Below are 140,570 nucleotides of genomic sequence, written 5' to 3' on the forward strand. Positions count from 1 at the left end.
TGAGAATGATCAATGTGCTGAGGAAAAAGAATGTGTATTCTGTAGCCATTGGATAAAATGTTCTATAAATATCTATTAGGTCCATTTATCTACAGTGAAGATGAAATTCAATGTTTCTATGTTGATTTTCTGTCCAGAAGATCTATCCAATGCTGAAAGTAGGGTGTTAAAGTCTCCAGCTATTATTGTATTGGGTCTATGTCTCTCTTTAGCTCTAATAGACTTTGCTTTATATATCTGGGTTCTCTAGTGTTGGGTGCATATCTATTTAAAATTGTTATATCCTATTGCTGAATTGACCTCTCTCTCTCTCTTTTTTTTTTTTTTTTTTTTGATGGAGTCTCACTCTGTCCCCCAGGCTATAGTGCAGTGTTGTGATCTCAGCTCACTACAACCTCCACCTCCCAGATTCAAGTGATTCTCCTGCCTCAGCCTCCCGAGTAACTGGGACTACAGGCACACATCACCAGACCTAGCTAATTTTTTTGTATTTTAGTAGAGAACGAGGTTTCACCATGTTGGCCAGGATGGTCTCGATCTCCTGACCTCGTGATCTGCCCACCTTGGCCTCCCAAAGTGCTGGGTTTACAGGCATGAGCCACCGTGCCCAGCCCTGAATTGATCCCTTTATCATTATATAATGACCTTCTTTGTCTCTTCTTATAGTTTTTGTCTTGAAATTTATTTAGTCTAAGTATAGCCACTCCTGCTCTTTATTAGTTTCATTGGCATGGAATATCTTTTTCCATCCCTTTATTTTCAATCTATGTGTGTCTTTGTAGGTGTAGTGTGTTTCTTGTAGGCAATAAATCACTGGGTCTTTCTTTTTTAATCCATTCAGCTACTCTTTCATTGCACAGTTTAGTCCATTAACATTCAATATTATTATTGATTAGGCCTACAGGATGTAAGGACTTACTCTTGCCCTTTTCTTATTTGTTTTCTAGTTGTTATGGTCTTCTCTTTCTTCTTTCCTTTCTTCCTTCATTTCTTCCTTTTGGTGAAGGTGATTTTCTCTGGATGTAAAATTTAATTTCTTGTTTTTTTGTGTGTGTATTCATTGTATGTTTTTTTGATTTGAGATTACCAGGAGGCTTGCAAATACTATCTTATAACCCATTATTTTAAACTGATGACACCTTTATATTGCTTGCATAAAGAAGCAAACAAATAAGCAAAAAGAAAACACAAAAACTTTACACTTTCACTTTGTCCCTCAGCCTTTTAACTTTTTGTTGTTTCTATTTACATCTTATTGAGCTGTCTATGTCTTGAAAAATTGTTGTAGTTATTATTTTTGTTTGGTTTATCTTTTAGTCTTTCTACTTAAGAGTCATTTACACACAATAATTACAGTGTTATAATATTCTGTGTTTTTCTGTGTATTTACTATTACTAGTGAGTTTTGTACCTTCAGATGATGTCTTATTGCTCACTAATATCCTTTTGTTTCTGATTGAGGACCTTCCTTTAGCATTTCTTGTAGGATAGGTCTGGTGTTGATGAAATCCCACAACTTTTGTTTGTCTGGGAAAGTCTTTATTTCTCTTTCAGGTTTGAAGGATATTTTTGCTGGATATATTATTCTTGGGTAAAATATTTTTTTCTTCAGCACTTAAAATATGTCATGCCAGCCGGGCGCAGTGGCTCACATCTGTAATCCCAGCACTTTGAGAGGCTGAGGCGGGCAGATCACAAGGTCAGGAGTTCAAGACCAGCCTGGCCAACATAGTGAAACCCCATCTCTACTAAAATTACAAGCATTAGCCGAGTGTGGTGGCAGACGCCTGTAATCCCAGCTACTTAGGAGGCTGAGGCAGGAGAATTGCTTGAACCCAGGAGGTGGAGGTTGCAGTAAGCCGAGATCATACCACTGTACTCCAGCCTGGGTGACAGAGCAAGACTCGGTCTTGAAAAATATATATATATATATCATGCCACACTCTCCTGGCCTGTAAGGTTTCCACTGAAAGTCTGCTGCCAGATGTATTACAGCTCCATTGTATGTTATGTGTTTCTTTTCTCTTGCTGCTTTAGGATCCTTTCTTTATCCTTGACCTTTGGGAGTTTGCATATTAAATGCCTTGGGGTAGTTTTCTTTAGGTTAAATCTGCTTGGTGTTCTATAACCTTCTTGTACTTGAATATTAATATCTTTCTCTAGGTCTGGAAAGTTCTCTGTTATTATCCTTTTGAATAAACTTTCTACCTCTGTCTATTTTTCTACTTCCTCTTTAAGGCCAATAACTCTTAGCTTTGCCCTTTTGAGGCTATTTTCTAGATCTTGTAGGCATGCTTCGTTTTTTATTTTTTTGTCTCCTCTGTGTGTTTTCAAATAGCTTGTCTTCGAGCTCACTAACTTTTTCTTCTGCTTGATCAATTTTACTATTAAGAGACTCTGATGCATTCTTCATTATGTCATTTGCATTTTTCAACTACAGAATTTCTGCTTGATTCTTTTTAATTATTTAATCTTATTAAATTTATCTGATAGAATTTTGAATCCTTTCTCTGTGTTATCTTGAATTTAAGTTTCCTCAAAACCACTATTTTTTTTTTTTTTTTTTTGAGACGGAGTCTTGCTCTGTCTCCTAGGCTAGAGTGCAGTGGCGTGATCTCGGCTCACTGCCAGCTCTGCCTCCTGGGTTCACACCATTCTCCTGCCTCAGCCTCCTGAGTAGCTGGGACTACAGGTGCCTGCCACCACGCGTGGCTAACTTTTTGTATTTTTAGTAGAGACGGGGTTTCACCATGTTAGCCAGGATGGTCTCGATCTCCTGACCTCGTGATCCACCTGCCTTGGCCTCCCAAAGTGCTGGGATTACACTATTTTGAATTCTCTTTCTGGAAGGTTACATATCTCTGTTTCTCTAGGATTGGTCCCGGGTGCCTTAGTTTGTTTGATGAGGTCATGTTTTCCTGGATGGTCTTGATGCTTGTGGATGTTCATTAGTGCCTGGGCATTGAAGAGTTAGGTATTTACTGTAGTCTTCTCAGTCTGGGCTTGTTTGTACTCATCCTTGGGAAGGCTTTCCAGGTATTTGAAAGGATGTGGGTGTTATGATCTAAGCTGTATCTGTATTAGGGGACTCTCCAAGCCCAGTTATGCTATGATGCTTGCAGACTCATAGAGGTACTGCCTTGGTGGTCTTGGATAAGATCTGGAAGAATTCTCTGGACTACCAGGCAGAGACTCTTATTCTTTACCTGTAATTTCTCCCAAACAGTTTCAGTCTCTCTTTCTCTCTCTCTCTCTTGCTCTCGCTGTCTCACTCTCTGCTGAGCCACTTGGAGCTGGGAGTGGGCTGACACAACATCCCTATGGCCACCACCACTGAGACTGCACTGGGTCAGACCTAAAGCCAGCAAAGCACTGGGTCTCACTCAGGGCCCACTGTCAACACTACCTGGCTATTGCCTATGTTCACTCGAGGCCCTGGGGCTCTACAGTCAGCAAGTGGCAAAGCCAGCCAGGCTTGTGTCCTTGCCTTCAGGGCAACAAGTTCCCTCAGGCCCTGGTGGGTCCAGAGATGCTGTCTGGGAGCCAGAGACTAGAGTCAAAAACCTTAGAAATTTACCTGGTGCTTTATTCTATGATGGCTGAGCTGGCACTGAAACCATGAGACAAAGTCCTTGCCATTCTTCCTTCCCCATTCCACAGGTGGAGGAGCCTCACCCTGTGGCCACCTCCACAGGCCCACAGGGAGTACTGCCAGGCTACTGTCAATGTTCACTTAGGGCCCAAGGGCTCTTCAGTCAGCTTGTGGTGAATGCTTCTAGGCCTGGGACTCACCCTTCAGGGCAGTGGGCTCCCCTCTGGCCCAGGGCAGGTCCAATAGCTTGTCTGGTCCAGGGCTTGTCTAATAGCCAAGGCCTAGAGTCAGTAACCACAAGAGCCCATTTGGTGCTGTCTACCCCATTGTGTCCAGGGAGGTACCTAAGCTGCAAGACAAAGTCCCTCTTACCTTTCCCTCTGCTTTTCTCAAGCAGAAGTCTCTCACCACAGCCGCCATAGCTGGAAGTATGCTAGGTCTCACCTGAAGCCAGCATGTCTCAGAGCCTTACTCCAGGCCCAAAGCATACCACCTGGGTATCACTGTTGGCTCTGCAGGGCCCAAGGGCTCTTGAGTCAGCAGGTGATGAATCCTGCCAGGACTGGGTTCCTTCCTTCAAGGCAGCAGATTCCCTTTTGGCCCAGGGTGTGTCTAGAAATGTCACTTCAGGAGCTAGGTTCTGGAATAGGGGCCTCTCTACTCTGACTGGTGTTCTATCCTACTGTGGCTGAGCTGGTATCCAAGATGTAAGACAAAGTCCTCTTTACTCTTCCCCCTCCTCTCCTCAAGCAAAAGGAAGAAGTCAGTTTAGTTGTTGCAAGCTGCGCTGCCTGGGGTTGCGGGAGGGGTGGTGCAAGCACTCCCTTGGCTGCCCTGGCTGGTGTCTCTCTAGGTCGTGTGCCCCCTGAGTCCACTGGCTCTGAGCCCAGCATGGCGTCAGGACTTGACTAGGAGTTGAAGTCCTTATGGTCTAGACTGCCTTTCAAGTTTATTTAGGGCCCCAGGGCATAATAGCCTGCCATGCCAAGGCTTGTCAAAACACAAGCCTCAAGCCTCCTAACTACTGGGATGGGTTAACCCCTCTGGGTAGGGCTGGTCTAAATGCTCCCTCCATGGGCAGATGTCATGTGAGTTCCATCTGGTTTCACTTTCTGCTGTGACAGGGCAGCACTGAGTTCAAGGCAGAGTCCCACAGTTGCTGCATTCTCCCTCCCCCAGGTGCACAGATTCTCTCTCAGCACCACAGCGGCCGCTGCTGGGAGATGGGAGAGGAATGACCTCGGTCATTCAGTTTCAAGACTGTCTCTCCTACCCTCTTCAGTGCCTCTTTCAGTGTTATGACGTTAAACCCAGGTACTGTGAGTCCTTACCTGATTTTTGGTTCTTATGATGATGCTTTTTTGGTGTAGACAGTTGTTAAATTTGATTTTCCTGCAAGGAGAATCATTGATGGAGACTGCTATTCAGCCATCTTGCTCTGCCCCTCCTCCCTCACTTCACTTTACCTCCTAAGAGCCCTGTTTCCAAATACAATCACACAGGGGGTTAGGGCTCCAAGTATGAATTTTGGGGAAACACAATTCAGTCTATAGCATTTGGACTTGGGGAGAGGGAGGAAGAGAACATTCAGAGGAAGGTCACAGTGTAAGCAACAGTATGGAGGTGGGAAAGTTCAGCTCGTGGGTAGGAAAAATTGATCCAAGTTGGCAGGGCCCACAGGGAGATGTGGTGGGGTGGTGAGAGGTGGCCACATCAGAAAGAACCTTGAATGTCAGGCTGAGGTGGGAGGCATTTCCTGTTGTGTAGAAGGTGCCATGAGGTGGTGGGGAGGGTAACATGATGAAAGGATATTTGGGAGGATGGATCTGGCATCAGTGATGGGTAGGGGTAAGGACTGAACAAAGCTGAAGGCCAAGAAACTGGACACATGGCCCAGAGTTCAGGCTTAGGCTGTTCAAAGGCAGTTTCCACACTGAGTTCCCATGTGGAGCCAAGCATGCAGGGGGTAGATGATTTAAAAAAGCAAAACCATTCTCTTCCCATTACCACAGTTTTCCAGCTGAGCTCATCACCAGAGTCCTACAAATCAGACAGCCAACCTGCCCTAAACTCTGCCCCTAGAAGCTGTGACCCAGAAGGAGTCCTTGTCCAGCTGTAGCCCAGAGACACTGCAGCCTGAGCAGGACTGCACCTCTTCCCTCCCAGGAGCCTCATCTCTGTCTGGCCTGGCTCTGGCTTCCAATGCCCTCAGCTTTGGCTTCAAAATCTGTTGGGTCAGATTCGTGAGAGCTCTGGCCTTCTTCAGTTTAGGGATTTTTAAATAGTTTTTTTTCAAGCAGGCAGAAGATGAGCTCTGCTTGCTTACCTCTAAGAATTGGCTAGAACTCACAGAAGGCTGTTATACTCATAGTTATGGCTTGATTACATGGAAAGGATACAGATTAAAATCAGCCAGGGGAAGAAAGGCATAGGGCTGAGTCCAGGAGGGCACCAGGCATGGAGTGTCCATTATCCCTTCCCCGTGCAGTCAGAGTGCATTACCCTCCCGGCTTTGCTATGTGCCAATACACATGGAGTATTCTCAGCCAGTGAGGCTCCGTCAAGCCTCAGTGTTCAGGGTTTTTATTGGAACTTCATCACAGAGGCATGCTTGATTGTCCATGTGGCTGCTCTCAGTTTCCAGTCTCCAGTCCTTTTAGGGGTGACCTAAAGCCTGGACTCTAAATCACATAGTCACTTTTCCTGGCTTGGCTAGTCCCCACTATCATTTTTTTTTGAGATGGAGTCTCACTCTGTTGCCCAGGCTGGAGTGCAGTGGCATGATCTTGGCTCACTGCAAGCTCTGCCTCCTGGGTTCATGCCATTCTCCTGCCTCAGCCTCCCAAGTAGCTGGGACCACAGGTGCCCACCACCACACCCAGCTAATTTTTTGTATTTTTAGTAGAGACAGGATTTCACCATGTTAGCCAGGATGGTCTTGATCTGACCTCATGACTCACCTGCCTCGGCCTCCCAAAGTGCTGGGATTACAGGCGTGAGCCACCACACCTGGCCCCCACCATCTTATTATTAGACTATCCATCATGACCCAAGATCCCCAGGCAAAGATATTCCTATCAGGCATTATGTGTTGAAGATTACCTCCCAGGAGTCTAGGACAAAGTCCAGACCTTTTTTTGGTCAAGCTTAATTTTTTTTAACTATACAACATGTCATCATTCTGTTATCCTTCCTATCTGTTTTATCTTCAAAATAACCCTAATTGGTGGGTAAGAATGTTTATTATAGATGAGATCTCAAAAGGAAAGACACTTGAGCAAAGTTGCACAGTTGATCCTTGACTCATGGTACAAGACTTCTTTCCACTACTCTGAGAGCCCTGAGTCCTGAGAAGAAGATGGAAGGAAGGTGGGTATATGTGTGTGTGCACGTGTGTGTGTGTAAATGTATTTCTAATGAGTATGTGTGGATATATGTATGTCTCTGTGTGTGTGTATACATGTGGATGTCTGTGTGTCTATATGCATGTTTGTGTGTGTGTGTGTGTACACATGCTCAGGGGGAAGGTTAAAGAGAAAATCAGCAGGGTGCAGTGGTGCACACCTGTAATGCCAGCTACACAAGAGGTAGACAGGAGAGGATCACTTGAGCCTGGGAGTTTGAGAGAGAGAAAATTTCAATAATCTTCTTCTTGCAGTTAGAAGGAAAAACCTGGGGCTGAGCACAAAGAGACATAAAGCACAGCATAAAGAGGCAGAGAAATGTCTAAAGAAGAACAAGTGACCAAGAATTAATTAGTTCATTTATAAAGAAATAGAGCACTTTAACAGCAGAATAAAACTGGAAGATAATTTCCTCTAGAGCCCTGATAATCTTTGTGAGAAAACTGTTGGTCACATTAATTGCAAAAACTTGCAGGACTCTCTGCAACAGAACTGGCTAGTAAAACCATCTTTATAAAACTCACTATACTACAAGTGGCATGCAACTCTTTCTCAACCAAGATTTCACAAACCTATCTCCAGCTTCCAGATGGTGAGGGAAAGTGTGATGAGACTTTATGATAAATTGTGCCTGTCTCTGAGCCCATCTCCTCCTGTTGAAGAGGAGGAAAATGAGGATAGCACATTATAACCCTGCCTGACAAAAGTCATGAGATAAGCAAATAATTATTATTAAAACCAGAGAGTCCTATAATTTATTCATGAATGCCACACATTCTATATTAGATCTTCCATTTCAATTTCTTGTATTCTTTGAAGCAAATTTATAAGATTTGCATTATTCAGAAAAGCTCCCAAGCTAATATAAAAAAACACTTTAACCACATGAAGTATCATGTTACACAATATGGTATGGTGGGGAAGGGTGCACACTCTAAAACCAGAAAACACAGATTCAAGTCCTGGCCCTACCACCTTGGGAAAGTTACGTGGTCTCTCTGTGCCTCCATTTCCCCATCTAAAATGTGGGAATGACAATAATAGTGTCTATTTCACAGAGATGTTTTGAGGAAAATAATATATGTAAAGCCCTTTGAACAGCAGTCAGTGCTATGTGTTTGCTATAGTTATTTTAACATTTCAGATTATAAATATCTACCCTGTTATTCAGATGACAAGCATCCCTAAGCTGATAACATGATGAAGAGCTTTTTTGTTCCTTGATTTTCCCTCAGCTTTGTGAGGAAAAGAATACCACATGAAGAAGAACAACTCAAGCAGGGGTGAGAAGGAAACTTGGCTTAAGTTTGGGGGGCTTGGGTTTATTAGGCTTTTGTCTTCTAAAAATTTCCTAAGCTTCATTGATAAGATGTTTAATATCAATCTAGCTAAAAAGGACCAATATACCCCGCAAAACACTGAGTTAGACATAAAAACAGAAGGGTAATAAATGAAATATGGAAAACTACACAACCAGAAAAATAAACAACTACCAGTACCCAAAACATGGCTAAATCTCACAGGATTATGTTGAGTGAAAGAAGCCAGCCACAAAGGTGCACATACTGAATGATCCCATTTATATGAAGTTCAAGAACAGGCGAAACTAATCCATGGTGACAGAGGTCAGGATCCTGGTTAACTTTGAGGGGACAGCAACTGAGAAGGGGCAAGAGGGAGCCCTCTGTGCTGATGGGAACATTCTGTATCTTGAGCTGAGTGGTTGTTACATGAGTGTGCACATATGTAAATAGTACGGAGTTGTACCTTAAGGTATATGCACCTCGCTGTATGCAAGACACTGTCTTAGTCCATGTGTGCTGCTGTAACAAAATATCTGAGACTGGGTAATGTGTAAAGAACAAAAATGTATTTCTCACAGTTCTGGTGGGCGGGGAGTCTAAGATCAAAGTGCCAGCAGGTTTGTAGTCTAGTGAGGGCTGCTCTCTGCTTCCAAGATGGCACCTTGAACACTGAGTCCTCCAGAGGTGAGAAACACTGTGTCCCAACACGGTGGAAAGGACAGAAAAGCAAAAGAAGAAAACTGAACTAGGTCGCTCCCTCAAGCCCTTTCATAAGGTCACTAATCCCATTCATGAGGGGGCTCCTCCCTCACGATTTAGTCGTCTCCTAAAGACACCACCTCTTAATACTATCACATGGGGGTTTAAGTTGCAACATGAATTTTGGAGGAGACACAAACATTCCAACCATAGCAAATATACTTTACTAAAAGGAAAAAAAAAAAAAAGGAAAATCTTGTCTCTAAACATGATATTTTAAGAGTTTATATATTTACAGCTCAATTTTCTGCTTGCTTACATAGATATTTGTGACCATGAGTGTCATTCTTAGCTGAGAAAAGGTTCAGTAAATTTTAAAAAGTCTCACATTATCTATTAATATCTTATTCAGATAAGATCAAATTTCTAACCTAGATTTTAGGTTAAGACAGAAACCCATGGTCATTTGCTGCAATGTGAGAATGACAGAGAGAGATTAACTAGCAGAATCCAACTATAAATTTAAGGGCACAATTCTCTACTAATCACTCCTCCCGACAAATCAATTACTTGGATAGCAATGAATCAACTAAAAATGGAAGTGAGAACAGTTCAAGTCCTTTTTGCAATGGATGGATGTTTACGAGACTATTAAGTGAAGACGGTTCAGAAACGAGATAAATGGCATGCTAATTTGGGGTTGAATGGAGTAATGGGGTGATCTTGGAAATATAAGAATCCTGCTTAATGGGGCTTGTCTACTTGTAATTTGATAAACTAATATATGTAAATTCAAAGAGATAAAGGACATGAGCACTCAGAACAAAATTACAGGAATAAATTTAGCAAAGAGGCACCAAAGTTGAGATAAGGGTCACTGTTCCACGTCTGACATCTTTAGTTCTTGAGTCATGGGGATGGTAAGCCAGAGAACAGAGTCTTCCGACTGGAAGTTAAACCAGCCTTTGGGGTGGGTTCAGAGAGACTGTTCAGACTCAAGATGCGAAAGCAGATGTTGCCCCTTTGAAATATCCTGATTGCAAGGGCATTTTCAAAGACAGTGGTGCTTGGGGGAAAGAGAATGCTGTGTGTTTAAAAAGAAAATAAATTAAAAGAAAGAATAGAAACAAGGAAGAAAAAGTGACCAGAGGGTAGGGTGACCATATGTTCTGGTTTGCAAGGTACAGCTAAGGTTATGTCTGTTGTCCCAGTGCAATTATAATAGTGTCCCTTTCACTCTCTGAAGGATTTGGATGATAAAGCATATGATCACCCTACCAAAGAGAGGAAATTAGCCAGACGACCCATGTGTCTATTTTAAACGGTGTGGACTGATCCGCAGCCCCGTGTCACTGCCCAGCTGAGCTGTGTGCACAACCTCTGCCTCGCCCTACCCCACCCTGCCCGGGTCTCCAGGAAGGCTGGAGCGGAACCCTAGGCTCCCGCGCTGCTCTGGTGCCACCTGCAGGTTATATGGGGGAACTGCTTCTCTCCACCCCACTACCCTCCACCCAGCCTCCCGACCCGACCCTGGACAGCCTTGGACTTGGCCAAAAGACATTCAGAGCACGCGAAGCCCTGGCTGGGGAGTGGGCTGGACCCTGCAGTGAAGCCCGCATTACAGAATCAGACGAGCCCAGCTTAAACCAACAAGGCCAAGCTCCTCCTCTTCCTACCCACTCCTGTCCTGTCTCATTTTGTAGACGGGAAACTGAAGCCTAATTCAGATTTTTCGTTGGTGGGTTGTGAAGCATACAGCTGGAGCCTCCTAGGTGCCATTCCCCACATCTCTGTCTTTCCACTAACACTTTAGGGTAGTGGGGAAGCAAGACAGCTTAAGTTTAATAAGCTCCTACTGTGTACTGGCCAGAGTGGGCACTTTTATCTCCAGCCTCGCAATTGATGGGAAATAGGTGATTATACGACTAGGACACAGGATCAGAGTGGGCTAGCGACGTGCTCACAGTCTCTCAGCTGAAACTGGAACCCAGGGGTCTTTGACTCTAAAGCTAGTGCTCGTTTTGGGTCTCCAGCTTGAGCAATAGTTGCAAAATGCAAAGAGCACCTGAAAATCTAATATCGATCCGTATAAGACTGTATTGCAAACAGAAACATGGAGTGTCTTTGTGGGGGTGATGGCGAGGTGGGGAGATTATCTCAATTCTATGTAACCTGGGAACTCTCCAGGGAAAATGAGTGAAGCATGACTGAGTGCAATTTGTCTGATAAACAAAATCTGTCAGGACGTGGGACCTTATTGGTCCTGGGTAGTGAAGGTAAGAAATCATGGTGCTGGACCTTTCTTAAAGTGCTTATAAAATTACTCAGGGCCTCAGTGCCTCCACCTTCCTCATGATCCCAGGCAGTTTCCCCAACTGTCTTCATCCTACTGCCTAACATCCTATCCATCAAACTGCTTTTGGGGTTATGTCTCGATAAAACAAAAATCATGATGAAAGTCATTTACACCCTAGTGAGAGTCATCTAAGATTTCCTTTTCTTCTCAGACCTTCTAGCTAAAGTTGGTTATGAGAGAGGATGGGGAGGGGGAAAAGGGTTGGGGCGAGCACTCTTGGAGCTTGCACTGTTTCTTGCTGGTGCCCAGGCACAATGCGAATATGTCAATCTAAATGGAAAGCCCCATGCATGTTCCTCTCTATTCCCTTTGTCACCAATACCAGTTCCCAAGGCAGAGCCCCAGGAGGGCTGGACTGAAGGACCTGGAGGTAAAACAACTTGGCTTTGGGTTTCAGGTCAAGCTGTGCCATGACTTGCTGTGTAAGATGAGACAAGTCAGTTCACCTCTCTGCACTTCAGTGACCTCATCTGTAAAAGGCTGGTCTGGACTAGATTAATGATTTTCTTTAGTTTTTGCAATTGTTTTGTTGTTGTTGTTTTGTTTTGTCTTGTTTTGAAATGGAGTCTCACTCTGTTGCTCAGGCTGAAGTACAGTGGCACGATCTCGGCTCACTGCAACCTCTGCCTCCTGGGTTCAAGTGATTCTCCTGCCTCAGCCTCCTAAGTAGCTGGGATTACAGGTGTGTACCACCACACCCTGCTAATTTTTGTATTTTTAGTAGAGATGGGGTTTCACTACATTGGCCAGGCTCATCTCCAACTCCCAACCTCAGGTGATCCACCTGGCTCGGCCTCCCAAAGTGTTGGGATTACAGGCGTGAGCCACCGTACCTGGCCTGCAATTGTTTTTTGTTTTAACATTATATTCAATTCTTCCTCCATCTTTATTAAAGTATAATTGATAAATAAAAATTGTGTATGTTTACAGTGTTCAATGTGATGTTTTGATATGTGCATACATTATGAAATGATTAAATCAAGTTAACATTTTCATCACCTCACATACTTTTATTATTATTATTTTTGTGGTAAGAATATTTAAGATCTATTTGCTTAGAGTAGTGTTTACTAGTGGTGAGGAAGGGTAAGGGAGAGGGGGTAGCCAAAGGTTGGCTAACAGGTTAAGAGATACAAGAGTACACGGCTGGTGGCTCACGCCCATAATCCTACCACTTTAGGAGGCTGAGTTGGGAGGATCACTTGAAACCAGGAGTTTGAGACCAGCCTGGGCAACATAGGTGGATCCCATCACTATAAAAAATTTAGTAATTAGCCAGGCATGTTGGTGCACGCCTGCAGTCCCAGCTACTCTGGAGGCTGAGGTGGGAGGATCACTTGGGCCCAAGAGGTCAAGGCTGCAGTGAGTTGTGATTGCACCACTTCACTCCAGCCTAGGGGGCAGAGTGAGACCCTGTCTGAAAAAACAAACAGACAAACAAACAAACAAAAAACCCCAGCTAGATAGGAGGAATAGTTCTAGTGTTTTTTTGCACTATAGAGTGATGATAATTGATGACAATTTATTATATATTTTTGAATAGCTAGAAGAATGCATTTTGAATACTCCCAGAACAAAGAAAGGATACATGTTTGAGGTGGTGGAGATGCTAATTGCCCTGATTTAATTATTACATATTGTATACATGTATAAAAATATTATACTGTACCCCACAAGTATGTACAATTATTGTCAATTAATAATAATAAAAGCAAAAAATCTCTTTTAGCAATTTTCAAGTATATATTATTATTAACTATAGTCATCATTCTGTACAACAGATCTCCAGAACTTATAACATTATATTTAATTTCAATCAAAGTGCTAGATATACAGAGTTAAGAACAAAATGGGGCTAGGTACAGTGGCTCACCCGGTGGATTACACCTGTAATCCCAGCACTTTGGGTGGATCACGAGGTCAGGAGATCGAAACCATCCTGGCTAACATGGTGAAACCCCACCTCTACTAAAAGTACAAAAAAAATTTAGCTAGGCCTGGTGGTGTTCGCCTGTAGTCCCAGCTACTCGGGAGGCTGAGGCAGGAGAATTGCTTGAACCTGGGAGGCGGAGGTTGCAGTGAGCCAAGATCTTGCCACTGCACTCCAGCCTGAGTGCCAGAATGAAACTTTGTCTCAAAATAAATAAATAAAAATAAAATTTTAAAAAGGAACAAAATGGTATCTAGAGCAAGAAATCCTCAGTACAACAACAAAAAAAAAAAAAAGAAAAGAAAAGAACAAAATGGTAATAATAGGCTTATATCAAAAAGCATTTCCTCTGCCCTTTCTTTTGTTGCCTTTGTGTTGGGAGAAAGCCTGAGTGCTGGGAGAGAAGCCAAGGCAGGCTTGGAACATGTCCGGGGTCCAGGGTCTAAAACCTCTCATGGCCTTTGGAATGTGTCTAGCACATTCCTTGCTGGTTCCTTGCTTCTAGCACTCCCATTATCTCAAGTAGCCATATGTTTCAAAGAAAATGCTACACCATCACAGCTGTAGCTTATTTGCCTGATATGTCACTTCCTTTCAACCCCCACATCCTCACCACCTGCTTCTTTTTTTGATCACCAATAAATAGCGTGGGCTCCCAGAGCTCGGGGCCTTCACAGCCTCCATACTAACATTGGCCCCCTGGTCCCACTTTCTCTCTCAACTTGTCTTTTCTCATTCCTTTGACTCCACCAGACTTCATAGCCCCCACAGTCTGGTGTTGAGTCTGATCACCCCAACACCTTTGCATCCTAATTCCCAGAGGCCATCACTTTAAACTCATTTTGCTACTTCCTCTGGTATTTGCATCATATTTCTAAAGAATGTTTATGTTGCTATTTCTTGATTTGTTTTCTTCAGTATCTGTCTACTTCCTGGAATAGCATAGTATAGGGCTCACCTCCCTTATGAGGTCTTAACAATTTCCTTGCCTCCATTCTACCAGTTTCACTGGATCACAATCTTATGAAATCAAAAGCATTTACATTCTTGTAGATATCTAAATTTTGTTTCCTAAGCCAAGTCCTGCACTGAAATTGTTTCATTTCTTTCCTTTTTTTCTCCTGGAGTCAATAATTGCTTCAATTTTTTTCCCTTCATTTGCTTATATGTTTTTGTACCTATTAACTATCTTTTTTTCAGTTGCTCCAACTGATCTTTGAAATGCCTGGTAATAATTATCTAAAACTAAGATACATGAGCTACTCTATCAGCCCTGTTATTTTCCTGGAGGCTTCCCTCTCTCCCTTGCCCTCCATCCTTATGCTCCAAACTGGACTCGGCTCTCTCAGCCTGTGGCACGGCTGGCATCCTGGCACGTCTCTGCACCGTGGTGTGAATTTCCTCCTGCCTCTTCTGTGTGCATCTCCTGTTCCCTTACCCCAGATCTTCTTTTTCCCTGGTTTACTGTCTCATTATGTTGCAGTACATCTTCCAGTGGCTTCCTGAAAAGCAGTGAATGGAAGCCAAGCTTTTGACCCTCACATATTTTAGAATGTCATTGTTCTACCCCAACTCCTGATTAATAGTTTGGCTGGATATAATGCTCTAATTTGAATGTAACTTCTCCTCACATTGGGAAATATTGCTCTATTATTTTCTAGTTCCCAGTGTTGTTGGTAAGAAGTCAGTGTCATGTGAAATCTTGGCTCTTTACATGTGTCCTGTCTTTTCTCTCTGGAAGATATTAGGATTTTCTCTCTATCTTTGGTTTTTTGGAATTTCTCAATGATGTGCCTTGGTGTAGGTCTTTCTTCATTCACTGTGCTAGTCATTTAGTAGACTCTTTTGAATTAGAAAATTATGTGCCTCTATTGCGGGAAGCCATGAGCAGGTTTGAGTGAGCTGGGTAATCACATTCTTTTCTTCCAAGGACAGAGGTATCAAGGCCCTGGGAACCTTATAAGTGGATGGGGAGAAAGGGGACCTGAGGTGAATCCAACAAAGCTGCAGCACCCTCTGAGCTCATATCCCAGGGCTAGGCTCTGCCTGAGGACAGGAGACATGGGTGAGACCCACTTCCTGCCCAGTCTCATAGTAGGGCTCAGGACACACATGGTCCAGGAGGTCCCCAGCCCCAGCTACATTTACATGCACATACCTGTATGCAGCAATCAGTGAGCCACAGGACAACTTAGGGGAAGAGGCAGCTCCAGAAAGCAGGATAGGAGGGAGGTAAATGATTATGGGTGGGGAGTGGCCTTGTGGGGAAGGGACAAAGTCAGGGCTCTGTGAGTGTGTGTGTGTGTGTGTTGTGTTGTGTATTGGGGGAAATGGGGAGAATATTTTGTCTGCCCCCTTTTCTGGCCACTGCACCCCTTTTTTCTTGAATAGTTTTTCTTCCCATCATGGACTGAATGTCTCTGTCTCCTCCAAATTCATATGTTGAAGCCCTAACCCTCTGCATGACTGTATTTGCCAATGAGGCCTCTCAGGAAGTCATTAAGTTTGAATGAGGTCCTAAGGGTGGGGCCCTGATTCAGTAGGATTAGTGTCCTTATAAGACAAGACACCAGAGAGCGTACTCTCTCTCCGCACAAATACAAAAAAGAGGTCACATGAGTGCACAATATGGCAGCCACCTACAGGCCAAGAGAAGAGGCCTCAGAATGAAACCTACCTTGCTGGCACTTTGGTCTTGGATTTCCCAGCCTCCAGAACCATGACAAATAAATGTTTGCAGTTTAAGCCACCCATCTATGGTATTTTGGCATGGCACACTGAACAGACTAATACATCTCCTGGCCCTACTTCAACCACATGACACTAGAGGGCTTGGCAGTTTTAGTGTCCCAGCTACCCAGCCAACCCAGACCAGACCAAGCAGAAACTTTCTTCTGGAATTTTTTTGTTTTTGTTTTTTTTTGAGACGGAGTCTCGCACTGTCACCCAGGCTGGAGTGCAATGGCACAATCTCAGCTCACTGCAACCTCTGCCTCCTGGGTTCAACTGATTCTCCTGCCCCAGCCTCCCAAGTACCTGGGATTACAGGCATCTGCCACCACGCCCAGCTATTTTTTGTATTTTTAGTAAAGACAAGGTTTCAGCATGTTGAATAGGCTAGTCTGGAACTAGCGATCTCAGGTGATCCACCTGCCTTTGCCTCCCAAAGTGCTGGGATTACAGTCATGAGTCACCACACCCAACCTATTTAAGCTGATTCTTTAAGGGTGAGTAGAAATTTTTTCCAGGTGAATAAAAACTTGAGATATTATTCCAAGCAGAGACCAGCAGGTGCAAAGACACAGGGATATAAAGATGTTGAAGTTTACCAACCACTGCTAGATTAGAAAAAACAAAAAGGAAACAATCAAAATCAAAAATTAAAATTAAAAATCACCTAAAAAAAAAACTAGGAATGGGCTTGGCCAGAGGTCACATCATAATTGAGTTAACTATGACCATAGACACTCAGTAATAGATGGAAGTTTTAGGGAAAAACATAGCATTCTCAGGTTGTTGGCAGAGTATCTAGAACAATTTAGAAATACAGGCATTGAATTCTGGGAATAATTACACTGTAGTGAAATCATGTCCTTCTCTGCGTATGAAGCATTTATGTGTCACACACTGTTCAAAGTGCTGAAAATCAGACTCTTCTCAAGGAGCTCATGAGCAATCAAGGGAGATGGATGGTTGAGCAACTGATTATCATGTGACAAGTGAGGTAATAGAGATATGACTAAGATGCTATCTAAACAAGAAAAAAGGAATTATTTGTAATATATGGAGTGCTGGGGAAAGATTTCTCAAATGAAGCCAGCTTGGGGTGATGGCTCATACTTGTAATACTGGCACTTTGGGGGGTGGAAGCGGGAGGATCCAGGAGGATCTAGGAGTTCAAGACCAGCCTGGTCGACAGAGCAAGGCCCTGCCTGACTCTATATTTGAAAAAAAAAAATAAATTTTTTTTTAATAAAGTGATATTTGAGCACTCTGGAGCACCATACAAATATAGGACAGACAAGGAATGTATCCAGCTTAATTTGGGTTAACATTTTTTTGAAATTTTATATTGCAAAAATAGTACATATTCACTGTTGTGAAATTAGGAAGAATTGATAGGCAAGGAGGGAGGTCTACAAAGCACTCCATAGATCCACCATACTGAGACAATGCTTAATGCTTTGATGGATTTATTGTATACTTTCTATGCCTATGTGTGTAATGTATACATACATGTGCATGGTTAAATAGACATGGTTCTCCTTGGTGTTCTGTTTATCCATGTATTGTTATGAAGTAAATCCCCAAAGAGTACATTTGCTTTGCCCAAGGGAGTCTTTTGCTACATACTGCTGTACATAATGAAAACTAAAAAACTGGCTAACTTTTCAGCCTTGTGACCTTGTGGTGATTCAAATAGAGGCTTCATCAAAGGCACATTCAGAAATGAACTTGGTGTGTGTGGTTGGTTATGCTTGGCATTATTGTTTGTAGTTGTATGATAGGGATGAATTCAGTGTCTGCCAACAGGGAACTGTTTAAGTAAACTGTGGTACATCCAAGTGATGAATACTGTGCAGTTGTAAAGAAGAATGAGAAAGACCTCTGTACTCATGTGGAAGAACTCGGATATATTGTGTTTTTTAAAAGGAACAAGGAATGCTATAGTATGTGTGGTATGCTACTTTTTGTGTCGAGAGAGAAGAGTAGAATAAGAACATACATTTGTATTTGCAAAGATAAATTCTGCAATGATATATAAGAAACCAATTAAAAGTGTTTGCTGTGGAAGGAGAATAAGACTGTGAATGGAATTTTGCCACATACTTTTATAGATAGTTATATTTAAAATTTTTCTGAACTATGTATTTGTCCACATGACCCTTTTAAAAATAAGCAAATGAAGGAATGAAGTAGGATTATGAGAAAGAAATAAGAAAAAAGGATCTAAGGGGCTGCCCATCTTTTTAGTACCCAGTGAATATTAATACATAACAATAGCAGCAAAAATTGGAAGAGTAGCCCCAGGAGGGTAGGGAATCAGCCTTTCCTTTGTCTTTTCCTCAATTTCATATATTTTTAAAAAGTTCTCTGAGAACAATAAAATAATTTGAAATAAAAATGTCTCCAGGTCTCTTAAAATAAAAGGAGGATGGGGCAGCTTTATGTAGTGTACTTCCCCAAAATTGACTGATTTACCTCAAGAGGCAGGGATTCTAGCCTACATGGGATACATACAGGAGAAAAAAATAAGAAAGAGAAAAGAGATTTAAATATAAATAAATGAAAATAGCACTTCTCCCTGATTATAAAGGAAATCACATTCTTTTTGTAATAATTTGGATGACAAATATTAAGAAAAATCTTTAATTTCCCACTCAAAACATTCTGGTTTGTTGCTTTTTATACTTTTTTATGCATATAAACCTTTTAAAAACTAGAATTGTAATATATAGTCTTTTGTCACTTACTATATTTTGGGCATATTTCTGTGGCAGTAAATCTATCCTGGCATCATCATTTTTAATAGCTGGATGTATGTTAAGTTAATCATTGCTACTCCAGAGGTGAATTTTCTTATATATACATTTTAATGGTCTCAAGCAAGCATTTTTGGACTAAATTCATAGAAGTAGAATTTCTGGAGGAAAATAATTTTTAGGATTTTTAAAAGAAATTTTCAAATTATCCTCCAAGAAAGGTGACTGAGGTTATACTCCTGCCAACAAGGACAGAGCTCCAGGTTCCCCTTTCCATTTGTCATCTTTGCTGCCTTTATACAGAAAATCTCATTGTTTTCATCACATTTCTTTGATTTCTAGTGCTTTTGAATTTTTTTATATGCCTATTGGTCATTTTTATTCTTGTGAGAAGTGCCTGCTTCTCCATTGCCCATTTTCTGTTGAAAATCATTTGTTTTTTTTCTCAGTAATTTTAAAGATTTCTTTAAAGACTAAGGATACAAACCTTTTATCTGTCACTGAGGTTACAAAAACTTTCTCCCAGTAAGTAGTTTGTCATTTCACTTGATTTCCTTTCTTCCTTTCTTTTTTCTTTCTTTTCTTTTCTTCCTTTCCTTTTCTTTCCTTTCCTTTCCTTTCCTTTCGCTAGCCAAGCTGCAAATTCACATTTCACTTAATTTTCATCCTGCCAAATTTGAAAACATTTTAACTTAGTGATTTTAGTGTAAACAGGAGCAGGAGAGAGTGTATTTAAGTCTCGTTCTGTCACCCAGGCTGGAGTGCAGTGCCATAATCATAGCTACTACAGGCTTAAACTCCTGGGCTCAAGCAATTTTCCCACATCAGCATGCCAAGTAGCTAGGACTACAAGTGTGTGCCACCACGCCCAGCTAATTTTTAATTTTTTTTTTGTGGAGATGTGAATTCGCTATGCTGCCCAGCCTGGTCTTGAACTCTTGACTTCAAATAATCCTCCCACCTTGGCTTGCCAAAGTTTTGGGATTACAGGCGTGAACTACTGCTCCCGGCCGAGAGTTTAGTTTTGTTTTCTAGTGGCGATCTTGGTATCTTCTCATACTTGAGGCTTTGGTGCTAGTGCTGAAGTATTACACTCACCATCCGAGGTTTGCAGGACTTTTGTTTTAATATTGAATAGATGGAACTGTTTACTTCTGCATCTTTGCAGGTATACAAAATGTGCCTAGCAGGACTCTGCTTTATATCCATTGAAAGCAAGAAGTAATACAGTAAAACTTTTCCTGGCTAGAGGCTTTGGAAGAATGGAGTATTCTGATTTAATGCTATTAACTTGGAAGTGTGAAGGTGGAAAGAATTCAAAACTTATATTTCCTGTTGAATGCAATTTGAAAATACAGCCAGTGATTCCACTTTTCTTCTCTAGTAAGTTTGGACATTCCGATCTACTTGGTGTTTTATTATAGAACTGCTAGTGTGCCTGAGACTTACATTGTGAAGACACTTTTTAAAAAACTTGAGAGGTAAGAGGGTGTAAATGGTATTGTATGAGATCAGGCTGGATGAGAACTGACACTTGTAAATATACCTTTTAGGCTGAATCTCTGATTGCCATTTGTTTTCTTATTTAACTCATGAAAATAAAACACATTGGATGGAGGGTGGCAGCAGGAAGGAGATTTATGTCTTTTAATTGCATGTCATTTTTTCATATCAAGACAGAACATATGGTATCCCTGGCTTTGACCTACAGAAGGAAACACATTTTTCTACCTGCTGTATGCCAGAGGTTCTTAAACACCTGGAGGGATGACTGCAGCACAGATTGCTGAGCCCTACTCCAGAGTTTCTGATTCACCATGTCCAGGGTGGGGCCTGAGAATTTGCACTTATAAAAAGTTCTTAGGTTCTGCTGGTACTGCTAGTCCAGAGACTACATTTTTGAGAACCACTCTTGTCTACTAACTGTAAATTGTAGACCTCTAGAACAAAGCTTAGTTTGGTGTAGGAAAAGAAGCTCACAGGTTATGGAGCAAATCATGAAAGATTCAACCCTTGATCCCAGCCTAGTGTGGAATTCGGGTAACAAGCAATACACAGTGACATAACACAATTCTTGGTTTTCACGATTGCAAGTCATAGCCAAGTATCAAATGAGAAATTCAGTTTCATTTGCAAGGCCTAAAGAGGCCAGGTGATTCTAGAAAAATAGGCCTTGTATATGCTTTGAACCAGTAAAGAGCTCTGAGTGCTTATTAAATGGAAAGCTTTGTGTTTTTATTTATTTTTGACTATTTTTTTTTTGAGATGGAGTCTCAGTCTGTCACCCAGGCTGGAGTGCAGTGGCGTGACCTTGCCTCACTGCAACTTCCGCCTCGTGGGTGCAAGTGATTCTCCTGCCTCAGCCTCCCGAGTAGCTGGGATTGCAGGTACCCGCCACCACATCTGGCCAGTTTTTGTATTTCGAGTAGAGATGGGGTTTCACCATGTTGGCCAGGCTGGTCTTGAACTCCTGACCTAAAGTGATCCACCCACCTAGGCCTCCCAAAGTGCTGGGATTACAGGTGTGAGCCACCACACCCAGCCCAAAAGCTTTGTGTTTTTAAAGATATTAGACATGTTTCTTGTTTTTTAAAAAATCTTAATAATGTAGGAGAATAAGAGAAATGTTTTTTCCAAAACAGAGAAATCATTGTGATTATTTTACCTTATTGGAATGTTGAATAACATAGTCCACTTCATTCATTAATCATCAAACATGCTATGGATTTTCCATTTTTATAGGATTTGTGTCTTAACTGGGATAATACTGGTACTTCTTATACTCCATCTGAAGATGAAAAATATAGGCCAAAGTCACAGACCATGCATAGCAGCTGGATAATGAAGACAGCTCTGGAGGAACATGTAGACACACACACACTGACACACATATATATAAAGTATAAACACATGTATTTTTTAAAGTTTATTTTTAACATTTTAAAGCAAAAACCGGCCCTCCCCTCTCCCAGAGTAGGCAGGCCCCGCCCCTCTCCCCAAGTGGGCGGGGACAGCAGTGGCATGCGCAGCTTTCCTTGTGATGTCACAGGTTCCCCTGGACACACTGCTGTCTGGCCACGCCTCCTCTCCCTTGCATCTTTCTCATTGACCAATGGGATTGGAGCATTAAGGCCACACCCCTATTCTGCATTCCAGTGTGGTCCTGGTTACGACTCCTCTGGCTCAGTCACACAGCAGCCTGGTAGGTGCCTGGAGGTGTTCGCTGATGTGGCCCCAACCCTACGTCCCTCCCCACCCCATGATGTTAGAAGAAACTCGACAGAACAAATTGGCAGCAGCCAAGAAAAAGGTAAAAAGCCAAGAAAAAGGTCATGGCCCCCCAACCTAGCCAGAGATCCCCTCCGATGACAAGACCACTCCCAGAGTCCATACCACTCCTGAGGCACACCGGGCTGGGCCCCCCTACCCCGGCGCCTCTGGGCTCCCCCCACCAAAGTCTTGTCAGTCAGCCCCGCCCCTTCAGCCAGCAGCCCAGCCTCTGCCCTCGCCAATCACCCTGGGGTGACTTTGGGCGGGTGACTGCTGGGGCTCCCTGCTCCATATTCAGCCCTCACGTCCTGCCGCCCCAAGCCCAACCTCCCTGGGTTCTTTGGGCTCACCTCTCCAAGGACCTGGGTCCCCCAGCCCCAACCCCCCAGCATCACCAGTCATCCCTGGGTGACTTTGGACTGGTGACTCCTGGGGTTCCCTGAGCAGACTCTGCTCTCCCCTCCTGTTGACCCAAGCCCGACCTCCCTGGGCTCTCTGGAATGGATGAATCTCCAAGGACCCGGGTGCCAGCCCTACACCTCCCTCCCCCATCGTGGAGCGGCAACTCAGCCATTGCACTGATGTGGTTCCCCCACCCCCAGGAGGAGTGGAATGTAGTGATGTCACAGTCCCCCTAGGAACCGTCATTACTGCTGCAAGACCGGACTTTGATCTAACAACCCAGTCCCCTAAGCATTCTCACCCCACTTCTGGTACCTCTGGTCACAGCACAAATTTGCAGCTAGATGGGAAATGGGGACTATGGGACCTAGGAGCAAGAGGCTTCAGGCTGCCTTACTCCCTTCACATAGACATCGACAGTGTGAAAAGCCTACACTTCCCCTGTGAGCTCAAAACGTTGACAGTATCTCTGGGTGGTAATGGGAGAATGGGTTTGGTTTGGTTTTCTCCCAGGCTTCTACTCTCCAGAGAGACTTGAACATTTTTTTCTGAGTTCTCCACCTCATATTCTAATTCTCCATGGTTCTGGGACCAGACTGCCCTTCAGTCAGTGGTCTCTGAAGTGAGATTTGCTCGCCTTCTATGGAATAGATCTTCGGAAACTGAACTTGACAGCTTGACTCTTCCTCATATCATCTCAACTTGGAGTACATTGAGTGCCACAGGATGAATGTGGGAGATCTTTCTGAAGCATCAGTTTCCCTTGATTCTCTTGAGAGAGAAAAAACATTAATGTACTTAGGGATGACCCTCACTTAGGTTTCTAAGAGCATACCAGACTTCTCTCTGAAATGAGACTTGGGTTGTCCTCTTTCTGATAAATTCCCAGATTTAACAAAAAAGCTGCCTTCTGCCATGAGCACACATTGATATAAAAGTGTGAGAGATATTGGTGCACTTCCTCACACTAACAGACATGTGAGGATGTATGACTCTAAACCACACAGCGTGTAGTTCCTGCCTATGTAATGTTGACTTTTCTACATCTGCCTCTGGATTTGGTCCCTGGCAGCTGCTGATTCATGGCAAAACCCCAGAGCTTGGAGTGTGAAGACTGAGTTTAAGTTCCATTATTGCCCCCCCACTTTTTTTTTTTTAGCCATAATATCCATCCCTGTCAATCACTAAGTGATTGTGACAACACCTTGTATAGTTGTTGGTGGCATTAAATCAGATGGTGTATAAGTATTTTGCAAAAACTGCAAGGAGGGTGTGGCTGTAGGGGCTGGTAGTTCTCATGTGTATTACTACTCTTCTTTCCCACAGCTAAAAGAATATCAGCAGAGGAGCAGCCCTGGTGTTGCAAGAGGAGCGAAGATAAAGAAAAAAACTGGCAGTAGCCCTGAGACAACCGCTTCTGGTGGTTGCCATTCACCTGGGGATGTGAGTCTTGCCTGGCCAGGCTCCTGGGGACAAGGGGCACAAGGGGCAGTAGAGGGTAATTGTTGAGATTGCTGGGTACTGGTTAAGAATTCTGGGTTTGAATCCTGCTTCTCCATCTGCTAGGGATCTGATTTATGGCAGGTTGCTTGAGCTCTTTGGGCCTCTCTTTTCACATCTGTAAAATAGGGGTAGTATTTGACTTCCATTTGTGAAGTTTAAATGAGATTCCTTATTATTGTTGTTTTCATGTTAACCCCTAGTACGTGGCCTGCTGTAAACACCCAGGATACCCAGGAAATGGTCATTGCTGTTTGATTTTCCTGATTCCCACTCTCAAGGGGAAGCTGGGCTAATGAGTACAGCCACTTGCCATCAGGCTGTCCCTTTAGGAGTCACTGAAGGGGGCCCAGGGTGTGGTGAGGAGAGCCCCAGGCCCTAGGAGGAAGAGAAGCTCTAACTTGCCACCAGCTTGCTGGGTGACCACAGAAAAATCACTTCTTCTGCTGGGCCTCAGTTTTCTCCTCTGTAAGATGATACTGGATAAGATCAGTGTCTTTCAAACTTGTTTTTTAGCTGGAGTCCCCTTAGTTCAGGTGAACTCTTACTCAGGAGTCTGTTTTTTTTTAATGGAGGTGGAGGTCTGGAGCTCCACCAGATTCATCACCCATGTCCTGGGCCTGAGGAGAGGGGTCCAGTGAGCATATTAAGAGCTGTGTTGGTCAGCTGACTCCACTCTGTGACTGCATCACTCAGGGGACTTTTCCATCTATTGTTCCTGCCCCTGGCAAGGCAGCAGGTGGCCATTTGGAAGAATGGCACAGGCCATGGTTTTAATCTCCTCTGCTCTTCTTCAGCGTTTCCTTTTCCTGAACCCACATCTTCCTCCTACCCTGACTTTCTTACTTCTCTCTAAGCCACTTCTGTCTTTCTCCCCCTGCCCTTGTTTTTCCCTTGTCACCTCCTGTAGATTCAGGACATTCTGAAGGTGCCGGTGTCCAACCTTAACCACTCCAATGGGGTAGCACTCTCCCATTGGACAAGTGGAAGGTGAGGCAGTGCCAAGACCCCCCTCTGGCTTGCTGTCTCCAGCTGTGCATGGCCCTGAGGCTTCTCTGGCTTGGGGGATACTTGGCCTCTGCCTTGTTTTATGTTGCTGCCATTAACCTTCAGCCTGTTTCTGTCTGCTTCTTCACCTGCTTGATTGATGGGGTTTTTCCTTCTCCACATCTTTTATCATCTTGGAAATGGTGACACCTAAAAGTTTAAAAGTAATTTGGGAATAACGTACAGAGCAGGCATGTGGGATTTGGGCCTTTTTTTTTTTTTTTTTTTTTTTTTTTGAGAGAGAGTCTCGCTCTGTCACCCAGACTGGAGTGGAGTGGTGTGATCTCAGCTCACTACAACCTCTGCCTCCCAGGTTCAAGCGATTCTCTTGCCTTAGCCTCCTGAGTATCTGGGATTACAGGCACCTGCCACCATGCCTGGCTAATCTTTGTATTTTTAGTAGAGATGCGGCTTCACCATGTCGGCCAGGCTGGTCTTGAACTCCTGACCTCAAGTGATCCACTCGCCTCAGCCTCCCGAACTGCTGGGATTACATGTGTGAGCCACTGTGCCTGGCTTCTTGCTGTTTTTATACTTTCTCTATATACATAACTATTTCCCATGTAAGTTCTTTTTTTTAAATTTCTCATTTTTATTACTCCTGCATCATCTGTTACCCTGAAGGATCTGGAAGTAAGAGGCCCTGGGCCGAGGTGCAGTGACTTTGCAGGCCAGCCCTCCAACCTCCTCTCACAGTGGGGTCTGGGTGACCCTCTGCCAGCTGAGACAGCCCACATACACCCCAGCCCTAATGATTGTTCTCTCTACCTCTCCCCACAATCCTCTTCCAACTCCTCCTCTCTGCATGTGCCTCAGAGCCAGTACCAAGGACTAACAGTGGCCCTGGAGTCAAGCTCCATGACTATCCATCAACTCAATGAAAACATAGAATCATTGGTAAGAGTCCAGTGGGGTCCCCTGATTCCATGCTGCCAATGCTGGGCTTTAGTTTCCCCTTGGGGCCCTGAAGAAAGGGGCTGGGGGACCCTGTTGCCAATGGCAAATGGGGAGCTGGAGCACACAGGCCTCACCGGGAGGGACCCCAGAGCAAGGAGCATGCAGCATGGCTCTTTTGTCGCTGCCCTCTTTGCCGACTCTCTCTTCTCCAGACACCCCTGCTCCAGTCCTTGCCACACATGCCCTGGGGTTGTCACCTCTCAGGGAAGCGCTAGCCTGACTGGTTGTCAGGGGCCCTGTATTTCTGCCCTGACTCAGTCCCTAATTTGCTTTGAGTCTGGACAAGCCACCTGTCCTCCTTGGGCTCGTGTTTCCGGAGGAGGTAGAGCATCAAAGGTCCCTGTTAGCTCTGAGAGTCTGAGATTTAAAGGCCCTTAGAATGGAAACCTGAGGGCCAAGGGCTCCTGTCTGTCCTTTTCCATCCTATATCTGCTGTGAAGAACTATAGCTGGCCCATATGTGCTCAGTAAGTTTGTTGAATGAAGGCACCTTTCTAATTCACAAGCTGGCAGAAGGGTGGGCCTTCCTGAGACTCCCTCTCTAGAGGTTTATGTTACTGTCCTTTCAAGAGAATCCAGATTCAGACTTTGAGTTCTGTGGCTGTGAGCAAAAACCAACAAAGACCCAAATCCTCTGTCCTTGGGAGCCTGAGGAGCGTTGGCCAGTTTGTATTGCCACTGGGTCTGAGAATGTTGCCTTTAAAATCCATTCCTGGTCCCTGCCTACCGCTTCCTGGTCTGGGGAATAGAGTTGAGGGGGCCACTCTCAGTCACCTGAATTTGACTCTCCCCACAGAAAGAGCAGAAGAAAGAAGTGGAACATCAGCTGGAAGAAGTAACGTGATTTCTTTGCTCACATGACTGCTGGGTTTGGGGGGCACTCAGATGTAGAGGCGCCAATCTCGACTTGCCCACTCCCAGCCTGGGGAAGAAGGCTCACCCCTCAGATTCCACCCCATCCCCACAGGGTCCCTGATAACCTGGTCCCATGGGTGGGCCTGTCCTGGGACATTGGTGGCCCTGTCCTGGGGCATTGGTGGCATTCTGGGGCCATGTCTCTTGCTGTGCCATCTCTGCCTCCCCGTTGTAAGAGCTCTGTCTTCCTCTTCCTATAGGCAAAGAAAGCAAACAATGAAATACACAAAGCACAAACGGAGCAGTTGGAGGTGAGTGGGGGGTGGGGAGCTTTCTCCCATCCTCTGGAGAATGTGTCTTTCCTTCTCTTTCAGCATTTGCTTGGCTTTTCTCCCAAATGTTCAATTCCAGACAATCAACATCCTCACATTGGAAAAGGCAGACTTGAAGACCACCCTATACCATACTAAACGTGCTGCCCAACACTTCGAAGGTGGGAAACTGGGCACACCGTCATCCTTCAACCTGGCACTTTGACAGGTCTTTAGGGGGAGTCCTTTGGGCCCCATCTCAACCTCTCTCATTACAGAAGAGTCCAAGGATCTGGCTGGCCGCCTGCAATACTCCTTACAGCGTATTCAAGAATTGGAGCGGGCTCTCTGTGCTGTGTCTACACAGCAGCAGGAAGAGGACAGGGTGAGTCCAACCAGCTGCCCCATCACCTGGCAGCCTGGCTTCCCAGATGGAGGAGTGAGCCTAAAGGTCCCTTCTGCAGGATGGAGTGTCCTGCCCATAAGGCAGCATGCTCATTTCTCACTGCTTTTGTGTGTGGTTGTTAGAGGCAGCCTGGGGCTGAGTCAGCTGCTGTGGGTGAGTTGGGGGGCACTGTTGGGAGTGAGCACTGGATGCAGAGCTCAGAGGCCAAGTGCCTGCCCTGCCCTTTCCTGGCTGTGGCCTTGGCCAAGTCCTAGGTGGGGTATTGGGTAGTTGTTCTGTGAAGGTACAGAAGAGTACCTTTAGTGTGTTACTGTTTCTGTAGAGACAGAAACGGGGTGTGTGGTGTGTGTGTGTTTGTGTGTACTATGTGTGTGTGTGTTTGTGTGTACTATGATAATATACAAAAACATGTCTGCAAGCATTCATAAAAAACTCAGGAGAGAGTAAAGGGTGCCTGGGAGACACCTCCCTTCTATACCTTCTGAGTTTTGGACTATATGAATGTATCATCCTTTCAAAAAGTGAACAAAAGATTAATTACCCCCTTCCTATCTGTGCCCCCATCCCCAGCAAGAAAAATGGGCTTAGAGAATAGGATAGACCTGGGTGTTCAAATCCCAGCTCTGTCTAAGTGATCTTAAGCAAGCACTTAACTTGGAACACTCGATGTTTTTCATCTACACAATAGAGGTAATCCTAGTAACTGTCTCACATGGTATTTGTGAGGATGAAATGGGATTGTAGCATGGAACCTGGTGAAGCACTCCATGACGGCTCAAACAGTGGTAGCAATAACAGTAATAACAACAGCAATATTATCTGAACTCTCTGGGCCTCTGTTAGCCAGCTGTAAATTCGATCTCTTTCCCTGTCCCTTCCAACTTTACTGAGTTCTTTTAATAACCAGGCCATGGGCTTGGAAATGCCTTGATCTTTACTAACCAAGTTGTATATTGAGCCTAGCCCTAGCCCTTTTAAGCAGCACTGCCTGGGCTCCCCAGATCAAAACTTCTCACTCTTCACCATCCAGTCCTCGAGCTGCAGTGAAGCGGTCCTCAAGCGGCGGTTACAGCAGACCATAAAGGAGCGGGCGCTGCTGAACACACATGTGACACAGGTGAGGCTTTGCAGAGGGAGGGATGTGGAAGGAAGATGACCCCAGGTGGTCAGGAGCAGGTGAGGACCAGTGACAGCCCTTCCTAACTTCTGTGCCCATTTCTTGCAGGTGACAGAGTCATTAAAACAAGTCCAGCTACAGAAAGACGAATACGCTGAACACATAAAAGGAGAGAGGGCCCGGTGGCAAGAGAGGATGCGGAAAATGTCGGTGGAGGTGAGACCTGACCCCTCAGCCCCCACCTTAGATAGGTCACTGGATCTTTCTGGGCATCTGTAAAATGGGAATAGTACAGCCAGAGGTGGTCTTGGGTCTGGGCTTTGTGCAGATGGGGGCAGAGAGGGAGATGGTAGCCTGTCCAGCCACCAGCCCCTCTCTCCAGGGCCCTTTCCCCTGTGCTTTGGGCAGGCTCGCACATTGAAGGAAGAGAAGAAGAGTGACATACGTCGGATACAGGAGCTGGAGAGGAGCTTGTCCAAACTCCAAAACCAGATGGGTAAGATGCGGCTGGTGTGACCTGGGAGCAGGACTGTCATCAGAGGTCTGTGGGGGTGGCTTAGAATGCCCCAGGGAGGTGGGTGGATGGAAGGGCTTTGAGGCAGAGGGAAAGAGGTCTGTGCCAGGAGACAGCAAGTTTTGTCATCTCCATAGCCTCAGGGTCCCCATCAGCAAAGAGGGAGGAGTGCCCATTGTCAGCCACCCACAGTCCTCTCTATGTGAAAGTGGCTTGGAAATTGGCTACCATTGGGTGCGAGGAATCATTAGCAGTGAGGACAAGTTTGGGAAGCCTGAGATGAGCTGCGCATCAAGAAGAGGGTTTTTTTGGGGGGGAGTGGGGTGTAGGGGGGGAAATCCAGAGGCCCTTATTGTCTGCTTCATTTCTCAGCTGAGCTCCAGTCCCCGGCACCCCCAGCAGGGACCTCTGAGTTGGAGCAGCTACAAGATGAGGCCAAACAGCTGAGGAAGGAAGTGGAGAGACTGGAGGGAAAGCTCCAATCCCAGGTGGGAAACAACCAGGTCTTGAGTCTCCTGAGCAAGGAACAAAATGAGAGGCTCCGAGAGCAGGAGGAGAGGAGGCTGCGGGAACAGGAGAGACTGTGTGAGCAAAATGAGAGGCTTCAGGAGCAGCAGAAGAGGCTGGGGGAGCAGGGTGAGAGGCTGCGAAAGCAGGAGCAGAGGCTACGAAAGCAGGAGGAGAGGCTGCAAAAGGAGGAGGAGAGGCTGCGAAAGCAGGAGCAGAGACTGTGGGACCAGGAGAAGAGGCTGTGGGAGAAGGAGGAGAGGCTACGAAAGCAGGAGGAGAGGCTCACGCTCTCCCAGAACCACAAGCTCGACAAGCAGCTGGCTGAGCCACAGTGCGGCTTCAAGGATCTGGTGGGTTGCCCCACCTGGGGAGCCTGCCCTCATCCCTATCCATCCAGGCCTTTGTTTCCCCACCTGTAAAATGGGGCAGTATAGCCCTCACATGAAATGGTACTTCTAAAGGCACCTGTGAGCCAGAGCTCATCAGGCCCTGCTCTGATGGCTGTGGGGGAGAAGGGATGATTTTTCTATCCCTCCTCCACCCTTCCCGGTGACATGGGAGGCAGACACCAAGTTCAGGGGTCTCCAGCTGCAGTGGATGGCCACTGATTGCTTCTCTCTGTACAACGAGAACAAGAGTGCACTGCAATTGGAGCAGCAAGTAAAGGAGCTGCAGGAGAAGCCAGGCGAAGTGAAGAAGATTGTAACCTCTGCCCCTTCCAAGAAGGGCTGGGAGGCGAGCACCAGCCTCTGGGGAAGGGACGTGCCAGGCCAAAGGCAGCTCTGGCTGGGGGGCAGGTGACCACAGCACCCTCGGGGGCAGCCCTATGAATGTTTCTTGCTTCCTGCCCTCTGACTTTTAGACGTGGGTAGCCCTGGGCTCCTCCCAGGTCTGGATATCATCATCCCAGCTAGAGGCATGGATTCCCCCAATCATAGGGGAAGAGACAGTGTTATAAGAGGCTCCTTTTCCAGGCATGGTGGCTCACACCTGTAATCCCAACACTTTGGGAGGCTGAGGCAGGAGAATCACTTGAGGTCAAGAGTTTGAGATCAGCCTGGCCAACATGGTGAAACCTCATTTCTACTAAAATTAAAAGCAAAAAATTAGCCAGGTATGGTAGTGCATGCCTGTAATCCCAGCTACTCAGGAGGCTGAGGCACGAGAATCGCTCGAGCCCGGGAGATGGAGGTTGCAGTGAGCTGAGATTGCACCACTGCACTCCAGCCTGGGCCACAGAGTGACACTGTCTAAAACAAAGCAAAACAAAACAAAAAAGCCTCCTTAGATTCAAACTGGATTCCAGCCTCAGTTCCAATGGTCACCGTTCAACTACTGTTCATCTGTTAGTCTCTGTTTCTTTAACTTCAAAAGGACGTTAGCATTTTCCTTGCAGAGGTGCTGAGGATTGAATGAGAGAATACATGGAAAGCGTTAGGCATGTAGCACACTTAGCAGATGGTGGTTGGCTCCCTCTGCTTTTCCACCAGTCTGTGGCCTATAGTTTAAATGGTGGGAAGAAGGACATGAGATTTGAGGCTGGGGAAGGAGGCATGGGGTTCTAGGCAAGGGAGGAAGTCTCTTAGGCCTGGAGTAAGGGGCCAGGGGCCTGGGCAGGTAACACAGCCCCACAGTGCCCTGGCTACCCTATTAATGGGCCCAGAATCTGGAAGCCAGCCACCACATAACCTCATGCCCAGGGCCTTCCTGCAGGTGAGGCTGAAGAGCCAAGAGTCTACAGCAGGAGCAAGACTAGTACCTGGGTCACCTGCAGCAGTAGGTGGCCACCTATCAGCAGCTGACCTGAGAAGGAGGCACTGCACAGGCAGTTACTGCTGCACGCCCAGCTCGTGGACCAGCTGCAGAAGCAGGAAGCTTGGGGCAATGCGGTGGCTGAGATGGCCCGCCAAAAGTTGCAGGAGACCCACGGGAGGGAGTTGCTGAGGATGGGCCCCTGAGGCGGATGACCTGGCAAGCTCCATGCCGTCTCACTCTGTTTCCTGTCCCCGTAGGAGCACCTAGAAGCTGCCAGCCAGTGGAACCAACAGCTAGAGACCCAGTTGAGCCTCATGGCTCTCCCTGGAGAAGGTACAGGAGACCACTCAGAGGAAGAGGAGAGAGCCCCAGGAGGAAGGCGGGACTGTTAGCAGCATAGGATTGAGGAGTTGGAAGAGACCTTTAGAACAGCTGGTCGTTATGCCAACCAGGTGTCTGCACTAAGTTCAGCATCAATATGGTGATCTCCTGGGAGCAGGGGGCCACCAGGTTGCCTAAGGATGAGTGAACTGGCCCAGATCAGAAAGGGAGAAGGTCAGAACTTCTGCACTGACCAGTAGTGGGACTGTGCCTGGGCAATATAGCAAGATCTTGGTTCTGAAAAGGAAAAATCAAGAACAGCAGCTCATTCCCCTTTGCAGAGGGGCTGGCTCAGGGTTACACAGTAAGGGTGGGGACAGAGGTGGGCTCACAGTACCACCCTTGTTGGGTTGCCTGAGGACCCCTATGGGCACCTCCCCACAGGAGATGGAGCACGACATCTGGACAGTGAGGAGGAGGAGGCGCCTCAGCCCATGCCAAACATCCCAGAAGACCTGGAGAGCCGGGAGGCCACGGTGAGCCTGACTTTCCCTGCTCCTACTTTGCCACCTTCCTCTGTGGTCCCTCCCAGACCCCCTCATGCTCTTGGTTTCCCGCCTTCTGATTGCTCTGGACCCTCACCCCTTCTGGGAGCCAGTGGTCAGACATCATTTCACCTGTGACCAACAGGTGCACTCTCTGAGGCCCCAAGGGAAGGGGCTGTGCTCCACCTCCCTGCCTCATTTGTTCTGTGTATGCCCCTACAAGAATACTCACCTCTTGCCTTCAAGTGGCATTTTTCAACTCCGCTGGAGCCAGTTCCCAGGAGAAGCAGGCACGGCTATGTGGGCAGCAGAAGGTGCGAAGGCTGTGCTGCCCACACCTGGCTCATCTGGTGGCCTCGGCCTGGAAGGAGCCAGAGGCAGAGGCTCCAGTCCCAGGGACTGGGGGTGAGTTTGTGTGTGGGGAGAGGTACTGGGCCCTGAAGGAGGCCATGGAGAAGGTGAAGGTAAGTCCTGGCATGGGCCAAGAAAAGTGGGGGCAGGGCAAGACAGGTCTCTCCTGAGATGTGACCCCATTATTTTGGCTCCAGAGTGGCTTTATGGACCTCCGGAAGGAGAAGGCAGACAGGAAGGAGCAGGTGGAAAAACTAGAGATTGGATTCATCCAGCTCTCTGGAGCGACAGATGGCATGAGTGAGCGGGAGGCCAGGGCATGGCAGGGGGAGCTGCAGGGCCATCGGAGGGGCCCCAGTGTCTGAGCCGTGTCCTCTCACAGGAGAGTACATCACCGTATATGAGAGCCAGGGGGCAGTGCCAAACACGCGGCACCAGGAGATGGAGGATGTCATCAGTCTGGCCCAGAACGAGGAGGAAACAAAGGTAGGATGTGCAACATCTTTGTGAGGGTGGGGGTTGGCATGGGCGCTGGTGCTGGCTCTGGAGTGGCAGCTGAATCTACTGGAGATGCAGGAGCTGATGTTGCCACTTGGGGATGACTACAACGAGGGGCATGACAAATTCCTCACCACTGCCCAGAACCCTGCTGATGAGCCTGCTCCAGGGGCCCCAGCTCCCCAGGAACTTGGGGCTGCTGGTGAGCATGATGGTGAGTACAGCCCTCAGGCGGGGTGGGCAGGCAGGAGCAGGGGAGACTAGCACTGTGCTCAGACCCCTGCCTCCCTCTCTCCAAAGATTTTTATGAGGTGAACCTGGATGACAGCGTGGAGCCTGCACCAGCAGCGACCAGGGAGGGTTCTGCACAGCAGATCGTGCAGCTGCCTCCTGTAAGGCAGGACACCCAGGAGCACCCAGGCTTGCCCAGCAAACCCTGCATGCCATTCTTTTACCGGGCAGCCGAGAACAGGGAGATAAACATCATCATCATCTAAGAGCTGGTCAAGAAATTTAAAACAACAACAAAAAGTTATGGGGTTAATCTCCTACACAATTCATATACTCCATTTGAATGTTAGAGCCACTCACATTGATTTGTGTTTCTAATTTACAGTTTAAATTTATTTGTAAAAAGTTAAGGGAGAGTGAATCTTTCCCTGATGTTCACTCTGGCATCCTTTAGCATTTTTGTTTTTTTAATTTGATAATTACAGGTCATTAGCATGCATATCAAGTTTGCCCTTAGGTGATGGGAGTTCAAACACACAAAGACCCACTATCTGCACGAAACTATTCTTGCCAGTTTGGAATAGGCTGCCATGCTTTTTTAATGTTATTGCAGCATGTATATTCATTACAGAATTCAGATAAAATGTGCTTATGTTCTGCTATTATGTTTGATCGAATCCTAATCACAGTGAGCTCTTCATTGGCTCAATATGTGGTTTGCCCTCAAGTGCGCACTGTTTATTACTTTGTAACGTGCCACTGTGAGTACTGACATTTAGAGTTGTTTAAAGGCCGAGAACTGGAAACAGCCTTTCCCCTATTTTCGTGTATTGGGAATGGGAGTAATAACATTTTGGGGAGCTTTTTAAATCTCACAGAAGAGGAAAGTGGCCTGCTCTGGCAGGTGTGTGCAGGATAGAGTGTGTTTCATTTGTTCTGGTGCCAAGAATGAGCGCTGTACTATGGTGGTTCCCTTAGGATTTGTATGTGCTCTGGGCTCATGAAGATATTGCATCATGAGCTGCAGCAGTTGTACCCTTTCTCGATGACCTAAAAAGGGATTATTTCTGAGGAATGAAAGGCTCCCATCATTGACTGTGGATGTGGAAAACATTTTCTAGCTTAGAGCATTTATATCTATAATACATTTTAAAGTCAGAGTTCATGTTACCTGTTTTAATCACATGAGTATATGTCCCAGAACACAAAAGGGCACTGGTTGGCATTCTTCTTAATGTATTTAGTAAAGATCATAAGAAATCCTTTAAGAGTTTAAATGTCCCTGGAAGAGGCATACAGGCTCTAGTCAAGAATGAATTCGAGTGAAGGAAAGCTGTGTGACACTTGGCCTTCCTCTATGTTCATGGAGCTTCTTTGAGGCTAGAAGATGGATTTTTACCATCTAGACCTCTCTGGCTAATACCTATTCTTCAACCACATTGGTTACTCTGACATAGGAATTTACTTCTTTTCTTTGAATGGAAAACACTTTAAAAATAATAACAACCATTATTATAAACCAATATATGTGACAGTACTCAGTTGAAACAAAAAGGAGTTTTAGTAGACAGTATTATACTACATATGAAAATCAAGGCAAAGTTTTTGCAACTTAAAATGTTTACAAGCTGCTGTGCAATCTACTGTTTGTGAAAGTCAAAGTATTATGAGGAAAAGTGTCTATACAATCAGAGTTATATTTCCTCACAAAGTTCTTTACAAAGAGTGAAATATGTTTTTATACCTCTCAGTTTCAGTTTAGAGGCATATTTTGTGCCATATTTATGTTAATGTGCCTATACATGATGAATGAGTTATTTCAGTCATACATTGCCTAAATCATAACTTTATGATGCTTGGGAAAGAATCGACAGTTAAAACTTCATGAAGTTCTAATGTCTGTGTTCCAAAATACGTCACATTATTAGGATGTAGGGAGAGATGTATGTGCACTCCCTGGGGTGGGCATTTCTAGTTACTAGACCATCTCCATTTTTAGCATTTGGCATCCTCATGATACTTTTATAAATATGACATTAATAGGAAAGCAATAATATGATTTTACAGATGAAATAACAGATTTGCCTGCATTCACTGAAAGAGTGCAAATATTGGGTTATTGTGACTTCAACTGGCTCTTCCAAATTGTATGAATTTATCAATGTATTAGATAAACCCAGTTTCAGAATGATAAAGAAAAACTGTTAGACCAAATAATGTGGCTAATTAACAGTGGTACGATTTCTAGCCTGAGGGTTTCAAATGGACTTAAGGTCCTGTTCGTGCCTTCTATTTTGTGAACTTGCCGCTTTTGCATTATTTGAGCTCACTTGAAAGACAGTTACTTTAAGTCCATTTTAAACCCTTGGGCTAGAAATCGTACCACTGTTAATTAGCCACCTTATTTGGTCTAACAGTTTTTCTTTATCATTCTGAAACTGGGTTTACCTAATACATTGATAAATTATTTCAAAGGAATTTTTATAGTTGAAATCACTTCACTTTTACCCTGATAAAGATAAATGACTAGGAATGACCTTCAGATAGTGTTTAGCACCTGTAACCAATCTGACAATAATGTGTTCATCAGGTACCTATGGATTAAATCACATACTGGCATATTTAAGCTGAATATCAATCTGGAAAATAAATGTACTGTATTAACTGAAATACCACTCTCTGTGTAGGTATCTTGTCCTATGTTTCAAAAAAAGCTAAAAAGAATGGAAATCCTATGACAAAAACTTAAGTCTTTCTTCAAAGCTCATGCAGTCTTTTGCAATACCTCATTCAGCCAAGTATTTGTTCTCTTCCTCATTCAGTATAAGGCAGCTTTCAATTTGCTTAGAAGGCAACATTAGAAGGTTAGAGTTCATCAGAAATATAGAATTTTAAAATGTGAGTTCAACTGAATAAATTTGAATTTTTGTAGGAAGAATCAAAATACCTATTTAAATATTGCAATATATGGTCTTTATTTATCTGGTATTTATATATATGGTCTTTAAGTATCTGATTAAACCTGATAGTTTTTCCAGAAATGAAAAAAAATCAATTCTAAACCCAAAGCTGATTTTTAGAAAATGTGAAACTGTAATTCAGCCCTATCCATAATACTTTCTCTAAAACTTTATCTTACAGTCACTTTAAAATAATATAACTATTCAAAAATGTAACTGCTATGTTAATGTTTTGAAATAACTTAAAACATTTTAAAATATGAATACTGTCATTTAAATCAAAGAAACTGGAGGAAGGATAAGTAGAGAAAGAGATGCCAATTCCAGTCCAAACCTTTATTTGTCAAGTTTTCTTAGAATGACTTTTACCAATTGATGAATTCCTGTAAACAGAATGTGTAATGGAAATACTGAAACACTGTTGCCTAAAGTGGGATTATTGACTGCTACTGTGATGCTACTGTAATGTAATAAATTATTAAATTGTTGCAAAGTGCTGTTTTTGCCTTAAAATTTTATGTGTCTTGAAAACTATAGTATTAAAAGTATTGAGACTGCAAATGCTTGGCACACTTGGCATGAGATAATCGGTTTTTATTTTTATGAAATTGTAATGTAACTATGCAAGTGTGTTTACTAAAGGAACATAAACTAAAAAGAAGTTATGGGAATTTAAAAAAGTTGTGGGATGAAAAAGTTATGGGATAAAAAATGCTGTGGAATAGTTGTGGCAAAAGAAGTTGTGGAAAAAAAGTAGAAAAATGTTTTATGAAAAGTATTTTAAAAAGTTATGAAAAAGAAGTTATGGGATTTTTTTTAAGTCATGGGATAAAAATAAAAGCAGACCTCTGTCAGCATAAGCCTGGAGAAGTGGGACTGGAGTCTTCGCCCCCACCATGTACCAACCACCCCTTCCCAGTCACCCCTTTACCATTAGGGTAGCAAGACAAGACCCCTGTCTAATGGAGGGAGAAAAACAGACCCTTTGCCACCTGACCAGGGCTGAGTCCTTAAATTTCTGGATGATGATGTTTGTTATTTAAGAGCCAGAGCCTGGTGGAGTTGGTTTGTTTGGAGGAGGCCTCATGGCCTCCCTACTCTCACCAAAGCAGCTTTTCCATCAAGGGGCTCCTATCTTATTCAGAGAGGCAGCTGGGGCAGGACAGTGGGGCTAACTGTAGAGCAGGTGAGGGCTCCGGCTGCTGGGGTGGCCCCCCTTCCCCAGTGTACATATAGTTTCTGTGTAACATTTTGTATATTCCAGGGGGTAGGGCCATCCCTTGTATTGTACGTAGCAGAGGCTGGAGCTGGCGTATGAGGAGGAAGTTCTAATCATTATTTATGGCTGGGAAACTTACTTATTGATAGCATAGGACAGAGGAAGGAGGCGGAGATGGGGTCCTGGCTGCCTTGGTGATGCAACTCCTGTTTATTTTGCTTTTCATTTTGGAATAAATGGATTTAGCCATAGTGCTCAGCCTGGTGGGTTCCCATTTCCCTCACTGGGTCCTGGAGTTTGTGCCACTGAACAAAGAGCCCCAGAGTGAGATGTCCAGCTGGGCTGTTGGGGACCTTCCAGGCCTGTTACCTGTATGCTGCCTGGTGACACCTGGTGGATTTCATGGGGACTGCCATGGCACCTGTGGGGCACAGTCCAGCCCTGACAGCCAACAGGCTCAGAAGCCTGATGTAGCGGTGGCTGGGAAGGCAGATACCAGCACCCAAGGGCACTGACTTCCATCCACCCCAGGCATCTTCCGTTCCGTCCCCTTGCCTCCCTCTCCTGTCTGCACCTAGTGGCCTGTTCTATCTGTCCCTCCATGCACCTGGTGGCCTGTTCTGTCTGTCCCTCCAGAGTGCCAGCTGTCCTGCAGGCTCCCTCCAGGCTGAGTTCATGGCCCTGCTCCCTGGTGGCCAGAGTCAGCTTCACAGGATAAGAGCCAGCTAAGCTCCAGGGGCTTTCCAGGAAAAGTGTCCCTTGGAAAGGGTGTGGCCTTTACACCGCTCCCAACAGCACCCTAGAAATGGCTTGGTCTTTTCCCTCCCCTGAGCTCCACAGAGAACACAGCCAGCAGAGGACACATTCCCCGTCATCCAGAAATGGGTTTGATTCTCAGCCAAGGGACAGCAGGACTGGTAGAGACTGTCAGGCCACACAGCTGCCTGCACAGCACCCCCATGCTTGGTGGGGAGTGGGAGGGATGGCGGGGGCTGGCTGTCCACAGGCCGGGCATGACAGAGAGGCTCACTGGAGGTGGCACTCTTTGGAGGGGCAATGTCAGGGGAGACCTTCCTCTTGTTGGGCCACAAGACAAGGATAGCACGGTGACTGATTCCCAGTGCTAGAGGCAAGGCGGTCGGCCATGTTTAGGTGCATATATAGATATATATATGGGTATTTATAGCTATTTATAGAACAGGGCAGGGGCATACCACAGAGGGGGCACAAGTTTTCAGCAATGGTCACAGCTGGATGTGTCAGCTCACCACTACAACAGACTAAGTCACAGATGAAGGGGGCTGGCTTTGGGCTGGGGAGCCACTGTCAAGTCACAGGACACCCACCCCGGCAGGCTTGGAAAGAGAGGGCTCCGAGAAGAGGAGGCTCTGTTTAGAGGTTGAAGCGGGGCCTGGGGCTCTCAGGACAGGATGGACTTGTCTGACCCATTCAGCTGGCAGTTGGAGAGAAGCAGAGAGAAAACGGGTTAAAGAAAAGCCAGAGCTTGTGAGACAAGTGCAGAGCACGGGTGCACCGCAGTGGCTGTGGGAGGGCCGGGGAGGGGAGGGCGCAGGTGCAGGTGTGGGTGTCGCAAGGTTCCTGGAAAAGAGGGGCTGGAAGGGAAAGGGGAGGAAGATGGAGGGAGGGGCTAGAGCTTCACATGTTGTGCCTGGGGGCTGCAGCAGCCCTCTCCACCCCACACACGCTGGCCTCTCCCATGGCACCCAGGCAGTGCACCCATAGTTCAGACCAATGCTCAGCCTCCTCGGGCTTCTCTCTTCTCTGGTCACCCTGTCTTCCAACCCATGGCCCAGGCCCACCTCTTGCTTGGGGGACCCCACCCCACAGCCACCTGGCCTGATAAGGAACACTGCTTGAACCAAAATGGTGAAGCTATAAGGGATGGACGGCTGCAGTGAGTGCCGGAGTTCCCTCTGGGTGGTGAGAAAGCCCACGGCCCTCTGAAGGGACCCTGGGGAAGGCAGGGAGGGGAGGTAGCCGGATGCCACTGGCCATAGACTTATAAGTCTAAGAGGGGAGCCTCAACTGGTTGGCAGGGGGCTGCATGTTGCATAGGTGAGGCTGGGCCCTTCCTGCTGGGAAAAGCAGAAGAGGGAAAGTCCGTGGCAGGAAAGGCAGATGGGCTCACTAGGCAGAGCTCAGCTGGGCCAACAGGCACTGTGGTCCCGTTGGCTGAATAGCACAGGCGACCTCTAAGAGCAACAGGCCAAGGTGCATGAGCCTGCTGGCCAGCGGTAGTGCTTCTGTTGGGGCCAGGGACCCTGCCTTCGGTCACACATAGCTAGCAGCTATGATGGTACCTGGGAGGGAGGGAAGGGGGCTGTGTGTCCCTGCCTGTCCTGTGAAGTGTGTTGTGGGATGACCGTGTGTATGGGACTCTCATCTAGATGGCCACTGGATTGCTGACAGATAGATGAGGTGGGACCCTGACTATCACCACTGCTCTGCAGTGGATTTGGCTCTTGGCACTCCCAGGCTGGGAGCTGGATACCCGGCCTTGGCAGCATGACTTAGACTGCAAGACAGGTATGGCGTACCCAGGATGATGTTCCTAGGCCTCTGCCCACCTCAGAGACCAGCCCCACACACAACCCCCTCCAAGCTCCCAGCCCCTACACCATAAACCACGAGCTCTCTGCCCTCTCTGATGGCTCCAGAGAGCACCCACATCTGCCAGCTTGGGCACAGAGCCTGTTTCAAGAGCCCCCAGGCTCAGCCATGGAGGCTGGGAGACTTTGGGGCCATGGGGGCCGGCCCTGGTACCTGCATCCAGCCGGGACGCTCTGCACCTGCAGCCAGGAGTCATCCATGGGCCCCCATGGGCATGCTGATGGTGATCGTGTTGATGTCATTGATGTTGCTGGGTGCCTCCGTCGGCACGTGGTGCTTGCACAGCATCTCGTCACCACACTGTGCCTTCTCTGCTGTCTCCTCCATCAGCGTGTTCTGGTCCCCATGTGAGTATAGGTTGGACAGCAGCTCTGAGATGAATTCCTTGGCCTGAGAGTTGGCAAAGAGGGAAGGAGGGTGCAACCTGATGCCTGTGCCACCCTGGCCACCCTGCGGGGCCCTGCTAGGACTGTGCGCTGGACTTGGAGCCCCAAGTATGGCTTTTCAGATGTAGCTTCTACACTGCTTCATCTTGAAGATCTGTATCCCCACTGCCTTTTCTCACTCAGATGGGGACACTGAAGTCCAGAGGAAAAGCCACCTGTCCAAGGTCACAGATCTGGAAGGGGACCCAGGACTTATCATGCCACCAGACACCTGTCTACTCAGTTTTAAAAAAAATGTTTTGGAGGTAGGATATCGTTCTGTTGCCAGGCTTGGGTACTGTGGATGAGATCACCACTCACTGCAGCCTCAACCTCCTGGGCTCAAAGTGATGGTCCAACATCAGCCTGTTGAGTAGCTAGGACTGAAGGCACATGCCACCACCAAGCCCAGCTATTTTTAAAATTTTTGTGTAGAGACCAGGTCTCACTATGTTGCCCAGGCTTGTCTTGAACTCCCGGGCTCAACTGATCGTTGACTTGGAAGAGCCCTGGGTTTCTGGCCTGGGCGGCCAAGTATTCAGGAACCCTCCCTGGCCACATGGTCATTTGCCTGTTCTGGGCCACTGTCGTCCATATGTCTCCCGGACCGCAGCTGTTGGCTGCTCTGACCCTGAGAGCCGATTTGGACAATGGGAGCTGAGGTGCTGGCTGAGGCCATGCCAGGCTTCCTGGAGGTCGTCGCTATTTTTAGAGTCTTTTATTGGCGAGTGTGTTTGTAATAGTTTCAGGCTTACTAATAGCACCGACAACAGTGCCCTGATTTCTGCCAAATGAGGAAGGATATGGGAATCATATTTGCTGGGGGAAAGTTTGATTCTGAGTCCTGGGGTGAGCCTGGAGGGTTTCTGTTCATCTCGTGTTGGGTCAGGACTGCTGAGAGTGACAGGGAGTGAGCTCACCCATGCCGACAGCTAGGGCTGTGTTGGGAGCGCCGCTGCCCTCCGTTCTGTACTGGGTCCCAGGCGCTGCCAGGAGGAGCCGAGGCGACTGGGCGTGGCTCTGGCGAGTGCCCGCCCCTTCCCTGGCGCCGCAGGCTGACCTGGCCCCTCCCACACTGCTGGGCCTTGCATGGTCGTGCAGCGCCTCCTTGTGAGCAGCTTGCGGTACAGTCTCCCCTGCAGCTTGCTTTAGAAAGCGGGGTCGCCACACCAACAGGTGCTTTAAGGATTGTCAAGGCGGCGGCAGGCTCCCCGCTGTTATCAAGACTGCAGGGGCCCATAACCCGCCTCTGGGCTGGAGCCTCAGTGTTTTAATGAGCTCCCCAGACTAGTGGTTGCAAGGAGGCCAGTCCTGCAGCACAGCGATTGGCCTTCAGAAACACAGGGAGGGAGCTGTGTGGTCAGCTGCATTCAGGAGACGGGGGTTACACAGGATTGAACCACGTTCTGCAGCAGGACTTCTAGGAGCCTTTTAAGGCGCTGAGCATCGTCTCCCAAATTTAGCTGACTATGGGGCACCTTCTCATCTCCCAGAGGAAACTTCCAGGCCAGAGGCAGAGGTGGGGTCTGGCTTCCTGGGTGCCAGCCTGGGCCGAGGGGCCTCTGTCAGCTCCTGACTGAGGAGCAAATGAAGAATTACACTTCAGGCTGGCGTTCTGCAACACAGGAGGGTTGGGCGCCGTAGGTTTGGGGTTTGTGGGGGCTGTGGGCTGACAGCTGTCGGGGAGAAAGGACTGGTGGTGGGGACCCTGTGCCCCGTTCACACGGAGCCTCCTCCCGCCTGGTGGGGCTGGCAGCCCGGTCTGCAGAGCCAGGCAGGAGGCAGAACCTGAGAAATCCACACGCGGGGACCCCTGCGCTTGGGCCTTCCCTGTTCTCTGGTGCTCCCATGTTCTAGAACACACGTTGGGGAATTCAGAATATAAATAAAGCTGGCCTTTCTGACCTTAAGCCTGTGGACGAGAGTTAAGCATGTCCAGGTAGCGGGTGTTTTGAAACATAAAAGATTGCACCCTCATGTGTGCTTTGTGTTGAAAGGAGTCCACGCAGCCAACAGCAGCAGAAGCAAATGGCCTGCTCTGATGGGGACAGGCAGGAAGTCCTTTGGGGCATTTCTGTTTCATCACAGCTTTTCCTGGGGCTGGTGACTCTATTGGGCCTTTGGCTGACAGGGAAGCGCATGAGCCCCTGTTGGTGGATGCAAAGCGTCTGGGGCCTGGCAGAATCCAGAGAGGGGAAGATGGTGGCCCCAGTGTTGGAGGAACTGGCCTATTTTGTGATCCCCAGAGAGCAGTGTGGCTGACCCATTAGTGCTACAAGTCCATAGCCAGGCCTCAGGACAGCTTTTGGTTTTGTTTTTATTAAGCCACTGACCAGTGGTTAGGAGCAAGTGATCACAACCTTAACATTTTTATGGAAAATTGGAGCCTTGACCTGGGGATAATGTGAAACCCACGAGCTGCACATTTCTCTGTAGACTGCATCTGGACACCTGTCACATTGCCGACTGGGTCTGACAGTCATCGCCAGGACTGCCTGGGCCTGTGTTCATTCCCAGTCAATGAGTCCTGGGACACAGACGTCCCGGACTCGTGCCCGGTGCCAGGCCTCGTGCCTGCCCGAGGATGCAGACACACCCGCCATCACCATGCAAGTGCCAGGAGCTCTTCTCAGCACTTACGTGTGGGAACTCGAGTAATCTCACACCCTAGGAGGTGGCACTACTGTCACCCCAGTGTGCAGATGAGGAATCAGAGGCCAGAAAAGGGGGTGACTTCACTCACACAGCAAGCATGTGGCAGAGCTGGAGTCCAGGCCATCATTCTGAACCTACCCCTGGCTGGGCCATTGTGCCTTGTCACCTCTCTGCAGAAGGTGGGCCTCGTCCCCTACATCAGGCCCCCAGTCTGGCCAGCGCTCTTCCCCCACTGCCCCAGGCCACCTGCTGTGCCTGTGAGGGCTGTGTGTGAGCACTCTCTGGAGCGCCGCTGATTCTCTTGTCTCTCCCCTGCGTCCTGCCAGGAAGCTGATCAGTATCTGCTTTGGGGACCTGAACCCTTTCCCCCTACGCCAGATCCGGAACCGACGCGCCTACCACTTGGAGAAGGTCCGGCTGGAGCTGACCGAGCTGGAGGCCATCCGTGAGGACTTCCTGCATGAGCGGAACACCAGCCCTGACAAGGGTGAGCTGGTCAGTGACGAGGAGGAGGATATCTGAGTGGGCTCCGGGACGCTGCTCTTCCTGCCTTCACAACCAAAGTGTGCCCAAAGGGTGAAAGCACGCTTAAAAGCCAGAATGTAACGCGTGTGGCCTCTGGGGATCTGCTGGGCAGATGTCCCAAGCCAGGCTGCACTTCCTCATTTCCCACTGTGCGGGGGCAGGGGTGGGAGGTCTAATCTGTTTACAGCCATTTCTGTGCCATGCTTTTGGTTACACGTATCTCAGTCATGCTTTCTGCCTGATGGGTGGATGCTCGGGCTTACCAGTGGCTATTTGCAAGAGCCTGTTTCCAGCCACCGTCAGCCTGTCAGTGCTCTGACCCTCTGAAACCTTGCTTTTTTGGGCATCTCCCCATGTTCTGTCTCCTGTACATAGTGGGCAGTGGTGTGTGGTTTTGAATGGCAGTGCTGTGAAGGATGCCCACTGTGCTTCAGGCACCTGTAGGCCAGAGAGTTGCTGCCTCAGGCATAAGGTCGGTATGAAAAGGGACGGCCTTAGAAAAACAGGCACATCCCTTGTTCAGAAACGGCCACTGTAGAAAGCCTGTGAACCTCCCACCGATGGCTTTAAGCTGTCAGCCATGCCCCATTTCTAGAATAGCCTTTGCTCTTCCACACGCAACCCTTCCATCAGTGTCTTCCAGCCTGCATGGGGAGGGCCTGGCTGCCCAGACACCTATCCTCACTTCTCACGGCCAGCCTGCGTTTGCAGATCACTGGGCTGCTCTGTCCCCAGCTTGCCCTGTGCCTGGCAAGCCTCCGTGAGATTCTGTGGAACGCCCTTCTTGACTTTTAGAAATCATTCACCAAGTATGATGGGATGGGATTCCAAGTAAACGGTGGACCGTCATATTGCAAAGTAGGCCCATGCCTGGGCTGGCCTTGGTTGAGGGGAGGGAGGAATGTTTTTGGGGGTGTTTTGAAGGGCAGTGGTGCAGCTGCAGCATGAACGCTCTTGGACAGCTGAAAACCATGGCCTCCTTGAGGATGGCCAGTGCTCCTGGTGTCTCCTCCACCTGCCTGGGTTGTGCAGGAGGCCAGCTGCCAGTGCCCGGGGCTGGGAAACTTTTTTGCTTGGGGCCCAGGCTTGGGTCAGCTCTCCCAGATGTGTGCCCACCCCACCACTGCCTGGAAGCATCCTTGTTCTCTGCCAGGATGCAGGGTCACTGTTGCCTCTGACATGGCAGTTTCTGGGAACTCAGATGACTGCCTTTCTGAAGGCTGGGGAGAGGCTTTGAGCAAGGAGCTTATTTTTGCTTAATCCATCTAGACCATCCCTGATGCGTAGATGTGAGAGGATGTTTTCTGGCACAGTGTTATGAAAATACAAGAGAAACGGTCTCAGTGGAATGTTTCATATCACCTGAAAAAAACTGGAAATCATCCTTTGTTGATACGAACACACTGAGACTAAGAATTGAAGCAATGCAGTTTTAAGAAGTACTTTTTTCCTATTATTTTTTGCTGTCAACTTTCTAGCAATTCCATGGCGAAGTTGGCGTTTCAGCACACGCTAGGCTGAGCTCCGGCTTCACATCTTTAGTGGAGTTGGTTAATGTTTCACTGGGTAGACGGAGCTGACCTCTATATTTAGCCAGAAGCCTTTGCCTCTTTTCTGGCATCAAAAATGGGTTTTGTCATTGTCTTTGAGAACAGCAGTTTGAGGTCTGACTCCTTCAGTTGCCCTGTGAGCTGGGCGTTGCAGTCCGCTCAAATCAAGTGTTGGAGCCCCCCACCCCTCAGCCCATCGTGAAACAACAGCTGTCAGCCTGGGGGGATGGCTGCTGAGGAGGTGCAGCAGGAATGGGGCTGGGCCCGTGAGCCAGCACCAGCTGCCCTCAGGTTTTACTTTCCAAGCCAATGGCCCCTGGAACATGCCAGCACACACTGCCATGTCCTGGGGCTAAGAGCTGCCTTTAGGGACAGGCTCGTGTCGTCCAATTTGCCCTGAGAGATGCACCTGACCAGAGGCCCATCATGGCTGCAACCCACAGTGGTATGTTAGTGTTTCCAGGCAGTTGTCAGCAGCTGCTGGGCAGTGTGTGTGCGACAGCAGGAGAGTTCCTGGAGGAAAGGGACTGGGGACACTTTCTCAGAGGTTCTCCTGCCTGGAATCAAGTGATGCGTGTCCAGAAGGCAAGAGAGGGCAGCTCCGCCTGGTTCCAGTTTGGGAACAGGATGGAGCCAACTCCTCTTTCCAGGACTGTGGGCCCCACTCTTTCGTGCTAACACTTCCCCTCCCTCACGTCACTGAGGAAAGAGCTGCTCTGTCCCCTCCAGTGCCCTGAAGGTCCCTGGCCTCCATTGGCTGCCATGGCAGGGGACCCTTCTGGCAGGGGCTGCCCCACGCTGCTGTTCTTCCTCCGAACCTTCACCCCAACACCCAGCCCGTGGCCCCTGCAAGGGGAACCTTGCCAGCTGAGAAACCCAAAAGCCTGTCCAAATGCACGCACGAGGACTGAGGGGAGCTCCCTCCCCGCACCTGCTGCAAATTGCCAACTTTTAAATGGATGGGGTTTTTTATGGGTTGAACCTGTGTTAATACTTTTGTACACTTTCACTACAGTTTATATTTTTATAGGCTATTTTCTCGAAGTGTTTCTAGATTCCACATATCTATTTTATGTAACAAGTTTTTATGTTATGTGTGTGACTCCCTTGTGTGTATCTGTGCCAGCCTCAGCCTCCGAGTTGCTCTTCCCTCTGGCCCTGACTCTCACTGACTCACCGATGTGATGTGCGGGCCCACTTCTTACCCCAGGTAGCCTCGGGCACTGCCTGTAGTCATGCTGACAGCTGTACAGTAGCCGCCAAGACTGCTGATGGCTGGAGACGGTTCTGGTTTCAACTACGGTATATTGATATCGGAAGTATTCTAGACGGATCCTCGGTTGGGTTTTCTAACTACGTTTGTATTGCACAGATCCCCACCTGCCATCCTATAGTGTTGTCTTCCTGTGTGTTCCGGGGCTTCTGGGCAGCTGCGCCTGCTCAGGGAAGTCCTTGCAGGTGGGAGGCCATGCAGAGACCCAGTGTGTGCCACTGAGCGTCCCACCGCTGCTGGGCAACTGGAGGACTGCAGGGGGCGCCAGTGACTCTCTCCTTTCATATCACAGCAGCTCCTGTGCTGACCTTCAAGTTAACGTTTTGGAACTGTAATACTAAAGGAAGAAATAAACTACTAATTTGTATAATATTCTGCATTGAAATTCAGTTATAGTCACTAGTGATGGGGCTCACCCCAAGGGCTTGGAGGGTGGGGCAGGGCTTATTGGTGTTGGGGGGGCGAGGAGGGGCTCTCTGACTTTTCAGCCTGGCATTTCTGGGTGTCCCTGCCCTTGGCTCACCCTGGGGCGGGTGCGTCAGGATGCCTTTGCCAGCAGGGGCAGCCGTGGGAGGCCCCAAGGACCATGGCCAAGCTGCAGATGTGGGCTGGGGGTACCGAGGTGGGAAAGCCGGAAGCTGGAGACTCCCTGTGTCCGGATAACCCCCAGCCCAGCCACAAAGAACAGGCATGCCTCCTTCCGCCAGCTGTGCCATGCCCTGCCTGAGTCACAGGCTTGTTTGTCTCCTGCCTGGGCTGACAGCTCAGGCCCAGCTGCCACTGGGGACACCCCCAGCCATCAGTGGAAAACACCCAAGAATGATGAAGACCAAAGGGGTTCCCATAGGGGTGTTTTGGGGTGGCTCCAGCAAGGATTCCCAGACAGGGCAGGCCAAGGCCTGGCAGGCTTTTCTCTTCTGCGGACATGGTTTCAGCGAGGCTGGGGGTTCCTGAAGTCATGCAGCACAGCAGCGGCGGCAGAGCTGGGACAGGGACTGGCTCGGTGTGTGGGTCAGGAGCAAGTCGACAGGCCCTGCTCCCCACCCCTTGGAAGGGAGTGCCACCAGGGGCCGTTCTGACTAAGGCCTGGGAAGCCATGACTCAGAGCGTGGGTCCCCAGGGTCTCTTTGGGCCAGCCGGGCTGCTGCAGACGGACAGGAAGCACGCCTGACGCTCCTCCACCCTCAGGCAGCACAGCGGGGCTGGGACTCATGCTAGCTTGCCCAGCAACTTGCTTTCCTGCGTGAACTCTGGCAGGCTGCCCTCTCTTTGCAAAGCTGCCACTGGGGCCTGCTTGGGGCCCTCTCCCTCTTCCACCTGCTCAGGGTGGCCTGGAGCTTGGAGGTGGGCAGTCGGATCCTAGGATGGGCCTGTGTCACCAGGGCATGTGCCCTTGGGCCAGTTACTTCCTCTCAGAGCCTTGGGTTCCTCCTCTGAGGATGGGGCTTGTTGGTGTGAAATGAAGTGAGCATGTTGAGCTGGGGAGCAGCAGGACATGAACCTGCAGGCAGCTGCCGTGGCCATGCTCCCTCCCTCCCTTCCGAGTCCTGGGACAGATGCTCATCGCCGAGGGGTTCAGCCTCTGATACTGTTTCTTGGTCTCAGTCCCTAAGGAGTAATGTTTGTGTGTGTGTGTGTGTGTGTGTGTGTGTGTGTGTGTGTGTGTGTGTGAGATGGAGTCTTGCTCTGTCGTCCAGGCTGGTGTGTAAAGGTGCGATCTCAGCTCACTGCAACCTCCGCCTCCCGGGTTCAAGCGATTCTCCTTCCTCAGCCTCCCAAGTAGCTGGGATTACAGGTGCCCATCACCACACCCGGCTAATTTTTGTATTTTTAGCAGAGATGGGGTTTTGCCACATCGGCCAGGCTGGTTTCAAACTCCTGACCTCAGGTGATCCACCCACCTCAGCCTCCCAAAGTGCTGGGATTACAGGCGTGAGCCACGGTGCCCAGCCAGGAGTGATTTTCAGTGGTGTCCTCTCCGTCCCCAGCATACACCCAGCCCTGAGTGGCTGCAGCTGCCACATGCAGGCTCCAGGACCACACTCGCCTTTCGTCCAGGGATGTCATACGCTGGAGAGTAGAATGTGAGAGGTGACCCCTGTAGGCTGCAGGGCGAGCTCTCTGAACCTTAGTGTCCCCCACCTGGAGAAGGGGCATAACACCTTCCAGCGGGAGGGCTGAAGAGGAAATTGTCAACGGCTGAGTCTAAGGCTCACAGCCAGAGGGCAGGGTCGGATCCAGGGCTGAGCCTGGGCCTGGGAGGACAGTGTCTGTCCCTTCCCCAGCCTCCCACCCCTGGCCAGGCCAGGACCCTCTTCAAAGCACCTTCATGCCCATCTGTTCCCTGCTGTGGGCACCACTGTCTGGCTCCATGGGACTAGATTTTATGGGAGGGGAAGGGGCTGTGGGTAGGCAGGTGCCAGGTGCTGGACCATAGATCAGTGTGGTAGGAACCTGTAGCTGGGGCTGGTGGTGGGAAAGGGGCCACCCCGAGGCAGTGACAATTAGCCCAGCCCTATCTCTGGGCACAGAGATGAAGGGACACGTGGGGACGCAGTAGGGCACAACTGGCCAGCCTGCTCTTCCCCTCTCTGCCCGCTTTTTGCAGAAGAGTCAACAGATAGAACAGACAAGGCCAGGGAGGTCCCCATGGGGGCCCCAGTCCCCATCACTCCAGGGGGCGGTCCCTGCAAGTGACAAGGTGGGCTCAATCCCTGTGGAACAGGTCTCTGAGGACCACAGAGTGGGGCCCCAGGGAAGGCTGGGAGCCTGAGCAGGAGGCAGGCAGCAAGTAAGGGCCAAGCTGTGCCCCTGCCCAGAAGACCTTCCTGTCCCCAGAACCCCGCCCTCTGCAAACAGGCCTCCCTGGGCAGCAGCCCCCCAGCTTCTGAGGCTTTCCATGCCTCACCAGACACCATGCTCTCACGGACTTGTTTTCTATGCTGCCCCCTGCAGATCTGCCCCAGAGGAGCAGGTGAAAAGCCACGCCTGCCGAGGTGCTGCGGCGGTGGAGTTTTGGGCAGAGGGGTCGGGGGAAGAGTTTCTCACTTTTAAGATTCTCCAAATCCAAGATGAAGTCACGCTGTGATTTGGAATGGTAGATGCTCATTTATGTAAAATCATAATAAATGTTACACTAACTGTTAGAATAAAAAAATACCTTTTTTGAGGGGGAGGAGGTCCCCAGCCTGCCGCTGGGTAGTGAGAGGGGGTTAGCACCATTAGGGCGCAGGAGGCGGGAGCTCCGCCACAGCCAGTGGTGGGCACTGAGGTCTGTCGGTCGGTCGGTGCATCCTGGCGCAGTCAGCGGCGGGCAACCCGCTGATGGCCTCGGGAGGGGGCGCCGTGGCTGGGCGGAGAGCACGAGCGGCAGCACTGGGTGCGGACGGTGGGCAGCTGGCAGCGGCCCAGTAGGCGCAGCGTCTCGCAGAACCCGAAGGACAGGCGGTCCCGCTCACAGCCTGGAGTTGGGGGGGCAGACGGGCATCAGAACCAGTAGTTTTGGGTATCCAGAACCTGGCTCTCCACCCCAACCACCTTAAGGAGGCTCCAGCAGCTCCCCACCAAGCAGAGAGCCCCGGTTTTTGGAGCAGCTCCTGAACCGAGTTGCAGGTCTCCAACTGTTGCTGTCTCTGTCCCACCTACTCATGGCCAACCCCAGGACATGAGAACAGGCGCTGCTGGGCTGAGGTTTCTGGAGGAAAGGTCCTGAGACCCCACCCTGACCCCCTCACATGCCTGTTAAAGAGCCTGCCCAGGGCGACGCCCTGCCACCCCATCTCCATCCTTGCTCACCCCTGGTGTTCCCTGACAGATCCTGGCACAGAACTGCGGTCCCAGGGGCCTCCTGCCGGCCTGCAGCGGCCTCTGCCCCTGACTCCCGCCACCGCCCCCTGCCCCAGTGCATCTGTCCTGCCAGACCTCCGTGACCACCTCCAGCCACAGGGGCTGTACACAGCCTCGAGTTCTGGGTCACAGGTCCCATCTCCCAGGCCAGCCTCCCACTTCTCAGGTGGGCCACGAAGCCTAGAGTGAGTGGGCCTTACAGGCCGTCAGTGGAAACCAGGGACTGAGCCCAGGCCCACTGGGGAGGGAGGCCGGCTGCAGGCTGTGCTTGTCAGGGCTGAGGCTTGGCTGGGCCCTCCTGCCCCGTGGTTATCAGAGCTATTTTGGGAAGTGGCTTGTTTCCAGCCTCCTGGCCTTACTCCTGATGCCACTGCCACTGCTGACAGCCCCCAGCTGCTGCCCAGGCCCTGCTTACTCCAGCAGACCTCCCTGGGGAGGAGGAGCAGGAAGGCAGCAGCCAGCCTTGGGCCTGGGACATCCCCCAGGCCCGGCAGAGGGCACGAGGCAGCAGGCAGGCTCCTCCACCCCAGCTCCAGGCAGAGCTCCAAAGTGCACATCTGCAGGCCTGCATCTTGGTCACCCGGGGTGACCTCAGACAAGCTGCTTCACCTCTTGGGCCTCGGTTCTCTCCTCTGTCAACCCCACCTCCGCAGCAAAGGGATGTGGCCGTGCTGTGTCACTGCAGTGAGCACACACACACGAGCTTCCCGGCTTTCCACGTGTTCCGCCAACTGTCCCACAAACCAGCAGAACATCTGGGAATTCCAGGTCTCCAAGTCCAAGACACCTTCCCAGCCCCCCTCCACTGTTCACTGGTGGCAGAAAACTCCTCACTTAGGACAGCTTCTAGTTCAGCCACCTAACCAGCCCCCATAGCCCACTCCCTGCAGCCCACTCACACCCGCCCCTGGGAGACCTTGCAAGCCCAGAGCTTCCTGGGCCATCCGTCCTTGGTTCTAGGCCCCCAGGGGCCTCAGGTCCTGTTCTCTGCCCCATCTGGTCCTCACCCCCTGGGATCATAACCACCCCGCTCTAGCGGTGGCCAGCCCTAGCCATGAAGGCGAGAGACGTGGTGCCAGCACACAGGAGTGCTCTGAGATGCTGGCTGGGTGCCTGCTGAGGACAGGCAGGACAGGGTGGGGGCACTGCCACTGGGCCTTGTGGTAATGGGGTTTGAGGCAGGAAGGCCACCCATGCCAGAAGCAGGGTAGCGAGGCATGGCAGGGGCCACTCTGAGCCTGAATGAGGGCTGCCCAGGAGCCAGCGCAGGTAGAGAAGGCTGTGTTGGACAAGGGGAGAAGGCAGACCGGGGAGATTGCAGGGGGCCCTGAATGCCAGCTTGAGGGCCCTGGCTGAGGACTCTGTCCTAGGGTCAGGGAGCAGACAGCCAACAGCACAGGGGACGCAGCTCTTCACGCCACAGCTTCTGGATTCCTTAGACTGGCAGGGGCGGCCCCAGGCCCTCTCCCTGACCTTGCAATTGGGGATGACAGTGGCTGTGGGGGAGGGGAAAAAGCCGCCGTCCCTGAGCACCACCTGGATCCCCACGCAGTGCTGCGCCCTTCATGCCCAGGCCTCATTTATGCAAGGATGAGGCTTGGCAGCCCCTTTATTTAGCACATGAAGGCCCTGAGAGGGAAATGGAGCCCAAGGCCACACAGCTGGTGAGGGGATCCCAGGTGACACTCCAGGGCCACCCCGTTTCCTGCCCTCAGCACTGCTGGGAGCAGCTGGGGCTGCAGGAAGGAAGTGTATGACTGTGTGTGTGTGTGTGCGCGCGCGCACCTGCACATGCTGGAGGCGGCGGCGGGGGTGTCCAGAACCACCTCTAGCTCAGGCCCTTCCACCAGGGCCCAGCGGGCCAGGAAACCCCCCACCACTGGGATTAGCAGGACCCTGGAAGGGGGGCCCTTCCTGCCTCAAACCCCATTACCTCATTAGCAGGACCCTGGAAGGGGGGCCCTTCCTGCGGTTCCATTGCTCACTCTAGGCAGTCCTCTAGCCAGGGAATGGACAGACCAGGGCTGGGGACAGGGACTCACCCAGGCCTAGTTTTCACACAGCCTCAGGGACATCCCTAGTCTCACTGTGGGAAGACTGAGACCTAGAGGAGAAAGAGCTTACCCAGGTTCACACAGCAAATCAGGGGCCAGGGCCACTCCCTCTACTCCCCCGAGGTCAGACAGCTGCCTATGGGATGTTGTGTGGCTGGGACTCCCCTTGACTGACTCCCAGCACAGCCCAGCCTCCAGCATGGCATCCTGTGGCAACAGGATTTTCAGTGGCCACGTGGCTCCTGAGCCCAGACTACAGATGGAGCCAGCCAGTGCCATGGGTGCAATGGTTTGATGACCCCATTTCCCCATCACCCTCCCCACCCCACCTAACTTCAGCAGGGAGCCTGGGGTCAGGGGACTCACGGGGAGGCTCGATGGGCTCACAATCCTCAGTGCCACATGGCCGGGAGCTCTCAGGCCAGGCCTCGTGGCCACACTGGTCACTGTCTTCCTCGGGCAGCCCCGTCTGGGTGTTGACACACTTGACCAGGCGCCGCTGGACGCCACCGCCACAGGGGGCTGAGCACTGCGGGGAGCAGGGGAGGAATGAGTGTCTTCAGGGCCAGCCCTAGCAGTGGGGGCAGGGACACCTCCTCTGGGAAGCCGTCCCTGTGCCCTGTGCCTGACTGGCCTGCCCTTGCTCCCAGCCGCCCCCTCAGTGCCTCCTGGAGCACTTGGTCCCATTCCTAGAGCCCACTTGGTGCTGGAACCCCACTCCCACTTGTGGGATCGGCTCCTGCAGAGGGAAGGGGCATGAGAACCGTGGGACAGCCCTCGGGGCTGCAGGGCAGTGAGCCCCTCACACGGGACATGCCTGAGAGGCCTGGGCAGGGGCCCCGGGATGGAGCCCTGATGCAGCAGTGGGCAGAGACGTGGGCGAGACACAGCTGTGCCCGAGGGACAGGGCAGAGGACCTGCCGCAGCCCATGGGCAAGAAGGGAGGAGACAGTTTCACAGCCGGGGCCCAGCCCGCCAGGCTTCATTGTTACCAGCCCTAAACATGCGCTGAGTCTGTGCCAGTGTCGTGCTGTGCCCAGCCCTGTGCTTCGTTGCGTTCCTTCATTTAATCCTCCTGACCTTCTTCTCCTAAGCTGTTCCAGTTTTACAGATGAGAAAACAGTGACCCAGCAAAGCAAAGCAACCTGCCCAGAGTCACTCAGCAGCCAGTGGGACAAAGACTCAATCGCTGGCCCAGCTGACTCCAGGACCCAGCTCAGGGCCCAAATCTGAGATTTCTGAACCCCTGAGTTCCAAACAGGCCAGACAGAAGGTGTCCTGCCCATCTGAGGCCCCTCTTCCGCCCCCTTCTGCTGCTGGCCTTTGCCGGGCTCCCTGGTCCCCCCAAGCTCGTCATTCCTGCCTCAGACTTCACACCTGCTGTCCCCTTGATCCCTGTCCTTGGCATCACTGACTCCTCCCTCGGGTCTCAACCCCAGACCCCTCCTCGGAAGGCCTTCCCTGACATCACAGCACACGTGCCCTTTCCTTGTCTGTTTCTCCCTGGCAGGTGTGAGCACCAGCATGGCAAGGCCTCGTCCAGTGACAGGGCCACAAAAAGCCTGGCTCACAGCACACACTCCACAGCTCCTTCACCCAACCCAGGACTGACCAGGTGCTACCAAGCACTTGCTCCCTGCTCCCCACCGCAGCCCGGCTCACCTGGCCCCAGGGCCCCACCACCCACTGCGTGCAGGGGTGGGTGTTGCAGGACCGGGTGGTGTTGGGTCTCAGCGCCTCCTCGCAGAGGCCTGGCTCCGGGCAGGTCACCAGACGCTGCTGCTCACCACCGCCACAGGCCTCGGAGCACTGGGTGGGCAGGGAAGGAGTCAGGGCACAGCCAGGGTCTGAGGGCATCCCCTCCCCCCAACTGAACGCCCAGGCCTCACCTCCCTCCAGGAAGATGTGTACCAGCTGAGGCAGGGCTGGGCCCCACAGGGCCGATGCACAGGTGGCTTGGCAGGCCCGGGCTGACAATGGAAGGGCCGCAGCGGCCGGAGGTCCCGTGTGTCCACACACTGCACGTCCCGCACTGAGGAACCTCCGCCACAGCTGCGGGAGCACTGGGGACCAAGAGAAGTGTGTGGACACATCCCCATGTGCAAGCCCACAGGCATGACCCTGTGAGGCGTGTGGCGGGAAAGGCATCAGGCCCACGCCCCAGCCCGGGGGGAATATCTGAAGAGCCCCAGCAAGAGGCCAAGGCTGGCAGGCCCCAGGCAAAAGGTGGCATGGCCAGGGGCTGCCATGGGCTGGGACAGACAGAGAAAGGGAGGAACAAAGGCAAGCTGGTGAAAGACAAGTCCAGATGGGGTCAAAGATACAGAGGAAAGGAGACAGGCCAAGCCAGACAAAGATGAGAAGACTCCCAAGAGTTTCGGAATCCAATGCGATCGGGCACACAGACGTGCAGCCTGGAGCCCTCCCCTGTCCTGCCGCTCTCAGAACACAGACCGTGGGGAACCAGGGCTCCACCCCATGCCCTGGGAATGCCTGTCCTGGCTCCATCCTCACGCACCTTACTCCAGTTGCCTGAGTGCCAGGTGGCACAGGGCCGCAGGTGGCAGCGGCGGGCAGGCTGGGGCCGGCCAGCGGGGGCGCAGTCCTCATCCCGGCCGGAGCTACAGCGCACCGGCCTCCAGACGGCACCCAGGCCACAGGTGGTGGAGCACTGCAGGGCACAGACCCATGAAAGCCAGGCAGATCCCATCCCCGCCAGGCCTCCACAGCCAGGAAACTACCCAGCTAGGCTAGCAAGACCTCAGCAAGACAGGGGCCCTCTTCTGGGCCTCGGTTTCCTTATTTGCAAAATAGGCTCCTCCACCCACCTCCCAGGAAGACCGTGAGAATGAAAAGTCAAATCCTCTCAGCAACCAGCCGTCTCTGCTCACATGGGACAAAGGGCCTGTGTTCCAGTGTCATTGGTGCAGAGGTCGGGGGAGGGGACTCTGGGCACCCCTGACCAGCTATCCTGACCAGCCTCGTTGCTTCCCAGAGGCACCAGGGAAAGAAGGCTGGGTCCTGGTACCAGCAGCCAAATCGCTGGGTATCCCTGCGCAAAACAAGCCCTGTGGGCCTCAGCCTGCCCCTTCCTGCCCCAAAATTAGGAGTCTGAACAGAAGCTTGCTTCTCCTGCAGTGACCATCTGGGGACCCAGGGAGGGGGCACTAGCCAGCTTCTTTCATTGCAGCTCAGACGCCTGCAGGTCACTGCCAAAGGAGGGTGGAGCCACTGAGGGTGGAGCCAGGTTGCAGCAGGCTGAGCCCAGCCTGGAGGAGCCAGGTCCAGCCTCAGGGAAGCCGCTGCCTGCTGGGGAGGACTGGGCCTGGTGGCCACGCAGGGACCCTCCCCACTGCACAGCTGTCTGAGCCAGCTCCATCCTGGGGCGTGCTGTGCTACCAGAGTGTGCTTGCCCCTGCCTTCCCTGAGGCCCCCTGTGCTGCCCAGGAATGAGGACCGGGGTCCCCTCATCCCCCAATCCTGGGAACCCCTGCCCCAAGAGAGGCTAGACAGATGGCACCTGTGTCCCACTCTGCTCATTTTCAGATGAGGAAATAGTCACCAAGGTCCCGCGCAAACTCCCTGCCCGCCCAGCCCACACCACTTGCCTCGCTCCAGTTTCCCACTTGCCAGCTGGCGTTCCTGACAATCAACGGGTCCGCAGGGGGCCCCACTTCAGCCAGGCTGGGAGCCAGTGGCTGGGTCTCGGGGGCTCTGTGGCTGTTGGCGGGGCTGTCCCAAGCTGGCGTGGACAGCAGCCTAGAGCTCAGGGGCACCTCAGGGCTGAGGGACTCAGGCTGGCCCTTGGGTCCTGGGTTCAGGGCAGGCTCAGGCATGTGCCCGAGGCCAGTCAGGGTTGTGGGGAGGAAGGTCCCCCACACTGCCACAGTCTGCAGGTCCCATGAGCCTGGTCCTGGGGTTGGGAAGGTGGGAGTTACTGGCTCCAGGGGACTGTCCCTGCCCTTCATCTCTGGCAGAGGGGCTATGGGAGGAGGAGGGAGAGAAGCCACCCCAACAGTGGGCCACAGTTCACTGTCCACAGGCCCCAGGCCACCCTCCAGAGCTGGCTCCCAGGCCACTGTCCCTCCTGTCCACAGCTCCGCCACGTCAGGACTAGGAGAGGAGTGGGTGCTGCCAACAGGGGACAAAGTGGGCAGCGTGGGGCTGGGTCTCGGGGGCAGGTGGGGTGCTCTGCGGCCCTCAGGTTCCTCATCATCATTGAAAACCTCATTGGTCCTGTCCCGCCATGGAGGGGGCAGCTGGCTCTGGCTGTCCTTGCCAACTGGGAAATCATTTCGGCTCTCAGGGGCGGCAGGTGTCTGCAGGCCATCAGTGGAAACCCTGGGCCAGGACAGGCTGGGGAGCCCAAGATCTGGGGCCCCTATGGGGGTGTCTTCCTCAGGCAGGAAATTGATCAAAGGGTTCCCAGGGGTCTGCTCTGAGGGTGGGGGTGGGGAGCGGCCAGCCTGGCTGGGCCAAGGGCTAGGGGACCAAGGTCCCGGTGCCCCCTCCTCCTTGGCTGCAGGAAGCTCTGTGGCAGGCACGGGGCTACCCGTGGAGGGCGCAGCAGGACGGCTGTGTGGTGGGGATGTCCGATCCCCTGTCCCCGCCAGGTCTAGATTGGGTTCCTCAGAGGGCCCATAGGACAGATCCTCGTGGAAGTTGATGAAATTGTAGTCGTAGTAGAAGTCGTCCACAAACACGGGCCCCGGCAGGTCCAGCTCTGGGGCCTCCTCCTCAATGGCGTTGCCCATGGTGCCTGGCTTGGGTGATGAGGCGGGTGAAGGGCGTGGGGCCAGGTGGCGCGGGATGAAGTCAGCCTCGTTGAAGAGCTCGTGGCTAGACGAGCCGCTGCCTGAGCCTTCAGGGCCCAGTGTGCCCAGGGGCCACCGACAGAGTGGCAGAGAGCAGGTGACTTCGCTGGCTGGCTGCTGGGCCTCGTCACAGGGGACACCAGTGTCATTGATGCAGAGGACATTTCGGTGCTGAGTGCCCTCCCCACACGTCACTGAGCACTGCAGGGGAAGCCAGGATGAGGGGCTTAGGCTGGGAGGCGGGCTGCCAGGGGATGCTGGGGCAAGGCTGGGTAGCCTGTCCACTGCCCGATGTCAGAGTGGCAGAGACCCCAGCCAGCCCTCTCTGGCCCTGTCCAGCTCAAGGCCATGGCTGTGGCCACGCTTGCCAGGGGCTTCCTGATCCCTGAGGCTTTAGAGTCAGGGGCTGGACCCTGGAATGCCCAGACTCCCTCCCACCCACGAGGGCTCCAGGAAGGCTAGCTGCCTCCCTGTAGCCGAAGACCAAGGGTGGAGCTGAAGGTGGGCCCCTTCCCATCCCACACTCACCTGAGACCAGTTCCCCACAGCCCAGGTGGCCGGACAGGGCACATGGCGGTTGCAAGGGGTTTCAGTAGGGGGCCGGGGAAGGTGTTCACAGGCGGGTAGCTCCAGGGCGCTCTGCTCATCCAGCCCCACGCTGCGGATGCAGAGCACCGCCCGGCGGGAGAGGCCCCCAGGCCCGCAGGAGCTGGAGCACAGCTGCCACTCACCTGCCCACCACCTGGTGAGGGCACACAGGTGGCATCAGTGTGGCGTCAGACAGGTGGCCGGCAGGCTCACCAGCAGGGAGGGCCAGGCTGGGCTTCCAGGCCCTCGGGGTTTGGGTAGAGCTGGGACTGAGGCCAGTGGTTGATTCTCCAGAGCTCCAAGCTCACGTAAGTGTCCTGCCCTCAAAGCCTGGTGACATGGCACAGCCCCTCCGCTCCTACCACCCTCCCCTCAGGGAAACTGAGTGTGACCTAAGGCCTGTTTCCACATCCAGGGACCCAAAGAGGAGGACCACAGGTGTCCAGGCTGGCCTAGGCTGGGGTGAGGGGTGACCGGGGGTTGGGGCTTCAGCCTTGGGAAGAGAATAAAAGCCTGGCTCCCTCTGCTCCTCCCCGGGGCCTCCAGGGACCCAGATGTAGGGGCCTGTGGCAGACCCAGGACACCTGGGGGTGGGGAGTTTGTGGGGGATGGGGGTGGGGAGTTGGCGGGGGATGGAGGTGGGGAGTTGGCAGGGGATGGGGTAGGGCTCACCTGGCAGGGCAGGGCTGCTCGCTGCACTTCCTCTGTTGGTCATCAGGCCGGCCCAGGGGGTCACAGTGCTCCTCGTCCACGGGCCCTGCCTGCCGCTCCGAGCAGTACACACTCTGCCTCTGCACACCTAGGGGCCATGGGGCTCAGCCTGGGACTGACACCCAGGTGCCCACCGCCCAAGACCCAAAGACACCCTCTCTGCCAGAACCCTCCCAGAACAGCACCTTACTGCCCACGTCAGGATGCCTTACTGCCCATGTCAAGATGAAGGCAGACCTCCACCGTCGCCTCCTCGCTGTCCTCCTGGTTCTCACCCACCCCCTCTCCTATGTAGCCTCCCCTCTGACTGGAGGGGTGGCAGAGTGTGGATGTTTAGTGGATTGGGTGCCCAGACCCTCTGCATCCTAGCTGAGATGGCTGGGCAGCTCATTTGGCCTCTCTGAACCTCAGCGTCCTCCTCTGTGAAGTAGGAGCAACAATCCTGCCTCCTCCAAGCCCTGGAGGGAGGACTGCGTGTGTTCTTGCGTGTGCAGGCTTGGCCCGTGCCTGGCACATCCTAAGAGCTTGATCCGTGCCAGGTGCTGCTAGCATGCAAACCCAGCCGTGACTCCTGCCACCCTCCCCTCAGGGAAACTGAGCGTGACCTGAGACCTATTTCCACATCCAGGGACCCAAAGAGGAGGACCACAAGTGTCCAGGCTGGCCCAGGCTGGGGTGAGGGGTGACTGGGGGCTGGGGCTTCAGGCTTGGGAAGAGAATGAAAGCCCAACTCCTTCTGCTCCTTCCCGGGGCTGGCTTAGGTGATGAGGCGGGTGAAGGGCATGGGGCCAGGTGGCACGGGATGAAGTCAGCCTCACTGAAGAGCTCATGGCTGGAGGAGCCGCTGCCTGAGCCTTCAGGGCCCAGTGTGTCCAGGGGCCACCGACACACCGTCCCACCATCCACACCCTTCCCAATGGCTCAGAGAACGTCTGGACAAGAAATGGGGCATCAAGGGGCAGCCCCTGCTCTCCATCCCCACACCAGGCTTTGCACTGCTCCTGTCCTTCACATCCTCTGCCACTGCCCACCCTGGGGCCTTTGCACAGCCATGCTCCTCACCTTGGACACTCACTTCCATACTGCCTGTTGAGGCCCAGCTGCAGGACCCCCTCTGCTGGTGGCTCTGCCTTCTCTGCTCCACCCCCTGCCCCGTGGTCCCGAGAGTAAGTTGTCCCTCCCCTGAGCTGCCAGTCCCACATCCGTCCCCCTCTTTCCTCACCAACAGATTCTGATTTTGTTCAAGGCAGCAATGGGACCTGCTGAAAACACACCCCACTGCCACTCCCTTGCAACTAGGGGGGTCTGGGACACAGTCCTGTCTCAGGAGAAAAAGGCACAAGTCCCTCACTGGGAGTTAGCCCTTTCCCCCCTCCTTCCTCCTGCCCAGAACACTGCAAGAGTCTTGGAAGAGAGGACACCATCTGTGGCAAGCAGGAGTGGAGGGGAGGCTGCTACGGCAAGGACGGTGTGGCTGAGGGCCAGTCAGCTCCAGGTCCCGCCAGCTTGGACTGTGCACCTGGGACTTCCTGCCTGAGACAAAGAACCCCTGTCTGTTCCAGCCACCACAGGGCACTTGCCTCTGCAGATGCTCCCAAGTGGTCCACCTGCGAAGCAGCCAATTTGCTGAAAGACAATTCCCCAAATGTCTAGTGCTGCAAATGTATTTGTTGGTTTTCACGTTTGTCCAATTGAAGACACCTGTATTAGGCCAGGCGCAGTGGCTCACGCCTGTAATCCCAGCACTATGGGAGGCCAAGGCGGGCAAATCACCTGAGGTCAGGAATTCAAGACCAGCCTGGCCAACATGGTGAAACCCCATCTCTACTAATAATAAAAAATTAGCCAGGCATGGTGGCGCGTGCCTGTAAATCCCAGCTACTCGGGAGGCTGAGGAAGGAGAATCACTGGAACTTGGGAGGCAGAGGCTGCAGTGAGCCGAGATCGTGCCACTGCACTCCAGCCTGGGCGACAGAGTGAGACTCCATCTCAAATAAAATAAAATAAATAAAATAAAATAAAATAGAGATAGCTGTATTAGATAAAATGTGTTTCCTAGCTTTGGAAGGTATCTGCCCAGTTCTCCATTTTCATTTTGTCATCATAATAGCATTTGAAGGAATGCTCAAATGTCTGTATCTCAGATTCCCGATTCTGAGACCCTGAGGACACTGAGTGTCAATGATGGGAAGACTGAGGGGGAAAGGGGAGGACTAAGAGACAAAGGGGGAAACTGAGGTGTGGGGAGATCAAGGAACGGCAGGGGAGACAGAGCAGCGGGAGGAAGACCGAGGGGCGTGCGGGGGGACTGGGGGGCTGGGGGGAGACCGGGGGGCTGGGGGGAGACCAAGGAATGGTGGGGGAGACCGAGGGGCATGGTGGGGGCACTGGAGGGCCGGAGGGAGACCGAGGGATATGGGGGGGAGACTGAGGGGTATGGGGGGAGACTGAGGGGTATGGGGGGAGACTGAGGAGTATGGGAGGAGACGGACGGGCAGAGGGGAGACTGAGGAGCAGTGGGGAGGAGACAGAGAGAGGAGACTGAGGAGCATGGGGGAAGACAGGGAAATATGGGGAGGAAGAGTCAGAGTTAATGAAATTTCCCTACTTTTTATAAATAGTTCAGGGAAATAAGTCAGTGTGGTGAGGGGCCACTGGACTGGTCTATTGAGGGGGAGCTGTGTTCCCTGGAGGGAGAACGCCAAGAGCTGGAGCACACTGAGCACGCGCCACGAGCCAGCACCCACCTGCCTCATCCATTTACCCTCCCAGCGGGCCTGGGACAAGGGGCAGTCGCTAGCCTCATCTCACAGATGGGGAACTTAGACTCAGAGAAGCAAACTTCCAAACCTGTGGTGGCCCAGCAGTGAGCTGGGAGCTGAAGCCAGTGTCCCTGTCCAGAGACGAAGCCCCTGCTGGTGGGGCTGTGCCTGTCCCACTTCTCACCTCTGCCGCAGGTGACTGTGCACTTGGTCCAGGGCCCATAGTGCCAGGAGAACTCGGGCGGTGGGACCTCGCCGTGGCCACCTGCCTCCCGGTGGATGGTGTACTCATAGTGTACCCCGGGGTTGCTCTCCTGGAACAGCAGCTGGGTGGGCAGGCGGGGGCCCATGAGCACGAGGTGTCTTCTCCATCCACCCAGTCCTAAAGGAGCCGACCCCAGCCACCTCTGTGAACTGCAGCTACATGACTGGGCCATTTTAAAGATGGGGAAACTGAGGTAGAGGCCGCAGCAGGAGGGCCTGGCTCAGAGCCAGGCTCTGTGACTGACCCAGGGCTCACTCCTCCAGGACGAGACCTGCCATGGAGGGTGCTGGGCCTGGGGACTCCGCCTCTGCTCCCCCCGCCTGGGCCTCGGGAGGCAGGCACCTGGATCCAGACAGGCTCCTTGGTGGGACCCGGGGACGTGAGGTTCTCCCAGTTGCCCCTGCGTGCGTATGTGAAGGTGGTCCCTGCCACCTGGTAGTCCCCGTTCCACTGGATGGTCCAGCCACCATTGAGGAAGTACTTCTCCGGGTCCTCGCTCCGCAGTGCCAGGAAGTTGGCAGCCTCGGCCACCTCCTGGATGCGGATCTCGCGTGCGCCGGCTGGGATCAGTCCCACGTCCACATACCCTGTCAGCCACAGGTTGTGCATAGGTTGTGCCCAGGGTGAGAAGGTTGCTTATCCCAACCCGCTCCCCTCACGTCTCTCCCGACTTGCCTCCGCCTGCTGATGCCAAAGATTTCGCCATTCGCTTTAAAGTCTGAGCTCCCTAAATTGCTCGGATCTGTCTTGGGTCACCAAAACCTCACAGAGGTGCCGCAAATCCTGACCCCGTGGCCATGCCCCGTCACTCCTCTCTTGGGGACCTAAACTGGTCTCATCATAAGGCTGGATCCATCCCCTACTCTAAGGGCCGGCTGGCATCTTCTTTCTAAAAAAACCAAAGTGCCCAGGCCTTTCTCCTGGGACACCCTCCTCATCCCCATGTGGCCTTTTATTCATTCACTTCCGTCACACCCATCACGTGCCGGGCACTACTCTCAGCACTTCACATGTGTAAGCTCATGGGTAACGACCCTATAGCATAGGTACTATTGTTATCCCCATTCTACAGATGAGCAAAGTGAGGCAGACAGGGATAGTAACGTGCATGAGCGTCCTGCTGCGATATGAGCAGCCTCCAGGGCCAGTGCTTTATCCACCACACTGCACTGCATCTCTGGGATGAAATCTAAGCTTCTCAGCCTGGCACTCAAGGCCCCATAGCTGGCCCTGCCTTCCCTTCTTGCCTCCAGGGCTCTGGCATAAGCTCTTGCCTCCAGGCTCTGGCACAAGCTCTTTCCTCCATTTGGAATGCCCTTTCCATCTCTTCTGAGTTTTATGATTCGGCTCAACTTCCGCCTCCTACAGGAAACCTTCCCTGACTTCCCCAGGCCAGGACCTTCTTCCTCAGTGCTCCCACAGCCCTCTGGGCCTCCCTCCACTGCACTGGTCACACCAGAAGGTTCTGTCCCCCTGCAGGACTGAGCGCTTCACCTGCATGGCCCCATCACCTAGCACACGGTCAGTACTTGAGCAACGTGTGCAAAACAGACCAGAGGTGAGGGCACGGAGCTGGGGTCTCAGAAGCTTCAGGAGGAGACTACAATTCTTTGAAAGGCCCAGGGGCCACACACAAGCTGGGCTGGCCCTATCTGGGGTGTCTGGGACAGGAGGACTCCCCATGGGGGCAGGTCTCTGCACATGGGCCAGGGGTCCCCTGACTCCTGCAAGAATCCACCCCAGCAAGGCTTCCCTGCTTAGCCATCTCTAGGCTGGGTGGGGGCCACGAGGTCAAGGACAAGGGCCCGGGGGAGATGGGGAAGGGGCCACCAGATGAAGAGCACACCCCTCCCCACAGCGGTCCCACCCCATACCCAGGCCCTCGGCCTCCTCGAAGGTCCCGCTCACGGTGTGGCAGGTGGAGCCGTTGCCGTGGCACACGCCACAGCGGTCCTCCATAGCGCCGGAGTCAATCTCGAAGTCACAGCCCACGTTCTGCAACACACAAGGAGGGGAGGCCCCTGGTGCTGGCAGCCAGCCCTCTGTGGCCCCAGCCCCGGGGGCCAGCCAGGGTTAGGAGAAGAAAGCTGGGAGTGGGGGTCGGGAGGCCTGTCTCTGGCCCTGCCCCACCCCAGCTCTGCCTCTGGCCCAGGTGAACTTCTCTACCTCCCTAAGCCTCAGTTTCCTCAGATGTGAGACGGGGAGACCTACTCCTCCCTTAAAGGCATGTCGTGAGCATCACATGAGACAAGAGAAGGGAAGGGTTCTGCAAAGCCTGCGGGCAGGCAGGGGATCTAACACGCCACGGGCTCCTGACCAGCGCGTGCAGGGAATTTCAATGTCAAAGGCACTGGGGGTTGGCACCTCCCTCCTGGTCCTCCTCGGAGCCCAGGCCTTGATACCCCAGAGGCTTAGAGGGCAAGAAGCAGGGACAAGTAGGTGGCTGGGGACATGGGCAAAGAGGAGAGGCTATCACTGTTATTAAAAATAAGAACAGAAATTGTTACCAAACCCTAAGGGCTACTCTTCGCAGCTCAGAGCCCTTCATGTCACCTGTGTCACCTCATTTAACCCCTTCTATCAGGGAGCAAACCACTGCCTGGGGTCAGTCAGCCAGCAAGAGGTCAAGCCACTGCCTGGGCTCCGGTTTCCTGGCTGGGGCAGTGCTGGTGCAGGCATCCAAGGAGACGCAGGGGGGCGAGGCCTGACTGGGAGGGTCCCCAGTGCCAGGAGGCGTGGTAGGGGCTTTGCCTTAGAGGTCATAAAGGGTACAGGCTGGGAAGCCTGATGGTAGAGCTTGGGGAGGGTGGCCCGAGGAGGACCAGGAGGGATCCAGGAGAGAACCTGGGGCCCGCCAGTGGGGCTGGGGACAGGCAGTGCTGGGAGAGCCTCAACCTAACCAGGCACACCTTACAGATGCCGTTGATGCAGAGGTCCCGGCTGGCCCGGACCTGGTAGCAGGGGGTGCCATCGACCACGGCGTCCCGCAGCTTCTCGGCAAAGTACTCATTCGCGGGCCGGCAGTGCAGCTCGCAAGGGTTCACTGCGGGCCCAAGTAGAAGAGCCATCAGCAACAGCTGGGGCAGGAGTATGGTGGCCACCAGGAAGACCCCTCCATGACACACATCCATGGCAGGCTGGAGGCTCCCAAGCAGCACAAACATGCTGGAGACTCCAGCTGGGCTGGTAGCTATCTGCAAGGCTGCAGACTGGGCCTCCTGCTTGCATCACAGGGTAACCTTGGACCCACATACCCCCAGCCCTCTGAGCCTCAATGTCTCCACTGGAGGCAGCACTCACCGTCATTGACCACGGGCACCCATGTGTGCAGCTGGCCCTTGTAGAGCATAGCGTCAAAGTGGCTGCACTGGACGTGGCGGAAGGAGGGGTGGCCAGCAGGGCAGGCCTGCAGGTTGCAGAGGCGGAAGCGCTTCCGCTCACCCACACAGTATCTGCCTTTGTATTTGGGCCTGTGGGGAGAACCGGGGTGGGCCCCAGTGAGGGCCCAGTGAGTGGCTACTGCATGGCCACAGCCCAGAGCAAGCAGCTTCCTCCTGCACCCACACCCCGAGATCCCTGCCGCCCAGCTTTGTGCACGCTGCTCTCCTCCCTTGGGCTGCCCACCCTCTGGCCCAGACACACCCTCCCTGTTTGTAAGGACCTGCGGGGAGGTGGCAGCAGGAAGCCTGAGCTCTGCCCCCAACCTGCTGTGTGACCATGGGCAAGTCTTTGGCCACCCTCTGGACCTCAGTTTCCTCATGTATAAAGTGGGGTTGGGGCTGCCTCTGCAGAGGGCTGTTGAGAAGCTGGGACAAGCTGCAGGCATGACTGGCACTGGCTGGAGGGACTGCTCCGAGTCTCCAGCCCATGACACCAGCATCCTAACGAGCCCTTGAGTCCTCAGCCTTCCTCCTGGTGGCAGTACCCCCAGCCTGGGTCTAAAGGAAGCGCCCAGGGCCCCAGCCAGCTGAAAGGTCTGACCTAGCACAGCTCCTGAAATCCTCCGCATCTAGGCCAGGGTGGCTGGCCCCCACCCAGCTCAGACCTGGAGGCCAGGAGGCAGGGAGGGGCACAGGCCAGTCTTGGGTAAGTGCAAGGCCCTGGGTGGGGCTGGCTGTGAACCCCATGCCTGCCCCGGGTGGCCTCCTGAAGTGAAGATCAGCCGGGTAGTGCCTCGGTCTACAGTACCACTGGCCTCTGCATCTCACCAGATCTTCACACCCCCTGCGCCCCCCCGTTTAGATGGGGAAACAGAGGCCCAGAGAGGTGAAGTCACTCACCTCAGGCCACCCCTTCAGTGCTGTCCCATCCTCCCAGCTGCTCCGTCTCATCTCAGACCTTTGTTGTGCCTCTGAGGCCACCAAGCCCCTCCTGCTGAGTGCCCACTACAGATGAGCTGCAGGGCTGAGGGCCTGGCCTGCATAAACTGCATTTGCCCCTGACTACAACTTTACTGGATGGGCACTGCCATTATACAGATGGGGAAATGGAGGCCCAGAGAAGGAGTGAAGAGGGGATTCGAACCCTGAGCCATCTAAGGTCCAGGGCCCATGCTCTTCCCCACTGCCCTCTCCTGCCTCCTTCCAGCCAGCAGCTGCTTTGCCATGTGGCCTCTGATGAGTCTCTCTAGTCTCTGGGCCTCAGTGTCGCCCTCTCTGCAAAGGGGTCAGCAGTGGGGGACCCTGTCAGCCCCCAGAACACTCCTTGAAAGTGACTCAAGATGGCCTGGACACTCGGATTGACCATTATCAGGACACTTCTAAGAGCCAGGGGCTGGGACAAAGCCAAGCTCCTGCAATCGGCTGACTGCTTGGGTCCCTCTGTCCCACTGCCCAAGGGCACCCTGGGCCCCACACTCACGTAGGCTGCGTGCACTGCCGCTCGGCGCTCTGTACGCCCACGCCACAGCTCCGCGAGCAGACAGACCAGGCGCTCCAGCCGGACCAGCCACCATCCACAGCCTCGGGCCGGAAGCCCACGGGTACGCACTCCCCATTGAGACACCACTACCGAGACAGATGGAGGTAGAGCCACCCCACCCCCAAGCCTATCAGTCATCCTCACCCTAGTGAGAACAAGGTGGGTGGGAAGGCTGCGAAAGGCACAGAGGGGAAGGATGGAAGGTGAGAGAGGTCCCCTCGCAATCATCACAATCATCTGTGACCCAGGCCACATGGAGGAGCTGAGCGGGGAGTAAAACAGCCCACGTGCTGACTCAGCTGAAGACACCCTGGGAATCATGGAATCAAGCCCTGGCCCCAATGCCTCCACTTTGCAGACGGGGGCTTGGGCTGCAGAGAGCGTGGGGCTCTGCTAGGAGCACAAGCAAGACTGTGAGCCGGGGCTGACCCCAGGGCCCAGTCACAGCAGGAAGTCTGGCCTCTCACACACTCACTGCCGGGACTGGGGACATCCCCTACCTTATTCTCCCCACACCGGGTGCCGTCCACGGCTGCATCCAGCTTGGAGTGACAGGTGGTCCCCACAGAGCACCAGAGTGTGTGGCAGACATTCTGCGAGGAGGAGGGCATGGGCCATACCCTTACAACCTGCCCCGTGCTGCCACCCACCCTGCCCCCTCCCTGTCCCCAAGGGTCCCCTGGGCACCCCTCCACATGGCAGGGGCCCACAGACCCCCAGAGGTTCCTTCTTGTGTGTCTGCTCCCACCTTCCTCCCCGGACCATGTGGTGGTGTGGGGCGCCCGGGGCTGCGCTGCTCAGAGCGGTCCCCAGCTGTCCACACCTCTCCCGGCCCAGCCCCTCCTCTGGAAACACTCCCGTTAGAAGATCACTTCAGGCGATCTTCGCCAGGATAAATAGACCCTCCCCACAGGGGTTCCTTTTCCCTCTTATGAGCCAGCTCCAGAGAGGCGAAGGGACTTGTCCAAAGGGTCACAGTTGGTCCACGGTTGACCCAGAATTCAGAGCTGGGTCTGTGGCCGCCCATCCCTGGCCTCTCCCACAGGCCACTTGACGTCTCACAGTGTCACTCTGGGGCGCAGCCCAGGCCAGGCGAGGTTGCTCCCAGGCTGGCATCCACGGGCTGATGAGAGCTGTCCCCTGAGCCCTCCTGCCGTGTCCCCACACCCTCACACCCACACCGGCCCCACTCACATCCATGTCCTCGCAGAAGGCAGAGTAAGCCCCGTACTGGAGGCGGCACTGGTGGCTCACATCATAGAGGACGCCAGGCGGCACCGAGGGGAAGTCGATGATGTCCTTGGCAGGAGGGTCATCCAGGCACAGGCCCCACCCACGGCTAGAGATGGGACGGGAGGATGGAGGGGGGTGCAGCCTATGAGACCCATTGGAGAAGCCTTGGTGGGGCCGGGAGAGGAGGAGAGGTGGGAGGGGGCACAGAGCCCTACAACTGTAGGAAACTCCAGCCTCCCCGCTCGGCTCAGCCGATCCTCCACCCGCAGCCAGCAGCACAGGCCCTCCCGGCCTCTCTCATCTCACCTCCTGGGCACTCCAGCTGGCTAAACAACCCCAACCCCAATCCCAGGCCTCTGCACATGCTGCCAGGGCCCTTCCCTCAGAAGGCCTCCTGGAATGCCAAGCTGTCATGTGGCCCTGCTCTCCGACCCTCCAGCCTCTGTGTCTGAGCCCAGACCCTGGAGCCAGGCCCGACAAGGATCCGGAGAACATCACATCACAGTTGACACAACAGAGCCTCCAACAGCCCCACCCAGGCAGAGACCTCAGGTCATCTGTGGAAGGGCAAGGTCTGGAAAGCAGCCCCTCCCCTGGGGGAGAGCCCAGGGCAGCCGTGCCTGTCCCGTTTCCCCCACCCCCCACCGACAGGGCTGGCCTCCGGCCTCTGTCATACCCTATCTACTCCTGCCTTCCTCCAGCTGGCATTCCCTGGCAGCGGTGGCGGGGAAACTGGCAGACAAAAGCAGGCGCCATCTGTATCCACCACATACTCCTGCTGCTGCGGTGTGGCGAAGACAAGGCTGCCCAGACCCAACGCCATGAGGCAGGGAGCATGGAAGCAGGGACCCTGGCGAGAGCGGCCCAGGCCCTTCTGGCACCCGCTTCTGCCCCTGCCTCACTCTGTACAACCCTCAGGCATGCTATTGCTTCTGGGACCAGTGACCAGCCTGCTGCCCCTGCTGGACCTTAGGCGGGCACCACTACGGCTTAGCAGCAGGAGTGCCCTGGCATGCTGACCACCCTGCCCACAGCTCATTGCTGTCCTGGAGGAACTGGAGGAAGGTTTGGGGCCTTCTGGGGGCAGCAGTGGCTGGGGAGAATTGAGCCACACAGACTTGCAGGGCTGGGGATGACCCAGGCAGCCACAACTTGGGCAGAAACAATGGAGGGAGGCAGGACCCGCAGGACCTGGGGCCTCTAGCCAGGCAGAGGAGATAGGGAGGCACCAACCCTCCAATTCTCCAGTCTGGGTGGCCTCAGGGCAGGTGGCGCCAGGACAGAGGGCCAGGATGAGCATACAGTCCTGATGGGGACAGGCGGGGGGGTCGCACAGGGAAGAAGGGCAAAGGTGATGGATCCTGGAGTCCAGCAGGGAGAGAAAGAGACACTCCGAGATGTGGAGAGGCTGGGAGAACACGAAAGGGTCAGGAAACAGGGCCAAGACCACTGAAGGCAGGTGTGGAGAGAGGCTGGGAGGGTGGATCAGACCATGGAATCCCAAAGCCCAGATTTCAGTGGAGGGGGCCTGGCAGCTGGGAGACCCAGGGTGCAGGGGGTGTCTATGTGGTCTCCTAAGTCCCCTGGCCAGTGACAGGCCCCTGACTCTGCCCAGAGCTGCGGAGAAGAAAGCCAAGGTGACCAGACTTCTACTGAGAATCCTGGAATCCTCCTGGAATCACCCAGACTGCCCATGCTGGCTGGAAGCAGATCCTCTAATATGGGCGTTGGCAGATGGGCAGCTGCTGGATGCAATCCTAGTGCCCAAGATGACCATGTGCCAGGCTGGTCCCGGGTGCTGGGGGCATACCCTCTCATTTGCTCCTCACAACATCCCGGGCAGACTCTACCATCACCTCCCCTCACACAGTCAGGGCCCATACGTCACTTGCCCTGGGTCGCACAAGAGGGATGTGATGGCCAGGATCTGGAGCCAGGCCCAGGCTGCCTGCACCAGGCTGTGTCTACTCACTGGGCTGCCCGCAGTGCAGGGCTCCTCCCATTCAATCGCGAGCCTGGCCTCAAATACTTCACCCCAAATACAAGTTCAAAACCATGGCAGCGAGGCCTGGCGGGGAGAAAGGAGTGTCCCCAGTGCTCCTGTGGCTTGGGGCTCCTTGAGCCTCCCTGGGCCTGCACCCGGGGCAGAGTGTCAGCAGGGGGTGGTGGGGTCAGCTGGCCCTGGGCTCCCTCCTTCCTGCTAGCATTCCGTGGCTGGAGGAGGTAGACTGGGGGCTCACCCATCTCAGCCAGGGAGTCCTCTGACCCAGGGGCTGAGGGGTCCAATGCGCTTCATCCCGGCACCGACAGTCCCTGGGCTGCAGCCCAGCCCTTCTGCTTCCTGGGTGCCCCAGTGCTGACTCGCTGCTCACGTGGCTCCTGCGGGCCTGCTGTTGGGCAGCTGAAGCCACAACAATCTCTCAGCCCACCCTGGGTGTGTGGGAGAAATTGGGAGCATGAGGCGACCCTCACAGAATCCACTGCCAGAATCAGGCCGAGGTGCTGTCTTGGGAGTTAGAAACCCAAGTTCTACTCTGCCTGGCTGTAGATGCTGTGTGGCCTTGGGCCTTCACGTCCTCATCTACAAGAGGCTGATCCCAAGCTACAGGGGTATAAATAGCAGTGTCTTCTTGGGAAAAATCACACAGGCGGCCGGCAGCCAGCCCTTCCTTCCTCTGGCAGGCTGACTGCCAGGTCCTCTGCGCTGCCGACACACCCGGATCCCCAAACCCGTCAGCCCTTCCCCTCCACACCCCTCCTTAAGCTAATTATAGCGGGGCTGGGCAGTCCCACAAGAGGTCAAAGCAGACAGTAGGTGACTCTGGTCAGAAGCCTCACTCTCATCTTGAGACTGCAAAGAGCTGCCCACCACTGACAGGAGAGACCTGTGGGCCCGCTCCCCTGGCCACCCCTGGGATCTGGTCATGGAGTCACTGAATGTGGGGTCCATGGGGTGAAGTGAAGGACCCCACATGTGACCCAGCCTGCCTCTCTCCCTGGCTTTGAGGAAAGCAGGGACCAGGGCCTCCCCTCCTCCCCACCCAGGTCCAAGTTGACACTGGTGAAATGCTGTGACCTCTCCCCAGGGTCCCTTAAAGCACCTGTCAGCCCGGAAAGGTTCTTAGAGTTCTTCAGGTCAACCGTCTTGGACAAGCTCCAGAAGCTACCCTCCAGCGCCCCCCCACCACCTCCTGAGGGTTCTTCTACCCCACCCTCCACTCGCACGGCCCCGGCCTCTGCCCAGCCTGCCCTCCACTTACAGCAGCACCCTTCTTCCTCGGGGTGGAAGTCGGCCTTTAGAAGGCAGGCTCCTTCTCCGAGTCACTGTTCCTGACCCCAGGAGGGCTTGGTGCCCCTCTCCCCATTCCTACAGACCCACGAGGACTGCGTGCCTCAGTGCCAATCATCCCCAACGGTCATCTGTCCATCTCCCCACAGTGTGAGGGCCTGGAGGACAGGCACCTGGAGGTCTGTCTCCTTTACCACGGTCCTGGCATACAGGGCCTGATGGACATGGAGGCTGTGGACACAGCAAGAATGAGTTTGGATTCAGCCCTGTGGGTCTACCTGGCTGGATAAGCATCTATATGCAGGAAGCCAAAGGGCTTCAGGACCAGCCAGGATGAGAGGGTGGTATGAGTGCCTCTGAGATGCCCCCAAGTCCTAGAAACACTGCCTGACTGTTTGGTACTTTTGGTGAATCTCACTCATTCTGTCCCCCAACCTGCTTGGGTGGGGTGGGGCCCACCCTCTCTCTCCTGTCCCACCCCCAGCAAGGAGACCAAAGACTGCAGGCTGGAAGACAGGCTGCTGCCACCCTCCCCACCTCCGCACACCCTCTTCCTTCCACCTCCTGGGCCTTGGGAGGGCCCTGCTGCCTGACTCCCAGGATACAAAGGTGAAAGTGCAAAAGGACCTTGGGAAGAAGGGGTTCTTCTTCCTCCCAAACACCCCTCCACTGGGGAGGCACGTATTGCTCTGCTTCTGTCTGGCTCTCCCTGGTGCCAAGGCTCTGGGAGGCCCCGGCTGGCTCTGACTCTCACCCTGTCCTCCCACCCTCACCCCAGGCCCTGAGCCAAGTCCCTCAAGCATTCCAGCAGCTGAATGAGGACAGAGACTTGTCTGTCTGTCTGTCTGTCCTAGAGCCAGGGTGTTGGGCAGCACCCTGGGTCGGGGCAGCTGGGAACAAGCCCTGGGGGTGCTGTGGGAGTGGCTACTATTCTGATTTTCTGAAGCCATTCTCTCATTCTCTGCCTCTCTCTGGAAGGAGACACACCCTCCTCCCCCCCTTCAGGCCACTTCCCTGGTTCAAGTCCATCCCATCTGTCAGTTGGTAACAGTGGAAGGAATAGTAACGAGCGTGTGTGAAATGCTCACTGTGTGGCAGGCACTGTGCTAAGCACTGCAGGCGTTTTCTCACTTATTCCTCATATCACATGCACAAGGCAGGCCCATCATCATGTCCACTTTTTGAGGCTTAAGGGATAATATAACTTGTCTGCCAACACAGGTAGAAGCTTGGGCCATAGTCTAGGTTCTTTTTTTTTTTTTTTTTTTTCTGCAAGATGGTCTTGCTCTGTTGCCCAAGCTGAACTGCAGTGGCGTGATCTTGGCTCACTGCAACCTCCGCCTCCCAGGTTCAAGCAATTTTCCTGCCTAGCCTCCCGAGTAGCTGGGATTATAGGTGTGCACAACCACGCCCAGCTAATTTTTGTATTTTTAGCAGAGACGGGGTTTCACCATGTTGGCCAGGCTTGTCTCAAACTCCTGACCTCAAGGGATCTGCCTGCCTCAGTCTCCCAAAGTGCTGGGATTACAGGTGTGAGCCACCGTGCCCGGCCAGTCTAGGTCCTTAACCACCAAACAAAACTCTTCTCTGCTTCCAATCCCACTGCCCACGCCAGTAATCCCTCTTCCACTGGAGGCCAGCATCCTTGCTCTTACATCCCTAATGGACCTGGTCACATCCCTGCTTAAACCCCACAGTGAGTGGACTTGTAGAAAAACACGGCACATTGAGCAGACAGATTTATCACTGCTCCCTTCCAAAACTCCACTATGATGACAGTAGAGGAAATGAACAAGGCATAAATCCATAAGGGGTGATGATGGGTAATGAAGGATGTCAACAAGATTCTGGAAGCTGGGAAGCAGATGGCCAGGCAGTAGCTGACTTGGTAGAGTGATGAAAGCTGAGAGCCAAGTGCCTGCAGGGAGGAACTACCCAGAAAGAGAAGCCTGGAAAGGCTCAGGAATTGAGTTTCCAGGGACCCCTCAGGGCCTTAGGGCCAGGAGGGCTGAAGACAGTAGGCCTGAAAGTCTGTAAGAACTGATCAGACCCTAGATCCCCTCCCCAGCCCTGAGTAGCCAAGTGACGGCCACCTGCCACCCAGCAGAGGGCCGGGGATCACTCCCTGGAGAGGGTGAACCAGGAGGCTCTGGCCCAGGAATGGTGGACATACATGAAGGCCCAAGGCAGAAGGACCTACAGAGAAAAGAGGACAGGCAAAAGTCTACACATTGAAGGGTAGGAAACATGCCAAGCCAGAATGCTGCAGCCAGACATACAGTCTCCCAGGAAAAGTCTAGAGGATTCCTCTCGGAAAACTGAATCACTCAGAAAAATGACCTCAGATACTGACATTAGAGGATCTCCCCAAAATATCCCCGTCCAAACCAGTCCTTCATCAGTGACTTGGAAAAGTCCTGCCCAAGTCCACAAACTGCACAATGAGTATCTCTGCATCTCCTTGCTTTATATGAAATACAGCCAATGCATTTTAAGAAAACTTTTTTTTGAGACAGAGTCTCTCTCTGTTGCCCAGGCTGGAGTACAGTGGCGCAATCTCGGTTCACTGCAGCCTTCGCCTCCCAGGTTCAAGCGATTCTCCTGCCTCAGCCTCCTGAGTAGCTGCGATTACAGGCACCAGCCACCATGCCTGGCTAATTTTTTGTATTTTATTTTTTTTTTAGTAGAGACAGGGTTTCACCATGTTGGCCAGGCTGGTCTCGAACTCCTGACCTCAAGAGATCTGCCTGCCTCAGCCTCCCAAAGTGCTGGGATTACAGGCATGAGCCACCACGCCTGGCCAAGGAAACTGTTAACATGAAACAAATATTTTTTTTAAAATAACCCAAAGGAAAGAAAAACATTTCAGGGAACAGAAGAAAAAAGTCAAATCCATGTAAGTAATAACCTCACAGAGATAAGAGAACATACTGTACCCACGAAACAGGAATAGGATCAAAAGGTGCACAGGTTAAGCATCTCCAATCTCAAAATCCAAATGCTCCAAAATCCAAAACTTTTGAACACTAACATGATGTTCAGAGGAAATGCTCTTTGGAGCACTTCAGATTTTGGACTTTCAGACTGGGGATTCTGAACTGCTAAGTATAATGCAAATACTCAAAAATTAAAAAAAAAATCCAAAATCTAAAACACTTCTGGTCCTAAGTATTTCAGATATGAGACACTCAATGTGTATTTAGTGAATGAGAAAGTTTAAGAAATTAAAAGTACAATAAAAAATGAAAATTTTAATAGAAGGATTGTAAAGTAAAGATAAATCAGATGCCTCCTAGAAAACAGAAAGAGGTGGCTGGGCACGCTGGCTCACAACTGTAATCCCAGAACTTTGGGAGGCTGAGGGAGGAGTCCAGAAGTTCAAGCCCAGCCTGAGCAACATGGCAAAACTCCATCTCTAGAAAAAATTAAAAATTAAAAAATTAGCTGGGTGTGGTGGCACACACCTGTTGTCCCAGCTACTCGGGATGCTGAGGCAGGAGGATCATTTGTGCCTGGGAGCTCAAGGCTGCAGTGAGCCATGATTGTGGCACTGCACTCCAGCCTGGGCAACAAAGTGAGACTCAAAGAAAGAAAGAAAGATGGAGAGAGAAAGAGAGAGAGAGAGAGAGGAGGGAGGGAGGGAGGATAGAAAAGAAAAGAAAATAGAAAGAGATGAAAAAGTGTAAAATGTTTAAAAATAAGAAAGTGAGAGAATAGCTGAATATTCAGGGTTCCAGAAAGAAAAAATGTAAGAAAGTTATCAAATAAATAATACAACAACAGTTCAAGAATTGAAGGGCACAAGTTTCTAGATTAAAACAGTCCAGTGAGTGCTCCCTCAAATTAAAATAGACCAAGGCATATATTGTAAAATTTAAAATCACCAAAAAGAGAGAGAAAGACAGAGAGTCCTAAAAGCTTCCAGATTTTTTAAAAGGTCACATTCAAATCACAATGGTATGGGATCTCTTCAGAGCAATGTTGGAAACTAGAAGACAACAGAAAAATGCGTTCAACATTCTGAAGAAGAGTCACTTCCAACCCAGAAGTTGATATCAAATCAAAATATCAATCAGATGTGAGGGAAGAATAAAGACACTTTGAGACGGGCAAACCATTTACCTCCATGCACTCTTTCTCAGAAAGCTGCTTGAGGATGTGCTCCACCAAAACAAATTAAAAAAAAAAAAAGTACCTCCCCATAGAAAAAGTAGCATGGGATCCAAGAAACAGGAAGACCCTCCATGAATATTTTGGGGCAGGCCTAGAAAGCATCCAGTCTAAACTGGAGGACAGAGGGAAGTTGGGAGGAGGGTCCAAGAAGGAAGGGAACTGCTGGATTATCTGGTAGGGATTACCTTTGGGAAAACTGGATTAAGAGACATCTTTTAAAACTATTAAAGGATCTGGAAGGCCTGGAGAAGCAATGAAAACCAAGCAAATAAAAAACTTGTTCTTAAAAAGAAATGCCATCTAGATGGGGTGCGGTGGCTCTCACCTGTAATCCCAGCACTTTGGGAGGCCAAGGTGGCGAATCACTTGAGGTCAGGAGTTCGAGACCAGCCTGGCCAACATGGAAACCCCATCTCTACTAAAAATACAAACATTAGCTGGGTGAGGGTGGCAGATGCCTGTAATCCCAGCTACTTGGGAGGCTGAGGCATGAGAATCGCTTGAACCCGGGAGGCAGAGGCTGCAGTGAGCCTAGATTGTGCCACTGTATTCCAGCTGGGGCAACAGAGTGAGACTCTCTCTCAAAAAAAAAAAAAGAAAGAAAGAAAGAAAGAAATGCCATCTTATTACAACACTTAGTTCAGCCATCAAGATTTATAGCCATAATAATGAAAATGCAGAATATGGACTTAATCCAAATATGTTAACACTAAATTGGGATGAAAGGTGAGGGGACAAATGTATATACAGGAAGTGATGCAAAGGTGCTAAATCCCAACCTTCCAGATAATATCTAAACTGGAAAATCAATAAATGAGAGTCTAGCAATACTTTTAGGAAATAGGAAAGTAAATACAAGAAAAAGCTAACAGTGTTAAGTTTGAAGGTGGTTGCCTAGAAAAAAGCAATGGAGGGTGGGGAGAAGTGGGGCAGGTTTAGGTGTACAATGCTCTGCTGTTGCCATCTTCTATTCTTTTTTTTTTTTTTTTTTTGAGACGGAGTTTTTTTGCTCTTGTTGCCCAGGTTGGAGTGCAGTGACGAGATCTTGGCTCACTGCAGCCTCCACCTCCCGGGTTCAAGCAATTCTCCTGCCTCAGGCTCCTGAATAGCTGGGATTATAGGCGTCTGCCACCATGCCCAGCTAATTTTTTATATTTTTAGTAAAGAGGGGGTTTCACCATGTTGGCCAGGCTGGTCTTGAACTCCTGACCTCAGGTGATCCACCCACCTCGGCCTCCCAAAGAAATGGGATTACAGGCATGAGCCACTGTGTCTGGCTCGCCATCTTGAATTCTGCCTATCTTTGACCTTGTGCCTTGTAAGCGAGATCTATTTATTTTATGATTATTATTATTTTTTGAGATGGAGTCTCACTCTGGCACAGGCTGGAGTGCAGTGGCGCAATTTCGGCTCACTGCAACCTCCGCCTCCTGGGTTCAAGTGATTCTGCTGCCTCAGCCTCCGGAGTAGCTGGGATTACAGGCACCCACCACCACACCCGGCTAATTTTTGTATTTTCAGTAGAGAAGGGGTTTCACCATGTTGGCCAGGTTGGTCTCGAACTCCTGACCTCAAGTGACCCACCCGCCTCAGCCTCCCAAAGTGCTGGAATTACAGGCATAAGCCACCATGCCCAGCCAGTAAGCAAGGTCTGATGGGACAAAGGAGCCTGTATCTGAGCAGAGGAGACATGGGCAATGTCTGTGTCCACCATTCCTTGCTGCTCCACTTGCATCTCACATTTACTTTGGTCCATGAGCTCAGAATCTATAATGTGTAGGAGTTCGGTGAGACTCAAAGCAATTAGACAATAAACATGTTATGTCAACAACTGAGTAAGGGACGGGGGGCACTGACAGGCCCAGAGGCTGCATTTTCCATTTGAACCAGACTTACTTCAAATGCAGAAAGAAGACAATGACCAAGGAGCACCATCATCCTTTCTTACCCGTGTTAACACCCCTGTATTAGCCAATCGCTATGCAGAAAATGAAGACATGGGAGGAAAGAGAACCCCACAGTTCCTTCTCCTTTCAGTCTTTCCTTCCTCATTGGTAAGAAAAGGTAGAGAGCCTGGGTAGAACATGCACATACCAAGGAGTGAGATGAAACTAGTTGAGATAGTTTTATTCTATCTCATCCTCTGGTAAATATGAGCTACAAAAGACGAATTGTATAATTTCAGTGACTCTGCATACAAGTTAATACAGCTGACCTTTGAACAACATGGATTTGAACTGCACAGGTCCACTTACATGTGGATTTTTTTCACCTCTGCCACCCCTGAGATCATCCCCTGCCTTTCTCCTCTCTCCTCAGCCTACTCAACATGAAGAGGATGAGGATCCTCTTCCACTTAATGAACATCCACTTCCACTTAATGAACAGTGAACATATTTTCTCTTCCTTATGATTTCAGTAACATTTGCTTTTCTCTAGCTTACTTTATTGTAAGAATACAGTATATATTATATACAACATACAAAATATGTATTAACTGTTTATGTTATCAATAAGGCTTCCAGTCAACAGTAGGCTATTAGTAGTTTTGGGCGAGTCGAAAGTTATATGTGGATTTTCAATTGCATGGGAGTCAGCACCCCTGACTCCGAGTTGTTCTGGGGTCAGCTATACTCTTATATTTGCATTTAAAACTGGCACTGCACAAAATAAAGATGAATGGTACAATTTATGCCAATAATTTAAATTTAAAACTTTTTCTTACTTAGAACATTAAATAGCAAATTTGAAGAAAAAAAAAAAAAAAAACACCAGAACAGGCCGGGCATGGTGGCTCATGCCTGTAATTCCAGCACTCTGGGAGGCCAAGGTGGGCGGATCACCTGAGGTCACGAGTTCAAGACCAGTCTGGCCAACATGGCAAAACCTCATCTCTACTAAAAATACAAAAAGTAGCCAGCCATTGTGGCGCACGCCTGTAGTCCCAGCTACTCAGGAGGCTGAGGCAGAAGAATCGCTTGAACCCGGGAGGCGGAGGTTGCAAGTGAGCCAAGATCGCGCCACTGCACTCCAGCCTGGGCAACAGAGCGAGACTCTGCCTCAAAAAACAAACAACAACAACAAAAACACCAGAACAAATAAAGAGAACATGAAAAAAAGGAGAAAGCTTCGTATTTCAGTTCCTTTAATGGCCCCTTCTTCCTGCCTCTGACTGGACCTTGTGGCCGGCCCTCACCTCCTCCGGCTTCATTTCCTACGCAGCCTTGGCTCCCATAGCCTTGCTCAGGGTTCTGCCGTTCCCTGAAAGCTCTCCTGCTCCTTTACGGCTGCAGGCCTGTCTCAGGCTTCCTCTACCAAGAACGCCATTCTTCTCCCTTCTGCACATGTGTGAATTCTCGCTCCTCCTCCAAGTTCAAGCCTCCTTCCAGGAGGACATTTGGGACGCCAGCACCACATCTTTGCCAGGTGCCCCTCTGCTTCCCTCTACCCCGGCCCTGCAGTGTGACTGTCTGCATCTCTCCCAGCAGACCTTGACCTCATGGATCAAGGCGTAGGGGCCCAGGGCTGGGGGACTTACTCAAGGAACCTGGTGATGTACTGGCGGCTGCAGCGGGACCAGGTGAGGGGAGCAGCGTCGTACAGGAGCTGTGGAGACATGATGAAAGGCCGTTTCCCAACGGGCTCACAGTCATTGCCGCTTCCGTCATGCTGAATGCCAAAACTGTGTGAGAGCACAGGCCCCAGGGGCGGGTGAGCCGGCGGGAGGCTGCCAGCCTGCCCTCCCCTGGACACCCACAAGGTGCACAGTCCTAGTTCCCAGGGCTGATTCTGCCACCCAATGGCCGCAGAAAGTCACATTCCCTTCTCTGAGCCTCAGTTTCCTGAATGTAAAATGAGGGTACAACAGCTAGTATCCCAAGGGCTCCTGCTCCAGCCTGAAATAAGGGCCAGGGACCCAGAGCAGCCCTGCTCCAGCCCGGGGACTGGCCAGCAATGGCAAATCAGGTGGCACAGATGTGGGCCTGTGATGGCCCCTGCAAGCTCACTGGCCTCAAGAACAGTCTGACAGCGGTTCCCACTCATAGGTCCTTGTCCCAAGGCTGTGCACTTGAGTTAAGGGATCTGAGTTGCTGTATCACAGAAAGTTCTCCAGAGACCATCCTTGGGAAGGATACGAGAAAAATTATTTCCTGAGCATCTACTATGTGCCATGGGCCATGCTAAGCACTTTCAGAAACACAGTCTCACTCAGTTCTCATTATTACCCTCAGGGAGGCTCAGAGAGTCTAAGGAACTAGCCAGGGTAACACAGCCAGGAAACTGCAGTACTGCGGCAGGCTGTTCTTTCTGCAGCCATAAGCAGCTTCAAGGTCCTGCAGGCACAGCCATCACCCACGAAACCTGGATGTCTGAATGGATGATCCCAACAGCTTTGACCCACAGAACCCTCTGGGAGCCTGCCTTTGATGGCTTGCTAGACAATCTAAGATGCTGCCATATTCGCCAGCTCAACAGCCAGGGCACAGGTGGCTGGAGGCCTGTGAAGACAGGAGCCTCAGGCAGCGGTGTCAGATGGAGGGAGCCTTGGACATCACTGAATCCAAACCCCTCAATCTATGGGAAGCACACAGAGGCCCAGAGAGGGCAGGCACTGGCCCAGGCCACAGAGCAAACAGGAACACGGACAGGGATCGAGAGTAAAAAATACAGCACTGAGGGCAATGCGGAGGGACAGCCAAAGAGCTACGATGACTTTCCGGCCCATCACAACTCCCCTTTAAATAAGACTCCCTCCAGGCCAGTCCTAGAGATGCCCAGGCAGGCCTCTCTCCTGCTTTACAGGGAAGCAGCCTGGTTGTGGGGAGGGGACAGTGCAGGGGCAGCACATGGCCAGATGGTCGGGGCTTCTTCTCCAGAGAGCTTCCTTTCCCCTGGACTTTGTGACCCACAGGCTGGATACCCAGTGCCCCCAGGCTGCGAGGGTGAAGCTCGACTCTCAGTGTAGCAATGGGGGCAGGCACAGTACCTGTGCCCGAGCTCGTGGGCTACAGTGAAGGCCAGCGGCAGGCCCGTGTCCTCGTTGATGCTGCAGCTGCGGTGCGGCTGGCACATGCCCGCCACGTGGGACAGGCCCAGGGTCTCACAGGGCCGGTTCATGGCTGCACACAGGTCCTTCCTGCACAGGCAAAGAAGCGGCCTTCAGGCTAACCTGGCGAGTGCCAGGCCTACCTGAGCTAAGGCCAGGGAAGGGTCCCCCCAAGTTGATCCCAAGCGAAAAGGATGTCCCTCCCACCGTTCTGTGACGTGAGGCCAGCACGGTGGCCGCTTGGGAAGCAGGTGCTCTCATTCACACACAAGCCACTGGGCATCTCTTTGACCCTCGGGAACACAGACCCGCACAGAATAATTTTGGTTACTATCCAGCAGGGGCGCTGACAGAAGCTGCCAGAGTCCAGCAGAGGGAAAATAACTGCCTCTGCACACATCAGCAGTTGCCGGAGTTTAGGGGAGGAGAGAGGAAGGTGGCTGTGACTATAAACGGGTAGCACGAGACATCCTTCTGATGGGACAGATCTGTATCTAGACTGTAGGGGTGGGTAGGTGAACCCACAATGATGAAACTGCAAAGAACTGAATACACACACACACACAGAGGGAAGTACGTGTGGAACTGATGAGATCTGAGTAAGTCTGTGGATGGTATCAGTGTCAGTTTCCTGATTGGGATACTGTGCTCTAGTCATGCAAGATGTTACCACTGGGGGAAATGGATGAAGGCTATACAGGCCCTCTCTCTATTATTTCTGACAACAGCATGAAAATCCACAATTATTTCAAAATAAAAAGACCTCCCCAAGTGCGGACAGAATCCAGCCTTGGGCCAAAGGTGTACAAACTCTCCTCAAAACGGGGGTCCCTGAGAGCACGGCCCCCTCCTCCACCAGGGCTTCTTCCGCAGGGCCGGGAAGCACCTCCTGAGATGCAGGTTCCCACCCTCCTGCGGCTGCGGTACCTGGTGAGCAGGATGGCGGTGTCATGGTGCAGGGGGTGGGCGTCCCCCTTCATGTTGATGCTTTTCTGCCACTTGCAGAAGCTCTTCAGGGTGTTGTCTGCATGGTGCGTGATCTTTAGGTCCTCCTGGGGGCAGAGAGAGTGACTGCTCATGCCTCCCCTGAGTTCCAAGAAGGTCAAGCCCAATTCTCCCCCATACAAAGGCAGGAGACAGAGGCCCAGCAGGGCAGTGGGAGGCCCACAGGCACCAGTCCAGCTTCCGGCCTGACCATCCCTCCTGTAGGAACCTCCTGCAGGGGACCTGGGACCTGAGAGAGAGTCAGTCAGGAACCAGGGGGTGGCAGGGGACACAGTCCAGGCCAAGGAGGCCTTCACTGTGCCCTTCCAGCACAGGTCATGGGGCAGGAGGGCTCTGGCAGCCGAAGCCATTGCCGGGCAGCGTGGGACCACATGACCGCTCACCTCCTCATCTTCCAGCAGGACCAGGCGCACAATGGTGATGTGGATGGGGTTCCCAATGCTGGGGTCATGAAACAGGCCAGCCACCTGCCCAAGAGATGGGGGGTTCAGGCTGTCACCAGGATGAAGGATACAAGCAGCCAATGCCCACCCCAACCCACCCACCCATCCAGGGCAATGCACACCTATGCTCACACACAGGGACGCTCACACTGGTGCATACAGGCTGCACAGCGGACAGGCGATGCACATGCACCAATGCATGTGTCCCCACACCTCACACACACTGCCCCAGTGCAGCAGCAGGAGAACCTGGAGAGAACAAGAGGCCTCTGAGGCCCCTTCCCAGAGTTGCAGCCTCTCCTGAGCATCAGTTTCCAAGTACTAACTCCATACCCACCCAGCACAGGCGATGGCAGCTCAGACCTCCAAATGCTGGTTTCTTGGCCTGTCTCAGGGCCCTAGTCCTCCAACTGCCACTGGGCTATGACAGCAGTGCCTTCTTGACCCGGGGATGCCAGGACCAGCATCCCAGGAGTACACCATCCAATGAGGCATAGACCTGGGCATGGCCCAGAGGGTAGAGTGAGGATAGGCACAGGCCTATGGAGCCTCCCCACTGCTCTGCTATTCCATCTCCCCGGGGCTGACAGCCACGGGGCCAAGGAGGCAGGTGTGCACATCTATCAGAGGCCCCATGGCTACATGGGGCTCCCTACTGAGCCCCAGGAGACGGGGCTATCCCCAAAGATGGAAGATAAGCCAAGGTGAGGGGAAGTGGGTGGGGAAAGCCATCTGCTCTTTTAAAACTCCCTCAGAACAAAAAAGAGGCCAGCCCATGACTGGGGACAGCTGGCAGGTTCCCAGAGGGCAGGGATGGCAGAACAGGCCAGTTGTGAGTTGGCTTCTAGCAATGCATCAAGAAAAATAATATTCAGATAGGAAGGGACCAAACAAACACTGTTAAGAGGGCACCAAAGCCCCTGATTATGGGGATGAACGACACTCTCAGAACCCAAGGTCAGAAATGGGGAAGATAAACAGCGATATCATGTGCCACTGTCACCTCCACACACAGGCTGGGAGCCCGGGAGCCCTGAACCACCTTTCTCCAATACAACCAACCAATTTTGCTTCCCAAGTTTTGCCTGACTCTGTCTCTTCTCTCCATCTCCAACACCACTGCCTCGTCCAAGTTGCCATCATCATTTTGTCTGCTCAGTTGTTGAGGTCTCCTACGAGTGTCCCCATATTCTGCGGCCCCTCCAGACCACCTGCAGCCTAGTGGCTCCACCATCGATCTTTGAAATGCAAACCCCATCATGACATGCCCTTGCCTAAAGCAGTAAGTGGCTCTTCACTGTCCAGGAAAAGGACAGAAGTCCCCAGCCTAGCCAACAGGCCTCTTGGATCTGGCCCCCGCCTTCCTCTCTGACCTCCCCTTGCCTCCCTCTCACTCTCTGGCTCCAACCGCTCTGTCTTTCTCTTAGAATCCCATGATTCTTCCCAACACAGGGCCGTTGCAGATGCTGTGGCCTCAGCCTGGAACGTCTTCCCACCTGTATTCCCCAAGTTACCTCCTATCCTCTCTCCTGCCCTCAACCCCACGTCATGTCCTCTGGGGAGCTTTTATTTGATCTAACACTTCCAAAGCACTATGAACTTGTCCTTCCTAGCACCTCCCTCCATTGCTCCTTCATAGTCAACAAGGTAATGGTTTCATTAACTAATGTCTGTCTCCCTCACAGGACCACAAGCTCCATGAGGACAGGTTCCAGGTCTATGTGAACTTCCTCTTACAGCCCCAGTGACACGTCTTGTACCTGGCACATGATGGGCACTCAAGGCATATTTGCTGAATGAATGAATGTGCCTTGGGTACTTGCTCAGTATTTCCAGTGTATTATCTCATTAAAAATAAACAGTGGAGGCTGGGTGTGGTGGCTCACGCCTGTAATCCCAACACTTTGGGAGGCCAAGGTGGGTGGATCACCTGAGGTCAGGAGTTCGAGACCAGCCTGGCCAAATGGTGAAACCCGTCTCTACTAAAAATACAAAAATTAGCTCGGCATAGTGGCGCATGCCTGTAATCCCAGCCCCCTGGGAGGCTGAGGCAGGAGAATCGCTGGAACCAGGGGAGGCAGAGGCTGCAGTGAGCTGAGATTGTGCCACTGCACTCCGACCTGGGTGACAGAGCAAGACTCCATCTCCAAAAGAAAGAAAGAAAGAGAGAAAGAGAGAGAGAGAGAAAGAAGAAAGAAAATGGGGTGAAAAGGGACCTGTCTTGCTATCCTTGGGACAGACCCACCCAAGCTCTAGGACTCAGGTCTGAGTCTAGCATGGGGAGAACACTGATAAACTGGGGTCTGTAGGTAGCATTGGTAAAGAAGGATGAGGCTGTCCTGAAGGTGGCTGTGGGTCAGATACTGCAGCAGCCAAAAAAATAGCCACAGCCAACCCTGATTGAGCTTAACATGTATAGTCCCTGTACTGGGGGCTTAGCATGCATTATCTTATTTAATCTTCTTACTTCTAAGGTAGGCACAATTATCCTTGTTTTACAAATGAAGTAACTGAAGCTCAAAGAGAGGGTAAAGCTGGGCTCGGAACCCAGGTTTTGCTGCTTCAAAGCCCCTGCTTATTTCCTAAATTTGGGGAATGCTGCCTGCCTATTCTGTTGGGGAGTCTCGATGCATATTTATTTTGAAGGCTCTGAGAAGTCCTGTAGTAACGAAGTCTGTTTTACCTTTTTTTTTTCTTTTGAGACAGAGTCTTACTTTGTCACCCAAGATGGAGTGCAGTTGCATGATCTCGGCTCATTGAAGCCGCTGCAGCCTCGAACTCCTGGGCTCAAGCAATCCTCCCACCTCAGCCCCTCAAGTAGCTGGGACTACAGGTGTGCACCACCATGCCTGGCCCGTTTTACTTTTTTTAACCCTGTGTGGCCAAACTTATTTAAAAGCACCATCTTTTTTTTCACAGTGCACTACTGGCATTCTCTGGAACACAGTCCCTGAAATATTCCTTGGGAAATGCTACAATGAGACAGAGTCCCCAAGTGTAGGATCGTGCTCTTCCACATCCATCACCTGATCCCAGGTAGAGCGATGGCTCTCAACAAGTCAGTCTTAAATAAACATCTGATCCTGAGGGAACATCTGTTCCCCATCCTTCTGGCCTACCCTGGCCACCATGGCTTCCCAGCTGCCCCTCTACAGGGCAGGTTAAGGGGCACAGGGGACAGAATGGGGCTTTGGAGGTGGACAGACCTGAGCTCCAGTCCCAGCTATACCACTTACTAGCTGCATGACCTTGAGCGAGCCCCTTGACCTCTCTGAATCTTTGTTCCCTCAACTTGAAAATGGGGATGAGGGCTGGGAGTGGTGGCTCACGCCTGTAATCCCAGCATTTTGGGAGGACGAGGCGGGCAGAATAGCCTGGCCAACATGGTGAAATCCCCTCTCTACTAAAAATACAAAAACTAGCAAGGCATGGTGGGGCACGCTTGTAATCCCAGCTACTCAGGAGACTGAGGCAGGAGAATCACTTGAACCCAGGAGGCAGAGGTTGCAGTGAGCCGAGATCGTGCCATTGCACTCCAGCCTGGGTGAAAAGAGTGAAACTCTACCTCTAAATAAGTAAATAAATAATAAAATGGGGGTGAGGCTTAGATGAGGTGGTGGGTGTTGAACACTGGACAAAAGGTAGACAGATATTCACAAGGCTCCAGCCCTAACCCACCAGGGCCTCAGGCCATGGCTCCACAGTCCAGCCTTCCTCAGAGGCTGGCCATATGGATTCCCATGTCCCTGCCATCCCTGCAGCCTCCTAGGGGGTCCAGCACTGTCAGGCTCATAGGTGCCCCCATCCTGTCCTGACCAATGCTGGGCTCACCGGCTCAGAAAAGCTTGATATTGTCAGAGCAGGTGAGTGTGAGAACCAGTCCCACCCTCTCCCCGAGGATGGGGCTCACCAAGTGAATGCGTGGGTCCTATGAGCCAGGGCAAGGCAGCCAGGAAGGGGCCAGGCCCTGGGGCAAAAACACCTGAATCCTGTCACCCAGGTTAAGTTATGGGGGACCTGTTGGGTTGGGCGGGTCTTTTTTTGTTTTTGTTTTTTTTGAGATGGAGTCTCGCTCTGTCACCCAGGCGGGAGTGCAGTGGCACGATCTCAGCTCACTGCAACCTTCGCCTCCCAGGCTCAAGCAATCCTCCCACCTCAGCCTCCCAAGTGGCTAGGACTACAGGTGTGCACAACCGCACCCAACTATTTTTTGTATTTTGGTAGAAATGGGGTTTCACCATGTTGGCCAGGCTGGTCTCCAACTCCTGACCTCAAGTGATCTGCCCACCTCAGCCTCTCAAAGTGCTGGGATTATAGCCATGAACAACAACACCCAGTCGGGTGCATCTTACTCTGCCCAGAATCTGGAGCATAGGGGACACTCAGAAAAGTGGGGGTGAAATGAACCCAGTTAACCATCGGTGGCTCCAGTTAGCCTCCTGGGTCTTTCAGGCTGAGCCCCCAAAGTGCTGAGAATGAGAAGGAGGGAACCTCAGGGCCTGAGAACTTGCCCTTGCCCCTTGCTCCACCCCTATAGCCCAGGGGCTGGGCCCTGCTGTCCAGCAATAGCCCTGCTGAACCCTGGCTGTTAGTGGCTCCCCTCCCTGGGCAGATGAGGCTTGATCTGGGCCTTCAAGGCCTCAAATGCCAGGCAGAAGGCTGTGACATTTATTCCATATGGAACAGGGAGCCAATGAGGGTGTCCCAGTGAGGGAAGAACTGGCCCAGAGCTGCACTCGCTGATGAGGACTCAAGTAGTGGGGACGTGGTGGCCAGCAGGTAGAGATAACAGCCCTGGACGTAGCCCCTTCCTCTCTCTGAGCCTCAGGTTTCACAGCGATAAACTAGGGGGCCAGACACTGGATGATCTCAGCGGGTACTTCCTTTAGGGTTGCAGGAGGTGAGGGGCTGGCAGGGGGAAGCAGCAGCATAGGATCCTGGCCCCAGGGCCTCTTTAGATATCATCCTGTTCGCAGCACACACACTTACCTTGCCCCCAACCACCCAGCCCAGGAGAGACACAGGGTTATATGGTGGCCTGCCCACCAGCTGGCTGCTAAGAAGGCCAGGGGCAGAAATCTTTCCTCCCAGGGGCTGCAGGAAGCAGCTTGGAGCCTGAGGCCTCCACCGGCACCCACAGGGCAGGAGTAGGGAGTGGCAGCTCTGCAGTAGTCGGCTCCAGGAATCACCAGCTGCAATCAGCCACAGTGCCCCTGGTGGGACTTAGGACACCTGAGCTCCCATCTGGCTCTGCCCTGCCTGGTTGTGCGACCTGGGCAAGTCACTCGCCCTCTCAAGGCCTCTGATATCTCATCCATCATGTGGGCTCAAGAGCAGTTTGCCCACCCCACAAGGTACTGTTGTCATGCCCAGTTCACAGATGAGCAGGCTGAGACTCAGACAGGGCAAGTGACTTGCCCAAGGCTACCAGCTAGTGACCACGGAACTGCTCAGATTCTTCTAACTGTAATGTGTGCTGATGTCTCAGGCAGAGTCTCAGGCAGAGTGTGGTCTGATCAGGCATTTCTGTGTTTCCAGCATCTAGCACAGGTCCTGACACAAAGGAAGGAAGTATCTGTGCAGGAAAGCATGAATGAACCAACTAGTCTACAAGTCCCCCAGGCAAGCACAGGGTTGTGGCTGCCTCAGTCTCCCACTCCCGCTCCCCCTCCTAGCGTCATGACACCCTGTGGTGTCCCCACAGCAGCCCTCTGCCCAGGCTCTCTCATAGTGACTAGCTGCCAAGACCCCCACCCCTTCCTGGCCTCAGGAGCTTGGATACCCTTCTCCCTACTCGGGGCCTGGACCTGGCTCTGGGGTCCAGCCTAACAGCCTTCCTGCCCTGCACCCACTCTTTGCACCACCCCCCCAACACCATCCCCGCCACCCGTTCCTGGCCCACACAGACTCACCATGTTCATAATGGTCAGCACATAGCTCTCAACCTGCGGCTGTCCGTGGTACTCCACCATTTTGGCATCAGCTACCACCAGGGTTTCCACCCACTTCTCTTTGCTGATGGACCGCTGGTGTAGACGCCTCAGCCGTGGCCGCCGCCACTGCTGCCGCTGCTCCCAACGCTCCCGTCGAGGCTCCAGCTCCGGGTACACTGGAGGCCCAGATGGGGTGGGGTTAGCTGCCAGCGGACAGGCCCAGGGCACATGTCTCCAGGGCCTCTCCTCAGCGAGCTCTCTCTGGGGCACTGGGAACCACACAGGGATCAGAGGCCAGGGGCCTGAATTCCCCTCCTGGCTCTGCCCCAGACCTGTGCTGTGTAGCTCTGCCTGGTCACTTTCCTTCTCTGATCTTGAGATTCCTTGACTAAAAATAGGAATAAGTTGCCTCACAGGGGGACCTCAAAGGGCAAATGAAATGGCGGATATAAACAAGGTAAAGTACTGTGTCCATGGGAGGGGAACTCCTGGGCCTGACAAAGCTGGCTGCTGAGCCCCTATCTCCCCATGTCACTTCCTCCCACCCTGGGGGGTTAGTGCATCCCAACACAGGCTGACCCCACCCTCTAAACCCCAGCCTGGGGAGGCTGGCCAAGACCCAGCCCAGCTTGCCCTACTGGGCCTGCTCCACTGACCCAGGCTGCTCCAGATCAGAAGAGGAAGCACATCTATGAAGCTGGGGAAACTGAGGCCAAGAAGCATGCCTCTGTGGATATGTGCTCCAGCAAATGGAGTACCAGAACTGTGGGCAGCCTGAGATTGGCTTGCCAGCCAAGCATTCCCCAAACCCCAGCAACCCTTAGCAGGCAGCTCCTCACCTGGACTGGCCGGCACTACTGCTGCTCTGCAGAGGAGGCACTGGGTACCACACTCCAGGTCCCAATAATAGAGGTTAGTTATTCTAGGGTGGGAGCAGGGTGGTGGGGGGAGGGAAGTTCCTGGCTAGTGGCCCTGTTGGAGCTGGGCACAGCTCACCCAGCCTGGGCACTGGAGGAAGAACGGCTGGCAGAGCCAGGTACCATTGGCTGTGGGGGGGAGGGAGCAGAGGGAGGCTGAGCCCCAACATGGGAGAAGTAGTGAGATGGAGCGAGGGAGGCCAGTCTAGGGGATTGACTGGGGCAGGCCCGAAAGGCAGAGGACACAGTCTTGTGGCACAATTAAGGGCACAGGCTATGGTGATGTATCCGTCTGTCTGTCTGTGTCCTCTGGTCTAAGGGGCACTGGGCATGGGGATGTTAAGGGTGGCTTCTAGAAAGGCCCCTTCATGTCCCCAGGCCCAGCACCCACCCGGGAACTGGGAGCAGAAGAGCATACCTTGCACTCCACAGGTGCGTGGAGCACTGGAATCACCCCGCTGTGCCAGCCTCTCCGGGGCCTGACGCTTGTACACCACATGGGGCTGGGCATGGCCAGGCCGGGCCGGGGCACTGTCCAGGGGCTCAATGAAGTAGTCCTCGTTGGAGAGCTGGAACACACCTTTCTGGGGAAGAAGCACCAGGGTCACACAGAGAGGGCTGGCCCTCAGCTGCTCTTCCTGCACGTCCCAGGGGCCCGTCCTGCTCAGCTGAGCCCCCACTGCCCACACCACCTGTGACTGCTCACGGACACACTGCACTTTCCTCCCGCTGGGCCTTTGCTCACTCTGTAGCCTCCATCTGGAAGCCCTTCTCTGCCATTTCACACACAGCCAAACCTTCAAAGCGGAGCTCAGAAGCCTCCGCCCCTGGGGATGCTGCCCCACACACCCACCCTATTAGGAGAGGGAAATGTGTCTGCTTCCAAATCTGACAAAACGGTGTCTTAGTCCCAGACAGCCATCCTGAGCAGGGCAGCTTGTGCCCAGGCCTCCAGACTATTCTCCATCTCCTCTGCATGCCAGCCGTTTCCAGCACTGTGCTCCCTCCCAGCTGGCCAGGGCTTCTGACCTTCCCTCTATCTCCCTAAGGCAATGAATCACTCCAAAAGCATCCACAGCCACACCCGAGTGGAGGAGATGCCCACGGCCACCAGGACACCCTGTTCTCTGGGCCCAGGGCTGCCCAGAGAAGGGAAGCTGGCAGGAGTGTCTTGGACATGTCCACCAGCATTCAGAGTCCAGGGAGGGGAGGGGCCCTGCGAAGCATCTTTGATGCCCACTACCTCCTGAGGAAGCTCAGGGCTCCAACAGGGAAGAAGGTTTTACGTCCCTCAGACTTCCCCTCATAGGCACCAATTCTGCCCCTTGGGTCACACAAGACCAGGGGGCCTGGAGGGAGGGCTGGAGAGTGCATCAGCTCTTGGGTCTGGAGACCTCGGTATGAATGCGGAGTCACCCCCTCCCGCCCACCACTCACTGAATGACTGGGTGACCCTGGGCAAGTTCCCCTCTGAGCCTGTTTCCTCATCTGTGAAATGGGAATGATGTCCCATGTGCACAGCTGCTGCACAGGCTCAACAAGATCAATTGTACATTAAGGGACAGGCACAGGCTCCATAAATGAGAATACTGTGCAGGGCAGATGGGCCTTCAAAGGTCCAGACGTTGTGCAGCTTGTGATGTGGGCTGCCCTGTCATTAGGCCCTGTGCAGCCACAGCCCATGGTTTTTGCCTGAGCAATCTAAGCTGAGGGCCTCCTGGGAACAGTGGACGCTGAGAGTGTGCACACATCCCCTACTCCTCCCAAACCCCCACCCTCCAGAGCTGGGAGAGTCGGGCTGGTCACCTGAACACGAACAGAAAGGGGCCCTACTCTGCCTGGAGTGGAAGCTGCTCATCAGCACCCAATCAGGGAGCAATTAGGGCTGCAGGCAGTAGCCAGCACCACCCTTCAGCCAGAGGAAGCCAGGAAGCTGAAGCCTGCTTTTCCCGGAGTTCTGATTCGAGCAGAGGGGCTGAAAGGGGTTCCTCACCACACCCTGCAGAATGGCTACAGGGTGAGGGGTGGCTTTCCTGGAGAAGAGCAGCTTAAAGGGACCTGTGAAGGAACAGTCATAACCGATGCCCCAAGGAAGAGAAGTCAACTGCTTTTTCAGTTACTTAGTCCAGTCAAACGGAGGTTCTCAAAATGGGATCTCTGGACCTGCATCTTCAATATTACCTGAGATGTTTTCAGAAATCCAAGTGTTTGGGCGCTATCCCAGACCTACCCTGCAAAAATTCTGTTTAAACAGGGCCTGCAGGTGATTTGAGCTCATATTAAACTTTCCTTTTCTTTTTCTTTCTTTCTTTCTTTTTTTTTTTTTTTTTTTTTGAGAGTGCCTGGGGTCTCGCTGTGTCGCCAGCTAAGCGCAATCATCACAACCTACATCCTTGAACTCCTGGGCTCAAGTGATCCTTTCGCCTCAGCCTCCCAAATAGCTGGGACTACAGGTGCACCACCACCTGGCTTTCACATTAAACTTTGAGAACTGTTGTCCTAGAGATCGAGGCCTGCGTTGTCACTCCCACTTTACAGGCGTGAATACCGAGGCTGGCAGAGAAAAAGTGCACTGGACACAGCCACCAGACAAGTGCGTGGCAAGGCTAGAGCCAATCTCCACAACCCACCACCCGAGACTGCCCCAAGTATACATGTCCCAGCGCACTCACCAGGCCATCGCAGGCGCTGATGGCCGCCAGGCCACCCTCGAGCTCAGGGTCCTGCACCTCGCCAAGCAGGTGGCAGGCCGGGGTGTGGGCCCGGATGTGCGCGCGGCCCAGGCCGCCGCGCCGCCGCGTCTCGCTCACAAAGCCGGGCGCCAGCAGGTGCTGATTGGCGGTCAGGTTGAAGCGCAGCTCGCGCCCGCGGTATTGTAGCTCGTAGAAGGCGGGCGCGTCTCGGCGCACAGACACATCCCGCTTGCGCAGTGCGCGGGGCCACAGCTCGTAGGACAGGAAGGAGCCCCCCGCGTCGACTCGAACCGGGTGTACGATGTCCAGTGCCGCCCGGCCCTCGGTTGCACGTCCTGCTGGGAGAGAACCACAAACGCCTAGGCCCAGGGCAGACCCGGGTCCTTGCTGGTGGCCGGGGACCAGAAGGGAGCGGCCAGGAGGGAGCTGCTGGAGTCAGAGTATCTGGATTCAAATCCTCGCTGGGCTATCTACTAACTCTATTTCATCTTTCCGTGCCTCAGTTTCTCCATCTGGATCGTTGCAGTAACTTCTTTTGTTGTTGTTGTTGTTTGTGTTTTGGGTTTTTTGTTTGTTTGTTTTGAGACAGTCTCGCTCTGTCGCCCGGGCTGGAGTGCGTGGCGCGATCTCGGCTCACTGCAACCTCCGCCTCCTGGGTTCAAGCGATTCTCCTGCCTCAGGAGTAGCTGGGACTACAGGCATACGCGACCACGCCCAGCTATTTTTTGTATTTTTATTAGACACAGGATTTCACCATGTTGGCCAGGCTGGTCTCAAACTCCCGAACTCAGGTGATACACTCGCCTCGGCCTCCCACAGTGCTGCAATTACAGGCGTCAGCCGCTGCGCCCGGCCTGGATTGCTGCGGTAACTTCTTAACAGGTCTCTCTGTTTTCACTGTTGCCTACCCCAGGGGCCCCTCCCCTCGTGTTTTCACAAAGGGAAAGCAGCCAGAAAGATTCATTCAAAACCAGCGCGATCATCGTCTTACTCTGCTCAAAATCCTGCAATGGCGCCCATCTCACTCAGAGCAAAACACAAAGTCCTGGCCTGTACCAGGCCCTAGGCAAGGCAGCCTCTCCAATCTCATGTCCAGCTACACAGCCTTAGTTCCCTCCACTCCGCCCACTGGCCTCCTTGCAGTTCCTCCACAGGCCAGACATGCTCCTGCTTCAGGATTTTGCATTGCTGTTCCCTACACCTGGAACACTCTTCTCTCTGTTTTCCACGTGGCTAAACCATTCACTTTTGGGTTGTTGCTCAAATGTCTCCTCAATGAGGCCTTCTCTAATGACTTTATTTTAAAATTGTAACTCCCTGGCTCTCCCTATCCCCCTTCCTTGCTTTATTTTTCCCCTTAGCACTCCCAACATACCATATCACTTAGCATTTTCATTATTTTTTCTATTTATTTGTTTTCTCCCTTCCCTCCCAGTGTAGTCTAGGAAGGCAAGAATCTATATTCTTTGCCCCCGCTTTTTTTTTTGAAACGGGGTCTTGCTCTGTCGCCCAGACAGGAGTGCAGGTGTGCAGTCATAGCTCACTGCAGCCTCCAACTTCTGAGCTCGAGCCATCCTCCCATCTCAGCCTCCCAAGTAGCTGGGACTACAGGTGGGTGCCACCACACTTGGCTAATTTTTTTTTATTTTTAATTTTTTTAATAGAGATGGGATCTCACTATGTTACCCAGGCTGGTCTCAAACAAACTCCTGGGCTCAAGCAATCCTTCTACCTCAGCCTCCCATAGTGCTGAGATTACAGGCATGAGGCACCGAGGCTGGCCCTGGATAATTTTTTATTTTTTATTTTTATTTTTTGTAGAGATGGGAGTTTTGCTGTGTTGCCCCGGCTGGTTTCGAACTCCAGGTCTCAAGCGATCCTCCCACCTCAGCCTCCTAAATTGTTGGGATTACAGGTGTGAGCCACCACACTTGGCCCTTTATATTCTTTGTTAAAGATTTAAGTGTCAGAGAAGTGTCCAGAACTTAGTCCTTTTTTGGTATTTGTTGAATGACTCTGTAGAATGCAGATAACCACAGCACTTACACTCTCGATGCTGTCGTGAGGATTAAACCAGGTGAGCTACTCCCTTTAGCAGTGCCTGAGCCACTGGTTGAATATGATGGCAATTATGATTGTTAAGATTATTATTAGCCTGATGGATTTTAAAATGTGCTCTCATGTGCATGAGCATTCTGCCAGTGTCTCCAGGCCTCCTGGATTGGGGAGACAGAGAAAGACCCCCCCACTGGGGCTCCCTGGCCCCTAACTGCCACTTCAACAGGGTAGCTCTGGTTTCTTTCTTTTACATGCAAGAATTCATTTAAAGAAAGGTTCCAGGGATGGAAAAAATTGGCAGACCTCTGCTCAGGCCCTTGCAGTTTAAAAACCCCTCTCTGTTGCTCTGTCCTCCTGGATTTCCTAGTAAGGCCTGGATTCTTATCCTTTTTTGCCACAAACTCCTTCTCCTCAGAACAATGTTTTGAAATGCATAAAATAAAATACACAGGAGTGGTTGGGTACGGTGGCTCACGCCTGTAATCCTAGCACTTTGGGAGGCCGAGGCAGGCGAATCACCTGAGCTCAGGAGTTTGAGACCAGCCTGGCCAACATAGTGAAACCCCACCTCTACTAAACATGCAAAAATTAGCCAGGCTTGGTGGCGCATGCCTGTAATCCCAGCTACTCAGGAGACTGAGGCAGGAGAATTGCTTGAACCCGGGAGGTGGAGGTTGTAGTGAGCCGAGATCGCATCACTGCACTCCAGCCTGGGCGACAGAGTGAGACCCTGCCACAAAAAAATAAATAAATAAAATAAAATATACAGGAGTACCAAGGAAATTGATTAGATTGAAATACAGTTATCAAAATAATTTAAGGCCAGGCATAGTCGTTCATACCTGTAATCCCAGAACTTTGGGAGAATGAGATGGGAGGATCACTTGAGCCTAGGAGTTCAAGACCAACTGGGCAACATAATGGGAACTTGTCACTACAAAAAAAAAAAAATTAGCTAGGCAAGGTGGTGCACACCTATAGTCCCAGCTACTTGGAATGCTGAGGTGGGAGGCTCTCTTGAGCCCAGGAGGTCGAGGCTGCAGTGAGTCATGATGGCGCCACTGCACTCCAGCCTAGGTGATAGAGTGAGACATTATCTCAAAAACAAAACAAAAAATAATTTAAAAAGTAGGGTGTGGAATTATACTTTAAACAAGATTTTGTGGCAAATTTAACAACTATGGTCTTTTTTTTTTTTTTTTTTTTTTTGAGACAGAGTCTCTCTCTGTCACCCAGGGTGTAGTGCAGTAGCTCAATCTTGGCTCACTGCAACCTCTGCCTCCCAAGTTCAAGCAATTCTTGTCTCTTAGCCTTTCAAGTAGCTGGGACTACAGGTGCATGCCACCACTCCCAGCGAGTTCTTGTATTTTTAGTAGAGACGGGGTTTTGCCATGTTAGCAAGGCTGGTCTTGAACTCCTGGCCTCTAGTGATCCACTCACCTCAGCCTCCAAAAGTGCTAGGATTACAGGCATGAGCCACTGTGCCCAGCAACTACGGCAATTTTGAAGTAGTGATGAACGTAAACCTTATTTCAAGATACGTGCAACAACTGTAATGAGATAGAAAAATATTTGGTTTGCTGTATTGGTAACAAAACCACAGGTGCTGTTGGGATTTGCTAATAATATTCATAATTGAGGGAAATGCTAAAGTTCGTTGAGAGATTACAAAAAGTAAATATGTAATATTTTCCCATTCAAGTTCATGGATCCCCTCAGTTCACGGTCCCTTAGGCTGTGGACCCCACGTTAGGATACCTGCAGTAAGGTGTCCAGACTGCTTCCTAGGTGAGACAGCAAAGGGAGGCTCAGAGAGGTGGAGAGACTGGCCTAGAGCCACACAGTGACAGTGAGAGTGGCAGTGCTGAGACGGGGACTCAAGTCCCCCAGATGGTTTCAGTCTCTTCAGTAACATTGCTCTATATTCTCAACAGTCCATCCCTTACTGGGCCTCAGTTTCCCAATCATTAATGTGAAAGAGTTGAATTAGATCACGTTTCTCAAATCTCTTTGGCCACGAGGTCTAGTCTCAAGAGAAATCTCATGTGCCAGGGGTTGGGGGAGCCCCGGCATCCATGCTTTCCCCCCCTTTTCCCTCTCTGCAGTTCCCAGGCTCTAAAGAGCACAGTTAGGGAACTTGGCAATCTGGAGTTTCTCGATTGGGTTTATACCCAGCTCCCAGGATCCTGGCTGTTCACGACAATAGACTCTTCAGGCTCGCATGAATGCCTGAGTGCCCTGCTGACATCCCACCAGGGTTCCTTCTGCTGCTGCCCAGCCCGAAGCTCCATCCCAACAGGCTGCGGAAACCAAACTTGCCCTCCAGTCTGTCCTCTGCCAAACTGCACGTAGAGTGCCCTGCACATGCCAGTGCTGTGCCCCCGCTGAGAGCATCTCCCTCTGCTCACAACCGCCCCAGCAATGTCGGCCTCAAAGAGCTTTCTCTGAGAGTCAAGAGACTGGGTAGGCTGGGGCAACGTGCTGTGTGGCTCTGAGCTAATCTTCCCCATCATTGAGCTTCAGTGGGCCACTAGTCCAAGGATTTTCCAGACCTCACGGATAAGTTTCTTAAAAAAAAATTCCCAGGCCCCATCCCAGACTCACTAAATCAGCATTTCCAGGAAACTAGGACTAGGGACTAGGAAGCTATGTTTTTACCAAGAGCCTCCGGGAACTGTGATCCTCAGGAAAGTTAGGAAATCCCCCACTGGGAGTGAACCTGGCTGGTCATCAGCAGTACCTGGAGAGCTCTAAAAAACTGCAGATGCCCAGGACCCAGCCCAGAGATTCTGGTTCCACAGATCCAGGGCTCTGGGGGCCCTAGAATGTGTATTTTCTGTATTTTTCTAGACTTTCCCAGGGATTCTGATCTAGCCAATTCAGAGGCTGGCATTCAGAACCCACCAGACTGGATGATTTAAGGTGACTTCTTGCTCTGACATCCTAATAAGGACATATGGGACTACAACTCCTCAACCACAGCGTGCAGATTTGCTTGTGTTGATCAGTTATTGATTTTTTGGTTTGTTTTGGCTGACACAAATATTGAAAAACGTTTTAGTCAATTGCCAATGTTTAAGAATCACATGATCTTGTACAAAAATCTCAATTTTCAGCTTTTCTTGAAAAGTCTTATCATCCATCCATGTCAGGCTTAAATTGCTCCCTGGCAGAAGTGGCTGGGGTGGAGCAGTGAGTTCCCTTTAGGAAGGGCCTATGGTCCCCGGTCCTCAGTCCCCACCACTCTCTATTCATTCCCAGTATTGTGGCTGCAAGTAGGCTCCCTTTCCCATCATGCTCATGTTTCCTTTCACTCAGTAAAGAACTGAGTCTCTAACAAAAGTGGTAAAACAAGAGGTGGGCCAAGAGACCCCATGTTTCAGGAAAAATCTGTCTCCCTACCCACCTTGTTTGCTCATTTACGTTACCTGCCTAGTCCATGGCATTCGGTATGTGACCCTTGGCTACTAACTGTGAGGGGGCACTAGGTGCTCCAAAGTCCAGGAAAGTGGATAAGACACCATCCTTGCCTTCAAATGGAGAAATGGCCGGACGCAGTGGCTCACACCTATAATCGCAGCATTTTGGAAGACCGAAGAGGGCAGATTGCTTGAGTTCAGGAGTTCGAGACCAGCCTGGGCAACATGGTGAAATCCCATCTCTACAAAAATACAAAAATTAGCCAGGCATGGTGGTGTATGCCTATAGTCTCAGCTACTCCAGAGGCTGAGATGGGAGAATTACTTGAGCCTGGGAGGCAGAGGTTGCAGTGAGCAGAAATTGTACCACTGTTCTCCAGCCTGGATGACAGAGCAAGACTCTGACTCCCCCCCAAAAACACACACACACACACACACACACACACACAAAAAAACAGAAAAATGGGTGCAGTAGACCCAAGACCCCCACTCTGGCACAGTGCTGACAAGGTCCAAGCAAGGGGAGAGGATGACACCTTATGGATGCATTGGAATGAAGAAAAGTTTCATCAAGGAGGATGCATTTGAGATGTCCCTTAACATATGTTAATTCAACAGTGAAGACAAGGAGGGCCTCTTGGTGGTAGGGGCACTGTGTGGTAAACCCTCAGAGAAGTGGGGAAAAGCCAGAAGTAAGAATGGGCAACAAGAAGTTTAAAGTTTAATCTTGGTCCAGACATGTGTTTTGTAAAATGGGAGGCAATGGAGGGACAAAATAATGCACTATAGAGCATGGGCTTTGAAAGTAACAAGACCCAGGGCAGACCCAAGTGGGCCACTTAATAGTTCTATAATCTGAGTCACTGCATATCTCTGGGTTTGTTTCCTCATCTGCTTGGAGAATCCAGGCCAGAAAACATAAGGAGGGGAGCCCAGGTCAAGGAGACGAAAATGACAGAGATAGGGAAGAACTGCTTCCCAGGTTCACTCCCAGTGGGAGATTTCCTAACTTTTCCAAGGATCACAGTTCGTGGAGGCTACAGCTCCAAGGCTTGTTTTTGTTTTGTTTTTTGTTTTTGTTTTTTTGAGAGAGAGTTTCGTTCTTGTCCCCCAGGCTGGAGTACAATTGCACGATCTTGGCTCACTGCAACCTCCGGCTGCTGGGTTCAAGCAATTCTCCTGCCTCAGCCTCCCAAGTAGCTATAATTCAGGTGCAAGCCACCACACCCAACTAATTTTTGTATTTTTAGTAGAGATGGGGTTTCGCCATGTTGGCCAGGCTGGTCTCGAACTCCTGACCTCAGGTGATCCACCCGCCTCAGCCTCCCAAAGTACTGGGATTACAGGCATGGGCCACCATGCCCACCCTCCAAGACTTGTTTTAAGTGAGTATTAACGTTGGTTCCCAGGGCAAGGACAATCCCAGCCAAGGCAGCTAAAGATGAGCTGAAGGTCAGGGGGGCACTGATGCCAACCAGCTCTAAAATCCTCAACTGGAGGAGCTACATGACACTCTTTTAGGCAAGTGTTGTCCTCAAATGCATGTGGTTGGGGGATGGAAGCAGGTATGTAACTGAGGAATCAACCACTGGGGAGAAAAGGCCCCAAAAGCTTAAAAAAAATAAAGTATCTTTGGGGAAGGACCCATGCCCCAGGGGATGTACAGTCCTGTTGAGAATACCTGTGTAGATCCTGGGCAAATATTGCAAGACAGAAATTCCACATGAGTTACAAAGAAGCATCCTATTAAGTTCAAAAATGTGGACAGAGCTAAGTAGAGCTATGCTGCAGGTGAAAAGCACTCAGATTAGTGAGCTCTAGAGCCAGACAGGCTGTGTTTGAATCCCAGCTCTGCTACCCATATCTGTGAGACCATGGGTAAATTACTCAACCGCTCAGAATCTCAGTTTCTCCATCTGTAAAGTGGGGATGATAATAATTACAGCTGCTCTCTTTGGTTGTGTAAGAATTAAATGAGTTAGTATGTAAGTGCTTACAACAATAGCTGGCACATAGCAAATGTGAGCTAAGTTATGACTGAAAATTAGCAAGAGAACTTCTAAAGTATACTTAGCTTTTTCTTTTAAAAACTTGTTGTTTTATCTGTTTGCCTAATGGCTTAAAAACAAACAAACAAAACAAAACAAAAAACATGTTTTCCTTTCTTTCTTTCTTTTTTTTTTTTTTTTGAGAAAGGGTCTTGCCTTGTCTCCCCGGCTGGAGTGCAGTGATGCGATCGTGGTTTACTGCAGCCTTGACCTCCTGGGCTCATGCAATCCTCCCACCTCAGCCTCCCAAGTAGCGGGGACTACAGGCGTGGACTACCAGGCCTGGATAATTTTTTAATTTTTTTGTAGAGATGGGGTCTCATTATGCTGCCCAGGCTGGTCTTGAATTTCTGGGCTCAAACGATCTGCCTACCTCAGCCTCCCAAAGTGCTGGAATTACAGGTGTGAATCACTGTGTCCGGTCTAAAACATGTTTTTCAATCAACAAGAAACGAATAGACTTACAGAATGTTGCCACTTTTATTGCAATAATTTTTTTCTTGTTTTGTTCAGATTTTTTCTTTTTCTTTTTTTTTTTTTTTTTGAGACAGTCTCCCTGTGTCACCCAGGCTGGAATGCAGTGGTGCGATCTCGGCTCACCGCAATCTCTGCCTCCTGGGTTCAAGCAATTCTCATGCCTCAGCCTTCTGAGGAGCTGGGATTACAGGCATGCACCACCACGCCCAGCTAATTTTTGTATTTTAATAGAGACGGAGTTTCACCATGTTGGCCAGGCTGGTTTTGAACTCCTGGCCTCAAGTGATCCGCCAGCCTCAGCTTCCCAAAGTGCTGGGATTACAGGCATGAGCCACTGCACCCCGCCAGCATTAATTTTTTTTATAATGAACTTGTATTGTTTTGCCATTAAAATATTTTTAAAGAGTGCAGGGGTAAGTTTAAAAATAAGTAACTTTCACTGTAGCCTAGTTGACCCCAGTAGAGATGTTGGTGGCTGAAACTAGCACCACCCAGTGCCAGCAAGGAGTAATTGCAGGTTCCAGTAATTGCACACCGGTTATGTGCTTGCATCAAAGCTGAGCCTGCAGAGCTCAAGTGACAGTGGGATGGCAACAGGCACCATTCAGGAGGACTGCCAGAGATTCATGGCCAAATCTATTCTGCCAAGTCAGGAGGTCTGTTCTGATTGGACCAAGCTCCTGCCACATTGGGTGTTAAATACTTTTAATATCTCCCCTGGGTGACAGAACTGTCACTTTGGAGCTTCTACCAAAGAAATGCCAAGATGGTGTTTACCCTCACCTCCCTATCAAGAACCTGAGTTACAATCCAGCCCTTCAAATGACCCACAGCTCATGCCAAGGAGGAAAAATAACTGGCAGGGTGGGGGGTGGTATGTGAACGCCCTCCTCTGTGAGTTCTAGTATGCACAGAAACACATGCACACAGGGTTCACATGTGCCATACAGCATGAGGAGGACACATGACTGGGCTCCAGCCTCAGAAACCCTAGCAGGTCCCTGGGTCAGTCACAAATGGGGAAAAGGGATATATTTTCCTAAAAGTGAGCCCAGGATGAGCCTTTTGGTCTTAAAGAAGGTAACATTCAGTAGTAGGAGGAGCCCCAGGCTTAGGTCCTGGGCTTCAAAGAAAATGACAAACAGGCCAGTAGCCTCAGAGTCACCAATCCTGAGAGAGTGCAGAACAGGAAGGACCCCATGCTCTATATCTATGGGAACACTAGAGACAGACTCCACCCTTGGAGTGTTTGTGCCCAGATTAGGTTGGGGAGAGTGCCTGGCCTGCCTCCACCCTCAAACAGCAGGTCCAGGTCATCTGGGGAGTCCTGGGTCGGCCTGGCAGATTAATAAAAATAATGACCACTACATTGTAGTCACTGTGTCCTGCCTGAGCAACTGACATATTCAGTATCTCATTTAATCCTCATAAGAATCCCACGAGGTTGACCGCACCCAACTCTTCCCACAGCTGCCAGGGGGCCAGGACCCAAGTCTTGAGGGAAGCATTTTCCTGCTTTCTCATTCCCATTGCCCGGTTCATCCTCCTCAGCCCCCAGCTCTGGACAGTGGAAAACACAAGCCTTATTCAGGAAGCTCAGGAGTCCAACCCCACAGGTCGCTCTACTCTGAGCCTGTTTGCTGGTCCATAAAAGGACTTTCCATCACTTGCTTTGCAGGGTTGTTGTGGAGATGATGAGAAATAAGAACCCGTGAGGCTGGCACACAGTAGGTGCTCATTAAATGTTCGCTCCCTCTGCGCTCTGCGCATGGCTGCTAGACCAAATCTTTCTAAAACACTGCTTTCATCAGCTGCTCCCTCAACGGCTTCCCAAACCTCTGAGATCAAGAGTCAATGTCCCCATCCTTCCCGCCCAGACTACTTTCGCGTCACAATCCCTCCAGTGTGGAGGCAGGTCGACCCCATCCCAGCAAGCAACCCTAATCCAGTCCCCCGAATGATGCTCCCCAGGTGAGGGCCCCACTCCCTCCACGCCCTTCCAGCCCATCCAGAATCCATCCATCCTTCCAGTCTCTCCAACCTCATGCCCCTCCTCTCCTACAAAGCCTGCCGATCGGCTCTATTGCAGGACTCTCCCCACTATCCACCGGCTCCCCTGACTGGGAGCTCCCTGAGCACCGGGCCTGGGGTCTCCTACATCCTCGGTTACTGAATTCCCAGGCCGGCTGCGTCGGACGCGCTAGCAGCGCGGCCGCCCGGCAGGTCGCAGCCAAACAAGAGCCTGGACGCAGGCCAGAGGCTCGTCGGAGGCCGGCCCGGCGGGGCGGGGAGAGTTCACCCACGGCCGGGAAAAGAAGCTCCTGCTCCCCGCTCCACTCCCGGCGTCTTCACACTTGGGGAAGGGAGAGGCAGGAAGTGCAAGGACCGCACAAGACCCGGCCCCCCGAGCCGCCAGGGGCCGCGCCAGCAGCCCAGTTGCGGTGGGCGGGAGCTGGGGGGGCGGCGGGGTCCCGCGAAGACCTGCGACCTGGCGCCCTCGCCGGCGGTGTCCCGGCCAGCCCGCTTTCCAGGCGAGCCCCGCTAAGGAGTGTGAGAAACCAAATCCTCAGTGGGTAAACCGCGCTCCGTCCAGCCCACTCGGACGAGAGCTCTCCTGGGAGCGAGGCGCGTTGCTGCACCCGAGGTGGGGAAACCGGAGCCCGAAGAGCGGAAGGGGCTTATTCCAGGCGACAGGCAGTGTCAGTAACTGAATCAGGGGCCGAGGAAGTTTCCCCAGAAGCGTGGCTTCGCTCCCCGGCCGGCCCGACCCCGACTACTGTCCCCTAATACCCGGGGAGCGGAAGACGCGACCAACTCCAGGCACAGCGGAGCCGGCGCGGAGTCCACAAAGGTGAGGAGAGACAAAACCGAGACTGGGGGAGCGGGAAGGGGTGGCAGGGCCGGCTGGCCGGGGAGGGGCGGACACCCACCTGGTGCGGGTCCGGGGGCGCCGGGAGCCAGAGCGCAGAGGAGCAGGAGGAGGGGGCGCAGCAACGGCGCAGGGCTGCGGAGACTGGGGCAGCCGGGCATGGCAGGGACCGGGCGGCCGCCGGGTGACCCCGCGCGCACGCTCTCGTCCGTCCCGTCCGGTCGCCGCCTGGTCCCAGGTCCGGCTCAGGACATGCCCGGCCGGCGTGCAGCTCCCGGCGACCCGGCCCCGACTCCGTTCGGCTGCGCTCGGTCCGCGGGCAACAAAGGCTGCAGGGCCCGCCCCCTTGGCCGCTGCAGAGGCAAAGAAAAGACAAGAGAGCGAGAAGGAGAGAAAGAAAGAAAGAAAGGGAGGGAGGGTGAGGGAGGGCGGTTGCCGGCCCCCGCCCCGCCCCGCCCCGCCCCTCGGACTCCTTCCCCCGCTCCTGGCCCCGCCCCGCCCCCGCCGGCCCCGGCCTCATCGGCCCCGCAGGCCGCGCTTGCCTCAAGGGCTGGCCGGCCCGGAGCAGGCAGCGCGCGGCAACGGATGTCCGCCCCCCTCGCCCCCCTGTCCCAAGCGCCCCCTGCCGGCGGAGCCCGGCCAGGCCTTCCCGACCCCGGCCGGTTGAGGCCCCCCGGAAAGAATCTGGAATTTCCAGAATTAATGTTGTCCCTAAACTGGGCTCCACGAGGTGCCCTTCGCTGTGTTCCCCAGGCCAAGCAGGGCAACCCCTCAAAAGGGGACACGGGAGGCCTCCCGAGGGGCACACAGAGGGTCAGCGGGCCCTGCTTCAAAGCTATCTGCAGAGATAGGCCTGGGCCCTCCCTGGACAGACAGCGGTTGCCCGCGCGAGGTGGGGCCCCGCAGTTCCTCGTCTGCTGACTCCTCTCCTAGTGCGTTTGCTTGAAGCAGAGCGCAGAGTTGAGCCCACAGGCGGGGGACCGCGGCTTCCCCCGGGCCAGCGCCGACAGACTTTCAGCAGGGGCTCCCGCGGAGCCTGGAGGCCGGCCAACCCCAGCCTCACATCCCAGGCCAGCCTCCGCCCCTAACACCGGCCGTCTGTCCTTCGTGGCCCCAGCCCTGGCTCTGGCTTCCGGCTCCCCTTCCCCCTGTGCTCCCAGGAGCTTCCTTTCTCCCTTCTGCCGACACTAAACATGGCCCTGTCCCGAGGGCGCCCGTCTTGTCCTCAGGGCGGTTGCGGTCAGCTTCCTCCCCTTGGTTAGCCTTTGTGTGCCCGCTGCCCTCTGAGGCCCGCACACCTCCTCACTGTCCAATCTTCTGGGCCCTTTCATTCAATTCCTGGAAGCTCACTTCTGGCTTCCTCTCCACCCTCAACCTGTCTGTCCTCTAGGGAATTCGTGTAGCACAGGGTCACCTACTTCCTCCATCTCATCTCCAATGACCTTCCACTCCACCTCAGCCATCAGGTCTCAGGGCCACAGCCTGGGCTGTGTCATCCCTCAGAACTGCTCCATTTTGGAAATCCGAAGCTCAGGTGTCCCCCTCTCAGACCCGACCCTGCAGTCCTTTCCACCTTCACAATGCCACTATGTATTGCTCTTCCTCCAGTCCCTTGATACCTTCCTCTTCGCCCCACCTACCAGCCCCTCCTGGCTTCACCTACTTCCCTCCCTAGCTACATCCACTGCTTGACTCCTGGCCCCTACCCAACCACCTTCCATTTCTTCCCCACTGCTTACACCAGCTGGTCTTGCTGCTCAGTGACAGGGACAATTCAGACCACCACATCCTACCATGCACACTGCATACAATGAGCCTTTGTAGCTGGCACCCCCTCACTTCTCCCTCCATCTGGACACAGTGAAACAGGTGCCCTCCGGCAGTCAGAGACAATGCTTCCACCGGGGCTCTGTGGCTCCCTCCCCTCCTGTCTCCTCAGAGGTCCTGCTCCAGGTGTCCCCCACTTTCCTCGGTCTCCTTGGGCTGGTGACTGTCAGTCTAAAAACATTCTTGTCTTCCTCCTATTAAAGATACTGATAATAGCTGGGCACAGTGGCACAGGCCTATAGTGCCAGTGATACTCAGGAGGCAGAGGAGGGAGGATTACTTGAACCCAGAAGTTCCAGGCCAGTCTGGGAGACATACTGAGACACTGTCTCTAGGGAAAAACAAACAAACAAACAAACAAAAAACAGGCAAGGTGCCTCACACCTATAATCCCAACACTTTGGGAGGCCGAGGTGGGAGGGTCACTTGAGCCTCCAGTTTGGGACCAGCCTGGGCAACATAGTGAAACCCTGTCTCTTCAAAAAAATTAAAAATTAGCCCAGCATGGTGGCGTATGCCTGTGATCCCAGCTACTTGGGGGGCTGAGGTGGGAGGATCACTTGAGTCCAGGAGGTTGAGGCTGGGCCAGGCCTGGCCCCACCCATGGGCAGTAGCCAAGATCACACCACTGCATTCCAGCCTGTGCAACAAAGTGAGGCCCTGTCTCAAAAAAAAAAAAAAAAAGTACTGATAATACCCCTCCATGGACTGGGTGTCCCCTCTAGTTCCCACCGCACATATCTGCTCCCTGTCTTAGTCAAACTTCTCCCTCAAGGTTGTCTAGATTCCCCCTTTTCCCATCTGTACCTCAGGCTAAGCCTCTTGTCCATCCCCATCTTGGTGTCAAAGCCAAATTCCTTCTCCACCTTGACCTGCACAGTGCATTCTAGAGATACCCTCCCCGTTCACATACCTCCACTCTGCCCTCATCACCTGGCACATCTCTTCTTCACTCCATAAGATCAAGTATGCACTGCAGACCCAGGGCACTGGGGACACAGCTGTGAACAGATGGATAAGGTCTCTGTTCCCTGGAGCTCCCACTCTGGAGAAGGCCGTGGACAGCAAGCAAATAGACAGATGGATAAACAATTCAGACCACCATATAAACAAGACCAGCCACAGAGAGATGCTTTGAAGAAAATAAAACCGGAAGTGACTAGAGAGTCTACTTTCCATGGGGTGGTCAGGGAAGGCCTTCCTAAAAAGGTGACATTTAAGCTGTGATACCAGAATGACAAAAAGGAGCCAGTCATGTGAAGGTGAAAGGGAGAAGATGTGAGCCAGGCATGGGATGCATGCCTGTTGTCCTACCTGCTCAGGAGAATGTGGAGGGAGGATCCCTTGAACCCAGGAGATCGAGGCTGCAGTGAGCTCTGATTGCACCACTGCACTCCAGCCTAGGCGAGAGAATGAGAGACCCTGTCTCTAGAAATAAAAATAAATCTTAAAAAGCTGGACACTGGTCAGGCGCAGTGGCTCACACCTGTAATCCCAGCACTTTGGGAGGCTGAGGAGGGCGGATCACTTGAGGTCAGGAGTTCAAGACCAACCTGGCCAACATGGTGAAACCCCTTCTCTAATAAAAATACAAAAAAATTAGCTGGGCGTGGTAGCAGACAGATGCCTGTAATCCCAGCTACTCAGGAGGCTGAGGCAGGAGAATTGCTTGAACCTGGGAGGCAGAGGTTGCTCTGAGCCAAGATCCTGCCACTGCACTCCAGCCAGCAAAAGAGCAAGACTCAGTCTCAAAAAATAAAAAATAAATAAAAGATGGGCATAAACTTGAAGTCCCTGAGACTTGTCCTTTTAGACCTAGGCTGTACATCACCCCTTCCAGAACGTCACCCCTTCCAGAACGTCCCCCCGGCCTCTTAGGTTCCCCAGAGCACCCTTTGCCATCCCCGTTGACAGCTCGCTAGACTGCTATTGTCTGGTTATGGGTCTGTCAACCCCGACACACCGTGAGATGCTAAGGTCATGTGTTGGTCTTTGTGATCCCTGCCACCAGCACAGCAAACCCTAGAGATCAGGAGGATCTGGGGAGGGGACACACAGCCCTCCCTGGCCAACTCCACAAACTGCCTCCATGCTGCCAAGGCCCAACAGTAGATTGGAGGCTTTTCTGAAATGCAGCCTTGGAGATTGTGTTTTCAAATCCCACAGCTGATGACAGTCCCTGCCTGCTTCCTACTCTGTCCCAGGTCCTGGTCTTTACTCCATCCACACCCTGCTGGATGCCTTCATTTTAAAGCTTCTCGGAAACCATAGGATACAAAAAAAGGATACAAAAAATAATAAGCCTTAGTCATGCCCTCATGATGCAAAAATAATTCAACTGGAAAAACAGGAACAGCCAACTCCAAATTTCGGGGAGTAAAGTGTACATTTTATTTTTGTTTTTTGGGTTTTATTGTTGTTGTTGTTGTTGTTGTTTGAGATGGAGTCTCGCTCTGTTGCCCAGGCTGGAGTGTAGTGGCACGATCTTGGCTCACTACAGCCTCTCCCTCCTGGGTTCAAGTAATTCTCCTGCCTTGGTCTCCTGAGTAGTTGGGACTACAGGCATTTGCCACCTCACCCAGCTAATTTTTGTATTTTTAGTAGAGACAGGGTTTCACCATATTGGCCAGGCTGGCCTCAAACTCCTGACCTCAAGTGATCCACCCACCTTGGCCTCTCAAAGTGCTGGGATTATAGGCGTGAGCCACCATGCCTACCCCAAAGTGTACATTTTGAACAAAGCAAGAGATTTGATATTTCAACACATATTTTATGTCATTGTTCAGAGTGTCAAGTATCCAGTTAGTGAGCTTCCCCCCCATATCTTGATATAAATTATTTAATTTATTGTTTAAATGATTATCATGCTATATGACCCAACATCTCCAGTAAGCTTTAACATAGCTAAAACATTACCAGAAACTGATCAAAATTTAAAAAGAAACTATATTTATTCTGCTTCCATATATCCATTTATATATTGATAGATTGCTTAAAAAGTAGGAAAGAGCTGTGTGTGGTGGCTTTTGGGAGGTTGAGGCAGGAGGATTGCTTGAGCCCAGGAGTTGGAGACTAGCCTGAGCAACATGGCAAAACCTTGTCTCTATAAAAAATTAGCCGGGTTTTGTGGCACACACCTGTAGTCCCAACTAATCGGGAGGCTAAGGTGAGAGGAATGCTTGAGCCTGGGAGGTGGAGGCTGTAGTAAGCCGTGATTGTGCCACTGCACTCCAGCCTGGGGAACAGAGTGAGACCCTGTCTCAAAATAATAAATAAATAATAATAAATAAAAAGTAGGAAAGTATAGTAAAACACTGTCCATTTAAAATTATAAATGAATAAATAACAAAGAAAATGAGGCACACAATTTTTTTTCTTTTTGAGACAGGGTTTTGCTCTGTCACCAAGCCTGGAGTACAGTGGCATGCTCAGGGCTGACTGCCTGACTGCAGTCGCGAACTCCCCAGGCTCAGGTGATCCTCCCACCTCAGCCTCTCGAATACCTGGGATTACAGGCGTGTGCCTCATGCCCAGCTAATTTTTGTATTTTTTGTAGAGAGGAGGTTTCGTTCTGTTGTCCAGGCTGGTCTCAAACTCCTGGGCTTAAGCGAACTGCCCTCCTCAGTCTCCCAAAGTGCTAGGATTACAGGCATAAGCCACGGCACCTGGCCAAGGCACACAATTCTTAAAAACAAAATAAAACCTCTTTGGGCCTCAACTTTCTTATATGTCTAGTGGAGACAGTGACCCTACACCCCTATTTCATGTGTTATCTAGAGCAGTGGTTCTCAAGTGGGGGTGATTCTGCCTCCATGGAATTTGCAATGTTTGGAGACATTTTTGGTTGTCACAACCAGGGAGAGGGTGCTACTGGCATCTAATGGGTAGAGGCCAGGGATGTGGCTAAATGACAACCCCCTGCAACAAAGAATTCTTCAGCCCCAAGTGTCAATAGTACCAAGGTTGAGAAACCCTGCTCTAGAGGAGTAAAGAAATGGTTTGAGGCATTTGGCAAAAGTGAAAGCCTTTATGTTTTATTTTGTATTTTGTGGTAAGACAGCACAGAATTAAAAATGTAAACTTTACAAACATTGAAAAGTAATTATTCCCTTCCAAACCTGACCCCTGGTCCCTCAGTGCTCCTTCCCAGGGGCCATTACTTGTTTCAGTTTCTCATGAATCCTTCCAGAAAAATGCATTGCAAACACAAAGATATATTTTACACACACGCTAGCATATATCCTCTCTATCTTTACCTGGCTTTTAAAAAAAATTTAACACTATAACTTGGAGGCTGGGTGCCCTGGTTCATACCTGTAATCCCAGCACTTTGCGAGGGTAAGATGGGAGGACTGCTCAAGCCCAGGAGTTCAAGACAAGCCTGGGCCACACAGTGAGACTACAAAAAATAAAAAAATTAGCCAGAGAGGCTGTGGTGAGCTATGATCATGCCACTATACTCCAGCCTGGGCAACAGAGCAAGACCCTGTCTGAAAAATATATATACATAGGCTGGGCGCGGTGGCTCATGCCTGTAATCCCAGCACTTTGGGAGGCCGAGGCAGGCGGATTACGAGGTCAAGAGATCGAGACCATCCTGGCTAACATGGTGAAACCCTGTCTCTACTAAAAACACAAAAAGTAGCTGGGCATGGTGGTGGGCACCCATAGTCCCAGCTACTCGGGAGGCTGAGGCAGGAGAATGGCGTGAACCCGGGAGGCAGAGCTTGCAGTGAGTCGAGATCACACCACTGCACTCTAGCCTGGGTGACAGAGCAAGACTCTGTCTCAAAAAAAAAAAAAAAAAATATATATATATATATATACACACACACACATATATATACATACATATGTATATGAACTTGAAGATGGCTTCATATCCTTGGTTGTGGAGCTTGTGGCACATAAGCCACAATATGAGATCTATGAGAGTAGGGAATCTTTATTTTGCTCTCTAATGTGTCCTAAGTACTTTGAACAGTGGCTGGCGTATACTATGTGTTCAATAGCTATCTTCAATATTTAAATAAATGTTACATGATTGATATTCCATTATGTGCATATGCCTTTATCCTCATCTCCTACCAAAGGATATTTAGATTGTTTCCAATCTCTTTCTGGCTATGTCCACAATGCACCCGTGTGAGTACATCTGTAGGATGAAGTCCTTGAACTGAGATTGCTGTCAGAAATGTGTGCATTTGTAACTTTGATAGACAGGTATTGCCAAATTAAAGACATTATTTTTGGTGGGTCCCTTCCACCCCAGTAAATTGCAAGGATTGCAAAATAATCGAAAATGCCAGTTTAGGTTGCAGATTTCTAAACAAGGATGCTCAAAAAAGCTCCCTCATAAGACAGAACTAGGCGGAGTATGAGCTGGCCTTGAAAATGTATGGGATGATTGACTTGGAAAGGGATGCTGAGCTGCCACTGTGGGCCTGATTAGTCATTGTTCTGGAAGCCCTGGAGACATGGATGTTTTCAATCTATCCCCATTCTCTAGAGCACTGTGGCCTTCACCTGCCAAAGCCATGGCCACAGCTGCCTCTGCAGCTTCGGAGTGTGTCCTGCCCCCACACTGTGGGGGAGAAATGCCACAGGAAGAGTCATGAAAATTATCCACATTGAGATTTCGGAGCCATCAGTTAGCTGATGGGAAAAAGGCTCATGATTGGCTTCTACTGCCTTTGAGCTGCCACTTGGGCAGTGAGAATGATGATTTGATGGAGGCAAATTTAGATAGTGAAGGAATGCTGTATCCTATCTTCTGGCACTGTGCCTTACACACAATGTCTCATGTAATCTTTCCAACATGAAGCAGATATTATTTTCCTCATTTTATGGATGAAGAAACTGGGGCATGGAAAGGTTAAGTAACTTGCCCAATGTCCCACATTTGGAAGTGTCGGGGCCAGGACTGGCCTAATTCCAGTGCCTGGATTTCTAATCGCTCCATATCACTGCCTCTCCAAATTACCAATTTCGACTTCTATCATTAAAAGATCTGTTTCTTCAGGACTCCTCCTTTTAGAGTTGTTTCTAAGTCGGTCAGACAGCTCGATATATGGGAGGCTGCCACATCCTCTTCACCAGAGACTCATTGATGAACACCTACTAAGTGCTAATTGCCAAGAGCCATGATGATTTCCAAAGGGACCCTTAATGATAGCTATCACGTTCTTTCCTGCAGTCAGATCTTATCTTCACTTCTAGCTCATCAACACCAAGAGGGTATGGGCCATGTCTGCTGGGCTGGTGCTTAGTAGGATCTCAGAAGACTGCTGTCTGAGAGTCTAACCAGCGCTGGAAGTGTGAGCCAGTGCACCCTACCTGACCCAGCCTTGTCCTGGCACAAACCCAACCATCTTTGGGTTTCTTTACCACCTTGATGCTATAGCTTACTTATTGCCTTGGCTGTTTTCTTCTTCTTTTTTTTTTTTTTTTTTTTAGACTGAGTCTCGCTCTATTGCCTAGGCTGGAGTGCAGTGGCGTGATCTCGGCTCACTGCAACCTCTGCCTCCCAGGTTCAAGCGATTCTCCTGCCTCAGCCTCTCGAGTAGCTGGGATTACAGGTGCCCGCCACCACACCCGGTTAATTTTTGTATTTTTAGTAGAGACGGGGTTTCACCATGTTGTCCAGGTTGGTCTTGAACTCTTGACCTCAAGTGATCCACCCTCCTCAGCCTCCCAAAGTGCTGGGATTACAGGTGTGAGCCACTGTGCGTGGCCTCTTCTTTTTAAAATTGTGTTTTTCTTCTTTGTTCACAACATTGTTTCAGCAATGGATGTTCCATATTTTTGTGTCTGGAAATAATTTGAAAACTTTTAATGCTTTTCTATTGTGTTTACTGAATATTTAGGAGCTCTTTCTGCTCATTATTTATCTTTTATTTTTTCATGCATTTTACTAACTTTTGTAAAGAAAATATCTGTTTTCACATTTAAAAATTAGAATCCCAGCCGGGCATTGTGGCTCACACATGTAATCCCAACACTTTGGGAGGCCGAGGCGGGTGGATCACTGGAGGTCAGGAGTTTGAGACCAGCCTGGCCAACATGGTGAAATTCCGTCTCTACTAAAAATACAAAAATTAGCTGGGTCTGGTGGCGGGTGCCTATAATCCCAGCTATTCAGGAGGCTGAGGCAGGAGAATCGCTTGAACCCAGAAGGCTGAGGTTGCAGTGAGCTAAGATCGCACCATTGCACTCCAGCCTGGGCGACAAGTGAGACTCCGTCTCAAAAATATATAATAAATAATAAATTTAAAAAATAAAAAATAAAAATCAGAATCCCTGCTGACAATAAGATGCTAGATAAAATGAATTACATGGATCATCTTTCTTTTTTTAAATCAATAAATCATTTCACTCTTTTATCTAACAAATACTCACTCACTTCTGCTGCCTGCAGTAGAGCTTAGACAAGAAAAACAGCATGAAACTGCTATTGCCAACATGAAAAGTGAAGTTGGTTATATAATTTTGGGGTGGGGAAGAATATTTTAAAGATGAAATCAACAGCAAAATCTGTAGGAAAACAGTTTATAGATATGCCTGTATGAAAAGTAAAAACTTGTCCATATCTTAAAACTTCATAAATCCAACATCCAAAAAATAGGAGACCTAGCAAGATCAGAGGAAACAGAGGGAAGACTATCAAATAAATAATACAAGAATTTTCTCAGAACTGAAGCACAAGAATTTCTAGATGGGTTTACTGGCTTCTAGCACACACACAAAAAGACCCACACCAAGACATGACATCTTGGCGTACCTTAACTCTTGGATATTTGAGAAAATTGTTTCCAGATTTTCCAGAGAAGGAAGAAAAATAGTCCCAAAGACTCTGTAATTGGAGTGGCAACAGAATTCTCCTCCAGCAGTGCTACAGATTAAAGGTAAACAGAGCAATGCCTTCAAAATTCTAGGGAGAATGGTTTCCAACATAGGATTCAACTCCCAGAGTCTTGATCAAGTGTAAGAAAGTGGAATAAGAACATTTTAAGACATACAAGCTCAAACTTTTTTTTTTTTTTTTTTTTTTTGAGTCAGAGTCTTGCTCTGTCACCCAGGCTGGAGTGCAGTGGTGTGATCTCAGTTCACTGCAACCTCCACCTCCCAGGTTCAAGCAATTCTCCTGCCTCAGCCTCCCGAGTAGCTGGGACTACAGGCGCCTGCCACCATGACTGTCTAATTTTTGTATTTTTAGTAGAGGCAGGTTTTTGCCACGTTGGCCAGGCTGGTCTCAAACTCCTGACCTCAGGTGATCTGCCTGTCTCAGCCTCCCAAAGTGCTGGAAGTACAGGCGTGAGCCACCGCACCGGGCTCAAAATATTTGCCTTCCATGCACCCTTTTTCCAAAAGTTACTAGAGGTTGTGCTCCACCAAAATGAAGAAGGAAGCCAAGAAAGAGAAAGGCTGAGGCCCTACGGAACAGATCCAACACAAACATAAGGTGATGGGAGCCCCCAGAATAATAGTAAAGGTAGATTCTGGGATCACAGCTGGTTAGTAGGCCAGAAGAGACACCAGTCCAGACAGAAACAGGAAGGCAGAGACCTAGGAGGGAGGCTTCACAAGAAAGGAACAAAACCCAAAGAAATAGAGATTATTGGCTCTACGTACGGGAACCCACAAAGGCTTAATTGCAAACCATCTGAATGACCAATTGTAACACCTCGTGGTAGAGACAAGACCTACAGGCCTGGCTCAGCTCAGCTGCCTCCCTCCAGGCTAGATTCAGGATCTGGATGTTCTTAAGGTGAGCTGCACATAATGATGGAATGGGTGACAGGCTCTGGAGTTAAATATAGTTGGGTTCAAGTCCCAGCTCTGCTATGTGTTTTTTGTTTGTTTTTGAGATGGAGTCTCACTCTGTCACCAGGCTGGAGTGCAGTGGCAAAATCTCAGCTCACTGCAACCTCCGCCTCCTGGGTTCAAGCAATTCTATTGCCTCAGCCTCCTGAGTAGCTGGGACTACAGGCGCTTGCCACAACACCCAGATAATTTTTGTATTTTTAGTAGAGACGGGGTTTCACCATGTTGGCCAGAATGGTCTCTATCTCCTGACCTCGTGATCCACCTGCCTCGGCCTCCCAAGGTGCTGGGATTACAGGCATGAGCACTGTGCCCGGCCTTTTTTTTTGTTTTTGTTTTTCAGACAGGGTCTTGCTCTGTTGCCCAGGCTGGAGTGCAGTGGCATGATCTCGGCTCACTGCAACCTCCACCTCCCAGGTTCAAGCAATTCTCCTGCCTCAGACCCCCTAGTAGCTGGGATTACAAGCTTGCACCACCATACCCAGCTAATTTTTGTATTTTTAGTAGAGACAGGGTTTCACCATGTTGGCCAGGTTGGTCTCAAACTCTTGGCCTCAAGTAATCCACCCGCCTTAGCCTCCCAAAGTGCTGGGATTACAGGTGTGAGCCACTGCACCCGACCAATCCTTCTGAGTCTTAAATCCTTAGTATAAAAAAAGAGCTGGTGGCTGGGTCCAGTGGCTCATGCCTGTAATCCCAGCACTTTGAGAGGCCAAGGCAGGAAGATCACTTGAGCCCAGGAGTTCGAGGCTGCAGTGAGCTATGATCACACCACTTCACTACAGCCTGGGCATAAGAGCTAGACCCCAACTCAAAAAAAAAGGGCAGGGGATTAAAATAACAACCCATGATATAATAATGATTACAGTAATACCCTATGGCATTAAAATAATGCCCCAAATGAGATGATATATGTGAAAGTACTTTGTAAACTAGTGTGAGTTACAGTGGAAGTTCCTTAGCAACCTCTGCCAACCTAGCTCACCACAACACCTCCAATCTCCCAGTAAAACACAGAGACTAATGCCCAGCCATGCTAGCCCATTGCTACTAGTAGAATATAGTTTTCTTCCCTACATTAAATGTGGCCCTTTGGACCAACAGCAGAGCATCACCTAGGAGTTTATTAGAAATAAAGCATCTGGGCCAGGCGCGGTGGCTCACACCTGTAATCCCAGCACTTTGGGAGGCTGAGGCAGGCGGATCATGAGGTCAGGAGTTCGAGACCAGCCTGGCCAATATGGTGAAACCCATCTCTACTAAAAATACAAAAATTAGCCGGGTGTGGTGGCATGCACCTGTATTCCCAGCTACTTGGGAGGCTGAGGCAGAAGAATCACTTGAACTCAGGAGGCAGAGGATGCAGTGAGCTGAGATCATGCCACTGCACTCCAGCCTAGGTGACAAAGTGAGAGTCCATCTCAAAAAAAAAAAGAAAAGAAAAAGAAAAGAAAAGAAATACAGCATCTGGCTGGGTATGGTGGCTCATTCCTGTAATCCCAGCACTTTGGGAGGCTGAGGCCAGAGGATTGCTTGAGACCAGGAGTTCAAGACCAGCCTGGGCAACAGAGCAAGACCCTGTCTCTACACAAAATAAAAAATTAGCCAGGTGTGGTGGTGCATGCCTGTAGTCCCAACTACTTGAGAGGCTGAGGCACGAGGATCACCTGAACCTGGGAGCTGGAGGTTACAGTGAGCTGTGATTGTGCCACTGCACTCCAGCCTATGTGACAGAGTGTGATGCTGTCTCAAAAAACAAACATACAAACAAACAAACAACAGATATACTATGTCCTTCTGAAGGGAGGAAGGAAAATTAATAGAATACAGGCCAGGCGCGGTGGCTCACGCCTGTAGTCCTAGCACTTTGGAAGGCCAAGAGGGGCGTATCGCTTGAGCTCAGGAGTTTGAGACCAACCTTGGCAACATGGCAAAATCCCATCACTTCAAAAAATACAAAAATGAGCCAGGGTGTCAGGGAGAGGCATGTAGAGATAGCTTGAGCATGGGAGGCAGAGGTTGCAGTGAGCCAAGATCGGGCCACTACACTCCAGCCTGGGTGACAAAGCAAGATCCTGTCTCAAAATAAAACAAAACACAGCATTTAAAAACATGATTTTTTTTTCAATTTTTATTTACTTATTTTTTTTGATACCAAGTTATGAGACTGGCTAATTTTTTAATTTTTGGTAGAGACAGGGTTTCACCATGTTGCATTACGTTAATTTTCTAGTTAACAGTTGAGCAACCCTATGAGGTAAACTTACTGAAGGTTGAGCATCCCTAATCCAAAAATCCGAAATCTGAAATGCTCCTTTTGAGCACTGACATCATGCCACAAGTGAAAATTCCATACCCGACACCTTTGCTTTCTAATGGTTCAATGTACCTAGACTTAGTTTCATGCACAAAATTATTTTTAAAAAATTTATTTCTGTAAACTGTTTGAGTGCAGAGATGTTCTTCACAATCTCAATACAGTACAAATTTCTTCCCCAAAACGAAATGAGCAAGGAAAAAGAGCTATATAAAATGTGCCCATGAAGAACCAAGCCGATCTCATCTTTCTTTAAAAACAAAACAAAACGATCCTTTTGAATGTGTCGTGCAGGCCTAGGATTGAGGCCGCAAGCTTTTGGGGCGCCATGAGCCCAGGGCTTTGCTCAACTCACAGCTAGTGTGGCGGGCGGAGTAGCCCCCTAGCCCCAGCCATCCTCACTGCTTGCACAGAAGCTTCCTGAACCAAGGGAATCTGTTCCCAGCTCTCCTTAAATTCCCAGTCCCCACCCTGGGCCTCTCTTCCTAACACCCTCGTCGTTTTAGGAGTCCCAGAATTGAACCCTGAAATACTCCCTCTGTCAACTCGGGGCTCAGACCTTTGTCCTTCTCTGTGTCACAAGGAAATTTCAGTCGAGAGGGCGGGAACGGGTGTTTTCAGACCGTGCAGCAAAGCCATTGCCAGGCAAGTTTTAAGGCAAATTTTATCTCTTCTTATTCGGTCTGAGCCAGACCTAACCTTCTCACCACCAAGCAATCCTGCCTCTGCTGGACTTGCAACTTAGGCAACTCTGGATGGAGGTGGGATGAGGGAGCCCAGGACAGATTTCAAGAGGTCTGGGAATGGATGTGTGCATGCACAAAATTATTTAAAATAATGTATAGACCGGGCATGGTGGGTCACGCCTGTAATCCCAGCACTTTGGGAGGCCGAGGCGGGCGGATCACCTGAGGTCAGGAGTTCGAGACCAGCCTGGCCAACATGGTGAAACCCTGTCTCTACTAAAAATACAAAAATTAGCCAGGCATGGTGGTGCCCATCTATAGTCCCAGCTACTCAGGAGGCTGAGGCAGGAGAATTGCTTGAACCCAGAAGGCGGAGGTTGCAATGTGCCGAGATCGTACCACTGTACTCCAGCCTGAACAACAGAAGGAGACTCCATCTCAAAAGAAAAAAATAAATAAATAAAATAAAACAATGTATAAAATTACCTTCACGCTATGTGTATAAGGCATATATAAAACATAAATGCATTCCATGTTTACAAGTAGACTCCATCCCCAAGATTTGCTTTATACATATGCAAATATTCCAAAATCCAAAAAAATCCAAAATCTAAAACACTTCTGCTCCCAAACATTTTGAATAAGGGAAACTCAACCTTTATCTCCAATGTACAGACAAGAAAAAATGGAGATTAAGTCCCTTGCCAGTAACTGGCAGAACCAGGACTTGTAGGTAGATCTGTCTGCCTCCAGGTGCCAGGCCCCACAGCCATTACCCTATTCCCTGGCGGGAAATGCCAAAAGTGTAGAGAAAATACAGATGGTGCAGAAACATTTGAGAAATGTACAGCCTTGCCAGAAATTAAAGGAATGCAAATCCAAGCAACCATGGAGCATTTACCACCTATCAAATTTGCAAATGTTTTTGTGCTTTTGGTATTTAATTTGCTTTACATCCAAGTAATATATGTTCATGGTTTAAAAGAGTCAAGTTGTATTACAGAAATACAAGCTGAAAACCAGCCCACTCTGCCCTAGCCATCAAACACACACAACACACACACACACAGACACACACACAAACACACACACACACGCACGCACTCATGCAGTGGGAGGAGGGGAAGGCCCCTGAGCCAGGCCTATCTCCCTGCCATGGCCTTGACCTACTGTCTGCTGCTTCCGGACCTCCCCACTTCCTCTGGGCTCTCCAGGGACTCCGGGAATACTGCCCTGATGTTTCTGTGATCTTCCCAGTGCAGCAAAGCAAGGGGCTGAGTGGCCTATTGTGGAGATGGGAATGGGGAATCAGAAGGATTATGCAGCAAGACGCCAAAACTTGACACAGTCACCTATAATCTCATGGTGGGAAATTTTCTCAAGGGAAAAATCAACACTGGCCACATAATTGGTACAAAACTACAGGTGGAAATGTTATATTTTCATTGCAGTAATAATATAAAGAGTTTTGTGTTTTAGGGTTTTTTTTTTTTTTTTTTTTGAGACAGAGTCTTACTCTGTCACCCAGGCTGGAACGCAGTGGCATGAACATGGCCCACTGCAGCCTCAACCTTCTCTGCTCAAGTGATCCTCCCATCTCTGCCTCCCAAAGTGTTGGGATTACAGGGGTGAGCCACTGCACCTGGCCATAAAGGGATTTTTTTTTTGAAACAGGGTCTCCCCCTGTTGCCCCAGCTGAAGTGTAGTAGCACAAGAATGGCTCACTGCAGCCTCCAACTCTTGAACTCGAGCGATCCTCCTACCTCAGCCTCCTGAGTAGCTAGGACCACAGGCACATACCACCACACCCAGCTAATTTTTTTTTTTTTTTGGTAGAGAAAGGGTCTCACTATGTTGCCCAGGCTGGTCTTGACCTCCTGAGCTCAAGTGTTCCTCTTGCCTTAGCCTCCCAAGGTGCTAAAATTACAGGTGTGAGCCACTGTGCCCGACCATAAAGATACTTTTTTAAAAGAAAAATAAATGCATCCGGCCAGGCGCAGTGGCTCACACCTGTAATCCCAGCACTTTGGGAGTCCGAGGTGGGCAGATCACTTGAGGTCAGGAGTTCCAGATCAGCCTGGCCAATATGGTGAAACCCTATCTCTACTAAAAATACAAAAATTAACCAGGTGTGGTGGCGAACACCTGTAGGCCCAGCTAATCGGGAGGCTGAGGCAGGAGAATCGCTTGAACCTGGGAGGTGGAGGTTGTAGTGAGCCAAGTTGGAAGCCACTGCACTCCAGTCTGGGCAACAGAGCAAGCCTCTGTCTCATAAATAAATAAATAAGAGGCTGGGCACGGTGGCTCACGCCTGTAATCCCAGCACTTTGGGAGGCCGAGGCGGGCAGATCACGAGGTCAGGAGATCGAGACCATCCTGGCTAACACAGTGAAACCCCGTCTCTACTAAAAATACAAAAAATTAGCCCAGCGAGGTGGTGGGCGCCTGTAGTCCCAGCTACTCAGGAGGCTGAGGCAGGAGAATGGCGTGAACCCGGGAGGCGGAGCTTGCAGTGAGCCGAGATTGCGCCACCGCACTCCAGCCTGGGCGATAGAGCGAGACTCCGTCTCTAAATAAATAAATAAATAAGAAAAAGAAATATATCCCCAACTTGTGACCCTCTCTCACCAATAACTGTTTCTCTTGGGAGACTTCCCTGGTGTGCAGATTTTAGGAGTGTTGTCAGCAGAGCACCTCAGGGAAAACCGGACAGGCTCTTCAGAGGGAGGCTTCTGTTCACCTGCTGAGTGAGCCTTTGGGCAAGTCCCCTCTCTGAGCCTGCTTCCTCCTGTGTAAGTCAGGATCACATTCCCTGTCTCACAGAGCAGTGATGGGGACCGGAGGAGATGATCCTTGTAAAACGCCTGGCACTGGGCCTGGCACATAGTAAATGCTCAGCCAATGCGAAGAAGCTGCAGTGAGCTATGATCAGGCCATTGCACTCCAGCCTGGGTGACACAGCGAGACCTTGTCTCTAAAAACACTCTTAGAATTAGAAGGTGTTTCATTTTACAAATGAGAAAACAGACCAGAATGGGACAGTCACTTAATTTTACACAGAGCGTTAGGGCACAGAGACTAGAACCCAGGCCACTTGACATTCAGTGACAACTTCCACTGAAGGAAGAAAAAGTCTCAGGCATCAGGCCCTGCTGGAAGGAAACCCTGGGAAAGCATGATCAAATTTTGCAAACTTTCGATCAGATTCCCAGTTCATCCAGGCTCTGGCCTAGTCTATGTCTCGGTAAGTAGGTTAATCTCCCCTTTCCTAACCGCTGGGCAGAGAATGTCAATTACCGCAGATTCCCTGTCTCCTGGGCAAGCAAGGCAGAGGACTGGGAGTGATGGGAGGCTCTGGCAGTAGTGATTGTTTGAGGGCAAGAGACATGAGGGAGATCTGCCCTCTAGGGACCACCTCCCAGCTCCTGGTGGCATGTTGTGCCTGTGTTCTTTTTTTTTTTTTTTTTTTTTGAGACAGAGTCTCGCTCTGTTGCCCAGGATGGAGTGCAACGGCGTGATCTTGGCTCACTGCAAGCTCCGCCTCCCAGGTTCATGCCATTCTCCTGCCTCAGCCTCCCAAGTAGCTGGGACTGCAGGCGCCTTCCACCACGCCCGGCTAATTTTTTGTATTTTTTAGTAGAGACAGGGTTTCACTGTGTTAACCAGGATGGTCTCGATCTCCTGACCTTGTGATCCACCTGCCTCGGCCTCCCAAAGTGCTGGGATTACAGGCATGAGCCCGGGCTGTGCTTGTGTTCTTGATGGAGGTAGGAAAGAAGGAAAAGGCAAGTGCACGGTATGCCAGGGTTGACATACAGTGGGAGCTCCAGACTAAAGTTGGCAGAGAAGGTCCAGAGAGGGCCTTCAGCAAAACGGGAGGTCACTCTAGCCTCTCAATAATAATCACAAGAAGAAGAGTTCCATACCAGGCACAGAGCTGAAGGCTTTCTCTCATGAGGTTGGTTAATTCTCCTATGACCCTGACAAGGGGTTATCAGCATCTTCCTTTACAGATAGGCAAGATTAATTGGTTAACCCCCGGCCGGAGGTGATGGCTCATGCCTGTAATCCCAGCACTTTGGGAGGCTGAAATGGGTGGATCACCTGAGGTCAGGAGTTCAAGACTAGCCTGGCCAACATGGCGAAACCCCGTCTCTACTAAAAAATACAAAAATTAGCCAGGCGTGGTAGCTGGCATGTGTAATCCCAGCTACTTGGGAGGCTGAGGCATGAGAATTGCTTGAACCTAGGAGGCAGAGATTGCAATGAGCCGAGATCCCGCCACTGCACTCCATCCTGGGTGACAGAGCAAGACTCCATCTCAAAAATAAAATAAAATAAAATAAAAAATGAAAAATAAAAACTGGTTATCCCCAAGACACACACCTGGTAAGTGGCATAAAGGGGACCATGGTCTCCTCCTCCCCTGGGAGCCCTCCCATCCCTAAACTCATACCTCTTCCTTGAGCCTCCTGCCCTGCCCCTCAGTCTCTGTCTTGTTACCCTGCTTGGTTTCATTGTCACTCTTTCCCCCATAAGTTCATCTCATTTACTTGTTTGTCTTTATCCCCCAGTACAAGACACACTCCAGGCTGCATCCTGGGTGCTTAGCAAGGTGCTTGGCACATAGTGGGCATGCAATGAATGTTTTTGGAAGTAAACAGAGTGGTGGCAGAGGAAAGTCTTTTTTGAGGAAGTGATATTTGGCCTGAGGCCTGAGTGCTGAGAAGGAGTAGCCACACGGTAATCTGGGTGAAGGGCATTCTTGGCAGAGGCTACAGCAAAGGCAAAGGCCTGAGGCAGGCCAGAGTGGTGTATTTGGGGAAGGGCCAGTGTGTCTGGAGTGAAGTGAGCAAGGCTCAGAGTGGTTGGTGACAAGGTCTAGGAGGTGAGCAGAGAGACTACAGACAGAGGACTTGTCAACCCTGGCATACAGTGGAATTGCCCAGGCACTTTAAAAAATACCAGGATTGGCTGGGCACAGTGCCTCACACCTGTAATCCCAGCACTTTGGGAGGCCGAAGTGGGTGGATCACCTGAGGTCAGGAATTCAAGACCAGTCTGGCCAACAAAATGAAACCCCATCTCTACTAAAAACACAAAAATTAGCTGGGTGTGGTGACACACACTTGTAGTCCTAGCTACTCAGGAGGCTGAGGCAGAAGGATCGCTTGAACCCAGGAGGCGGAGGTTGCAGTGAGCCGAGATCACACCACTGCACTCCAGCCTGGGCGACAGAGTGAGACTCTGTCTCAAAAAAAAAAAAAAAAAAAAAAAAAGCTGTAGTTGAGTGCTTCTGTCATGAGGCCTTGTAGTCCAAAGCAGGAAATCTGGATTTTATTCTAACTGTAGGAGGAAGTCACTGGAATTGGAAGCCAAGGTAGTATTGGGATCAGCTCAAAAATCACCTCCTCCAAGAAGCCTTTCAGGATTCCCCAGGCTTTAGGCCCCTCCTCTGTGCACGCTGAGCATGAGTGCTGACCCAGTCTTGGTCTCCCAACACTGGACTTTTTTTTTTTTTGAGATGGAGCTTGCTCTGTCGCCCAGGCTGGAGTGCAAAGGCCCGCCATCTAGGCTCACTGCAACCTCTGCCTCCCAGATTCAAGCGATTCTCCTGCCTCAGCCTCCCAAGTAGCTGGGATTACAGGCACATGCCACCATGCCCAGCTAATTTTTGTATTTTGGGTAGAGACGAGGTTTTACCATGTTGGCCAGGCTGGTCTCAAACTCCTGACCTCAGGTGATCTGCCAGACTCGGCCCCCCAAAGTGCTGGGATTACAGGCGTGAGCCTTCGCGCCTGGCCCAGCACTGGTCTTTTAAACCCTGTTTGCATGTCTCTTCCTCTGACTGCTCCTAGATTAGTTGCTTCTCAATCTTCAGCCCAGTTGTAAGCAGCGCGGCTGACCTTGGGAAGAAAGTCACGGATACTTGCAGAGCAGACCACAGTGAAGGTAGGGATGAAGGGTACCCATGGCTAAAGCAGGGGAGGAGAAATGCCTTTATCAGGAGCAGGGGTTCAAAGAAGCAGGGTTGGCGGGCAGGGGGTGGCCAGGCCCCAGTGGTCGGACTTGGGCAACCCTCCTTGGTCTTCAGTTGGCTATCTTGGGGCCCACACGAGAGGTGGAGGGGCGCACTGCCTCCACAGGAAGAATTTGTATGACCTCCCTTCTCCGCCCCCTGAGTATCAGAGTCCCTCTGGAAGGCACTGGGAAGCTGGAGCTGCGTCCTCGGGCGGGAACCGGCAGCTGCGGCCCCACACCTTGGCTGAATCGCAGACGCTGTTTCCTCCGGTTCGGGCTTCCGGCCCCCGCGTCTCAGTTCACCCGCAAAGGATCCCCAGTTCAACGCGAATTCAAGGGTGCAGAAGCAGCTAATGGAAATACAGCTCGGAAGCCTTTGGGGTGGGGCCACGGGTGCAGCTGGCCAATCGCAGGCTAGCGGGCGATTCCCCAGTTTTAAAAGGTGCCGCCGCGAGGCACTGCAGACCCCCTGATTCTCTCCCAGCGGCTGCCGGTGTTGGAGTGGATCTGAGCGGATCCCTGCATCGCCATCTACGGCGATGGCATCCGCCAGAGGCAGGGTCGAATCGCCGGAGCTGTCTGGGCCGTGCTTCCCTTCAGCTGGCTGGAAGAGGCGTCGTCGGGGCTGCTCCCTAACAGCTCCCTGGGCAACGGATCGGAGAGCACCAGCCCGGCCCGGAGTCCCCTTAGCCTGCACGGCCTGGACGGGGTGGCGGGTGCCGTCCTGGCGCCCGGGCTGCGGGCACTGATTGAGGGCGCCTACTGGGCCCTGTGCGCTGTAGGCCTGGTGGGCAACGTGCTGGTGCTAGTCCTGGTGCGGTCCCAGCAGCGGCGCCGCCACTGACTGCTCAATTGCTTCCTCCTCAGCCTGGCAGCCACTGACCTGCAGTCTGTGCTAAAGCTGCCCTTTTGGGCCGTGGACACGGTCCGCGGCTTTAGCTGGCCCTTCGGGGGTGCCATCTGCAAGGTGGTGCTGACGCTCACCATGCTCAACATGTATGCCATCATCTTCTTCCTCAGTCCCATGAGCGTGGCACGCTATTGCATTGTGACTGGCGCGCTGCCTCCGAGCCATCGGGGCGCATCACGGGCCAGCTGTGTGTGCTGCCTGCTCCGGGCTATGGCCGTCCTGGCTATGGCGCCCACCGCCCTGTTCGCCACTGCAGCTAGGGTGGGGGGAAAGCGCTCGTGCCTGCTGCGCTTCCCCGCCGGCGGCCCCAACTGGCAGGTGCTCTACCACCTGCAGAAGATCGCGGTGGCCTTCGTGCTGCCGCTGGCCACGCTGGGCACCTGCTTTCTGCTGCTGCTGCGCTTCCTAAGACTGTGGTGCTCACGCTGGCCGTCGAGGGTCAGGCGCCGACTGGGTTCTGGAGTCATCTGTGCGCTGGCCTGCGTGCTACTGGCCTTCGTGCTCTGCTGGCTGCCCAACCAAGCGTTCACACTCTGAGGGGTGCTAATCAAACTGAACGCCATGCCCTTGGACCGCGCTTACTTCCTGGCTCAGGCCTACCTCTTCCCGGTCTCCATCTGCCTGGCGCACTGCAACAACAGCCTCAACCCGCTGCTTTACTGCCTGCTGCGGCGCCACTTCCGACAGGGCCTTCGAGAGCTGTGTAGCTGAGCCCAGCGGCAAGTGCCCCTCCGAGCAATCTCCCACGGCAGCGCCCCAGCGGCTGCACACTCCCAATGAGGGCCGCTTGTCGCTGCGTCAGTACCAAGGACATGGGGTAAATTGGCTCATTTCGGGTTGGGGCGATGACGTCAAGAAGCAGGGTCTGACGTCAAGGCTGGCATTCTGGGGTCTCTCAGAAGGTCAGGGTTGGTCCATTGGTGGAGATTACTTAAGATTGAGAGTTCACCATTAACCTGTGTGTCCTAAGGTGAGTCCCATCTTCCCTGGCTTCAGTTTCCCCATTCGAAAAGTTTGGGGATGAGTTGAATCCTGGGGACTCTGCCAGGTCTAGCACTTTGATCCTCCTAGCACAGCCTCGTAAGGGACTTAACTGTCCTGGCTTCTGTTTTGTTTCCTTTTTATTTTTAGGAGGGAGCTCCCAGGGAGAGGTCCGGGCCATTTTTGGAAGCCTACAATGGAGGAACATCAGGGTCAAAGACAGCCCTCAATGGCTGAAGATTTCTGAGCTTTCATCTTTAAGACCTTCCTGTTACATGTCCTCTTAAGATCCTGGGGACTTGGCTGACCCCAAGCAGCACTGATTCATCAGTATGCTGACTCTGAGAGTGCTAGATGTTGCATGAAAAGGGGCTGCAAGACGCAGCCAGAGGGCTGGAGCTATGCAGTTTGGAGAAGGGGACAGGGTAGTCACCATCTCCCACCCCCAGGCTGGATGAAGCAGCAGTGGCCTAGGTGGCCACAGAGGGCAGAACTGGGACCAGTGGTAGAAAAGTCATAGGAAGCAGATTTCAATCCTAATTATGACAGACTTTTTCCATTTTTGAGCAACTGAGCCTCATGAGCTCCCTGTCTTTGGAGGTATTCCAGCAGAGAGTAGCTGATCACTTACCAAGAATGTTGGAGACAAAATTGGTGCATCTAGTGGGGCTGTGGAGTGACTAGATTATTTCTGCAATTCCTTTTAGCCTGGAGACCTTGCACCTGATATGGGACCAGGTAGGAGTATAACTTCAGTGTTTGCATGATGTAAGCCTTAGCAGTCAGCATCCTCTCTTCCCCTGCTCCCCAAAAGCACCTGAAGGTTAATCTAAAGACAGCCAAGTTAAATCCTTCCTCTGGTAGGCAGCACTTGAGTCTCATATTGATGCAGAGCCACCATAAAGCAACATTCTCAATACACATCACTTGAGATTAGATGGCCAGAGGTCAGAATTTATATTTGCATACTTGCAAAAAGACCTGCTCATAAATTTCATGCCTGATGTGTTGAATGGAGAAAGACTTGATGCTTAAACATAGAGGGAAAAACACATTCCACAATGCCTGCTGTCCAAGCAAGGAGCCTACACAGGACCTTGTGTCAACCCAAATGTCTACAGATGTATCATCCCAGAGCAGCCCGAATTGGGGGCGATGCCCGTAGCTAGTGCCTGATGGAATAAGAGTGCCTGAACCGATTGGTGTGGGTGATACTGTTATTCCTTCAAAGTACTCCAGATGGAAGAATCTTAGCTCTTATTATAGTGGTTGTCTTAAAAGGAAAGTTATATTTTTGGAAAGAAGAAAACACAGTGTCAGTTCTAGGAGTCAGGAAACATTTAAAAAATAAAGAAGAGAATGCAGTGGTTCACAGGTAGCTCTAAACCTTGATTATTTTTCTTGGTGTTCTTTTTTTTTGAGACAGAGTCTCACTCTGTTGCCAGGCTGGAGTGCAGCGGCGCGATCTCGGCTCACTGCAACCTCCACCTCCTGAATTCAAGCAATTCTCCTGCCTCAGCCTCCCGAGTAGCTGGGACTACACTACTGGCACGTGCCACCATGCCCAGCTAATTTTTGTATTTTTAGTAGAGATGGGTTTCACCATGTTGGCTAGGATAGTCTCGATCTCTTGATCTCGTGATCCACCCGCCTTGGCCTCCCAAATTGCTGGGATTGCAGGTGTCTGAGCCACGGCGCCTGGCCTTTCTTGGTGTTCTTTTTAAAGTGAGTCATGGCCAGGCACAGTGGCTCACACCTATAATTCCAGCCCTTTGGGAGGCCGAGGCCAGCAGATCACCTGAGGTCAGGAGTTCAAGACCAGGCTGGCCAACATGGTGAAATCCTGTCTCTACTAAAAATACAAAAATTAGCCAGGCGTGGTAGTGCATGCCTGTAGTCCCAGCTCTTCTGGAGGCTGAGGCAGGAGAATTGCTTGAACCCAGCAGGCAGGGGTTGCAGTGAGCCAAGATCACACCATTGCACTCCAGCCTGGGGGACAAGAGCAAAACTCTGTCTCAAAAAAAATAAAAAATAAAAATAAATGAAGTGAGTTATTTGTAGCTCATTTCTCCCTCAAGTGCAGGGGGTGTGTGTTTTGTGGGAGCAATAGGAGGGAGAATTCCCTACTGATGCTTTCCCCTATCTTCCTGCAGCCTATCCCATGAGTTAGAACCAGTCCTAAGAATGAAAAGAGTGCTGAGGCGGGAGAATCGCTTGAACCCAGGAGTCAGAGGTTGCAGTGAGCCAAGATCATGCCACTGCACTCTAGCCTGGGCAACAGAGCGAGACTCTGTCTCAAAAAAAAAAAGAATTAAAAGGGTGGAGGCCAGGTGCAGTGGCAGTGGCTCACCGCCTGTAATCCCAGCACTTTGGGAGGCTGAGGCCAGCGGATCACTTGAGGCCAGAAGTTCCAGATCAGCCTGGCCAACATGGTGAAACTCCATCTCTACTAAACTCCATCTCTACTAAAAAAAAATATATATATATATGTATATATATATATATATATATATATATAAAACTTAGCCAGGCATGGTGGCACCTGCCTGTAATGCCAGCTACTAGGGAGGCTGAAGCAGGAGAATCACTTGAACCTGGGAGCAGAGGTTTCAGTGAGCCAAGATCACGCCACTGCATTCCAGCCTGGGTGACAAAGTGAGACCCTGTCCCCCACCCCCGAAAAAGAAAGAAAGAATACCTTACTAAATAGAACCCCAGGGCAAAAGTCACTTTTTTCTTTTTCTTCTTTTTTTGTTTTTTTGAGATGGAGTGTCACTCTTGTTGCCCAAGCAGGAGTGCAATGGCGTGATCTGGAACCTCTACCTCCCAGGTTCAAGTGGTTCTCCTGCCTCAGCCTCCTAAGTAGCTGGGATTGCAAGTGCCCGCCACACCCAGCTAATTTTTTTTTTTTTTTTTTTAGACAGAGTCTTGCTCTGTCACCAGGTTGGAGTGAAGTGGCATAATCTCGGCTCACTGCAACCTCCACCTCCCGGGTTCAAGTGATTCTCCTGCCTCAGCCTCTCAAGTAGCTGGGACTACAGGCGCCTACCACCACGACTGGCTAATTTTTGTATTTTTAGTAGAGATGAGGTTTCACCATGTTAGCCAGGATGGTCTCAATCTCCTGACCTCATGATCTGCCCGCCTCAGCCTCCCAAAGTCCTGGAATTACAGGCGTAAGCCACCACTCCTGGCCTACGCCCAGCTAATTTTTGTATTTTTAGTAGAGACGGGGTTTCACCATGTTGCCCAGGCTGGTCTCAAACTCCTGACCTCAAGTAATCCACCCACCTTAGCCTCCCAAAGTGCTAGGATTACAGGTGTGAGCCACTGATCCTGGCCAACAGTCACTTCTAAAACCATTCTCTTTAAGAATATTGCAGAAAACTATGCCAGTTACTCCATAAACACCATATAGTGGACAGCAGGGTGTGGAGGCAAAGGCATTCAACTTGGAGTCAGCCTGGTCAGAAGCCCCTACTCTGCCTTGCCCTGTGACCTTAAGCAAGTAACTTTGCCTCTCTGAACCCCAGTTTCCTCATCTATAAAATGAGAAAAGTTGAGAATTCCTTGTGCATTTTTCAGATCAGTGGTTAATTTTTACCCACTCTGTATTATTTTCTAATTACTCTTTATGCACAAATTGTTTTGGGGTCATTTCTTGCCACAAAGTTGAGATCCTAGAAAATAGTGAACTTTTAGTTTCTGAATGTTTTCTTTTATCAAGGTCAGGGTGAAATTTTATTGGCTTTTGTTATAAAAGCATCAGTTGTTCACCCAGAAGAGGACTGGCTCTTAAGAGGGGAAGATCAAATAAATACACATATTGCTAGTACTGGACTGTGCGCCCAGCTCTGAGCTGTGCTCTTGAGTCCTCTGGGAACTGTGCTACAGCATGGACATGGGTCTCTAGTGTGCCTCCAAGGGAAGGCATGGGGTTACATGGTGAAGGTGGTCTGGATAGGGTGGCTGGAAGAGTGAGTAGTCAATGAATGCAGAGAAGAGAGACACAAAGGAAATGCATGCAGAGAAATGCAGAGTACATGAGATTTCTGAAGGAAAGAACAAACCCCAGAGCTTGTAAAAGAGCCATGAGCTGGCATTTATTGAGCACTTGACAATGAGGCAGGTGCAGCACTTTGTGTATGTTTAACCTTCACAAATGTTTTGAGTGCATCATATTATTTATGCTGTAAGGGAGAAACTGAGGCTCAGAGAGGTTATGAAATTGCCCACGGTCACACAGCTTACAAGGTGGCATAGCAAGTATTTCAGTTCACAGCTCCCTGATTCTGAAGTCCAAACTCTTGGGGTTTTTCATTTGTTTTGTTTTGTTTTGTTTTTGTTTTTGTCCTTGAGGCAGGGTCTCTGTTGCCCAGATTGGAGTACAGTGGTGCAATCATGGCTAACTGCAACCTAGACCTTCTGGGCTCAAGTGATCCTTCCACCTCAGCTTCCCTAGTAGCTGGGACCACAGGCACATGACACCATGCCAAGCTTTTATTTTATTTATTTTTATCTTATTTATTTATTTATTTTTGAGACAGAATTTCGCTCTTGTTGCCCAGGCTGGAGTGCAACAGTGTGATATTGGCTCACTGCAACCTCCATCTCCCGGGTTCAAGTGGTTCTCCTGCCTCAGCCTCCCTAGTAGCTGGGATTACAGGCATGCACCACCACGTCGCGCTAATTTTGTATTTTTAGTAGAGACGAGGTTTCACCATGTTAGTCAGGCTGGTCTTGAAATCCTGACCTCAGGTGATCCATCTGCCTCGGCCTCCCAAAGTGCTGAGATTACAGGGGTGAGCCACTGCACCGGCCTTATTTTGCCTTATTTTATTTTATTTTGTATTGAGACAGAGTCTCACTATGTTGTCCAGACTGGTCTTGAACTTCTGGGCTCAAGCAGTCCTCCCACCTTGGCCTCAAAACGTGCTGAGATTACAGGCATGAGCCACTGTGCCTGGCTCCAAACTCATAATCACTAATGGCTCATCTGCCAGGTGCCAAGAAGGGGAGCAAAGTGCTCGAAAAGTTCAAATAAGAACTTATATCCTGTGCACAGAGGCAACAAAGGAGCTAGGCACCTGGGAAAAGAATAGGTGCTCTGGGTGAATGAATGAATGGCGGCTGGGTTGGTGTTGGTGTCAGATGCTGCAGAGGAGGGGAGGAGGGTGAGAAGCGGTGTCCTGAGCAAATCATAAGCATGTGTGATATTGTCATTCATCCCAGCACATCCCAGTCCCCTCAGCGGCAAATGGGGGAGGGGTGTGAGGGGCAGCTCTCCATCTCCTGCACCCCCTCCAAGAGGGCAAAAGTGGGTGGGTAGCTGAAAGAGCATCTTCAGCTCACAGAGGTGTCCCCCACCTCTCACAGCAGCCTGGCTTCTGCAGGCTAGGCCCCTGTCGAGATTTCTGTGCTGAATTCTCTCCTGAAGAGGGCAGGCTGCTTCTCTGAGCTCCCCACCCTAAGTCACACAGCCTCGCTGGTGTGGAGCCCCTCCTGACTCTGGCCACATTTGTCTTTTCCCCTTCAGACAGGACAGCGGCTGAGCCTTTCTTTCTCTTCTATTCCACCTCATTCCTTCCCCTCTGTGGAATCTTCCAGGTGTTGGAACCTCAGGCAGAAATGTTCTAGTCCTGGCCGGGTGTGGTGGCTCATGCCTGTAACCCCAGCACTTTGGGAGGCCAAGGCAGGTGGATCACCTGAGGTCAGGAATTCGAGACCAGTTGGCCAACACGGTGAAACCCCGTCTCTACCAAAAATACAAAAATTAGCCGGGCGTGGTGGCAGGCGCCTGTAACCCCAGCTACACCAGAGGCTAAGACACGAGAATCACTTGAACCCAGGAGGCGGAGGCAGAGGCTGCAGTGAGCCGAGATCGGCACTCCAGCCTGGGCGATGGAGGGAGACTCTGTCTCAAAAAAAAAAGAAAAAACTATTCTAGTCTTTTCCTCAGCCCCAGCCTGCTCTCTTGGGGGCCCTTGTATTCCCACTTCGTGCCCCTGCTCCACCCCCGTGTGCCCTGTGCCCGTTCTCTGTCTGTATTGTGGCTCTCACTCTCCACTCCCGGGCACCCTGCACTTCCTCTGGCCTACCTGGCTCCCGCGGCACAGTGCTTTGCCTGTGAATGCTGAGTGTGCTTTCCTGTCTTCTTTTCAATTATGAACTGTCAATGTCTGTGTCTGACTTTTGCTTGAATTGCTTATACAGTAGGTTCTCAATAAATAACCAATATATGAGTACACTCTGCATGGTACATCCTCACTCTCCAGTTCGCCTGTATATGATGCTGTCTTCGGTCTCTTTCCTCATTCCCTTAGCCTGAGCAGAGTCTGCCAAAGCCTCGCATAGATTGCAGAAGGCTGCTTCTAAAATCCAAGCTCTTGAGGAATGGGCCAGCTGGCCTGAGTCTTCTCTGGCACTCACATTTGTTCAGCCTGCCACATTCCCCTTTATGTCATCATCTCAGTTAATCCTCATAGCATCTTTGGGAGCTGGATCTCATTATTATTCCCATCTCCTGGAGGAGCAAACTGAGGCTTCAAGCAGAGGAGTGGCATACGCATACAGCTGCTCCTGTATGCCAGAGCTGTAACAACAGAGCTGAGAGACAATCCCAGGTCCCCCACCCTGCACTGCCTTTAATAAGAGTTGTCAGACAGGAGTTAATCAAGACAGAAATGATTAGAGTAAATGTGGAGGTGACTGATGGCTTGCTACTTTCTATAGTTGTTTTATTTTATTTATTTATTTATTTATTTATTTTTGAGACAGAGTCTCACTCTGTCACCCAGGCTGGAGAGCAGTGGTGCTATCTTGGCTCACTGCAACCTCCGCCTCCTGGGCTCAAGCGATTCTCCTGCCTCCCGAGTAGCTGGGACTACAGGCACACCTGGGTAATTTTTGTATTTTTAGTATAGGTGGGGTTTCACCATGTTGGCCAGGCTGGTCTTAAACTCCTGACTTCAGGAGATCCGCCCGCCTCGGCCTCCCAAAGTGCTAAGATTACAGGTGTGAGCCACCACGTCTGGCCAACAGTTGTTTTATCTTAATAGAGGCTGTCCTAGAGGCTTTTGGATTTGTGGGGGTTGCTTGAGGCTTGCAGCAGAGGCTTCAAGATACTGTCCGAGAAATGGAGTCTTGACCACTGACTGATATAAGGCCACTCCTGGCTAAATTCCAACCTCCCAGGACAGGATGGGAGAGAAGCAGAGCAGGGAAAACCAGATCACAGCAGCTGGAGGGATAGGTGGGAGGTGAGGAGAAGGGTCTGCGATGTCAGCACATGGGAGGCGAGGAGCTGAGACTGCAAATGCAGACGGCCCTTTCAACATGGCCTGGGATGGAGAAAGAGAATGGGAAGTTGCCGTAGGTTTGTGAGAGAAGCAGGTGGCTCTTTAGGTACTAGTGGGAAGGAGCCAGGAGAGCAGAAGAGGCTGAAGACAGAAGAGAGAAGAGACCGTGGAAGAGTGAGCACTTGCGGGGGATGAGAACACCTGGAGTTATTAAGGGGGCTGGGGGAGGTAGTTGTAGATAGCATGAACTCCAAGATTGACAAACATATTTGAAAGAAGGTGCTATTGTACATTGAATTGTGTGCCCCCACCTCCAAAAAAATATGTTGAAGTCCAGCCCAAGATTAGAAGTATAGGAGTGGCCCCACATGGTCTAACAGGGAGCCACAGCAGAGGTTTTGGGCTCAAGGAGGCTAGTTGAGTGAGAAGGAGAGACAGCGTGAAAGTGAAGGTGGCTCTGGTTGCAGTACAGGTAGTGTGGCACGGAGGAGAAAGCGTGAGCACAGTCACTTCTGGGCTGTGCATTCGGTTGTGAGTGAAGCATGCCTTTAAAAAAATTTTTTTTTTCCTTTTTTTTTGAGACAGAGTCTTGGTCTGTCGCCCAGACTGGAGTGCTGTGGCACAATCTCAGCTCACTGCAACCTCCGCCTCCCAGTCTCAAGCGATTCTCTTGCCTCAGCCTCCCGAGTAGCTGGGATTATGGGTGAGCACCACCATGCCCAGCTAATTTTTTTAGTTTTAGTAGATATGGGATTTCACCATATTGGCCAGACTGGTCTTGAACTCCTGACCTCAAGTGATCCCACCCACCTTGGCCTCCCAACATGCTGGGATTACAGGCATGAGCCATCATGCCCAGCCAAAATCTTGAGTTTTGTCTTCAAAAGTAGTCTAGTTGGTTGTCTGCTGCCTACTGTATACAAGTTTATTTTACAGCAAAAAAGAATGATCCCCTTCCCCCATCCTCAAGTGACTGACGCTCTTGGAAGATACTCCAACTATATCCTGAGTAGCACTGTGGAGAGCCCCAGTCTGAGAAGCATGAACTTTGAGAAGCAAGGTAAAGCCCAGAATCCTTTGTCTCCGCCATGGCCTTGGCGTGGCCCAGGCTCCCTCTCCAGTCTTCTCTGGCTATGTCCCTCATGCCTGTGCCCTGAGCAAATCCACTTCCCGCTGTTCCTTCTGCCTGGAGTGCCAGTCCTGCCCTGCTCTGCTGGGTGGGAGGTGTTCTTGGGCTCCCACAGTCCCTTGTGTATCTGGTACTGCGGTGCTCCGTTGTCCTGGCTGCTGATCCCTAGACTCAGCGTCCTGAGTCAGAACCAGCTTCTTGCCTCTCAAAGCATTTTTTATCACCTCTTTTAAAGCACTCAGGTTCCACAGACAGTGATTTGGGCCTGATGGAGTTAATGTTTTAGATGCCCAGATACTGCAGGTTTGTACTAAGTCATGTACTTGTTCAGGCTTCCTCTGGTTCCTGGGGGTCCTGAAGAGCACTTGCCACAGGGTACTTCTGGTTCCATCCCTTGTGGGCATGGCCCCCCTTCCTGGGCTGAGCAGGAGCTTCTGGAAGCTGGGACCGTGCTTCCGCTGTCTGTGTGTGTCTCCCCCACAACAGCCTTTGGCCTGGAGTGGGCAGTGGAATATTCCTTGCTGAAATGGAAATGTGTGTGGCCCTGGCTCTTGACCTTTCCCCTTTAAGTTTCTCTGCTCTTAACTCCTTGATTAAAATGTCAAGTAAGCAGGGATCTGTAAACCCATTTTTAATTCCATGGGGAGTGGAACAGGGCTCCATTTTAAATGCCCTTCTGCTGTGGCTGGCATGAATAATCATCTCCTAAATGACACCCTTTGAGAATGGAAAAAGTAAGACTCTGTGCGGGGAGTTGCGGAGGCCACCCCTGCAGGGATCTAGTGGTCACTGTGGTTTTTCAGCACTGCCCCAGGGAGTTGGCAATATAGGCAAGGGAGCAAAAAATGCTATTAATCAACAAAACATTGGTTCAGAAACTGTGGAACGTGTAAGCTAGAAGCATCCTCAGAGGTGCTTTCAAATACCTCCCCCCAGCCTTTTGTTGTTGTTGTTGTTGAGATGGAGTCTTGCTCTGTTACCCAGGCTGGAGTGCAGTGGTGCGATCTCAGCTCACTGCAACCTCTGCCTCCCAGTTCAATGATTCTCCTGCCTCAACCTCCCGAGTAGCTGGAACTACAGGTGTGCGCCACCACACCCGGCTAATTTTTGTATTTTTAGTAGAGACGGGGTTTCATCATGTTGGCCAGGCTGATCTCGAACTCCTGACCTCAGGCAATCCTCCTGCCTTGGCCTCCCACAGTGCTGGGATTACAGGCATGAGCCACTACGCCCGGCCTAAATGCCCCTCTTTTAGAGATGGGGAAATTGAGGTCCAGGGAGGGAAGCTGCTGTCCGAGGATACACCAAGAAGAGATGTCACAACTTGCCTCTCTCAGTCTGACAGAGTCCCAGGAGGAAGCCAGGCCACCCCGGACAGGGTAACCAAGCATCCGGTTTGCTTGGGACTGAGGGAATTCCTGGCACCTGAAACTTATTGCTAACACTGAGACAGCCTCAGGCAAACCCCAATGGTGGGTCATGGTTTCTCTCTCTGGCTATAAAGCCTTCCAGACGAGTTCTAGAAGAGTGAAAAGGCAGAGGTATCTGAGGCCCAGTCTGTCACTTGGACCCAGCAGGACCAATGGTCCAGCTGGCAGTGAGGTGGGCCGCCAGGCCTAAGGTGGCTGAGGCTCTAAAGCTTCCCAGTGTCTGCCTTGCTAGGCACTTCCTTCTGGGCCTCCAGCTCTGCCCGTCTTTGACTGTTGTGCTCTGTCTGTACAAAAGATACGATTTTTAAAATCTCTGTTGGGCTGTTTAACTTTGATCTCTGTAAACATTTATTTCAATAAATGTACATCCACATGGTATGTATTTTGAGAGGTTCAGTTTAGCAACGTGCTGGCAAGTCTTTCTGATGTTTTGCAGTTTGGAGAAATCCAGCTAGCTCTGTTCCGTGCTCTCTGTGTGACCCTGAGTAAATTCCTGCATCTCTCTGAGTCTTGGTTTCCCCCTGTGTGAAGTGAGAAATGTAAGTATCTACCTTGTTGAGTTGCTCTGAGAAGTAAAGGAGAAACAACTGCAAATTGCCTGGCACATAGTAAGCACTCAGTAAAAGGTAGCTGTTCTTTTTTTTTTTTTTAAACTTTTTTTGTTTTTTTGAGTCTTGCTCTGATGTCCAGGCTGGAGTTCAGTGGTGTGATCTCTATTCACTGCCACCTCCGTCTCCTGGGTTCAAGTGATTCTCCTGCCTCAGCTTCTTGAGTAGTTAGGATTACAGGTGCATCTCATCACACTCAGCTAATTTTTGTATATTTTGTAGAGATAGAGTTTCACCATGTTGGCCAGGCTGGTCTTGAACTCCTGTCCTCAAGTGATCCGCCTGCCTCGGCTTCCCAAAGTGCTGGGATTGTAGGCATGAGCCACTGCATCTGGCCAAAAGGTAGCTCTTCTTATCTCGACTCCCTGGTGGTTCTAGATCTAGTTGGTCCTTGCCTTTGAGGTATGGGGGAGTCAGCCAGCGGTTAGTGAAGGCACTGGAATTCTCTATGGATGGAAATTTAAGATTTTACCTCCTGGCTCCTGCAGGTTCAGAACTTAACTCTGCTTTAAATATGTATCAGTCTCCATGCAGAGGAAACCAATAGGCTTTTCACCAGAGCTTCTTTTCTCCTTAAATTCTCAGAACTGAGCTGGATTCTGATGGAGGCTCATGTCTTCTCTATACAGAGCTGCCCTAATCCAACAGTAAGGAAGACTGGATGTGGGCAGGTGGAGGTGGAGTAAATGGAGGGGACCAGGGCTGTGGGGCAGGGCACTGGTCTGGGTATCAGGAGACAGGGCTTGTCCCAAGTCTGTCCCTCATGTGAGTGATGTAAGCAAAGCCCTTTCCTCTCTGGGCCTCTGCTTCCCCTCTGTGAGATAAGTAGGTCAGAGTCGGTGATCTCCAAGGCTCTATCTAGGTCTTGATTCTTTGACTCTAGGCTCCTACATCCAGCCCTGTGCTACATACACAGTAGGCATTGATAAAGATGACATTTAATAACTGTTTAATGAATTGATATATGGGGCGGGGGACCTTGCTGACACTCATGGGGACTTTGACCCTTACCATTCTCTTCTGTGGGGAGGGTCTGGCCCTAGTGTGACATTCACTTTTTTTTTTTTTTTTGAGACAGATTAGCACTCTGTCACCTGGGCTGGAGTGCAGTGGCATGATCTCAGTTCACTGCAACCTCCGCCTCTTGGGTTCCAGCGATTCTCCTGCCTCAGCCTCCCGAGTAGCTGGGATTACAGGTGCCCACCACCACGCCCAGCTAATTTTTGTATTTTTTAGTAGAGACAGGGTTTCATCATGTTGGCCAGGCTGGTCTTGAACTCCTGACCTCAGGTGATCTGCCCGCCTTGGCCTCTCAAAGTGCTGGGATTACAGACGTGAGCCACTGTGCCCCGCCATATTCATTTATTTGCTATCCATCCCTGGCAGCACAGTCCTGAAGAGAAGTGTTGAGGGCCAGGATGTCTGTCTCTCCTCCCTGGGGTCGCAACCCTGACTTTCTCCTTCCAGGGGAGGAAACTTCTCTTCCAACTTAGCTCCTCTGGAAAGCAACCAAGAAATCTCAACTCCTTTTATTCAAACAAACTGGCCTGTAGACCAAGGCTGCCCTACCTGATCTCTAGGGTACCTGTGGGAGTGGCTCTGGTTAGCCCAGGATGTTCAGGGCCCTGGTGGCAAGAATGACCTGGATGAAAGAGCAGCTCAGGAGCTCTGCTGTTCTTAGAATAGATGGGGTGGGCTCGCCTTCCAGCTCAGGCTTCCCTGTGGGAGCTCTCACATAAACTCACTGCACTTAAACTCTTTGCAACTGTCCAAATCAAAAGGCGAGGTTCTCAATTCATACAGCAAAAGTTAGATGATGACAGTCAGTGTTTCCATTGGGAAGAGATGGGATTATCCATCCTCATTCACTGGCCACAGCCAGTCTTCTTTCTGTTTCTCCTCCTATGATCAGCTCTTCCCCCATTTGGGGCTTTCACTCTTGAAGTTGGTTCTGTCTCTCCAGGACATTCTGCCCCTCATCTCCTGCCTCAGGTGACAGCCTTCAGGTCTCAGCTGAAATGGCACTTCTTCAAAAAGTTCTTCCCTGACCTCTAGTCTAAGATAGGTGTCTTTACCACAGTTTTCCTTTGAGTTCTCTGTGCTTTTCCAAAATAATACTCACTGGCATTGGTATTTCTTTTTTTGTTTATGTATGTCTAGTCCAAGTTTCCCCTACTACAGTCAATGCTTATGGGGCAATGCCTTGTCTTTTTCATCCCTACATCCCTAATATCTGGTCATCTTTTCATTTCTTACAATCTCTTTTTTCCCCTTTTTTGTATTAATACAGTCTCACCAGCTTTCTTTTCTTTTTTCTTTTTTTTTTGAGACCAGGTCTCACTCTGTTGCTCAGGCTGCGGTGGTGTGATTATAGGCGCCTCGAACTCCTGGGCTCAAAACAATCCTCTCACCTCAGCCTCCCCAGTAGCTGGGACTACAGGTGCATGCCACCAAGCCCAGCTAATTTTCTTTTCTTTTCTTTTCTTTTTTTTTGAGACGGAGTCTCGCTCTGTCACCCAGGCTGGAGTGCAGTAGCAAGATCTCAACTCACTGCAAGCTCCGCCTCCTGGGTTCAAGCGATTCTCCTGCCTCAGCCTCCCGAGTAGCTGGGATTACAGGCGCCTGCCACCACGCTTGGCTAATTTTCGTATTTTTAGTACAGATGGGGTTTCACCACGTGGTTCAGGCTGTTCTCGAACTCCTGAACTTGTGATCCGCCCTCCTTGGCCTTCCAAAGTCCTGGGATTACAGGAGTGAGCCACTGCCCCTGGCTTTTTTTTTTTTTTTTTTTTTTTTTGAGATGGAGTCTTGCTCTGTTGCCCAGGCGGGAGTGCAGTGGCACAATCTTGGCTCACTGCAACCTCTCACATCCCGGGTTCAAGCAATTCTCCTGCCTCAGCCTCCTGAGTAACTGGGATTACAGGTGCACACCACCACGCCTGGCTAATTTTGTATTTAATTTTCTTATTTTAATTTTTTTTTTGTAGATATTGGGTCTTACTATGTTGCCCAAGCTAACCAGCCAGCTTTCTTTTAGTTAGATGTTGTTAGGCATATTTTTATCTGTGTCTGTTTTAGGTGTTTCTCTTATAAACTTGGTTTTGTTTTACTTTTAATCCAGCTTGACAATTTTTGTCTTTTACCTTCCTAATTTAGTTCATTCACATTTATTATGGTTTTCACTGTAATGGCTAGATATGTTTCTATCATATTTGATGTTTTATCATTATCTTTGTTTTTCTATGTTTTAATTTCCTTTCATTTGGATTTAATTATTTTTCTCATTTCATTTTTTCCCTCTAGTAGTTTGAGAGTAGTATGCTCTACGTTTAGTCTTTTAATAACTATCCTATAATGTTCAACATTTCTTCTTGAATCTCAAACTTATCTGAGGCTCATTTTCTCTTTTTCTGAACTATTTCCTTTAAACATGTCTTTAGTGAAGGTTTGTTGATAAACTTAATTTTTCTTTGTCTGAAAATGATCTGATTTTCTTATCATTCTTGAAATATAGCTTCATTAGTTTAATTGTAAGTTGATTGTTCTTTTTATTCCAGCTCTTTGAAGACATTATTCTACTGTCTTCTGGTTTTCCGTCCTTGCTTTTGAAAAGTCTGCTATCGATTTAATTGTTTTGTTTTGTTTTGTTTTGAGACAGCGTTTCACTCTTGTTGCTCAGGCTGGAGTGCAATGGTACGGTCTCCACTCGTTGCATCCTCCACCTCCCGAGTTCAAGCAATTCTCCTGTCTCAGCCTCCCGAGTAGCTGGGATTACAGGCATGCGCCACCACGCCTGGCTAATTTTTGTATTTTTAGTAGAGACACGGTTTTACCAGGTTGGTAAGGCTGGTCTCAAACTCCTGACCTCAGGTGATCCACCCACCTCGGCCTCCCAAAGTGCTGGGATTACAGGTGTGAGCCACCGCGCCCAGCTGATTTAATTGTTGATTTATTTTAGGTAATCTGTCTTTTCCCTCTGGCTGCTTTAAGTTTTTGTTTGTTTGTTTGTTTTTTAAGAGACATGGTCTTGCTCTGTCATCCAAGCTGGAGTACAGTGGCCCAATCACAGATCATAGCTCACTGCAGCCTCGAACTCCTGAGCTGAAGTGATCCTCTCATTTCAGCCTCTCGAAGAGCTGGGACTATGAGTGCACACCACCTCACCTGGCTAATTTATTTTATTTTATTTATTTATTTTTTTTTAGACAGAGTCTCGCTCTGTCGCCCAGGCTGGAGTGCAGTGGCGCAATCTCCGCTCACTGCAAGTTCCACCTCCCAGGTTCATGCCATTCTCCTTCCTCAGCCTCCCGAGTAGCTGGGACTACAGGCACCCGCCACCACGCCAGGGTAATTTTTTTGTATTTTTAGTAGAGACAGGGTTTCACTGTGTTAGCCAGGATGGTCTCGATCTCCTGACCTCGTGATCTGCCCAAAGTGACCTCGGCCTCCCAAAGTGCTGGGATTACAGGTGTGAGCCACTGCGCCCAGCTATTTATTTTATTTTATAGAAACAAGGTCTTGCTTTGTTGCTTATGTTGGCCTTGAACTGGTGGGCTCAAGCGCCCCTCTTGCCTTGACCTCCCAAAGCGCTGGGATTGCAAGTGTGAGCCACAACACCTGGCTCCTTCCCATTTTTGTTAGTCTTTTGTTTCTTACTCATGTTTTCAAGTAGATCTTTTATTTCTTTAAACTAAATGTTATTATAGTTTAATCATAGCAGCTTAAGTTTTTATGGGCATAATTCTGCTGTCAGTCATGTCTGTTGATGTCACTTCTGATTGTGAGGTCATGTTTACACACACTTTACATCTAGGAATTCTTTGCCATCTGGATTGAAGGTAGTCTTCACCAGAGAGATTTTCATTTACTTCTGCTACTTTTAATTAAGATACAGCTTGGGCAGGGCACAGTGACTCATGCCTGTAATCCTAGCACCTTGGAAGGCAGAGGCAGACAGATCACTTGAGGTCAGGAGTTCAAGACCAGCCTGCCCAACATGGTGAATGAAACCCTGTCTCTACTAAAAATACAAAAATTAGCCAGGCGTGGTGGTGTGCACCTGTAGTCCCAGCTACTCAGGAGGCTGAGACAGGAGAATTGATTGAACCTGGGAGGCAGATGTTGCAGTGAGCCAAGATCATGCCATTGCACTCCAGCCTGCGTGACAGAGCAAGACTCTGTCTCAAAAACAAAAACAAAAACAGAACAGCTTGTATTGTTTTGGACCACATCTTAGTACATGAAGTATATGCTTTAGGCCCTAAAACCATAAACCAAAGCCACACTATAGTTATGAATTCTCAACAGGAGACTTTTTTGCCCTGGTTGCCAGGGGCTGGGAGGAAGGATGAAGAAAATGGTATAAAATTAGACAGTGGTGATGTTTACACACACACACACACACACACACACACACACATATATTAAAAACCATTGAATTGTACAATTTAATTAAACAGTTTATTCAATCTAATCCTCGAAACTGTCTCGGCCTCCCAAAGTGCTGGAATTACAGGCATAAGCCACTGTGCCTGGCCTTTTTTTTTTTTTTTTTTTTTTAAGACAGGGTCTCGCTTTGTCACCCAAGCTGGAGTGCAGTGGTGTGATCTCGGCAGGTGGATCACTTGAGTCCAGGAGTTCGAGATCAGCCTTGACAACATGGGGAAACCCTGTCTCTACAAAAAATACAAAAAATTAGCTGGATGTGGTGGTGTGCACCTGTAGTTCCAACTACTCAGGAGGCTGACATTGGGAGGATCGCTTGAACCTGGGAGGCAGAGATTGCAGTAAGCTGAGATCACACCACTGTACTCCAGCCTGGGCAAGAGAGTGAGACCCTGTCCCCTGACCACCCAAAAAAATGTTAGTTGCCAACATTTAAAAATCAGGAGTTGGCCGAGCATGGTGGCTCATGCTTGTAATCCCAGCACTTTGGGAGGCTGAGGCGGGCAGATCACCTAAGGTCGGGAGTTCAAGACCAGCCTGACCAACATAGAAAAACCCCGTTTCTACTAAAAATACAAAATTCCCCGGGCATGGTGGTGCATGCTAGTATTCCCAGCTATTCGGGAGGCTGAGGCAGGAGAATCGCTTGAACCCAGGAGGCAGAGGTTGCAGTGAGCAGAGATCACGCCATTGCATTCCAGCCTGGGGAACAAGAGTGAAACTCCATCTCAAAAAAAACCACAAAAAATCAGAAGTTTTAACTTAAAATCCAGATTTCCGGTTCCTTTCTAAATCAAGTCAGCAGAACCAGTGATCTTGGGCCTATACATCCAGAAGTGGCTGCCCCTTTAGATCAGACATTTAAAAAAACCAGTCTCACAGGCACCTCTGGCCCTTCACTCATCCAGTCAATGGCAGACCTGGGCACCAGAGCTC

General features: G+C 51.0%; 3 protein-coding genes across 12 annotated transcripts; 2 read left to right on the forward strand and 1 right to left on the reverse strand.

Moving 5' to 3' along the window:
* The first annotated feature begins 5,604 nt into the window (after positions 1-5,604).
* On the forward strand, positions 5,605-36,810 carry LOC129014003 (golgin subfamily A member 6D-like). 7 transcript variants are annotated; one of them, XM_054450894.1, is made up of 18 exons: positions 5,605-6,961; positions 8,232-8,279; positions 21,925-22,078; positions 23,767-23,883; positions 25,804-25,884; positions 26,740-26,778; positions 27,059-27,109; positions 27,210-27,291; positions 27,388-27,494; positions 28,546-28,632; positions 28,741-28,848; positions 29,041-29,128; positions 29,519-30,006; positions 31,669-31,744; positions 32,177-32,268; positions 33,011-33,114; positions 33,271-33,340; positions 33,427-36,810. In XM_054450894.1, exons 1-18 carry the CDS (start codon positions 6,951-6,953, stop codon positions 33,439-33,441), a joined length of 1,818 nt encoding a protein of 605 aa, XP_054306869.1. In that variant the 5' UTR covers positions 5,605-6,950; the 3' UTR covers positions 33,442-36,810. The 7 variants fall into 7 exon arrangements, with proteins under 7 accessions (XP_054306869.1, XP_054306867.1, XP_054306865.1 ...); XM_054450892.1 differs by lacking the exons at positions 5,605-6,961; positions 8,232-8,279 and adding an exon at positions 32,826-32,928 and having other exon boundaries at positions 21,864-22,078; positions 33,205-33,340; XM_054450890.1 differs by lacking the exons at positions 5,605-6,961; positions 8,232-8,279 and adding an exon at positions 32,826-32,928 and having other exon boundaries at positions 21,873-22,078; positions 33,184-33,340.
* Positions 36,811-42,618: 5,808 nt separating this feature from the next.
* LOC129014006 (TBC1 domain family member 2B-like) lies at positions 42,619-44,060 on the forward strand. Its single transcript, XM_054450898.2, has 2 exons — positions 42,619-42,695; positions 43,574-44,060. The coding sequence occupies exons 1-2, from the start codon at positions 42,634-42,636 to the stop codon at positions 43,767-43,769; spliced, it is 258 nt and encodes an 85-aa protein (XP_054306873.1). The 5' UTR covers positions 42,619-42,633; the 3' UTR covers positions 43,770-44,060.
* Positions 44,061-49,683: 5,623 nt separating this feature from the next.
* On the reverse strand, positions 49,684-102,596 carry ADAMTS7 (ADAM metallopeptidase with thrombospondin type 1 motif 7). Of its 4 annotated transcripts, none has more exons than XM_054449979.2 (24): positions 102,221-102,596; positions 91,268-91,623; positions 89,014-89,179; positions 87,658-87,854; positions 81,686-81,769; positions 81,225-81,349; positions 80,238-80,387; positions 78,789-78,932; positions 67,750-67,894; positions 67,056-67,148; positions 66,496-66,641; positions 64,936-65,105; positions 64,545-64,678; positions 63,510-63,630; positions 61,978-62,222; positions 61,555-61,696; positions 58,570-58,696; positions 57,838-58,051; positions 56,104-57,510; positions 55,014-55,166; positions 54,385-54,558; positions 54,158-54,304; positions 52,862-53,024; positions 49,684-50,056 (listed from the first exon to the last, which is right to left on the reverse strand). In XM_054449979.2, exons 1-24 carry the CDS (start codon positions 102,318-102,320, stop codon positions 49,899-49,901), a joined length of 5,061 nt encoding a protein of 1,686 aa, XP_054305954.1. In that variant the 5' UTR covers positions 102,321-102,596; the 3' UTR covers positions 49,684-49,898. The 4 variants fall into 4 exon arrangements, with proteins under 4 accessions (XP_054305954.1, XP_054305953.1, XP_054305952.1 ...); XM_054449978.2 differs by having other exon boundaries at positions 91,268-91,626; positions 102,221-102,589; XM_054449977.2 differs by having other exon boundaries at positions 61,459-61,696; positions 102,221-102,570.
* Between the last annotated feature and the right edge of the window lie 37,974 nt (positions 102,597-140,570).

Source organism: Pongo pygmaeus, chromosome 16 (genome assembly GCF_028885625.2).
Source record: "Pongo pygmaeus isolate AG05252 chromosome 16, NHGRI_mPonPyg2-v2.0_pri, whole genome shotgun sequence".
NCBI classification, from domain to species: Eukaryota; Metazoa; Chordata; class Mammalia; order Primates; family Hominidae; genus Pongo; species Pongo pygmaeus.

What these genes read in the sequence shown, in the direction of transcription:
- LOC129014003 (XM_054450890.1), top strand. Translation starts at nt 21,995, where the DNA reads ATGTGGCCCCAACCCTACGTCCCTCCCCACCCCATGATGTTAGAAGAA. An exon ending in TGCTGCCCAACACTTCGAAG is followed by an intron (nt 27,292 to 27,387) that starts GTGGGAAACTGG and finishes CTCTCATTACAG; the next exon opens with AAGAGTCCAAGGATCTGGCT. An exon ending in TGCGGAAAATGTCGGTGGAG is followed by an intron (nt 28,849 to 29,040) that starts GTGAGACCTGAC and finishes TGCTTTGGGCAG; the next exon opens with GCTCGCACATTGAAGGAAGA.
- LOC129014006 (XM_054450898.2), top strand. Translation starts at nt 42,634, where the DNA reads ATGGGGACAGGCAGGAAGTCCTTTGGGGCATTTCTGTTTCATCACAGC. An exon ending in CACAGCTTTTCCTGGGGCTG is followed by an intron (nt 42,696 to 43,573) that starts GTGACTCTATTG and finishes GCGTCCTGCCAG; the next exon opens with GAAGCTGATCAGTATCTGCT.
- ADAMTS7 (XM_054449976.2), bottom strand. Translation starts at nt 102,320, where the DNA reads ATGCCCGGCTGCCCCAGTCTCCGCAGCCCTGCGCCGTTGCTGCGCCCC. An exon ending in CGGCAGTGCACGCAGCCTAC is followed by an intron (nt 65,106 to 66,495) that starts GTGAGTGTGGGG and finishes TTCTCCCCACAG; the next exon opens with GCCCAAATACAAAGGCAGAT. An exon ending in TCACTGCTGGGCCACCACAG is followed by an intron (nt 58,697 to 61,458) that starts GTTTGGAAGTTT and finishes CATGGCCCCTAG; the next exon opens with GTGTGCAGAGGCAGAGTGTG.